The sequence below is a fragment of the Schistocerca piceifrons genome, chromosome 1, assembly GCF_021461385.2.
Source record: "Schistocerca piceifrons isolate TAMUIC-IGC-003096 chromosome 1, iqSchPice1.1, whole genome shotgun sequence".
Classification (NCBI taxonomy): domain Eukaryota; kingdom Metazoa; phylum Arthropoda; class Insecta; order Orthoptera; family Acrididae; genus Schistocerca; species Schistocerca piceifrons.
In genome coordinates this window covers 500734224-500878402 of record NC_060138.1, presented here as the reverse complement: position 1 = coordinate 500878402, position 144179 = coordinate 500734224, and the positions used below count along the sequence as shown (strand labels likewise).

The following is a 144179-nucleotide window of genomic DNA, read 5'->3' as shown; positions in this document are numbered from 1 at the left end:
GCATAACTTCCATTCTATTAGGGGAGTCGCATAGGACAAACATTGTAAGCGAAGGCAGAAGGGAATGTCTGCAACTAATAATCTACTCTGAGATGTAGAGGTTGACAAAGAACAGGAATTTGTTTACATATACATGGATCCACAGCCACAGTGAATTTCTTGACGGGGAATTCAATTTCCTGAGTAGGCTCTTTTCATTTTGAAATAATAATTTTGTTTTCTGATTTAGATATTAGCTAGTTTCGCCCCCTTGGACATTTACAAACCACATCTGTTACTCGAATCACAGCAAGAAATTGTAATCGAGTAGCATCTTATATTCCACACGTCTGCGTGGAGGATGCAACTCCTGATGGCGTCCTTAATAACGGTTTCTTACGACTGTGGCAGTTACGGGCAGAACTGTCTTAGACGTGAATTCCATACGCAGAACAGAAAATGCGACCCTTTTGCGAGTTTTGTCATTGTGCCGCCATACCACACATAAAAATACTTTAGTGTAAGAGCCAAAATAAAATAAAAACTAAAACTACACGTTACACGGTCGACGTCTTAAAGTCTCTTTTTACATATGGACTTCACGCGCGAGACAGTTGTGCCCATAACTATCATGGTCCTAAGGAACTGTTATTAAGAATGCCATTAGATGTTGCTTCTTCCACACAGAGGCGCGATTACAATGTTTTACTGTCATGGCAGTAACAGATTTAACTTGAAAACGCACAAGGAGGCGAAATTAGCTAATAGCTAAAACATGAAATAAAGTGATTATTTCAAAATTTAAAAAAGCCTACGTAGGAAAACGACTTCCATCAAGATGGAAGAGGAACTCGTGGTGGCCCACATCAAAATATTCAAGACTGATAAACCAAAAAGACAGGATGGGGGGGGGGGGGGGGGGTTACATCCGTCGTGGCCTTCCAAGAGAACGATCTTAACATTAGCTTTAAACGATTTAGTGTAATCACGAAAAATCTACTTTGGATGGTTGGGAATGGATATGAACCACCATTCTCCCAAATATGAGTCCACTGTCTTACTAATGTGCCACTTCACTCGGTGAGTAGTTTAGATGTTTCGAAGGAAGGCACAATAGACCTGAAATCCTGTTGATGATGAGGTCACTTTAAGACAGAGTCTAAGCTCAGACTGGAATAGGAAGAAGCCAGAAATCGGTCGTTGCATTTTCTAAGGAACCCGGCCAGAATTCCCGTGAAATGACGTTGTAACTGCACGGAAAAATGACGACTAAAGAGCGCCAGTGGAGACCTAATTAAGATCAGTCCACTGGATTCTGGGAACGAACAATGCATCTCTGAAGTAAACTTCTTACACAACACTAGTGCGATCTATTGCAAGGCACTATTCGCGCGTTTGAAGTAGACATGAACAAATAAATCGAAAAGATGCAGAGATGCTCTCCTACAATCGGAACAGGTGAATAGCCCACACTAACGTCCAACAGATATGCTTAAGGAAAACAACCTGAAATCTTTTCCCTGTTGGGAAAATTTAGTGTACCAATGTTCGAGCAATATTGCAGTAGCTCTATTCTCTCCATCGTAGCATCAGATCAGGAATCGTGGGAACAGGACAAATTAGGAAGTGTATGGCCATTCTACAGTCTCTTCCTTTACAGTACTCTAACATTTATGAGACCTGTACTGATATATCTTCCTACCACAGTTGCGCAAGGATGCTCTGTGAGTGTTTTAAGAATTTGTGTTGAACCTAAGGCCTGCAAGGCAGGAAGACACCAGCTCACCATGCAGAGTTCAGAAGCGCCCAGTAGTACAGATACTGATGTAATGAGACGATGATCTCAGTGTCGGTTCCACTATACTCCCTATAAAAGAAAAATTATCCTTAACAGAAATCAGTGTACAGGTTCAGGTATAACTATATGTTAGCAAAAATGAAAATCTTAGATTTTCGTTATTAAGGTTTATGTTTTACTCTAATTGTGACTTCATGACATATCAATCATAATTATAATACATATAAGATGGTAAAATATTGATACTGGGTATTCACAACTGTAACGCGAAATTCTTAACTATTCTAATAGTAAAATGGTTGATGACCATGTCTAAGGGTCGATAAAATACAAACAAATTAAATACAATTGGGAACAGATATATTAATTAAGCTAAAATGCACAATGAAAATACCAAAAAATGAATAGGGACTGTATAGGGTACATAAATATTACTGCAAATGTAACTGCACAACTAAAACAGTTCAATAACTTCAAGAGTATAAAGCACTCTACAGTGGCTGATCAGTCCTTTTCGTTAGATCAGATATATCATGTGTTTTCTTTCACATTAAGCTCGACAACTGTGAATATGTTTAACTACAGGTCATAGTTGAATGTACGAAAAAAATAGGAGAGACAGTTCTGAGTATCAATTGAATATCACTTGCTGGCATGGTGCAAGCATTTGTGTTTACCTTTCGTTGGCGGCGGCAAAGGCTGCTGACTGACCATGATGTAATCTAACAGAAATCTTCACATATCACCCGGCTTTTTCCAAGTACACCTCCTCCTCTTGTGATTCTTGAACAGATTATTCACTGTTACTAGCTGAAATTTATTACAGGACTCAGTTAGCCTTTCTCCTCTCTCATTCATTGTCCAAATCCCACATTCTGTTGTAACTTTTTCTTCTACTCCTTCTCCTGCAACTACATTCCAGTCCCCCATGACTAGTATATTTTCATCTCCTTTTGCTTATTCTATTATCCTTTCAAATCCTCATATTCTTTCTCTATCTTTTTATCATCAGCTTGGGACGTCGGCATGTTTACCTGAACTGTCATTGTCAGTGTTGGTACGCTGTCGATTCTCATAAGAATAACTCTATCAGTGAAGTGCTCACAGTAACACACTCTCTGCTCTACCTCCCTATTCATAACAAATCGTACTCCTGTTATACCATTTTCTGCTATCCTAAATTCATCTGACCAGAAATCCTTGTCTTCTTTCCATTTTACTTCACTGACCCCTACTATATCTAGATTGAGACTTTCCATTTCCCTTTTCACATTTTCTAGCTTCCCCACCACATCAAGCTTCTGACATTCCACAAACCGAATCTTAGAACGTTATCCTTTCGTTGATTATTCAGTCTTTTACTTACGATCACTTCCCCCTTGGCAGTCCCCTCCTGGAGATCCGACTGGGGGACTATTCTGGATTCTTTTGCCAATGTAAAGATCATCATGACACTTTTTCAGTTACAGACCATATGTCCTGTGGATACAGTTATGTGTCTTTAAAGCAGTGATTTCCATTGCCTTCTGCATCCTCATGCAGTTGACCATTGCTGATTCTTCCGCCTTTAGGGATAGTTCTCCACCCCAAGGGCAAGATAGTGCCCTGAACCTCTGTCCACTCCTCCACCCTCTTTGACAAGGCTGTTGGAGAATGAGGGTGACTTCTTATGCTGGAAGTCTTCGGTCGCCAATGCTGATTGTTAATCAAAATTAAATCGGTGGCAGGCTCAGATCCCAGGACTGATGACATTTTGATTATGAATCAAAGACATTACTCTTTTTCTCACTTTGTTCGTTATTGTTCGTCGTATTTGGTCGTAGCGGAGGTCACATGACATCTGTTGAAGTTGGTTGTTGATCCCTTCACTTAGTTTTTTATTATTTGGCTGAAAATTGCTGAGCTACTGTGCTGGCGTGCCTAGACCAGGGTGCTTCGTTGGATCCAGCATTACAATTAAATTTAAGGGAGTTTTGTTGGACTTAATAACAAATAAGGCAGAAGGGTTAGATAACAATCCAACAGAATGTCTAAAATTATTGGGGCAAATGGCAACAAAACGACTATTCACGTTGGTGTGTTGAATGTATGAGTCTGGCGACATACCATCTGACTTTCGGAAAAATATCATCCACACAATTCGGAGGATTGCAAGAGCTACAACGTGCGAGAATTATTGCTCAATCAGCTTAACAACTCATCCATCAAAGTTTCTGACAAGAATAATATACAGAAACATGGAAAAGAAAATTGAGGATGTGCTAGATGATGGTCAGTCTGGCTTTAGGAAACGTAAAGGCACCAGAGAGTCAATTCTGACGTTGCGGTTGATAATGGGAGAAAGACTAAAGAAAAATCAAGACACGTTCATAGGATTTATCGCCCTAGGAAAAGCGTTCGACAACGTAAAATGATGGAAGATGTTCGAAAATTCTGAGCAAAATAAGGGTAAGCGATAGGGAGAGACGGGTAATATAATATGTAAAGTGCCAAGAGGGAACAATAAGAGTGGAAGACCAAGAACGACGTGCTAGGATTACAGAAGATGTAAGACAGGGCTGTAGTCTTTCGCCCCTACTATTCACTCTATACGTCGAAGAAACAATGGCGGAAATAAAAGAAGGGTTCAAGACTGGAGTTAAAATCAAGGTGAAAGGTATCAATGATTATATTCGCTGATGACATTGCTATTCTGAGTGAAAGTGAAGAAGAATTACTTCATATGCCGTATGGAATGAACCATCTAATGAGTACAGAATATGGACTGAGAGTAGATAGAAGATAGACGAAGTAATGAGAAGTAGCTGATATGAGAACAGCGAGAAGCTTAACATCAGGACCGATGATTGCGAAGCAGAAGTTCTACTACCTACAAACAAAATAACCAATGACGAACGGAGCAAGGAGGATAACAAAAGCAGCATTCCTGGCCAAGAGAAGTCTGCTAGTTAAAACATAGGTCATAATTCGAGGAAGAAATTTCTGAGAATGTACGTCTGCAGCACAGCATTGTATGGTAATAAAATATGGACTGTGGGAAAGCCAGAACAGAAGAGAATCGAATCATTTGAGATGTGGTGCTACAAACGAATGTTGAAAATTAGGTGGACTAATAACGTAAGGAATGAGGAGGTTCTGTGCAGAATCGGAGAGGAAAGGAATATGTGGGAAACATTGACAGGGAGAAGGGACAGGTTGATAGGACATCTGTTGAGACAGCAGGGAATGACCTCCATGGTACTAGAAGGAGCCGTAGAGGACAAAAACTGAAGAGGAAGGCAGAGACTGGAATACTTCCAGCAAATAACTGAGGACGTAGGTTGCAAGTGCTACTCTGAGATGAAGAGGGTGGCACAGAAGTGGAATTCGTGGCGCACCGCATCAAACTAATCAGAAGACTGATGACCCCCCCCCCCCCCCCAACCCTCAAGAAAAAAGAAGAATCACATTTTTGCCGTGTATCATACGCGAATGTACTGGGACACAGAGTGACTAATATTAGAATGAAGTTTCCTCCACTGCGCATTGTACTTTCTGTCTTCAAAGTCATTTCAAAAAAATTGATGAACTGGAAACTGCTAAAGAGAGAGATTTGTCGTTTTTTGTTAAAGGTTTAGCAGCTGTAAAAGTGTTTTGCTTTGTCTTTTGTTGCAGATATGACTTGGGAGTGCATCAAAATGGCGACAGAGCACGAGAGGACGCAATGTGTTATCCGGTAAGCAGAATCCAAGTCTGTGACAACGGTACTGCAGAATCGTCAGCGCCAGTGTGGGAAGGAACCACCGGAAAAAACAAGTACAACGGGGTTTTTCGAAAACCTTAAACAGACAAGCAGTGTCAAAGATTTTCCTCGACGTGAAAGTACTCCTTTGTCTCAGGCACGTGTTGGCACAGTACATTCCTTTGCAGCCTCGAGAAGTCCATTCGTCGTGCATCGCGCGATTTGCAGGAACCGAGATCAAATGTTCGTAAATTGTTACACAAGCGGCTACACCGTTTAGCGTAGAAACTGCAAATGTCCTAAGCACTGCAGCGAAACTGTCGTCCTCAGCGGTATGCATTCGCGTGATCCGTGCTGGCCTCCACAGATGTTGACAACGACTACTGCACCTGTTTTCAGATGAAGCTACGTTCCACATTTCTGGACACGTGAATCACCACAACATTAGTAGTTGGGCTTCTTGGGCCCACACAGCACATAAGAACACGTCTATAATGCCCCGAAGTTTAATGTTTGGTGTGGTCTAATGCTGACCGTCATCTCCAGCATGATGGTGGACCCCCAAATTGGAGTTTGAACGCGCGGAGTGTGCTGATTAACACATTTCTTGGGGAGTGATGGGTGGTAACGATCCTTTCTATGGCCACCGCGCGCTCTTCCGATATGGGGTGCGTGAAGGGTCACATGTACACCTCACCAGTCAATGACGTTGTTGCCTTTCGTGCACTTATCAGTGAAGCACTCAGAACTGTTGGTACTGCAGTACTGATCAGTACATAGGTAGAACTCAAATACCATCTTGATCTTCTACGAACAGATTGAAATCCTGGGGAACAGCAAAACATTTTGAGAACCGCTGAATGTTTTACAACAAACCACGATGTCTATAATAGTTTACAATTCATGATTTATTGAAATGATAGCCGGACTTCGTGGACACCCTGTACAGTGGTTTGCAGAGTAGACATAGCAGGCTACAGAATTTAGTCTCTCTTCTCCAGAACGCGATACCTGCCCTTAACCTCAGTTCCTACATGTTCGATGAATGTTTTGATATGAACAACCTCTGGTCTCCGTTATCTTATTATCGAGAAGATTGATAGCGAGGAGCTAAAATTTATCACACAGCTTGATCCTTATCAAATGATCTGAAGTTCTGAAGCGAAATACACTTTACTGAGATTCGGAAAGCATTAAGTCACACATTTCGATTCAGCCTTCTGTGTTAAGCTTACCATGGTTTTCAGGCTGCATATGGAGTTGTTTCTTTAAGCAGGTTCCGACCTACTCCTTTCCCCCCACCCGTACCCCCCCCCCCCCCCTCCACCCTACCAGAACCGATAATATTACGTTCGAAACGGACGCTGATTCGAAAGGGGAGGTCGGGGTGTCCCGGGTGTGGGGGCAGGGTGGGGGCAGTGGGCGAGTGTAAAGGAGGATAGGGAGTGTCATACCTCCAAATTTCACTGCGAATAAAGCAGCATGAGCCTCGAAAATGGCAAGAAATTTTAGAAAATCGCAAGCCTTGTTCAACAGAGGATATTTTTCCGTTGGTTGCTTGAGGGACTGCTCATGTCGGAGGGTTTGCAACCTGACCGATAACCATCCAGACGCTAAATGCACCCATTCACATTCTGGTCGTGCCCGCTGTCAAAAACAACTCTGACGCTGTTCGTGAGACCGTAGGTCGAACCGCCAAAATAAAAGGATGTTAAGTAAGGGAAGACAGAAAGAGGCTTTCCCTTCTCTAACAAAGAAAAGAAAAAAATAGCAGAAGAAACAGGTTGAGAGGTTGACATCGAGAACTCCGGCGGAAACGAGAAAAGAGACAGCATTCACGTCATTTACGCGTTTGCATAGCTATGGTCTGCAGATTTATGTTCGAAGTCATATTGCTTAGTGAACCACTGATAATGGTGAGTACTCTCTGCGACTTTATATTTGTACATTATGAGGCTGTCAAAGTTAGTTGCTATTATGGTTCATAAATTAATTGCATGGCACATGTACGACTCAAGTTTTCAGACAAATGCATTACATATGGTATGTTTACTTGCAATTTCTTGGACTTTGTGCTAATGCTACGTAGACTGATGAACCAAAACATTATGACCCCTGCCCACCGCGAAGTTGAAAGCATCCTGGTGGTGTTGCGAGCACATAACGCAGTAAGGAAACAATGTAAGCGGAAGAGAGACGAATGGGCAGTCATTATAGCGAAGATACGAGCCGCAAATGCAGAAATCCACTGATATAAGCGGCTTTGACACAGAGTACATTGACGTGGCGCTGCGGCTGGAAACGAGAGTCTCTGAAACGGCGAAACTCGTCGCCTTTTGGTGTAATACTGTCATGAACATCTATGGCAAGTGGTTGAAGGGTAATGAAATAACGAGTAGGCCGTATGGTATTTCACAACCATGTCTTGTCACAAATCGGAGAATCCCTCACTGTTTAATCCAGGATACGCAGCGATCTGCGGCAGGTCTGGCGACAGAGTATAGTGCTGGTACAGACACAAATGTTTCGGAGCACACCGTTCAGAGGCCATTCTTGAACATGGACCTCCACATCACACGACCCTATGTGTTCCACTGTTGACCCAACGACACCACCAGTTATGATTCCAAAGGGCACAGCATCACTAAGTTTTGTCCGTGGATCAAAGGTGTCGCTTGTCGAATGAATCGCACTTCTTGTTACACAAGGTCGGTAGCTGGGTCATTATACGCCATCATCCACGAGAATGTCTGCACGAAACACGACCCGCGCCACGGATGCAGGCAGAATTTTGCTACGGGGTACATCGAGTACAGCTTCCATGGGATTTGTGCTGGTAATCGAAAGCATCATGACAGCAGTGAACTATGTGAACATTATTGCGGACCACCTGCAGCGTTTCATGTTGAAGTCTCCCCCTACGGCGATGAATTTTCCAGGGGGATAACTGTCCGTGTTGCAAGGTCAGAATCGTGCTATAGTGGTTTGAGTGGTGTTATAGTGAACTCACATTGATGTCTTGCCCAGTCAATATGCCTCATCTGTACCCATGTGAACACACATCGAACGCCAACTGCGTGCTTTAAACCACCATCCTGTGATTTGTGGAAACTGCTTGACTTACGCATAGACATCTGGTGCCGCATACTTCTGGAATCCTGTCAAGGACTTGAAGAATCCATGCCAAGCAGAATCTCTATTGCACTGTGTTGTTTGAAAAGTGGAACAACACGCTGCTGAATAGGTGGTCGTAACATTTTGGCTCATCGGTGTATTAAGCACTGGTGTATACAAACTATTATTATACAGGACTGCTATAGATGATTCATTCGTTTCCAGAGCTCCACATTTTCTAAAGTATTGTATGTAAAATACGACTGACGCATGAATAGACACGTAAACTCACAAGTTTCGAATTGCACTCTAAAAATTTTTCACGAGTGACACACCCACGTCCAAGCGGTAGTCAAGTTGGTTCCGTGCCTTATGTAACAACATCCTGCAAATGGTCATCACAGCAGCGTTGGTGCGATCTCTGCGCTGTTCCAATGTTCTTGGCACTATGGGTGTGTAAAAACGGTCCTTAATGTACCTGCAAAGGAAAAAGTCACAAGGCGTTAAGTCAGGCTACCTGGGCAGCCAAGAGAATGCCCAATCCAGTGAAGCGGAAGCTCGTCCATTAGGTAGCGACGGACATCGATCCTCCAATGAACGGGTGGCCCATCTTGTTGCAAGACGAAATTCCCAGGATCAGCAGTCATTTTCGGGAACAGCCGCAACTACAACATATCAAGATAAGTTTTTTCACAGAAAAAAACGGCCCATAGAGTTTCGTCTGCGACACCGCACAGGAAACATTAACCTTTGGCGAAACTTGTTTACGCGCCACAATTTCATGAGTATTTGCAGTGTCCCACACTCTCACATTGTGGTGATCAACATTTCCAGACAAACGGAAGGCTGCTTCGTTGCTAAATATAAGCTCGGACGCGAAAATAACGTTGAACTTAGCACTTGGAACTAAATAAAATTTAATTAAATTCAAGGCTCATTTTAAGAAACGAAGCCGCCACAATCTTTTTGCCACTCGCTCAATTAAAGCCCGTCGTGAAGGAAGCTTGAGTGGTTTATGGCGCTGATTAGCGTACACGGGCTCTCGACAACACGGTCTTCATTGAGCTAACTGATAAAGTAGTAGAGCGTTATTTTTTTCTGGAGATCGCTTATGAAGCACAACTCCACATCACTTAATTCTGCGTGGACGGTAGAACTATTAAAGAAGTCGTCGAGATGCCACAGAAGTTGATAACGGGCTCGCACAACAGAGGCTCAAATACACGTGCGGCTGTCCTGATACAATTTTCCAGAGATATTCCTAAGTCACTTGAAGTGAATGACTGGCATCTTCTTGCTGTATGACGATGGCAAATTCTGTTTCAATGCTCTCTTTGTTGGCGAAATGCTAAAATGTAACGTTCCAATGAAACGAAATGCCTTATATAGCCGAAACTAGAGGATAGCCTTCACTGCAAATAGATCGTTTCAGTGCATTCGCAGTCCCTATTCCCCGAGAATAGTACCTCACTGGGTACAGAAAGTGTTTCAACTGTACATTTTTTCAATGGCTTGTGTGTCCGATTTGTCGCAAACTGACGAGCCAAAACACTATGAGCAGTGACCGCCAAGCGATAGAGCGCCTCCTGGTGGAGTTGTGGTATATAACGCGGTAAGAAAAGTATGTAAGCACAGCGGAGACGAATGGAGAATCATTATAGCGACGATATGGACCGCAAGTGGGGAAATAAGCGACTTTGACAAACGGAAAATGGCGTCTCGGAAAATGTTAAACTTGTAGGCCGTCCGCTTGCTACTGTCGTGAGCACATACACTACTGGCCATTAAAATTGCTACACCACGAAGATGACGTGCTACAGACGCGAAATTTAACAGACAGGAAGAAGATGCTGTGATATGCAAATCATTAGCTTTTCAGAGCATTCACACAAGGTTGGCGCCGGTGGCGACACCTACAACGTGTTGACATGAGGAAAGTTTCCAACCGATTTCTCATACACAAACAGCAGTTGACCGGCGTTGTCTGGTGAAACGTTGTTGTGATGCCTCGTGTAAGGAGGAGAAATGCGTACCATCACGTTTCTGACTTTGATAAAGGTCGGATTGTAGCCTATCGCGATTGCGGTTTATCGTATCGCGACATTGCTGCTCGCGTTGGTCGAGATCCAATGACTGTTAGCAGAATATGGAATCGGTGGGTTCAGGGGGGTAATACGGAACGCCGTGCTGGATGCCAACGACCTCGTATCACTAGCAGTCGAGATGACAGGCATCTTATCCGCATGGCTGTAACGGATCGTGCAACCACGTCTCGATCCCTGAGTCAACAGATGGGGACGTTTGCAAGACAACAACCATCTGCACGAACAGTTCTACGACGTTTGCAGCAGCATCGGCTATCAGCTCGGAGACCATGGCTGCGGTTACCCTTGACGCTGCACCACAGACAGGAGCGCCTGCGATGGTGTACTCAAGGACAAACCTGGGTGCACGAATGGCAAAACGTCATTTTTTCGGATGAATCCAGGTTCTGTTTACAGCATTATGATGGTCGCATCCGTGTTTGGCGACATCGCGGTGAACACACATTGGAAGCGTGTATTCGTCATCGCCATACTGGTGTATCACCCGGCGTGATGGTATGGGGTGACGTCCTGGTCACTTCTTATTCGCATTGACGGCACTTTGAACAGTGGACGTCACATTTCAGATGTGTTACGACCCGTGGCTCTACCCTTCATTCGATCCCTGCGAAACCCTACATTTCAGCAGGATAATGCATGACCGCATGTTGCAGGTCCTGTACGGGCCTTTCTGGATACAGAAAATGTTCGACTGCTGCCCTGGCCAGCACATTCTCCAGATCTCTCACCAACTGAAAACGTCTGGTCAATGGTGGCCGAGCAACTGGCTCGTCACAATACGCCAGTCACTACTCTTGATGAACTGTGCTATCATGTTGAAGCTGCATGGGCAGCTGTACCTGTACACTCTATCCAAGCTCTGTTTGACGCAATGCCCAGGCGTATCAAGGCCGTTATTACGGCCAGAGGTGGTTGTTCTGGGTACTGATTTCTCAGGATCTAAGCACCCAAATTGCGTGCAAATGTAGTCACATGTCAGTTCTAGTATAACATATCTGTCCAATGAATACCCGTTCATCATCTGCATTTCTTCTTGGTGTATCAAATTTAATGGTCAGTAGTGTATGTTGGTTGAAGGCCAGCGAAACCACATGTAGACGACAAACTGTTGGACGTCCCCACGGAGGCTTGTCCGCTCTGTAAAGTGGGGTGGGCGACGATCAGTGGCAAAACTAGCGAGAGAATACAACGCCGGCACGGGCACGTTTTGGAGCATACCGTCCAACGCACTTTCTTGGACATTGGGTTCTGCAGCAGGCGATTCGACTCCTACATGTTTCTATGTCGTCAGTTACGACTGTAGTGGGTTCCAGATAATCGGCACTGGGCCGTAGGTCAATGGTAGCGCGTCAGCTGGTTGGATGAATCACGCTTCTGGTTACACCAGGTGGATAATCGTGTCCAGATACGCCATCATCCAGACGAATGGCTGACCGAAACATGTACGAGGCCATGGACACAAGCCGATGGGAGTAATACTACGCTATGAAGGGAATTTATCTGAGCTTCCACAGGACCTGTGGTGGTAATCGATGGCACCAGAACAGCTGTAAGCTACTTGATCATTACCGCGGACCACCTGCATCCCTTCGTTCTTTATCTCTTCCCCAACGGGGATGGCGTCTTCCAGGAGAATAACTGTCGGCGTCCTAGGACCAGAATAGTGATACAGTGGTGTTAGGAGCATGATAGTGAATTGACATTGACGCCATGTCGCCCAGATTCGTCTCACTCGAAACCGATGGAACACATCTATTGGACCCCTTCTCCCCGCACACGACCCACTGTCCCTTAAATTAATGGAATTTAGTGACGTGTGCGTAGACGTCTAGCGTCACGTACCTCTGGAACCCTAGCAAGTACATGTAGAATACGTTCCACGCAGAAGCGCTGCTGTATTGCTTTCCAAAGATGGGCTAACACGCTATCAATCAGTCAGAATGTTTCGGCTCATCAGTGTGCACTAACCGTAGCTTTATATCGCCAGTGGCTGTGATGAGTGCTCTTGAAGAACATTATCTTGTTTATGATGAAAGAAAAGATAAATGATGAAAGCACTGAGAACGAAGACCGCCGCAGATATTAACATCACCATCCAACGAATTTTATATCAGAGGTCGTTTGGCAAAATCGTGCATCTAACCTACGTGTACGGCCCCACACTGTCTGGGGCTCTGCATCGGCACTGCCCACTTTTTTTTTGGGGGGGGGGGGGTAAAATTGGTCTTTAATAATTACGATCTGATAGTATTAGATTGGTTCATAACTTCATAGAGTTTTTGTTTTGCATGTTGGTATCAAGGTTGCTATGGCTTTATTTATCCGTTGTCGTGTTTTAGTTTTAGTTCACTGTTGCTAGTTCGGTTTACATTTTGATATTTTGTTACTTGGAGATAGTGAGTGGAGCTGTTGACCTTAGAAATAGAGCGCCAAGCGGAGAAATCGGACCATTTCCTACACATTCTTCTGTTTGATTTCAATAGAGGGGTGAAAGTAGCAGAGGCAGCCAGAAAAATTTTTGACGTGTATGGAGATAATGTCATTGGACAGAACACGTCATGAATATGGTTTTCTCATTTTAAGGAGAATTGTTTTGACGTTAGTGACTCTACTTTCAGGAAGACCTTCGGGGTGTGATGAAGTTCGTTTAATAGCGTTAATCCACAATGATCCACGCCAGTGCACTCGAGACCTGGCAAATGTGATGAACTGTGATCATTCCATAATCGTGTGACAATCGCAAGCAATACAAAAGGCTCGAAAATCGTGTTTGTGGGTACCGCCTGGTCTAAGCTAAAGTCATAAAAATCAGCTGTTGGCCATGTGTGTATCTCTGCTTGCTCGTCATCGTGAACAACACCGACCGTTTCTATCCTGGTAATGTAATGAGAATGGTATGGAATGTAATGAGAATGGTAATGGGAAATAGTGCCTTTATGCTAACGTAGGGGGAGACCAAGAGATGAATACACTAAGCAGATTCAGAAGGATGTAGGTTGCAGTAGGTACTGGGAGATGAAAAAGCTTGCACAGGATAGAGTAGCATGGAGAGCTGCATCAAACCAGTCTCAGGACTGAAGACCACAACAACAACAACATGCTAACGTTAGGAAAAGAAGGGAATGGTTAAGCCCAAACAAAACTCCAACTCTCTCATAAAGATAAGCGTGCATTCACAAAAAATAACGCTATGCATCAGGTGGCAAAGCGACGGTGTGGTGCTGACATTTACTGTCAACAACTGAGACGTCTTGCAGACGCAATTCAAGAACAACGACAGCGTGAAGTGCTGCTGCTACTCCACGATAACCCCCCCCCCCCCCCCCCCGCATTCCACAACCACCTTACTCACCTGATTTTGCGACCTCAGATTTCACCTTTTCCGCTCTCTATCGAATAACCTTGAAGGAACTTCCTTTCCAGATGAAAATGCGCTCCGAACGTGGCTGGACGAGTTCTTTGCTTTCTAAACCAGATGACGTCTACAGTCGCGGAATCGAAAACACCCCAGTGTTGGGAGACTGTTGTAAATAGTAAAGATTTGTGATAAGTTCCTATGTGACCAAACTGCTGAGGTCATCGGTTCCTAGGCTTACACACTACTTAATCTAACTTAAAGTAACTTACGCTAAGGACAACACACACACTCATGCCTCAGAGAGGACTCGAACCTCCGATGGCGGGAGCCGAGCGAACCGTGGCACGGTGCCCTTGGCCGTGCGGCAATCTCGCGCGGCCTAAAAAGAAAAGGAGAATATACACACATCAAAAAAAGCTTCGCATCAGCTCGGTTCCGAGAGTTCCGGAACCTGTACAGAAAATTGTAACAGAGATCAACATAAACATCATTTCCGCCCTTTTTATTGCTCATGAAAACCACACATTGCATGTTGTACCACCATACAGGGAGACTTTCAGAGGTGTTGGTTCAGATTTCTGTATACACCTGTACCTCTAATACCCAGTAGCACATCCTCTTGCATTGATGCATGCCTGTATTCGTCGTGGCACTGTTGTTCCAGATTGTCCCACTCCTCAACAGCGATTCGGCGTAGATCCCTCAGAGTGGTTGGTGGGTCATGTCGTCCATAAACAGCCCTTTTCAATTTATCACAGACATATTCGATAGCGTTCATGGCTGAAGAACATGCTGGCCTCTCTAGTCGAGCGATGTCGTTATCCTGAAGGAAGTCATTCACAAGATGTGCACGATGGGGGCGCGAATTGTCGTCCATGAAGACGAATGCCTCGTCAATATGCTTCCGATATGGTTGTACCATCGGTTGGAGGTCGGCATTCACGTATCGTACAGCCGTTACGGCTCCTTCCATGACCACCAGCGGCGTACGTCAGCCCCACACAATGCCACCCCAAAACATCAGGAAACCTTCACCTTGCTGCACTCGCTGGACAGTGTGTCTAGGGCGTTCAGGCTGACAGGGTTGCCCCCAAACACGTCTCCGACGAGTGTCTGGTTGAAAGCATATGTGACACTCGTCGGTGAAAAGAACTTGATGCCAGTCCTGAGCGGTCCATGCGAAATGTTGTTGGGGCCATCTGTACCGCGCTGCATGGTGTCGTGGTTGCAAAGATGGAGCCCGCCATGAACGTCGGGAGTGAAGTTGCGCATCATGCGGCCTATTGCGCACGGTTTGAGTCGTAACACGACGTCCTGTGGCAGCACGAAAAGCATCATTCAACATGGTGGCGTTGCTGTCATGGTTCCTCCGAGCCATAATCCGTAGGTAGTGGTCATCCACTGCAGTAGTAGCCCTTGGGCGGCCTGAGCGAGGCATGTCATCGACAGTTCCTGTCTCTCTGTCTCTCCTCCATGACCGAACAACATCGCTTTGGTTCACTTCAAGACGCCTGGACACTTCCTTGTTGAGAGTCTTTCCTGGCACAAAGTAACAATGCGGACGCGATTGAACTGCGGTATTGACTGTCTAGGCATCGCCTTTGTGAACTTATCATTTCTGAGAACGCATGCTATTACAGCGTGGTTATCTGTAAATACCACATTAATGCAATAAATGCTCAAAATGATGTCCATCAACCTCAATGAATTTGGCAATATGTGTAACGACATTCCTCTCAACAGCGAGTAGTTCGCCTTCCATAATGTTCGCACATGCATTGACAATGCGCTGTCGCATGTTGTCAGGCGTTGTCGGTGGATCACAGTGGCAAATATCCTTCAACTTTCCCCACAGAAAGAAATCTGGGGACGTCAGATCCGGCGACGTGTGGGCCATGGTATGGTGCTTCGACAACCAATCCACCTGTCATGAAATATGCTATTCAATACCGCTTCAACTGTATGCAAGCTATGTGCCGGACATCCATCATGTTGGAAGTGCATCGCCATTCTGTCATGCAGTCAAACATCTTGTAGTAACATCGGTAGAACATTATGTAGGATATCAGCATACATTGCACCATTTAGATTGCCATCGATAAAATGGGGGCCAATAATCCTTCCTCCTATAATGCCGCACCATACATTAACCCGCCAAGATCGCTGAAGTTCCACTTGTCGCAGCCATCGCGGATTTTCCGTTGCCCAATAGTGCATATTATTCACTGTTGGTGAATGACGCTTCTTCGCTAAATAGAACGCGTGCAAAACATCTATTATCATCCCGTAATTTCTCTTGTGCCCAGTGGCAGAACTGTACACGACGTTCAAAGTCGTCGTCATGCAATTCCTGGTGCATAGAAATATGGTACGGGTGCAATCGATGTTGATGTAGCATTCTCAATACCGACGGTTTTGAGATTCCCGATTCTCGCGCAGCTTGTCTGCTACTGATGTGCGGATTAGCCGCGACACCAGCTAAAACACCTACTTGGGCGCCATCATTTGTTGCAGGTCGTGGTAGACGTTTCACATGTGGCTAAACACTTCCTGTTTCCTTAAATAACGTAACTATCTGGCGAACGGTCCGGACACTTGGATGATGTCGTCCAGGATACCGAGCAGCATACATAGCACGCGCCTGTTGGGCATTTTGATCACAATAGCCATACATCAACATGATATCGACTTTTCCGCAATTGGTAAACGGTCCATTTTAACACGGGTAATGTATCAAGAAGCAAATATCGTCAGCATTGGCGGACTGTCACTATCAATGGACCACCCTATATATATATATATATATATATATATATATATATATATATATATATATATATATATATATGTGTGTGTGTGTGTGTGTGCGTGTCTGTGTGTGTGTGGGTGTGTGTGTGAGAGAGAGAGAGAGAGAGAGAGAGAGAGAGAGAGAGAGAGAAAGAGTAAACAAAAGGTTAAATGTGAAATGAGAATCTATGAAATATGTGAAAGCTGGGAAATATGACATGCAGTACTGAGTGAAATTTCAGCATTTATCTTAAATATATTTTCGGTGCGGGTCTGGTACAGTATGCATTAGTTATTTTTATCACCACAATGGCATCTTCACATCTTGGTTGATGGTTGTATATTCTGTTTTACAAGTAAGTCAATAAGAAATCAACATACTGAATGTGAACCACAATAATGGGGAACAAAAATCAGACACATGCATATACTGTAATCAAACTAAAATTCAGCTGCCTTTTTGGAAATACATTCAAGTTACAGTCTTTACCATCCGATTAACAGACATAAAATATTAGTGCCAAACATAGCATCAGACTCCTACATGTGTGTCATTGTCCACTTCTTTCATGCTGTTATATCTTCTACACCTCGACAGATCGGACTGAGGAGCTTAAATGAATGTTATGGAGGGAACTGTATTGTACGTTCATGCAATCTTCAGTGTGCTGGAGGGAAGTGGGGTGGTGGCAAGGAGCAAGCGTAGAGTGCAATATGTCATATATATTTTCAATACTTGGAATACATTTGGCTTTCTACTAGATTTAACCAGCGATCGTTTTTTTTTCCATTTCTACTTGGTCTGTAATATTGTGGGAGTATATGCAATAAATGTGTCACATAAACAGATCAAAGTGTTACCATGAAGAAAAATTGTGCTTTAGCCTACAGAAAAGAGGAAAATAAATAGTACGGCAAATTCAGCACTTTTTGAAGCACTTCCAAAAGTACTGGCTTGTTATTAAGCAGTTTTCCAACGCTATCATAGCAAAACTTTACCACAATGGACTTAGTAACATGATAATGTTCCATATAAAATCCAAAACTAGTGCTGGCTGCCATAGATATCAAAAAATGAGTGCATCTGGACTGTGAGACTTGTTTCAAAGAAGCAAAATTGCCTCTTCATGTCTTCTTCAAAGATAAAGAGTCCAGTTACCAAATGCAAAGTTTCTATAACAAATACGCAGCACCTATGAAAAATGGTTCAAATGGCTCTGAGCACTATGCGACTTAACTTATGAGGTCATCAGTCGCCTAGAACTTAGAACTAATTAAACCTAACTAACCTAAGGACATCACACACATCCATGCCCGAGGCAGGATTCGAACCTGCGACCGTAGCGGTCGCTCGGCTCCAGACTGTAGCGCCCAGAACCGCACGGCCACTCCAGCCAGCTCTATGAAAAGAATCTGTTTGTAATAGAGACATAATGACATTCTAAATGTACAAGGCACTTTATGGAGAAACGTACTGCATCCCGAGATCATATGATTAGAGTACTGACAACACAAATCCATGGAGGTAAAAAAAGAAGGGAGTCATCAATACATCTCAGATTTGAAGGTATCTGCAATCTTAAGTAGCCCAAAGCATTACGTTTACCGCATTCATACCTCTCAATGCCCAGTTTCAGCATTGTTGGGTGCTTAGATTGTGTGAAGACGTAGTTGTTTCATCAAAGACGCCAACTGGGTTTGTTTATGGGTGTACTAATGGATCTGAACATTATCTAAAATTTAAAGGAATCACATTTCATTTGTAAGTGTAGCCTTTTTTGTATATATGAATAATGTGGTTGCATTGCTTATCTTTATTGTATTAGTTTTATTTCTTTCATTTGACTTTAGATTTGGTTTACTTTACTCAATGTCCACTCTTTCTCCCCTTTCCTGTGTTTTTCATTCCCTTCCAAATCACAAATGGTCAGACATTCAAGACACACTATATACGCTCTTTTCCCCGCGCAACACACAGCTACGTAACCCCACTGATTGTTGTGGCAGCTTGTCATGCTCTAAATTCCTCCTGCCAATAATTATTCATTGTTCACATTTCCACCCTCTTTAAGAAAGATTCTAGCTTGAACAGCCAGGGATGGTGGTCATGTGTGTGTGAGTTTGTGTGTATGATTGTATGAATGTGTATGTGTGCTTTACTTCCTTTCTGAAGAAGGCTTTGACTGAAAAGTTATGTGGACATTGTTTTTGTCTTGCTTCCCTGATGCTTGGCGTGAGTAGCAATCTATCCATTTCAGAGTATAATTATTTTTTCATGGAAATTTATTTTAAAGAATCCACTGCCCATCAGCAGGACAAAGATGTGTACAATTACAATCTCAGAGGGAAAGAATGACATTCATTACACCACAATAAGGTTGTCTATAACACAAACAGTGGTTCACAATGCTGCAACCAAAAGTCTTGAGCACTTACCCGTTGATATAAAATACCCGACATATAGCAATGTAAAATTTGAAACTAAACGGAAAACTTTTCTCTTTGAAAACTCCTTCTATTCTGCTGAAGATTGTCTATTATTGTAATATGCAAATAGTGATGTGTAGGAATTATAACTAATGTATGTACATCTCTGATTAAAATACAAAACAACTAATAAATTATCAGCATGGAGGTATACTCATAAAACAAATTGATATCAGTACATGATGATTCATTCCACATCATTATGATGTATCATGCAAATGATAACTAAAGAAGTAACACTTGGTATATCACAATGCATGGTATAGTCTTATACACTTTGAACACCTCAAAATGAAATTCAGAAATAAAATCAAGCAAATGATCAAAGTGGATGTACATTCCAATTGTGCTACGTTTCGTTATTCCTGCCAAACTAACACAGTTGCTGGTGGGAAATTTTCTAGGAACATAAGCAAATAGACTACTTTTCGAAAGGTAGTAATAGTTACACAGATTAGGCTATCATTAATAAACAAATGACTTACTTGCATGTTAAAGGAAAATATCCATTTTAAGGGATCTAAGCGTTTGAGACAATTCCCTTAATCACATATAGTATAGCACAATGCTGGAACATGCTTAAAAATTGTATCTTTTTTTATCCTGTAAATTGCTACTATTGATCACACACTGAACAACACATAATAGGTAAGATATCTAAGCGAGAAGCTGTGTAAACTACAGTGAAGCTAATGTACAAGCAATCTAATAAAACAGGAACTGTAGTCTGCACGGAGGTACAATTCTATGCTGCTCTGTTTCTTAATACTTTAGTAACAGTTCACTTTATTGACATGCATAAGATACGACAGCAAGCCTTTCTTCTTTCTTCATTGCACACGTTTATTGGCTAATACAGAACACATATGTAATTTTTTGCAAATGAACATCAGAAATGTTGTGAATATGTGTTGAAAGCTGAAAATGTAATGAACACGAAACAGTACCAGTAAACAAAAGTCATCAGTTTCAGAGTTTCAGCTTCATCTGATATCGATACAAATACAGTAAATGTGGCATGAAGTGGATTATGAAAACATCCTTTGCAACATCGCTTCCTTCTTTTCTTGGTTATTTTTAAAATGTCAACAAAAAAGTTGCATTAAGAAGACAAAACGTGAACCTATGTTAATCAGGTAAGTACTGTAATGTTTACTATTTAAAACAGTTGTTGTGTGCACATGACAGAAATAACGAACAAGTCAATTAGTTACATGTTCCATGGATGATTTTGCATGATAGATAGTAATGATGTGGAATGAGTCTTTCTGCACTCACATCACAAATTAATTTGTTCATATTGTTACATTCTGAACATTTCTATAGTTTTTCTCTTTTTTTATCAAAAATATGTACAGTTGTGAGTTAGTTATTTCTACTCAACACTTTTTACCTGTTAGTGTAATACTGTTATAGGAACTCTTCCAAGGAATAGAAGGAGTTGTCAAGGAGACACTTTTTGCAGCTTCTGATCAAATTTTACTTCTCTGTCTGTCAGACATTTTATATCACTGGGTGAGTGATCAAAAATTTTTGTTGAAGCACCATGCAACCCTTTTTGTGCTAAAGTAATGATTGTCTTTTTCCTTCTAGTATGATAATTATATACCTCCTTGTTCCTTTTGAACCATAGTGGATTATTTACAACAAACTTAATGAGGGAATAAATATACTATGAACTAGTAGTCAGAATGCCCAACTCCTCAAACATATGTCTACAAAATGACCATGGATGAGCACCACATATTATTCTTACATCACGTTTTTGCACAAGAAAGACTTTCTTTCTTAAAACTGAGTTACTGTAGAGCATTATCCTATATGACATTATTGAATGAAAATATGCAAACTCCACCAACTTACTAATTTGTCTATCTCCAAGATTTGCAATGATTCTAAGCAGAAGTGTGGCTTAACTAAGCTGTTTTAGGAGTCCCAAAATGTGTTTTTTCCAATTTAAATTCTCATCAGTATGGACCCCTAAGACTTTTGAAGTTTCCACTCTGTTTATTAGTTCCTCACCATATGTTACACTTATATTTGATGTTGTACCACTAGATGTGCAGAACTGAATATGCTGCATCATTTTAAAATTGAGAGTGAGACTATTCATAGAAAACCAGTCATTGATACTTTTATTTTGTTTACCATTTCTTCTGTTTCTGTACACATGCTTGAATTGATTTCAACACTAGTGTCATCTGTAAAAGTAACTAATTTTGCTTTTTGTATGCTAGACAGAAGATTATTTACATATTTGAAGAATAGTAGCGAACCTAAGATTGAACCTTGAGGAACCCCATACATGATTTCTCCCCAGTCAGAATTATGTACCTGGGCCATATTCTTGAAGAACTGTGCACAACTTTCTGCATTATTTTGGTTAGATACAACATTATCAATTGGTTGGGTAAACCATCAATCCCATAAAACGTCAATTTATTTTGGAGTTTACTGTGATTCACACAGCCAAACGCCTTAGAGAGGTTGCAGAAAATACCAACAGGCCCTGTTTTATTATTTAATGTTTGTAAAATCTGGTGAGTGAACGTGTAAATGGTATTCTCAGTAGAGCAACCCTTATGAAACCCAAACTGTGATTTGCTAAGGATGGTATTGTTGCTAAAGAGAGATACTAGTTTAGACTACATCACCTTCTCAAAAATTTTGGAAAATTACGTCAGCTGTGAAATAGGTCAGTAATTATTGTCATCCCTCTTATCACCTTTCTTAAAGAGGGGTTTAACAATGGTATATTTCAGTCTCTCTGAAAAAAATTCCTTGAGCTAGTGATGCATTACATATCTCAGATGAGACTAGGCTTACTACATAGGAACAAATTTATAGTACTTCATTGAAAACACCATCAAAACCAAATAAACTTTTATTTCTGAGAGAATGTATGATTTTCTTAATTTCTGAAGAAGTTGGTGATATATTCTTATAATTGAATCTTGTGAAAGTAACATTTTCAACTTACTACCTTGATTTTTCTCTTCAACTACTTGTCCTTATGCTTTCTACTATAGTTAATAAATGATTACTATATGCATTTGGTATCTGTGACCCATCATTTATAGCTTTTCGATTCAGTTCAGTAGGGATGCTGTCTTGTTCTAGGTCTGGTTGTTCTGTCTCTTGTTTTACTACATTCTATACAACCTTAGGTCTGTTGGTGGAGATGACATTGGACGTAATTTATAATAAACTAAATACTAACATAAAATGTAATCTTTTCCATGATATATTCGTATCATTACTTGAAAACATCTCTCTGTGTAATTTAATCAGAAAGGACACTAAACAGCCATGTAAAAAACCATGACCACTAGAGAAAGTAAAATATCTTGTGAAAGGAAAAGGGAAATGTATCTTTTGGTAAGAACAAGTAGAGATCCTGCAGTAGCTGCACATTACAAAAAGTACTTAAAGTTACTAAGAAAGGTTATTCAAACAATCAAGGAACACACGCCTAATGTCAGAAATGAGTACTTCCACCAACAGACCTAAGGCTGTATAGAATGTAGTAAAACAAGAGACAGAACAACCAGACCTAGAACAAGACAACATCCGTACTGAACTGAATCGAAAAGCTATAAATGATGGGTCACAGATACCAAATGCATATAGTAATCATTTATTAACTATAGTAGAAAGCATAAGGACAAGTAGTTTAAGAGAAAAATCAAGGTAGTAAGTTGAAAATGTTACTTTCACAAGATTCAATCATAAGAATACATCACCAACTTCTTCAGAAATTAAGAAAATCATACATTCTCTCAGAAATAAAAGATTATTTGGTTTTGATGGTGTTTTCAATGAAGTACTATAAATTTGTTCCTATGTAGTAAGCCTAGTCTCATCTGAGATATGTAATGCATCACTAGCTCAAGGAATTTTTTTCAGAGAGACTGAAATATACCATTGTTAAACCCCTCTTTAAGAAAGGTGATAAGAGGGATGACAATAATTACTGACCTATTTCACAGCTGACGTAATTTTCCAAAATTTTTGAGAAGGTGATGTAGTCTAAACTAGTATCTCTCTTTAGCAACAATACCATCCTTAGCAAATCACAGTTTGGGTTTCATAAGGGTTGCTCTACTGAGAATACCATTTACACGTTCACTCACCAGATTTTACAAACATTAAATAATAAAACAGGGCCTGTTGGTATTTTCTGCAACCTCTCTAAGGCGTTTGGCTGTGTGAATCACAGTAAACTCCAAAATAAATTGACGTTTTATGGGATTGATGGTTTATCCAACCAATTGATAATGTTGTATCTAACCAAAATAATGCAGAAAGTTGTGCACAGTTCTTCAAGAATATGGCCCAGGTACATAATTCTGACTGGGGAGAAATCATGTATGGGGTTCCTCAAGGTTCAATCTTAGCTCGCTACTATTCTTCAAATATGTAAATAATCTTCTGTCTAGCATACAAAAAGCAAAATTAGTTACTTTTACAGATGACACTAGTGTTGAAATCAATTCAAGCATGTGTACAGAAACAGAAGAAATGGTAAACAAAATAAAAGTATCAATGACTGGTTTTCTATGAATAGTCTCACTCTCAATTTTAAAATGATGCAGCATATTCAGTTCTGCACATCTAGTGGTACAACATCAAATATAAGTGTAACATATGGTGAGGAACTAATAAACAGAGTGGAAACTTCAAAAGTCTTAGGGGTCCATACTGATGAGAATTTAAATTGGAAAAAACACATTTTGGGACTCCTAAAACAGCTTAGTTAAGCCACACTTCTGCTTAGAATCATTGCAAATCTTGGAGATAGACAAATTAGTAAGTTGGTGGAGTTTGCATATTTTCATTCAATAATGTCATATAGGATAATGCTCTACAGTAACTCAGTTTTAAGAAAGAAAGTCTTTCTTGTGCAAAAACGTGATGTAAGAATAATATGTGGTGCTCATCCATGGTCATTTTGTAGACATATGTTTGAGGAGTTGGGCATTCTGACTACTAGTTCATAGTATATTTATTCCCTCATTAAGTTTGTTGTAAATAATCCACTATGGTTCAAAAGGAACAAGGAGGTATATAATTATCATACTAGAAGGAAAAAGACAATCATTACTTTAGCACAAAAAGGGTTGCATGGTGCTTCAACAAAAATTTTTGATCACTCACCCAGTGATATAAAATGTCTGACAGACAGAGAAGTAAAATTTGATCAGAAGCTGCAAAAAGTGTCTCCTTGACAACTCCTTCTATTCCTTGGAAGAGTTCCTATAACAGTATTACACTAACAGGTAAAAAGTGTTGAGTAGAAATAACTAACTCACAACTGTACATATTTTTGATAAAAAAAGAGAAAAACTATAGAAATGTTCAGAATGTAACAATATGAACAAATTAATTTGTGATGTGAGTGCAGAAAGACTCATTCCACATCATTACTATCTATCATGCAAAATCATCCATGGAACATGTAACTAATTGACTTGTTCGTTATTTCTGTCATGTGCACACAACAACTGTTTTAAATAGTAAACATTACAGTACTTACCTGATTAACATAGGTTCACGTTTTGTCTTCTTAATGCAACTTTTTTGTTGACATTTTAAAAATAACCAAGAAAAGAAGGAAGCGATGTTGCAAAGGATGTTTTCATAATCCACTTCATGCCACATTTACTGTATTTGTATCGATATCAGATGAAGCTGAAACTCTGAAACTGATGACTTTTGTTTACTGGTACTGTTTCATGTTCATTACATTTTCAGCTTTCAACACATATTCACAACATTTCTGATGTTCATTTGCAAAAAATTACATATGTGTTCTGTATTAGCCAATAAACGTGTGCAATGAAGAAAGAAGAAAGGCTTGCTGTCGTATCTTATGCATATCAATAAAGTGAACTGTTACTAAAATATTAAGAAACAGAGCAGCATAGAATTGTACCTCCGTGCAGACTACAGTTCCTGTTTTGTTAGATTGCTTGTACATTAGCTTCACTGTAGTTTACACAGCTTCTCGCTTAGATATCTTACCTATTATGTGTTGTTCAGTGTGTGATCAATAGTAGCAATTTACAGGATAAAAAAAGATACAATTTTTAAGCATGTTCCAGCATTGTGCTATACTATATGTGATTAAGGGAATTGTCTCAAACGCTTAGATCCCTTAAAATGGATATTTTCCTTTAACATGCAAGTAAGTCATTTGTTTATTAATGATAGCCTAACCTGTGTAACTATTACTACCTTTCGAAAAGTAGTCTATTTGCTTATGTTCCTAGAAAATTTCTCACCAGCAACTGTGTTAGTTTGGCAGGAATAACGAAACGTAGCACAATTGGAATGTACATCCACTTTGATCATTTGCTTGATTTTATTTCTGAATTTCATTTTGAGTTGTTCAAAGTGTAGAAGACTATACCATGCATTGTGATATACCAAGTGTTACTTCTTTAGTTATCATTTGCATGATACATCATAATGATGTGGAATGAATCATCATGTACTGATATCAATTTGTTTTATGAGTATACCTCCATGCTGATAATTTATTAGTTGTTTTGTATTTTAATCAGAGATGTACATACATTAGTTATAATTCCTACACATCACTATTTGCACATTACAATAATAGACAATCTTCTGCAGAATAGAAGGAGTTTCAAAGAGAAAAGTTTTCTGTTTAGTTTCAAATTTTACATTGCTATATGTCGGGTATTTTATATCAACGGGTAAGTGCTCAAGACTTTTGGTTGCAGCATTGTGAACCACTGTTTGTGTTATAGACAACCTTATTGTGGTGTAATGAATGTCATTCTTTCCCTCTGAGATTGTAATTGTATACATCTTTGTCCTGCTGATGGGCAGTGGATTCTTTAAAATAAACTTCCATGAAAAAATAATTATACTCTGAAATGGATAGTTTGCTACTCACGCCGTGCATCAGGGAAGCAAGACAAAAACAATGTCCACATAACTTTTCAGTCAAAGCCTTCTTCAGAAAGGAAGTAAAGCACACATACACATTCATACAATCATACACACAAACTCACACACACATGACCACCATCCCTGGCTGTTCAAGCTAGAATCTTTCTTAAGGAGGGTGGAAATGTGAACAATGCATAATTATTGGCAGGAGGAATTTAGAGCATGACAAGCTGCCACAACAATCAGTGGGGTTACGTAGCTGTGTGTTGCACGGGGAAAAGAGCGTTGAAATAGTGTGTCTTGAATGTCTGACCATTTGTGATTTGGAAGGGAATGAAAAACACAGGAAAGGGGAGAAAGAGTGGACATTGAGTAAAGTAAACCAAATCTAAAGTCAAATGAAAGAAATAAAACTAATACAATAAAGATAAGCAATGCAACCACATTATTCATATATACAAAAAAGGCTACACTTACAAATGAAATGTGATTCCTTTAAATTTTAGATAATGTTCAGATCCATTAGTACACCCATAAACAAACCTAGTTGGCGTCTTTGATGAAACAACTACGTCTTCACACAATCTAAGCACCCAACAATGCTGAAACTGGGCATTGAGAGGTATGAATGCGGTAAACGTAATGCTTTGGGCTACTTAAGATTGCAGATACCTTCAAATCTGAGATGTATTGATGACTCCCTTCTTTTTTTACCTCCATGGATTTGTGTTGTCAGTACTCTAATCATATGATCTCGGGATGCAGTACGTTTCTCCATAAAGTGCCTTGTACATTTAGAATGTCATTATGTCTCTATTACAAACAGATTCTTTTCATAGAGCTGGCTGGAGTGGCCGTGCGGTTCTGGGCGCTACAGTCTGGAGCCGAGCGACCGCTACGGTCGCAGGTTCGAATCCTGCCTCGGGCATGGATGTGTGTGATGTCCTTAGGTTAGTTAGGTTTAATTAGTTCTAAGTTCTAGGCGACTGATGACCTCATAAGTTAAGTCGCATAGTGCTCAGAGCCATTTGAACCATTTTTCATAGGTGCTGCGTATTTGTTATAGAAACTTTGCATTTGGTAACTGGACTCTTTATCTTTGAAGAAGACATGAAGAGGCAATTTTGCTTCTTTGAAACAAGTCTCACAGTCCAGATGCACTCATTTTTTGATATCTATGGCAGCCAGCACTAGTTTTGGATTTTATATGGAACATTATCATGTTACTAAGTCCATTGTGGTAAAGTTTTGCTATGATAGCGTTGGAAAACTGCTTAATAACAAGCCAGTACTTTTGGAAGTGCTTCAAAAAGTGCTGAATTTGCCGTACTATTTATTTTCCTCTTTTCTGTAGGCTAAAGCACAATTTTTCTTCATGGTAACACTTTGATCTGTTTATGTGACACATTTATTGCATATACTCCCACAATATTACAGACCAAGTAGAAATGGAAAAAAAAACGATCGCTGGTTAAATCTAGTAGAAAGCCAAATGTATTCCAAGTATTGAAAATATATATGACATATTGCACTCTACGCTTGCTCCTTGCCACCACCCCACTTCCCTCCAGCACACTGAAGATTGCATGAACGTACAATACAGTTCCCTCCATAACATTCATTTAAGCTCCTCAGTCCGATCTGTCGAGGTGTAGAAGATATAACAGCATGAAAGAAGTGGACAATGACACACATGTAGGAGTCTGATGCTATGTTTGGCACTAATATTTTATGTCTGTTAATCGGATGGTAAAGACTGTAACTTGAATGTATTTCCAAAAAGGCAGCTGAATTTTAGTTTGATTACAGTATATGCATGTGTCTGATTTTTGTTCCTCATTATTGTGGTTCACATTCAGTATGTTGATTTCTTATTGACTTACTTGTAAAACAGAATATACAACCATCAACCAAGATGTGAAGATGCCATTGTGGTGATAAAAATAACTAATGCATACTGTACCAGACCCGCACCGAAAATATATTTAAGATAAATGCTGAAATTTCACTCAGTACTGCATGTCATATTTCCCAGCTTTCACATATTTCATAGATTCTCATTTCACAATTAACCTTTTGTTTACTCTTTCAAGTCTCTTTCTCTCTCTCTCTCTCTCTCTCTCTCTCTCTCTCACACACACACACACACACACACACACACACACACACACACACACACACACACATACACAAACACACACACACACACACACACACACACACACACATATATATATATATATATATATATATATATATATATATATATATATATATATATATAGGGTGGTCCATTGATAGTGACAGTCCGCCAATGCTGACGATATTTGCTTCTTGATACATTACCCGTGTTAAAATGGACCGTTTACCAATTGCGGAAAAGTCGATATCATGTTGATGTATGGCTATTGTGATCAAAATGCCCAACAGGCGCGTGCTATGTATGCTGCTCGGTATCATGGACGACATCATCCAAGTGTCCGGACCGTTCGCCGGATAGTTACGTTATTTAAGGAAACAGGAAGTGTTTAGCCACATGTGAAACGTCTACCACGACCTGCAACAAATGATGGCGCCCAAGTAGGTGTTTTAGCTGGTGTCGCGGCTAATCCGCACATCAGTAGCAGACAAACTGCGCGAGAATCGGGAATCTCAAAACCGTCGGTATTGAGAATGCTACATCAACATCGATTGCACCCGTACCATATTTCTATGCACCAGGAATTGCATGACGACGACTTTGAACGTCGTGTACAGTTCTGCCACTGGGCACAAGAGAAATTATGGGATGATAATAGATGTTTTGCACGCGTTCTATTTAGCGAAGAAGCGTCATTCACCAACAGTGAATAATATGCACTATTGGGCAACGGAAAATCCGCGATGGCTGTGACAAGTGGAACTTCAGCGATCTTGGCGGGTTAATGTATGGTGCGGCATTATAGGAGGAAGGATTATTGGCCCCCATTTTATCGATGGCAATCTAAATGGTGCAATGTATGCTGATATCCTACATAATGTTCTACCGATGTTACTACAAGATGTTTGACTGCATGACAGAATGGCGATGCACTTCCAACATGATGGATGTCCGGCACATAGCTTGCATACAGTTGAAGCGGTATTGAATAGCATATTTCATGACAGGTGGATTGGTTGTCGAAGCACCATACCATGGCCCACACGTCGCCGGATCTGACGTCCCCAGATTTATTTCTGTGGGGAAAGTTGAAGGATATTTGCCACTGTGATCCACCGACAATGCCTGACAACATGCGACAGCGCATTGTCAATCCATGTGCAAACATTATGGAAGGCGAACTACTCGCTGTTGAGAGGAATGTCGTTACACATATTGCCAAATGCATTGAGGTTGATGGACATCATTTTGAGCATTTATTGCATTAATGTGGTATTTACAGATAACCATGCTGTAATAGCATGCGTTCTCAGAAATGATAAGTTCACAAAGGTACATGTATCACATTGGAACAACCGAAACAAAATGTTCAAACATACTTACGTTCTGTATTTTAATTTAAAAAAACCTACCTGTTACCAACTGTTCGTCTAAAATTGTCAGCCATGTGTTTGTGACTATTACAGCGTGATCTATCACAAAGCGAAAAAAGTCATTCAGCTAAAACATTCAGATTTCTTTATGTACTACACGAATATGTAATATAAAAATAGGGGTTCCTATTTTAAAAAAACGCAGCTGATATCCGTTTGACGTGTAGCAGCGCCATCTAGCGGGCCAACCATAGCGCCCTTCAAGCTAGACAGGTTTCGTTCTTTGTAGTTTTTTCGTTTGACGCTTATTTCGTGAGATATTTGGCCCAGTTACGATCAATGGACCACCCCACAGACAAACTTTCCCTAAATTATGCAGTTGTGAGCTATCAAAAATGCATGAAAAGGCAAAAAGCCTAGCATTGAAGAGACTTTTTTTGAAATTCACCACTGTCAAAGAAAAGGCCATTTTTTGAGCTGGTGGTGTAAGAATACCAAGAAATGGCTTCTGCAGATGACCAAAAACTTCGCTTAGTAATCCTACACATTTTGCAAACATAACAATAGATTTCAAACATTTCTTCAAAATGCAACCAAAACATCACAGCGCGGTATCAGTTCATCAAAGTATTCATATAACACCAACTCTTTCTCGTTTCATGAATTACTCTCTGTACCTGTATCATGTGCAGTAATTCTCCATTGCTGTTATGAATAAACAGATGGTAAAAACGCAGCAAATACGCGTAATATTAGGTGTTTCGAACGCAGACGCAAGTACAAACAGCGTCGTCCCGAGATCACGTGACACTCTCCATTTGATGTTGACAACATGTCCAGAGATACTTCAACTCTATGCTTAGATCACTTACAGAAATGAGAAAATGAATAGTGGCTATGACGATACCTTGTGGTATCACTTCCTATGATGTTGCTCCTTGAACTGAAACAGTCTGCCATCTACTTTCTAAAAAGCACTGAAAGGTAACTGTAACAGCGCCTTCCACACCATAGTATTTTAATTTTTTGAGTAAGGTCGTATGGGGTATGCCGTGAAATGCTCTCTCTTTTCAGTGCTACCTTTATATTTTTTAGTAAGTCCAGTGCAGCAGTAGTTGTGAATTCTCGCTTTCAAAAACTAATTTGTGCACCATGGAAGAGATTGCCTCCCCCGAACCCATGCAAAAGCCGATTTTTCACAATATTTTTCATCGCTTTAGTTAAGACTGATATGACTGAGTGAGGGCTGCGAAAATAGGCTAACTTCCGATGCTAACAGACGACGACACAGTTTTGCCCATCAACGTCAAAACTTTCTTTCCGAGAAACGTTGACGGTGACGTCCCGCTCCGATCCCTCGCTTTCCACGCCATTAACGGATTGTGTGGCTGCCGCCAATCCGTCAAGTGTGAATCGGCTTTCACATCGACAAACTGAAAAAATATCGATAGCTACTTCGATTACGCTGAATCATACGATAGTTTTGGCGAGTTCTTAGATCGATTTTCAAGTGTTGGACTTGTTTAATGCTTTTTTCGCGGAGAAACCCGTGTGCGGGTATGTGGTGGGGCAGGGATTGCAGACGTAAAGGAAGCTGAGGGGAATCTGTCAGTGTACATCATTCCGTCAGTAGTGAGTAAGGCACGTAATGTGGTGGTATTTCGATTTTAGGTGAAAGAACCCAAACAAATATGGATAAATTAAGGTAAATATGATTCAGAAAGTTCGGTTAGCAAGCCTTATTGCTTTTAAGTGCGAATGATCTCCAAACAGTACTTTATTGTGCACAATAATAATTCACATCGAATATAAAAAAAAAAAAAGTAATCATAGATTGGGTGTCATTTTTTGCCTTGTCAAATGAAAATTACTGGACGTAAGTTCCTCTGTTGCTTCGTTTGTTTATTTGGAGTGGTCACGTCAAGTTTGAACACATCTAACGCATGTGTGTAAGACAGATACGGACCGATTGGAGCCCAATCCAACAAGCAAAAGCATGTCAAATTGTATTTTTCCGTCGCTTAGGTCCTATTGCCGTTCGTAACATGAAAAACTATTGAAATGCGAACCCTTTCGGCTGCTAAGCTGGCTTTATTGTTGGGTAAAAGTTAATTATTGGCGAAATACAATCATCACAAGTTTTATTTTAATGTGTTCATATATCCCATGCTGTTCTGCTCCGGATTTGAATTTTGGGATGATGGTTAATGAGCATTTTCTCCTGATGTTTTTACTCCTGTCATGTGTTTCAGGTTATACATGGTAACATGGAATGTGGCCACCCGACAACCAGAAGAAGATGTGGAAGAAATGTTGGGAATCGATAAAATGACTGATGACTTGTTGCCAGATTTGTATGCTATAGGGTAAGTTGCCTTCAGTTTTCCCATAATTCATTACTTTTGCATATAATATCCAAATACACAGTTGTTTTTCTTGTCTTGTCAGTATGCAACCTAGGTTTGTAAAGAGCCTAGCATTTGTGTGTTTATCTGTTCTAAGAACAATAATTTGTTGTTGACTCAAGACTATTTGGACTGTCAGTTATTCAGAAAATTTTGCAGAGACATGATGTATTGACACTTGCTTTCAGTTATCATTATTATTATTCTCTAAAAATGATTAGGCCTATCAAGTTTTGTAGTGACCATACACGCCAATGAATCTGTTGTCAGCCCATGAATATGGGTCTATATAAGTAAAAGGACAATGGAAAACATTATAGAAGTTCTTCTGCCATAGAATTGAGAGTATTTGAGCTGGGATTGCAGGTGACCAAATTTTGGTCATCAGTCTCTTCGTTAATAATTGTCTGTCACATCGTATGCCTGTTGCTCCAGACCACATAAATCAGGAAATTCTGGGTCCAGATTGTTTGCTGTGAATTTTCAAGATAAAATAATAATAATGTGTAGTAGTATCCATGTGTGAATTCTGTCATTGATTTCAGTGAACATTATTGAACCTATTCATGTGTAAGTGATTTCATTTTAGACTGCATGAAATATTGATGCATTTGCTTCCTGTGTGTCAGTTTCAGCTTTATTAATACTTGCACAAAGTAAAGTGTAACTCCCAATTACCTCTACTTGTGTTGTAGCTGTCATGCAGGACAGAAGTGACATTAGTCTGTATGAAGTGCTCCTCACCGCATGGCAGCTGATGTACAGGGCTGGGAAATGTAGAGACTTCACCGTATTTCAACATTTTTAATGACTTGTGTATGCTGTTTTCCTTCATTCTGATGCAGACATAAATATGCATTATGTTTTTTGGAATTTTACTTACTTTCTTTTTCTCATGGTGGCAGCCTTTGGTGTTGAACTGGCTATTCCCTAGGTTCTGCTTTCCTTTCTTGGAGTATTCATTCATCACCTTCCGGCTGACGTAATCTTTGGTCCACTTCTTAGTTTCATGTTCATTTTCCAAATTTTTTTCTGTCCTTGCAGGTGACTGTGGAAGGACACTTTAAAAAGCACCTACTGCATACAGTTTTAAAGTTCATCTGCACACAGTACCTGCATAGAATATTATACGCACTTCAAGCCAATGCAGTAGCCAATCCGATGTGATGTGATCGTTAGCTGCTATTTTGGTTGAGCTCCCAGACAGCCCTGTTGATGCCTGAGCTGCTGTCAACCCATGTATACCAAGGAGCCTGTCTTCTGGAGCACCAGGAGTCCTGGCAACAGATGTAATGTCAAATGGACTTTACTGTGGCCAGATTGTGCCTTTGTGGAGAGCCCTTGATTGGAATATGTGGTGCCACGACAGATATGTCACACATAAATCATTAAATTACAGCAAACTAGTGGCCATTCTATTACCTTTATCTGATCAGACAGGTATAGAAATTTCATTGTGGACAGTTATAACCCCACTTCTTTCCTTACCCTGGATTTCCATAGGAAGAGGCAAAGCCAGATTTCTGGGAATGCAACAATTTCTCCATTACTAAGTATGACCAAACTGTTGGGGACACTTGTATTGTGATGAAGCCATTATTTCTTGTAAAACACTTAAAGACGTTGGAAAAAGTGTGATAGATAGCCATTACTTAAAGCCTCATCTGATACAGTCTACAACTCTTCAGCCCTGTAAATGTCTGGGCAACATATCAGAGACTAGTGTCACACACAAAAATGTGTAGCAAAGGAATCATCAGCTACAGAGATCTTATGCTCAGACGAGGCATTATGGCTAATCTCAAACAACGAGGCGTGCATTTTATCTGCCATGTCGAAAAGGGTCCCAAGGATGATACAACAGGTATAGGTGCCTTTAAAGGGAATGCCCTCCCAGAAAATGTTAGTCATGATGTACAGTTGTACGTCCCACCATCCATCATCCAAGAGGCACGTCCGATGCTTACGCTTCAGGCATATGTCATCTCACTACATGGCAGACCCAAAATTTGGGAGCTGCAGACAATCACTCCACAAAGGTAGTCGTTGTTAACAATCACGTTTGAGTGTCAATTGCATGGAACAGTATCCTTTGCAGTCACCAGTTTGCCTGATCTACAAGAGAGAAAAGAAAATACAGGAATATAAATATATTAACCGCTGTCATATAATGAGATATGAAAGATATATGAACACCTACAGGTGGCCAGTTATGTGAGTCACATCCATCACTCCCACTACATCAGTTTCTTTCAAATCAGTCTTTCACTGCTCTCCTCTCTTGTGGTTCCTTGTGCCATCATCTTCGGGAACCATGTCCCGCACCCATTTGGAGGAACAGCTTCTTCCTCCCGCATCTACCGTTGACAGAGGTCTCTGTCTCTCTGGAAACCCATGGACCATAGACCTGACATGAGCCAGTGACTGAAGGAACAATTGCTTGACAGTCCCCGAGGTATTCACTCCCCATCCATCCCCACTCTCATCACAGATAGGCCCTCGCGAGGATCTCAGCCACCAAAGCCTGTGAAGGAGAACAAGAAGAATCGGGACAGGGCTAATCTGATGATCTTGAAGGTGCCAGATCCTCACATGCTGTTGGATTCTGAATTAATGCTCATCGATGTGGTTTCATCCGTGTCAGGGACAGGTCGTGATTCTGGGGTGTGACTGCTCCTCCTGGCCCTTCACAAGTGCTGGACACCTGTAATGTGATAATTCAGTGGAACTGTAATTGGTGTTACTGTTACCTGCTGGAAGTACTCCACCTGACTTCCTTCTCTTCTGCAATTTGCTTTGCTCTATAAGAAACACACTTCACTGATGACTATTCCTCTATGCCCCAGGTGCAGTGTAGTGCATTGTCAGAACTGTACTGGCGCTGAGAGGGCATCTGGAGGGGTCTGTACATTGGTTCGCACAGATGTCATTTAAATCTGCCTTCCTCTCAATACCATATTGGAAGCAACAGCAGTGCAAGTGCAAACGACCTCAACAATAACCATTTGCAATCTTTATTTACCTCCAGGCAGGCCACTTATTTGCACTGAGTTGAACACTAATCCAACTACTAGCCCACTCCCCTTTTCTAGGAAATCAGTATGCACCATCCCCTTTGGGGGAGTACCACTTAGTCTGTTACAGGCCTTCTAGTTGAGCAGCTTCTTACCGCCTATGACCTGTATCCTCAGTGATGGTTCTCCTACCCATTTTATTGTCTCCATGCTCCTTTTTCAGTCATTGACCCGACGTTCATCTCTTTCCCAAATCTCATGGCTTCAATAGATAGGTCACTATGTGACAGTATTTGTGACAGTGGCCACTTTCCAGTGATCCTGTTGCTTCCTTGGCACTGCAAGGTGGACTGGCCATCATGTTAGGTGTTTTGAAGAGCAAACTGTCAGTTGTACGCCTCTTGGTGTTACCTTCACCTCATCTGTTATGTTGCATCAATGAAGTTCTGCAAGACGTCTCAAACACGATGCTATGCTGCTGTAACTACTATTCCCCTTTCTACTTGTCCTCTCTTTTGCTGGATGGTGCCATGGTGGACCAAAGACATTGCAGTAACTGTTCATGATCACTGAAGAGCACTGCATTGTTTCAAATAATCTTCAGAAATCAGCCTTACCACATTTAAGTGACTTCATACTATGGCTCGCTACCTTAGTAAATGCAGCATGAAGGAACTCGGGGAGTGCGACATCATCGCTGGGAACATGTATCGTGTCTTCTCTACATATTTCTGTGTGGTGAAACTTCTTGGTGTTTATCTGCATAAATATACATAAAGTGCTTCATACAGTCTTAGTTGCTGCATGATCACAAGCAGTCAGCACGAGAACATAATGGTGTGGATTTTTCAATGGCACCATCACCCCAAGGAAATTTCGTCATTTGGGAAAACAAAAAGTAGCTAATGTAAAATTTATTTTAACATGAACTAACCATCTGAAGATGAACCTGCAACGGCACTATTTAAATAAATAAATAGCATTGTAAAAAGTGACTGGATGTTGTCATCTTCTGTGTAAAAGTCAATCTATATTTTGTATACAGCGATGGCCACAGAATATCAGCTTTCAACAAAAGTAGCATAAAGCTAAAGGTCTGTTTACAACTCACTAAATTGAAGAACTGTTGAGTGTCATAGACACACACACAAACAAGACTGCAAACTTCACTAGCTTTATAGACAAATCCTTACACACACACTGTATTGCTATGAGAACACAGAGCCATGACTGCAGTTCATAAGGCGACTGAAATGAGAGGTTCTGGTAGGTGGAGTGAGCACGGGAAGAAGAGGCAGGAGAGAGGGTTGGGGAATGGTGATTCGCACCTTAGGAGTAGTATGATGAGGGGGAGAGTCTCAGATGTAGATGAAAGCTAACTGACTTTATTTGCAGATACATGCAACCATACCATACCAAAGTTCAGTATTTTATCTCTATTTTCAGATAGCATTGCAAAATTTGTAAGTGTTGACCTTTTTAACACTATGATGGTGCAAGAGACACTTGCTAACAGTTTGAAGATAAATTATTTTTTAAAAAAATTGTCATCCAGTTAGTATAAATTTGGTGGTTGTACAATGTAAAGTATAAAGATTGTAAACGACATTATTTAACATCTTTAAGTAAACTCACCTAGGTAGCAAAGAAATGTACTGTGGAAGTCTACACAATTGTATGAAGTAGTGTCAGTTTCAAATAGCATCAATTCACATGAAAACCTAACATCTACTCATTATTCACCATGAAGAATGAAGAAAAAAAAAATTGCTGCACTGTATCATAACTTAGTGATAATTTGACTCTGTAAAACTATAAAAAGTAGTCTTTATTTAGTATTATCTCCAGAATGGAGAGGTAATGAGAATCTATATAGTGTAAATTTCTATTAAAAATCATTTTGATTATGTGTGATAGTTTCCTTCCAGCACAGTCCACATCTGAAAGTATTTGTTCTGTGTCCACTGGCCTCATTACTGTTCACATTTGGTAATGTTATTTTTGATTCTCTTAAATTTCAGTTTTGAACATATAATTCCTAAATTTATTGTGTTGCAGTCTTCAAGAAGTTAAGTCGCAGCCTCAGAACATTCTGATGGATGCCATATTTGATGATCCCTGGACCAATGTTTTCAAGTAAGTCAGCTTTGCTTGTGTAGACTTGACAGTCTTTCTCAAAATTTTTTGTTCCCTGTTTCACCACCAGAGAGAGTAAATTTCCAAAGACAATGAAACACTTGCTCTTTTTTATTTCTGACTAAGAAGCCAAATACAAATTTTTATAGATTTAGCTTTGAAAATGCTTTCATAATGAAATAATTTCATGAAAGTGGTAATCCCCAATTCTGCTTCCTTAGGGAGTTGAATTTCCAAAAACACTAAAAACTGAGAAGTCAGATTCAGATTTTTATAGATGTAGCTTCAAGAATACTTTAGTAATTCTGTGATGATGATTTACTTTCAGAAAATCTTTCACGCACTACTTTTCTCTATAAGCAGTTGAATTTTCAAAAATACTGAAACAGTTTGTTGTTGTTGTTGTTTTTTTATTTTTGACTGAGAAACCAAATACCAATATTCGTAGTTCTAGCCTCAAGATTGCTTCAATAATGATATATTTTCAGAAAACTTTTCATCCCCTAAGGAGTCAAACTTCGACTGATCTATTCTTAAACAATGTTTAAAATGTAGGATCCACACCCTCACCAAATTTCATGATTTTTTACGCTTAGCAATTTTGGGTGGGTGGTAGTGGGTCAGTCAGTCAGTGAGGACATTGCCTTTTATATAGACAGTTAAAAACACACTATATGCTGATATTTTTTAAAAATGGAGGCACATTGTGCATTAAACATGTAGCAGCAATCAAACATCAATGAGCATTTTTCTGTCTGCCTAATAATACATTGCTGCTTTTATTCACAGTGTAACATGTGTGCACCTATGTCTCACCTGAATAACTTGCTTGGTATTTAATTCCAGTGCTTCAGTTTTTCATAAACATTGAATGTAATATACTCTCTTCACAACTAAGTTTTGTCCATTGTGCAAGATCATTTACTTATTCTGTCATTTTTTAAAGCCAAGTTACATGGGGAAATAAAATTTTTGGAGAACTATTTTGCTAATGTTGAAGTTCGCTTTGTGCCACAAAATTAGTCCAGTTTTACTGTTCATAAAAAATAATAAACAGGACTGTGATTAAAGTTATCAGGGGAATGCTTATTGTGGACATTTGGTGACTTGATCTTCAAGATAACAACTTTAACCATCATGTCCCTCCCGTCATAATTTGCAGACCATTGAGTTGACTTAAATTCCCTGGAAGTCTGTTTTGTTGCCTTCTTTGTTACTGTTGCTCCTTGCCACCAATAATTTTAATGAGAATAGAAAGCCAGTGTGCTTGTATGCCAAGATCATTTCCACATTTGTCATTCCATACATACGAGGTAATTACCATCGCTGGTACATGGTTGTATCCTGTCATGGGACCAAGTTGCTGGCACTACTTGATATACTTGCACAGACTCCAGGAAGCTCATAGATAAATTTTTGAACAACTATCATAGATAGTATTAAGGCCTAACTATCAATGAAACAAGCTGTTCATTTAGTACTGGCAGTAGCAGAACAACTGTTTAGCTGAATGTTTTCCTTTTTGTCAAATCAGCTAGATCTTCGAGGAGCTGTTAGCTTTATCTATCCAAGTAAAGGATTACAGGAGAAAAAAGACAAGCCTTGGTACTCCTGTTTATGTATTTTTCCATCACATTTGTCAGCAGCAGAATCCAGCCTGAGATAAAATAATGATAAATGTTATGTTAAAGTAGGAGAAAATTATCGCAGTGATGAGCAAATTCAAATTAACGTGTGGATTTTTATTTCTGCATGTCTCTGGAAGGCTACTTACTATTAGAACAAAAGTGCTATAAGGATAAGATTGTCCTGGAGCACTTCTTTGGGGGGAGGGGAGCAGTAGGAAAGGGCTTACATGTATAAAAAATGACAGATATTAAGGGCAAATCCATAATTTGTGGAAAACATGAAGATGAATATTGGAATAGAGGCTTTTGAGGGAAGAAGAATCAAACAGAGCTACGGGTGAAACAAGGAAGGTGAAAAAGCAGCAGGGGACAGGATAAAAGAGAGAGACAAAAGAAGAGTTTGTGGAACTGAGAAAAGAACAATAAATTTGTAAATTTATTTATATACTGTATTTATAATTATCACTATTGCTTGTCATACTTTTGTCAGCAAATTTCACTCTTAACCAATGTTTTGTTAGTATTTTATTCTTCTATCTGATATTACTGCTGACCTTCTAAGAATTCGATGCTTGAGTGATACTCTGTCTTATTCTTTCTTTCCTGTTTTAATTTATCCCATATGTTGTGTTTTTCAGATATAGCTGCACCATAGAGGAATGCATTAGTCAGTAATTAAAGCACTGTGTCATGTGACTGTGAAATTGATATTGAGAAGTGTACAAAATATATCTCGCCCCCTGTCCCTCCCCCTCCCTTCCCCTCCCCTCCCCTCCATCCTCTCCATCCCTCCTTTGTGTGTGTGTGTGTGTGTGTGTGTGTGTGTGTGTGTGTGTGTGTGTGTGTGTGTGTGTGTGTGCGTGTGTGTGTGTGTGTGTGTGTGTGTTTTTTCACTATTAAGCTATTAATATTTCAGTCATGACACTGATATTCACCAGTTATCATAAGTAAGTCCTCAGCCAGTTGGTACTATTTTCATTACCCCATTCTTTATTCTTTTATAAAACTATGAAATAAATCAAATATAAAAATAATGCTGAATTTTGTGACTTACAGTTCATTTCTGCAATGTATGCACAGTTATTTACTAATTACTTATACTTCAAACAATTTGAAAAACTGTGCCTGTTGGAATAACTATTAAAGAGTAATGTTAAGTATCATTAATGCTGTTATTGTATTGTTTTTATTTTTTTTATTTTTAGAGATGTATTAACAAAACGTGACTACATAAAGGTGAAGACCATAAGACTCCAAGGAATTCTTCTAAGTTTGTTTTGCCTTAGAAAACATTTGCTGCATGTGAGAGATATGGAGACACAATACACAAAAACTGGTTTAGGAGGTATCTGGGTAAGAGCCATTTTCTTTTCTTTCATTTGTTGAGGCATATTAAAATGGGAGAATTGGGTTGTCAGTGATTCTATTACTAAAATGATTGACATTATTCACGACTTCATTTGGTGCACCTTTGTCTTTTAATTTAGTAAACTATAATTTCATTGTTAACTCATTCTTGTACATACCTGTTAATTTATGAAATAAGAACTTTGATCATCCTTTAGTATATAATTTTTGCTGAAATAGTGTCCACACCTGAAAGATGATACATTAATGTCCCATCATATGCATACTGGGCTTGCTACTTATTGATTTCCTGAGATTAGACTACTTTGGATAACTAGGTTAGTTTTGTCTGCAGTTACCAGCCTGTGGCCAAACAGCACTTCTGTGCAGTATTAGCAGTAGTTGCATTACTGTTTGTAATGTATTTTTGTATAGTTGAAGTATAGAGCCATCAGTAAGCACATAAGCAAGACAGAACATTGCTACGTTTGCGACAACTCTTTCTTCATGTGTAGGATACTTCTGTGCTGTGGCCGAGGGAGCCATGCCAAATAATGTGCCCCAGGCAGAAACAGCTATGAACTTTATTTACACTCAAATGGAATACAACAAAACAAGTCATTCAGACTTGAATACACAGTACTTGGTTCCAATCCACTGGTAGGCACTGATGTTGTGCTAGGAAACTACTTACGAGGATGGCAAAGGTGCATCTTTATCAGTGATGAGCAGTAGGGTTTGAGGATGATCCAGGAGAGATGTACCAGCGAGGTGGAGGCTCATAGCCAGCCAAATGTGGATGTGGCTGTTGTGGAGAAATAGCTCCCTCAGATGTACTGATGAGGTGGCTGACAGAGGAGGGTGCAAGGTTAGTTGCACACAGACAGGCCACAGGTGTGACTGATGTCAAGCCCAGCATGGAGAACTTCGACTAGATGTAGAGGGATGGCTCGGGTGTGCCTCGAAGTGAGGGTGTCAGCAGCCAGTATGAAGAAATTGAATGAGGATTGGATTGAAGACTCAGACATGACTCCAAGGAGGCAACAGTGCTGATCTACAGAAGATCAGATTGAGGAACCAGTTTTTGTAGTTGGCATGATGCCCCAGAGTGACTCCTGGCAAGGACTGGCTCTGATGGGCTGGGTGGTGTCCTTTATAGCTGCTCAGCAGAAGAATACTTCTACGATGATCAGCTATTATGTGATTGCAGTGCAAATTGCAGCACCTCTTGTGGGACAACAAACATGATGTGCTTGTATTTGTGGTCAAATTGTTTACCCTGCATGTCTGTGGTGGTTTTGGCAGCAGCCCACAATAAATTCCTGTATTGCATACCAGTGGAAACCAGGGAGGGTACTATAGGTACACATGGAAACTGCATCGCTACATTTTCCTGGCTTATTACACTGTGCCAACACTGTAGCTCTACAAGGAATTGGGGGTTGTGTTTGGTGGTATGATTGAGATGAAAAAGGTGACATACTGAAACATCACATTTGTTTTATGCACGTTTTTAAAATGTTGGGTTTTTATCAGAAGTTTGATCCTGTGTAGTGCTATCACAGTTCATCACAAGATGATTGATGCCTCTCTATTAAAGCACATAGTTTTTCTGCTTACAGCCAGACTGATTGAGGAACAATAATTAGATTGTGCAGATACAGCTGTCCAAGTGCTTGACAGGTCTTCATGCGTTACATGAAACCTTATAAGTTTCTTCATATGTATTCCTTGTACATGCGCACTAAATAAATGAGAAAGTTACAGTGTAACAGAAATTGTTGTAAAATCACGAAGGATAGTGATACAAAAGTGTCTTGAATTAAATGGTCACACTTCACCTAACGAAAATTACAGCATGTGGTGTTCTTAAAGGTTCCCTGTTTAAGTTCTGTATGAATATTAACAATCTTCCATCAGATACTGCAAAAGGTCAAGTTTGTTTCATGTGCTGCAAGTATTGTGATACATGGCAAAGGAAATATAATTTTTGAATGAGCTGCTAACGAAATTTTTATTGAATAGCTCATATACTGTCATTCAACTAAGAAAAGTTTATCACGTACACTTCATACTTATTACCCAAGTCTAAAAGGAAACACCTTACACCTACTATACCACATATTAATAAATTATTAGAAAAAATTAGATGGACTGGAAAGACTTAAACAGTGTGGAAACTGCCTCTTATGCAGCTATTAAGGTTAAAGCACTACTAATTATTTCAGAGAAAGTATTTAGAGCGGCTTAAAGGATATTGAGGTGCAAAATCTTCTAATTAATTTTGTGGATAAATCTTTTCATCAGCTGACTTAAAGAAATAAGGATGCACTGTTGAAAAGAGTTGAGCATTCACAGTACGCACCTGAAAAGTATTTATGGAATATCAATCCTCTTATGGATAATAATGGAGAAGAACACATTGTTAGCTATTGTTCTTTTGTGGAGCTTAATTTTTACCTGTCATCCAACTGAATATAGATTCAAGAGGTGAGAAATTCAAATAGTTGAAAGATACCCTTCATTGAAATGGGCCCTCCCCCCTTTTTGTAAGGTGAATTGAATATCATCCTGAAAAAGCTTTGTAAAATACAAAAGTGAGATTATCCTACTTGTTCTTACCCATTCTTGATGCCAATAATTTGCTCTGTCTTATCTCTTTTCACTACCAGGCCATATTCCATGGTTAAATAAAATAACTAATTTTTCATGCTTGTTGGACTTGATTATTCATAGCCAATTGCTGATGACAATAATATCTTTAGTTCATATGCAAACATTTTATTTAAAGAAATATTTATAATTTAATATTGAACCACGCACACATTAAAATTCAAGCCTGCTAAAATTCTTTGTTTTAAGATTTATATAGCAATTTTGAAAGCTCTCATTCTCCTCTTTCAAACAAACATTTTACTTTGTCCAAAAGCTTAATATTTCAAAAGTTATTTCTATTCAAAATTTATGTATCTAGAATTTCCAATCTTAAAATGTAATTCTTTCCAAAAATGTATGCTTTTACAAAAATATGATACTAGTTTATTAATTATGCCAATTAAAAAAAATTCCATTTTCTAGAAAGATCTTGGTGAACTTCAGGGATCCCCTTGCATATTAAAACTTCTTCCTCATAGACACAAATTATTCTACCATTCTCTAATTATAAACACGTTTACTTCATTTCCTACTATAGGTACATATCTTTCACTTTTTCCACCTTTGTCTAAAACGTAACAATCCAAACAGTGGAAAGTCCTGAACGGAATAACAAAAGTAGGGAAAGGATAGATAGCTACTCATCACACACAGGGTGGATTTGAGTCACAGACACAATGTATAAAAGACTGCTGATGTATTAAACTTTGTCCGAAGTATAAAAACAAACACACACACACACACACACACACACACACACACACACACACACACACACACACACACACTCATGCACACAACCATGTATGAGTTGTTTGTGCTTGTGTGAATGTGTGTGTGTTTTGTATTTCAGAAGGATTTTGTGCCAAAGCTTAATATTTTAGCAGTATTTTTCATTGTGCCTGTCTGCAACTCGGTGCCTCGTCTATGTGGTGAGATACAATCTATCCTTTCAGTAGGTTTAATAGTTCTGTTCAGGGTGTAATTAAAGTCCAGGAACACTTCCAATTATTTATTGCACAAGAACTAAACATTTTACAGATGTCATACATACTGCAGTTTGAAGAGAAACTCTGAAAGTTTTTTTTACAAACATTCAATGTGCGAACCATGGTGACCCAGCAGACGTCAGTACGGTAATCAAATTCTTGCCATACCAGTCCCAGCATGGCATCGTCGACTGTGGCAGTCACTTCCCGTATTCTGTCCCAGAGCTCTGCTGCATCACGTGGTAGAGGCAGTACATACACCAGATCTTTAATGTGTCCCCACAGAAAAGTCACATGGGGTGAGATCTGGTGGTCGGGGAAGCCATTTCATGAAACAGCTGTCCGCTTCTGTTGCATGGCGGATCCTTCGATGCGGCAGCACTGTGTGGTCAGGTACCCACTAATATCACAATGAAAATAGGGTTGACCCCCATCCTGCTGAAAGATGAATGGAGAGTCCAGTTGCATTTGAGGCATCAGCCATTGCTGCAACATGTCCAAATAGGAATATCCAGTAGTGACAGGGCTCTCAGCGAAGAAGAATAGCCCCTACAGTTTTCGATGTGACAAGGCACAAAAAACATTTACCTTTGGGAAATCACGCTCAAATTCAATGCATTCGTGTGGGTGCTTTGTACCCCAGATTCGAGAATTATGCTGGTTCACTTTCCCATTAGTGTGAAAACTGGCTTTGTTGCTAAAAATTAAGCGATCAGCAATGCCATCCCCTTCCTCATTCAGTTTTTGCAACTGCGAACAAAACTCAAAACATTTGTCATCGTCGCCAGTGAGCTTTTGCACTAGCCACTTCGAGTTCATGGGATGCATGATGCACTGATTTCTTTGGACTCCTTATGAATGTCTTTTGTATGCGCTCCACATTCCCTTCACTCGCTCTGGGACGTCTGCTTCTCTTTGCCAGACACAAGCAACCTGTCGTAACAGATTTGTTGTGCCATTGGTAAATGGCCTTCCTTGTTGGTAGCTTCTTACCATAGTTGGTTCTAAACATCCATTGAACAGCTGTAGCACACTTGTTTTTGTCAAACACTGAAAGCTCACTCTGAACCTGAATTAGCCGTGTTTGCGACTAGTGCTGACTATCAGCAAATTACCAGACTGTGCTGTGGTGGTACTCATGGGGAAAAAAAGACTTCCAGGGTTTCTCTTCAAAATGGCATATGTATAATACCTGTACAATGTTTGGTTCTTGTGCAATAAATACTTGAATGTGTTCCCGTACTTTATGTACACCCTGTATTTTACCTTCCTGTAATACACACATCTATAAATAGGTGTCATGCACACAGTAGCAGTCAGTCAGGGCCAAGAAGTGAACTCAGACTGCCTTGTTCAGTATTTAATCATGTAAATTTCAGTCAGTTAGTGTTTGGTGATGAACCTGTGAAGTAATATGTTGGTCACTCAACACTTGGTAGTCATAAGGAATATAACTGTAGTGAGTCTGTACAGTATCATCAATTTTGCATTTAGCAAGCATAATGTAATGTTCTAAGTCAGTGCTACCACTTCTGAAACTTCTGTTAATTGGTGTAGCTTGATGATCTGTTTTACAATATTGGTATTTAAGACATATCAAGATAATTGATCATCAGTACTGAATATAGTGTTTATAAATTTGAAGAGAATGGAAAGAAAGTCTTACAGTGTCATTTACATATATTTAACAAATGTTTATTACATCAGATAAACATAGGAGTAAGGTTAAAGAATATGTGGGAGGCTTGTGTTTGAGTCATTAGTCTTCTGAATGATTTGCTGAAACCCATCACGAATTCCTCTCCTGTGCCAGCCTCTTCATCTGAGTAGCACTTGCAACCTGTCAACTATCTGCTGGATGTATTCCAATCTCTGTGTTCCTCTACAATTTTTGGCCTCTACAGCTCCCTCTAGTACCTTGGAGGAAATTCCCTGATGTCTTAGTAGATATCTTATCCTGTCCCTTCTCATTGCAGTGTTTTCCACATATTCCTTTCCTCTCCGATTCTGTGTAGAACCCCCTCATTCCTTACCCTATCGGTCCACTAATTTTCAACATTCATCTGTAGCACATCCCAGGTGCTTCGATTCTCTTCTGTTTTGGTTTTCCCACAGCCCATGTTTCTCTACCATTCAATGCAGTGCTCCAGACATACATTCTCAGAAATGTCTTCCTCAAATTAAGGCCTATGTTTGATACTAGTAGACTTCTTTTGGCCAGGAATACCCTTTTTGCCAGTGCTAGTCTGCTTTTGATGTCCACCTTGCTCCATCCGTCACTGATTATTTTGCAGCCTAGGTAGCAGAATTCCTTAACTTCATCTACTTCGTAACCATTAGTCCCGATGTAAAGTTTCTTGCTGTTCTCATTCCTGCTACTTCTCATTACTTTTGTCTTTCTTTGATTTACTCTCAATCCATATTCTGTATTCTTTAGACCAGGGCTTCCCAATCTTTTCAGCTGGCGGACCATTTCTACAGTCGAAAATCCTTGGCGGACCCCTTCTACAGTCGAAAATCCTTGGCAGACCCCTGGTCAATCAAGAGCACAGTAACTTTAAATTGCAGAGTGAAACCCATGGGAACGGAAAGCTTCTTAATGCAAGTGCCATGATCCCAGTGGACCCCCCCCCCCCCTGAAGTATCAATAGTCTTTGGAGCTTCTTGTGATTTTTCTTCCTTTGGTCGTCCTCCTCCTCAATCATTTCAACTCGAAACTTCCCTTGTAGTGAAGGCGATGGAGAAACCGCACCCTTCTTCAATGATCTTGACTTCAGCCACGGATCCATGTTAGAAGTAATAAACTGGTCAAAAATTGACTTATGAAATAGGTAGTGCACTGACAAAGCAAGTTTCACATTTAACGATGCCTGGAGCCGCATATGTGCCAGCGAGCGCTGTGATTGGTCGAAAAACTCGTTTAATTGCCCTTTTTTCATTCCATCGAGTGAAATATATAATAAATAGCGTATACCTTCGTTGTTTTAATACAGATCTCAGAAAAACAGCGGAATTTTAAATCAGAAACTTGCTTATATACATTTGTGAATACGCTTAATTCTTGTAACGTCTTTTTTGATTTTCGGTAATTTAATTGATTTATTCTAGCTAAAGTATTATTTTTGCCATGAGTGAGAAGTGCCTGAGTTGCCGTAGAATTGTTAGTTCCGGGGTTTGGTGTGATGGATGCAGTAGTTTTTTTTTCACTGGGGGGACTGCAGTGGCATGGGTGTTGGGAAAGTGGATCAGGCTCATCAGTGGTTATGTAGGATTTGCAGCAGAAATAGGAAGATAGTGGAACAGGAGGGGAAAACTGCTGCCCTTCAGGCTGAGCTAGATCAGGCTAGGGAAGATCTGGACAGGTTAAGGAGGGAGAAGGGCAAAGAGAGGTGGGAAGTGGCAACAGGTAGCAGAAGGAACAGGCCTAGAACTAAGTCTGACAGTTTCGTGGTGAATGTCAAAAATAAGTTTGACCTGTTGCTTCAGTTAGAAACTGATGAGCCTCAAGCAGAGGTAGGTGTAGACAGGACACAACAAACTTTCAATAGGAAATTGAAAAAGAATGTAGGAAAGTCATCGACAAGGAAGAAAGTTTTGTTGTTAGGCAGTTCTCATGCCAGAGGTGTAGGCCAACTTCTGCAGGAGGAATTAGGACCAGAATACCAGGTCACAAATTTTTTCAAACCAAGTGCTAGTCTGGATCAGATGACAGAGGATTTAGGTTCACTCTGTAAAGGATTTACCAGGGAAGACACCGTGGTTATTGTGGGAGGGCCAGGGAACATCATCGACAGAGATCCTCGGTGCAGTATAGAGTGTGACCTGGTAAAGATTGCGTCGGCATCGAGACACACCAATGTTGAATTTGTATCTGTCCTGAGACGCCATGACCGGCCTCATTTGAACTCTTCTGTTGGGAGAGTTAATTTGGAGTTGGAACGGCTGTTTGGGTCGGGTGCGGGGGCTCATATTGGTGTGGTTCCTGTTGATTATCTCAGTAGGTGGGACTATACCAGGCACGGCCTACATCTCAACAGGAAAGGGAAGGGGAAACTGGCTGGGGTAATAGCAGGAAATTTAAGGGGGGGGAGGCACTGCCATGAATGGTAAAATACCAGTGGTTACAGGTGTTGGAGCAGCACCTTTTTTAGGATAGGTAAGACAGAAAGATGTCAAGTTCTACGAGAGGTCAGGATTGAAACAAATCTTCAGTTTAGGAAAGAAATTAAACAGCACAATTCTAGCACATTGGATCACCAATCACAGCTACCAATTATAAATTTTCACCAATCACCAGAAATTTTATCTCCACCAAGTTGTATCTCAGTCCTAGGTAATTGCATTGATGAATTAAAGTCACCCAACCCAGTTGACATAATCTGCCTCTCTGAACACCATGTGACCACTGGTATAGGAACTAGGCCTAAGCACAATGAGAAACTCAGACAGGAGAGTACTGCAAATGTTAGAATAAGGAAAGGTTCTCATAAAAGTATAATTAAAAATAATGTAAGTATATTTCATCAAAATATTGGGAGTTTAAAGAATAAAGTAGATGAGCTTCTGGTTTGTTTAGAAGATTTAGAAGCTGAGAATGAAATAGATATACTATGCCTGTCTGAGCATCACATTGTTACTGATATGGATAAGGTAAATGTAAGTGGATATAAGCTCTCTGCACATGTAATGAGAGAAAATATGGAGAAAGGAGGAGTTGCCATATATGTCAAAAGTTATCATTGTGCAAAAAGTATAGAAACAAAAAAGTTTTGTGTAGAGAAAGATATAGAAGCATGTGCCTGTGAGCTTAAATTAAATAAAGGCACATTTATAATTGTAACTGTATATAGGTCCCCATCAGGAAATTTTCATCTATTTCTGAAAAATTTGGACTCCAGGGGGAAGCAAATTATTATTTGTGGGGACTTCAATGTAGATTCTTTGAAAGAGGGTAATAGGAAAAATGACCTTGAAGTATTACTCGGTTCTTTCAATTTGACACCCGTTATTGATTTTCCTACTCGGGTGGTAAAGGATAGCAGCTCACTGATAGATAACTTCTTTATAGACCAAGATAAGTTTAACCAGATAAATGCTCAGCCTGTTGAGAATGGTCTTTCTGATCATGGTGCACAGCTAGTTACAATATATGACATAGCTCCATTCAGCAATACTAAACAGTCCCCCAAAGTAGTACGTTCAGTCAACGATTTAACAATTGCGAATTTCAGGGAAAGCCTACAGCAGTTAGACTGGGATGAGATGTACCGTGAACCTGATGCCAATTTAAAATATAATTTATTTCATGACATTTTTGTAAATGCATTTGAAAACTGCTTCTCCAAGAAAATAGTTAAATATACTCATAAGAAACCTTGTAACAAACCATGGCTTACTAAGGGTATAAAAAGTCTTGTAACCGGAAAAGGGAAATGTATCTGACAGCAAGAAAGAGTAGTGACCCAGAAACTATCAAAAATTATAAAAACTACTGTGTTATATTAAGAAAAGTTATTAAAACATCCAGGAGTATGTGTATCATGTCTGAAATCAGCAACTCTGATAATAAAATTAAAACAATTTGGAATATTATTAAAAGAGAAACAGGTCAACCAAGAGCAGAGGAAGACAGTATTACCATCAAATTGAATGAAAGCTTTACGAACAAAAAGTCAGAAGTTGAAAATATTTTTAATAATCATTTTCTAAATGTTGTGGATATAGTAGGATCCAGGTGTTCATTAGAAGATGCTAGGCTGTTAATGGAAGAGGTCATACCTATGCAATTTGATACAATTGAAATCTCACCCACTTCTCCCTCTGAAATTAGGAAAATAATAAACTTGCTTAAAAGCAAAAACTCACATGGAATTGATGGCATTTCCAGCAAAATACTAAAAGCTTGTTCTCAACAGATAAACAGATACGTAAGATTCTCAGCCACCTGTGTAATAGCTCTCTCGAACAGGGCATTTTCCCTGATAGACTGAAATATGCTATTGTTATACCTTTGCATAAAAAGGGGGATAGATCTGATGTCAATAATTACCGTCCAATCTCCCTTCTAACAGCTTTATCCAAAATTTTTGAGAAAGTAATGTATTCAAGAGTAGCTTCACATATCTGTAAAAATGAAATACTAACAAAATGTCAGTTTGGTTTCCAGAAAGGTTTTTCAACAGAAAATGCCATATATGCTTTCACCAGTCAAATTTTGAATGATCTGAATAACCGAACACCACCCATTGGGATTTTTTGTGATCTCTCAAAGGCTTTTGATTGTGTAAATCATGAAATTCTGCTAGACAAGCTCAAGTATTGTGGCATGAGTGGGACAGTGCACAAATGGTTTAATTCGTACCTAACTGGAAGAGCGCAGAAAGTTGAAATAAGTAGTTCTCGTGACATACAAAGATCAGCACATTCCTCAAACTGGGGAACTATCAAGAATAGGGTTCCACAAGGGTCAGTCTTGGGTCCTTTGTTGTTCTTATTATATATTAATGACTTGCCATTCTATATTCATGAAGAGGCAAAGTTAGTTCTCTTTGCTGATGAAACAAGTATAGTAATCACACCTGAGAAACAAGAATTAACTGATGAAATTGTCAATACTGTCTTTCAGAAAATTACTAGGTGGTTCCTTGTAAACGGACTCTCACTGAATTTTGATAAGACACAGTACATACAGTTCCGCACAGTGAATGGTATGACGCCATTAATAAATATAGACCTTAATCAGAAGCATATAGCTAAGGTAGAATATTCCAAATTTTTAGGTATGTCCATTGATGAGAGATTAAATTGGAAGAAACACATTGATGATCTGCTGAAACGTTTGAGTTCAGCTACTTATGCAATAAGGGTCATTGCAAATTTTGGTGATAAACATCTTAGTAAATTAGCTTACTACGCCTATTTTCACTCATTGCTTTCATATGGCATCATATTTTGGGGTAATTCATCACTGAGGAATAAAGTATTTATTGCACAAAAGTGTGTAATCAGAATAATAGCTGGAGTCCACCCAAGATCATCCTGCAGACATTTATTTAAGGATCTAGGGATATTCACAGTAGCTTCTCAGTATATATACTCTCTTATGAAATTTGTTATTAACAACCAAACCCAATTCAAAAGTAATAGCAGTGTGCATAACTACAATACTAGGAGAAAGGACGATCTTCACTATTCAAGATTAAATCTAACTTTGGCACAGAAAGGGGTGAATTATACTGGCACTAAAGTCTTTGGTCACTTACCAAATAGTATCAAAAGTCTGACAGATAACCAACAAGTATTTAAGAAGAAATTAAAAGAATTTCTGAATGACAACTCCTTCTACTCCATAGAGGAATTTTTAGATATAAATTAAGGAAAAAAAGAAAAAAAACAAATATTAAAAAAATTAAAAAAAATAAAAATAAAAAATAAAGAAATACAAAAAACACAAAAAAAGTAAAGTTGTTATATTAACTTAAGTATGTTGTTAAATTAACGTAATTATGTCATGTATTGGAAAATTCGACTCGTTCCACATCATTACGAAATATCGTATTCATGATCCATGGAACTAGTATTAATCTAATCTAATCCACGCATGCGTAAAAGGTTTCAGCGCATCTAGCGCCGTGATCCGGCACACAAACGACCCCCGTACTGCTGCGAAACAGTCGATCAGGAAAGCCGCATTCTCTGGCACTAAACTGTGTATGCGTTCTCACTTAGGAACCGCAAAGGCTGCTTGGGAATACGACCTGAAGTAAAAGTACACATTTTACACATGAAAAAAAAAATTGTGATGAATTTGATTTTCACATTTTTATTCAATAATTTTACATGTTTTGGTCAAAGGTGGCTGCGGACCCGCTAGAAAGAGCCGGCGGACCCCTAAGGGGTCCGCGGACCACACGTTGGGAAACCCTGCTTTAGACTGTTCATTCCATTCAGGAGATCATGTAATTCTTCTTCACTTTCACTCAGGATAGCAATGTCATCAGTCAATTGTACCATTGATATCCTTTCACCTTGAATTTTAATTCCACTCCTGAAACTTTCTTTTATTTTCATTCATTGCTTCTTTGATGTACAGATTGAACAGTAGGGCCAAAGGATTAAATCCTTGTCTTACACACTTTTTAATCCAAGGACTTCGATCTTGGTCATCCACTCTTATTATTCTTTCTTGGCTCTTGTACCTTGTCATATAGTTTACCCCTATTTTTCTCATAATTTTGAACATCTTGCACCAGTTTACATTGTCGAATGCTTTTTCCAGGTCGACAAATCTATGAACGTCTCTTGATTTTTCTTTAGTCTTGCCTCCATTATCAACCGCAACATCAGAATTGCCTCTCTGGTGCCTTTACCATGCCTAAAGCCGAACTGGTCATCTAACACATCCTCAATCTTCTTTTCCATTCATCTGTATATTATTCTTATCAGCTACTTGGATGCATGAGCTGTTAAACTAATATTGCGATAATTCTTGCAGCTGTCAGCTCTTGCAGTCTTCTGAATTGTGTGTATGATATTTTTTCCAAAAGTCAGATGGTATGTCACCAGTCTCATACATCCTACACATCAGCCTAAATAGTCATTTTGTTGCCACTTCCTCCAACTTTATAAATACTGATGGAATGTTATCTATTTTTTCTGCCTTATTTGTTCTTAAGTGCTCCAAAGCTCTTTTAAATTCTGATTGTAATACTGGACCCCCTATCTCCTCTAAATCGACTCTCTTCAATCACGTCAGACAGATCTTCCCCACATAGAGGCCTTCAGTGTACTGTTTCCATATATCCACTCTCACCTCTGCATGTAACACTGGAATTTCTGTTGCACTCTTAATGTTGCAACCCTTGCTTTTAATTTCACCATAAGTTGTTTTCACTTCCCTGTATGCTGAATCAGTACTTCTGACAATCATTTGTTTTTTGGTTCCATCACATTTTTGGTGCAGCCATTTCGTTTAAGCTTTATTTCATTCCTCAGTGACATGTATTTCTGTATTCATGAATTTCCCTGAACATTTTTGTACTTCCTTCTTTCATCGTCCAACTAAAGTATTTCTTCTGTTACCCATGATTTCTTCCCAGTTACCTTCTTGGTATCCATGTTTTTCTTTCCAACTTCTGTGATTGCTGTTTTTAGAGATGTCCATTCCTCGTCAACCTCCCATGGGGCCCACAGTTCTTTTGTGGGTTGTGTGTGGTATGCACGGGGCCCCGAGCTATTGCAGTCTCCTTTCCTTTCCCTATCCTTACTCTTTTGTCCCTGCCCACTCTTTTCCCTCTTAGTGGACTTCTTTATGATGGCCTGGCTATCCTCCTAGCTTTGTTTAGGTCTGTGCTATTGCTTAGTTTGCTGTTTCCATCTCCTTTTCGGTGTTTTTGGTCCCTTTGGGGTTTGACCACCATTCCCAAAATTTTCCGTTCAGTGTGAACCATTTGGGGATGAACTCCCTACCTAGCTTCCATGGTGCAGGTTCCTTTCCACCTCTCTCCCACCCCCCCCCCCCCCCTTTCCCTTTGCACCCTGGCCCCCCACCTGCTAGGTCACCAGCATGGTAGCCAGTCTGTGTGGTGGGGCTGTTAAGTACCCACTTGGCTGAGCCCCCTGAAACCACAAGGATCACACTGCTAGTACCTGAGCTGTTAATGCCTCGCGTATGCCCAGGAGTCGATGCTCGTCAGTTTGGGGCACCAGAACTCGCGGCAATGGCTGCAGTGCCAGATGGTCCTTGCTGTGTCTGGGTGGCACCCACGGGGCAAGCCCCTGATCGGAGTGGGTGGTACTAGGACGGACGCCTTGCACATGAAGTGTCAAAAGCTTCAACATCTTGGCCATTCTGTGGCTGTCTCTAAGAGTGGTAGCAGACGTGACACTCCTTCTTCTGATCCTTCAGCCTTCCTCTCCCTGGCCACCCCCTGGGACGAGGGTCAGCTTGCTGGCTTGGGTTGAAACCTTTCCCTCGATCCATCAGTACCTGGTTTGTACCAGGATGGATTGCGTAAGTTTTTCCATTACCAAGCCTTTGTTTTTCATGGAGACGATTGAAGATAAGTATGGCGAAGTGGAATAGAGGAGTAAAATGCAGTCTGGTGCTTTGCTCATAAAGACATATTCTGCTGCCCAACTGATGCCCTGCGTGCTTGTGACCGTCTCGGGGATGTCCCAGTCTCCATCATGCCCCATCAATCTTTGAACTGGGTACAGGGCATTATTTTCCACTGAGATCTTCTTCTCCAAACTGATGAGGAGCTCTGTGCTCACCTTGAGTGGCGGGGGGTTCGTTTTATCCGCCATGTGCAGCGAGGCCCTCCAAACAGTCACACCACTACAGGTGCCTTTATCCTGGCCTTCGAGGGGGATGTCCTCCCAGAGAAGGTCAAGGTAATGGTGTATCGGTGTGATGTAAAACCTTATATTCCACCACTGATGAGATGCTTCAAATGCTACGGTTTGGACACACGTCTTTCCGCTGTACCACTGATCCCCTTCGTGGCGACTGTGGGTGCCTCCTCCATGAGGTGGTCTCCCACCAGTGTGTGTAAATTGTCATGGACATTATTCTCCACACTTGCCTGTATGCCCAATGTTTATGAAAGAAAGGAGGATTCAAGAGTACAAAACCTTAGATCGGCTCACCTACACTGAAGCTCGTCAAAAGTATGACCGCCTCCATTCCATGTCTATGTCTTCTATTTTTGCTTCTGTTATGTTCATTCCCCCTCCTCTTCCAGCTCCACTCCATTTGCCCCATGCCTTCAGCCTCCTCCTCCCTCTCCTACTCCCCCTCCCCGTCAGTACTAATACCCACCACTTCGGGTGCTGCTGCCCTTCCCTTCTTCGGCAGCCGCCAGTACAGGAGCTCCATCCCGTGACTCCTCTTCCTGGCACCCCCATGAAAGGTGATCTACTGCTCCACATCGGCAGTGCGATCCACGGCCAGTGGGCGCCAAGATTGCCCAGTGTAATTCCGTGCCCGCCCTCGCTGAAGTGTGCCCTTCTCTTCCTTCCCAAGAGAAGCAGAAACGCAAGAACAAGGGCATGGCTCCTCCGGTAGCCCCTGAGGTGCAGCTTTCCCCTCCTCCAGTCAATGAACCAACAGTGTCCGACCCCACATACATGGATATTACCCCATACTTATTGGTGACAGATGGTGACTCCAGTCCCTTCTCTTCCCCTTTGGACTCTGGCTTGAGAATCCTCCATAAGAATTGTAATGGGTATTTGCATCATCTTCCAGAGTTGCAGGCCCTTCTTTCCTTCTACTCTGTCGCTTGTATTGCTCTCCAGGAGACCCATTTTGTCAATTCTTACTCACCTGCCATTTGTGGGTTCCGCACTTTCTGTCAGAACCGAATTGGCCCTTTGTGGGCTTTTGACGGTGTTTGCACTTGGAAGCCATTGCTGTCAGTGTCCATCTGGCCACTCCAATGACAATCTGTAACCTCTACCTCCCACCTGACAGGCCGCCCACATCCCAATCCCTCACTGCCCTTCAACAGCTCCTTTCTCCCTTCCTGCTATTAGGGGACTTTAATGCCCACAACCCTCTTCGGGGTAGTCATATGACTACTTCCCTGGGCAGGAGAGTTGAAGCTGTTCTGGCAGGGCTTGACCTCTGTTTAGTAAACACAGGTGCTCCCACACACTTAAATGTGGCACACGGCACTTTCTCTACCATTGACCTCTCCATCTACAGTCCTGGCCTTCTTACCTCCATTCAGTGGGGAGTCCACGATGACTTATGTGACAGCCACCATTATCGGATTGTTTTGACCTTCCTTCAGTGTGTCTCACTTCGTCACCCTCCCAGGTGGGCCATATCTAAGGCTGATTGGGGTGCCTCCTCCTCTGCTCCCATCCCCCCTGTATTGCCCCATGACAGTGTTGATGAATCTACTTAGACTTTGACTGCTGGCAACCTTTCAGCAACCCCTTCTTCCTCAGGTTCCCCATGCCGGAAGATGGTCCCTTGGTGGACTCTGGAAATTGCTGCAGCCATAAAAGACTGCCGCTGTGCTCTTCAAAACTTCAAGCGGCACCCTTCTACTGTTCTTCTTCAGGTCTTTAAACTACTCTGCACCCGGGCCCACTACCTAATCAAATCTCAGAAACGGATTTATTGGGAAAGATATGTAGCTGCCATAGGACCACATACCCCCTCTTCACAAGTTTGGGCGAAACGCAGGCAAATTTTTGGCCACTGTGCTCCCACCGGGGTTGCAGGAATTTCTGTGCATGGTGTTGTCCTTACTCTAGTACCTTCCGCCGCGGAAGTCGAACACGCGGCAGAACAAATGGATGTGGTCAGCCCATAGAGGGCTCCCCCTCCGCGGAGGGTATTCCGCGCAGCGAGGGCGCCACCGCTAAGTCACGTGCAGACAGCGGCCAATAGCTGCTCCCTCCGGTTTCGTATATAGGGACCCACTCTGCCCTAGTCCAGCCAGTCTCGTACCCGCTCTGGATCTCGCTTCTATCTCGGCGGTACTGCGTTCTGGTCGTTGCTTGTTGTTGACATTTGCCTGGCTCTGGTTCCGAGTGGATTTACGTTTGGTGTTTGGTGTTGTGGTTTCCACAAGCCTCCGTTGTTTATCTCTTCCTTGTTGTGTCGATCGTGGTCAGTTGTTGTCAGTTGTCGTCGGTCTGTCCGACTCATCCTGTGTTTACCCGGTGGTGCGTACTCGACCGCCGGCAGCTTCCCCGCCTGGCAGCTCGGATCCGCGGCCCAAGGCGTTCCCGCTGTTGGTTGTGGTTACTACATTTGGCGACATGGTAAACAGAACATAGGAGTATGGAAGAAAAATTACTCACTCTCTTAGAGCAACAGCAGCAGCTCATGCGACAGCAGCAGTTGGAGGTCTTACAGACCTCACTGCAGTTGCTCTCGGGCAGGGTCAATAAGCGGGATTCCCTCCCACCTCTTTCCCCAGGTGCCCTGCTTTCAGACACGTTCCCACGTCCGCCGTCGTTCCCACCGTTCAACAACGCAAAAGAGGATTGGGAAACGTACCTGCATATTCTGAGGCAACATTTCACAGCCTTTCAGGTGTCGGATGACTCTCTGCAGCGGTCGTTGTTCTTGTCTTTGGCCTCACCGGACACGTTTTTCTTGCTCCGCAAGTTGGCACCGTTGGCCGACCCCGTGGCTCTCTCCTTTCACGAGATCTGTGTGTTGCTAACTAACTATTATTCCCAGCAATACCACGTGTTTGCGTCTCGCTTGGAATTCCATCAATACCACAAGCAGCCGGGTCAGTCCTACCGTTCCTGGGTGACGGATTTGAAAGGCCTCAGCCGCAAATGCAACTTCACATGCACCAATCAGCAGTGCATGGCGTCATATGCAGATTCGTTAATTCGGGATGTGGTCGTTCAACTGGCGCCCGATCCAGAGGTCCGCACTGTGGCGTTAAAGTTGGACAACCCCTCATCGGAAGACATTCTGCGTATTGCCCATTCCTTCGAAATTGCTCAAGCAGCGAACGAGCGTCTCATGGCGCGGCCCCAGGTGGCAGCGGTCGAGTCCACTTCCCACTCCACTCCTTATCGCCGTCGATGGAGCGCAGTCTCCAGAGGGCACCACCGTCGAGATTCCTCGCTGTCTGACGTCTTTATGGCGTCCGAACTGCCGGTCACCCCTCAACGTCGGCCGCGTGGCCCTCTCCTGTTGTGCCCCCAGTGCTTCTAGGCCCACACTCGAGCTGACTGTCCCCATCGCTGGAAGACCTGTTCGCTCTGTGAGAAAGAGGACCACCTTCGATCTGTCTGTCGTAGCCATTCGACCCGCCCCCGTCCCGCCCCTGCGGGCCACCAGGAGGCCGTCCATGCTCTACACGCAGTCACCCCTCGGACCGACACATTGGCTCAAAAGTTATTCCTCAACCTACGCATCTTTAATGAGGACGTCCGTTTCCAGGTCGATACGGGGGCCACAGTTTCTTTGGTCAATCTGACGACGTATGCACGTCTCGGGTCTCCAGAATTGTCCCCACCCTCTCGGAGGTTGGTCGACGGTTCCATCGCTCTCCGTGGGCAGTTTTCTGTTATGGCCATCTATAAAAACGTTCCCCGGCCCCTTACCCTATTTGCGGTGGACCACCCGTCGGCTTCGGACATTTTTTGACTAGATGTGTTTACACAGTTTGGCTTTTCCATTCAAGACGAAGTGCAGTTCATTTCAACTACGGTTCCATTTCAGGACCTAGACAATCTGTGCGCGTCCTTTTCCTCCCTGTTTTCGGCAGACCTGGGCTGCGCTTCAGATTTCCAGGCACACATCACTTTACTGCCGAACACATGGCCTCGCTTTTGTCAGGCTTGGCCTATTCCGGTAGCTTTCCGTGCAGCCGTCAAGCAGGAACTCGATCGGCTCCAGTCTGCGGGGGTTCTCGAGCCAGTACAATTGGGTGCCTGGGCAACGCCATTTGTGGTCATCAAGAAGCCCAATGGATCGCTTCGTCTTTGTGGGGATTTTGGGGCTACGGTCAACGCTCAGTCTTTGCTCGAAACCTAACCCCATTCCTCGACAGGAAGACCTTCTCGCTAAACTGGCAGGTGGTGAGTACTTTTCTAAGATTGATCTGGCAGAAGCCTATCACCAATTGCCGTTGGATGAGGAATCGCAGGCCATCGTCGGCATCAACATGCCTTTCGGTCTCTATAAATACAAGCGTCTTCCGTTTGGCATTTCCTCTGCCCCTGCAATTTTCCAGCGGTATCTCAAGCAACTTACGCAACCAATACCGGCTTGTGTCAATTACCTCGATGATATCTTAGTCACGGGGTGCATGCGCCAGGAACATCTGGGCAACCTCAGTACCTTATTTCACACCCTGCAGTCTGCGGGTTTACGTTGTCGACTGGAGAAGTGCAGTTTTTTTCAACCGGAAGTGGAGTACTTAGGACATTGGCTCAGTAAAGATGGCATTCGCCCTTTGGACCGCAATGTCGCAGCCATCGATGCCAAACTTATCCGAACTCCAGGTATTTTTGGGGAAAGTCAATTATTACTTAAAGTTCTTACCCCAAGCCACCCACGTCGTGCATCCCCTAAATCGCCTGCGTTGCAAAGGGGTACCTTACATGTGGACTTCTGCCTACGATCAGGCTTTCACTTGCCTGAAGATGATGCTGAAATCTGCCCCTTGCCTGACGCCTTTCTCTCCGGACCGTCCCTTGGTGGTGGTGGCCGCTGCCTCAGCGTAGGGGATTGGGGCAGTCCTGGCACACAGGAATGAGGATGGGTTGGAACAACCTGTGGCATATGCATCCAAGACGTTAACCCCTGCGCAAAGGAATTACTCTCAGATCAAAAAGGAGGCTCTTGCCATTATTTTTGCAGTTCAGAAATTTCACATTTACCTGTTTGGGGTGCGGTTCACCCTCCTCACGGATCACAAGCCCTTAGTGTCACTTTTCGGGCCCCATTCGCACCTCCCAGAACGGACGGCTCAGCGTCTTCAGCGCTGGGCGTTGTCCTTACGTAATTACACTTACACCATCCGCTATAAGCCCATCAGTCAACACACTACTGCAGATGCCTTGTCATGTCTCCCAGCAGGACCCGATCCAGCGTTCGACCAGCAGGAAGTCCTGTGCTTCCACATCGACTCTGCCCGCCGGGAGACTCTCGATGGATTTCCTCTGACAGCCACGCAAATCGCCGCTTCCATGTGCAGGGACCCCATTCTGCGGCAAGTCATCCGCTATGTGACTCACGGTTGGCCTCCCTACCTTACCCGACGTTTCAAAACTGACTTCAGCCCGTGGCGTCACGTCTCACACAGACTTTCGGTGATGGAGGACGTCCTCCTGTTGTCCACGGACTCGGACGCCCATCGGGTGATAATCCCTCCGGACTTACGCCACCGCGTCCTGCACTTATTACATCGCGGACACTGGGGGATGTCTCGCATGAAGGCGTTGGCTCAACGACATGTCTATTGGCCAGGGATCGATGGAGACAAAAGTCCTCCACAATCTTTCGCGCCCTGGCCAACACCCGGCCAACCCTGGGACAGGATCCATCTCGATTTTGCAGGCCCCTTCTTAGGCTCCATGTGGCTCCTCATCATTGATTCCTATTCTAAATACCCATATGTGGATTGCATGGCGTCCACCACCACTGACGCCACCCTCACCGCCTTGGGCCAGGTGTTGGCCATTGAAGGCCTTCCTCAGATGTTGGTCACAGATAACGGGCCCCAATTCATGGCGTCCTCGTTCCAGGCCTTCTGCTCCGCTAACGGTATCACACACATTTGCTCTCCCCCCTTCCATCCTTCATCCACTGGCGCGGCAGAACGCCTGGTCCGCACTTTCAAACAGCAGCTGATGAAATCAGTGGAGCCGTCGGCCACCACCTCGGCCCTCACCTTGTTTCTAAGCACCTACCGCACTACACTGGTGGCTGGTCATAGTCCAGTCGAACTCCTTCACAGTCGACAACCTCAGACCCTCCTCCACCTGCTGACACCATCCCCTTCTGGGCCCCGCTCTCGCTCCTCCTGGCGCTACGCCTCGGGCTTGGCCGTGTGGGCCCGCTCCTATGGCAGCACACCTGCATGGACACCCGCTACGGTGACAGCGGCGACCGTACAGACACACAGAGGGCTCGAGCGTCGCCACCGTAACCGACTCCGCCCTCGGGCCCCTGCCTTGGTTCCTCCCCCACCGCCTTCCCTGCTTCCTGGTGCGGACACATCCCTCGAGGTGGAGCCCTTCCCTTCAACCTCCATCTCCTCACCGGCTCTGCAGGCACCCCTTCTGCCTCGCCGGGGTAAAGAGACGCCCACTGACCCCCTGCCCTCTGGTGACACCTTGATGGATGCCGCAGACAGTCTGCCCTCCCCTCCCCCAGTGGTCCCTCCAGACGTCTCACAACCCGTGCCTTCGTTCCACCCGCCTCAGCATTGTCCGGAGCATTTCCGCCCCTATGCACCAATTTCAGGGGGGAGGGATCTAGTACCTTCCGCTGCGGAAGTCGAACACGCGGCAGATCAGATGGACGTACTCAGCCCATAGAGGGCGCCGCCTCCGCGGCAGCTATTCAGCGCAGCGAGGACGCCACCGCTAAACCACGTGCAGACAGTGGCCAATAGCCACTCCCTCCGGTTTTGTATACAGGGACCTGCTCTGCCCTAGTCCAGCCAGTCTCGTACTCGCTCTGGATTTCGTTCGTATCTCGGCGGTACTGCGTTCTGGTCGTTGCTCGTTGTTGACATTTGCCTGGCTCTGGTTCCGAGTTGATTTACGTTTGGTGTTTGGTGTTGTGGTTTCCACAAGCCTCCGTTGTTTATCTCTTCCTTGTTGTGTTGCTCATAGTCGGTCGTGGTCGGTTGTTGTCAGTTGTCGTTGGTCTATCGTCCGACTTGTCCTGTGTTTACCCGGTGGTGCGTGCTCGACCGCCGGCGGCTTCCCCGCCTAGCGGCTCCGATCCGCGGCCTACGGCGTTCCCGCTGTTGGTTGTGGTTACTACACTTACCGATCCGGACTTTGCAGCAGAAAATTTCGCCCAACAATTTGCTCAAGCTTGGGCATCAGCTCAGTATCCGCCCATGTTCCTTCTCCTGACAGAGCGCTCAGAACGACTGCCTTTGTCTTTTGTTTCTCGCTGCTCGGAGCCATATAACGCTCCAATCAGCGAGTGGGAATTTTCCATCAACCTCGCCCTTTGTCCTGACATGGCTCTTGGACCAGATCGGATACATAATCAAATGCTCCAACACTTATCGGCAGCTGGCCACCATTGTATACTGACCCTCCTCAACAGTCTGTGGAGTGAGGGAGTCTTTCCTACCCAGTGGCAGGAAAGCATTGTTGTTCCAGTGTTGAAGTCAAGGAAGCTGCCTCTTCAAATGGATAGCTACCATCCAATTAGCCTAAAACACCCTCTACTAGCTCCTTGAACACATGGTGACTTGGCGGATGTTTTGGATCCTTGAATCCCGTGACCTTTTGTCATCAACTCAAACTGGTTTTCGCTGTGGCCACCCCACTGTGGATAACTTGGTGCACCTGGAGTCTGCTATCCAGTCGGCTTTTGCCCATCGGCAACACCTCCTTGCAGTGTTCTTTGATCAGCATAAAGCCTATGACACCACCTGGCACCACCACATCCTCACCACCCTTCACGAATGGGGCCTTTGTGGCGCTCTGCTTATTTTTATCCATAACTTCCTTTCTTGTCGCTCTTTTCGGGTCCAAGTTGGCTGCTGCTACAGTGCTCCCCCATCGGCAGGGTTCCATGCTGAGCGTCCCTATCTTTCTCATAGCCATTAATGGTCTGGTGACAGCTGTTGGGCCGACAGTCTCACTCTGTGTATGCTGACGATTTTTGTATCTACCTCGCTTCCTCCATAATGGGCACTACAGAATGCCATCTACAGGGGGCAATCTGCCGGGCGCACTCATGGGCTCTCTCCCATGGCTTTCAGCTTTCGGCGACCAAGACATGACATGCATTTCTGCCGTCGCCGTACAGTCCATCCCCATGCGGAACTGTTCCTCGATGGCCAGCCCTTCGAGGTAGTGGACACCCATCGCTTCTTGGATCTGGTCTTCGATGCCCAGTTGACATGGTTCCCTCATCTTCGCCAGCTGAAGAGAACGTGCTGGCCCCATCTCAATGTTCTTAGGTGTCTGTGCAATACCGCCTGGGGTGCAGACCACTCAGTTCTCCTGTGATTGTATCAAGCATTGGTCCAGTCTTGTTTAGACTATGAAAGTCCTGTCTATGGTTCTGCGTTGCCTACGACGCTGCGGATCCTAGACCCCATCCACCACTGTGGGGTCCAACTTGCGACTGGTGCCGTCCGGACTAGCCCCGTACTTAGCCTTCTCGCAGAGGCAGGGATTCCACCACTGCAAGTTTTGCGCCAACAGATGATATCTTATGCGCTCCACATTCGCTGCAACCCAAAGCACCGTAATTATGGTCTCCTTTATCCAGACATGGAGATCACCCTGCCGCAGAGGCGGCCATCATGTGGGCTTACCATGGCTGTCTGCATTCAGTCGCTCTTTTGTGAGCTCCAGCAATTCCCTTTACTGCTTCTCTTCTCTGCTCACGCACATACCCCTCCTTGGAGCATCTCTCTGACACAGCTCTGTCTTGATCTCTCAGGTGATTCAAAGGATTCTGTCCCTCCGATGGCTCTTCACCACCAATTCTATTGTCTCCTCATTTCATTCCAGGGTTCAGAAGTGATTTATACTTATGGCTCCATGGTTGCTGGCTGCACTAGTTTTGCTTGCACCTATGAGTGACTCACAGAACTTCGTTCCTTGCACAATGGATGTAGTGTTTTTACTGCAGAATTGGTAGCCATCTTGTGTGAACTGGACCATAACTGCTCCTGCTCAGGACTATCCTTCACTATCTGTAGTGACTCATTGAGTGGTTTGCACACTATCAGCCAGTGCTTCCCTCGCCACCCATTGGTCATCCCTATCCAGGACTCCCTTTCTCTCCTTGCTCAACGTGGATGCTCGGTGGTTTTCATTTGGACCCCAGGCCATGTTGGGATTGCTGGCAATGAACTTGCCAATCGACTGGCTAAGTTAGATACTACCAGGCCATCTCTTGCTATTGGCATTCCGGGAATAGACCTTTGCTCGGCATTACGTCGTCAGGTTTTGGGCCTTTGGGATGCAGAATGGCACACTCTTTCTTCGCTGAACAACTTCAGGGCGATTAAGGATTCTACAACTCCGTGGCAGTCCTCCTCCTGGGCCTCTCATAAGGCCTGTGTCATCCTATGCCAGCTCCGCATTAGCCATACTTGGATGACTCACAGTTATCTCCTCCGTCGTGAGGACCCCCATCTCTGTCGTTGTGGATCGATGTTGACTGTGGCTCACATCTTATTGGACTGCCCCTACTTAGCCACCATGCAATGCACTTTTAGCTTTCCAGACTCATTACCCCGGGTGTTAGCTGACAATGCCTCAATGACAGATCTCGTCTTACGTTTTATTCGTGATGGGGGTTTTTATGGTTTTATTTAAGGGAGGGACCTTCCACCTTATTGGTGAGTGGAGGGGATGGCAGGCCCTCTTGCTCCCCCTTTCGCCCCAACTGGATTGGCTTCAACTGGGTTTGGTGGTTCACCCCAGCCCTCTGCCTTCCCACTCCTTTCCTTATGGGGTCTGTTATCTCTTGAGCATCTCTCTTGTCTCCTGTGCTTCTTCCTTCACACCCATCATTAGTCACTTTCTTTCCCTCACCTCATCTTCCATTCTTTTCCTTCCTCTGCTGTCAATAGTTTATCATTGTATGGATGTTGTGGTTCCCTCTTTTAATGTGGGATTTTATCGGTTGTAGTTAATCTAAGGTCAGAGGGACTGATGACCGTGTAGTTTGGTCCCTTCTCCACCCAACCAACCAACAAACATCCATTCTTCTTCAATTGTACTGCCTACTGAGCTAATCCTTATTGCTATATCTAAAGCCTTAGAGATCTTCAAGCATACCTTGTCATTCCTTTGTACGAGGTGTACATGAAGTCCGGGAACACTTTCAGTTATTTCTTGTACAAGAACAAAACATTATACAGATATCATTCATATGTCATTTTGAAGAGAAACCCTGAAAGTTTTTTCATGTATACCGCCACAGCCTAGTTTGGCAATTTGCCAATAGTTTGCGCTAGTCACAAACATGGCGAGTTCAGGTGCGGAACGAGCTTTCTGTGCGTTTGAGTTCGGCAAAACCAAGTGTGCTACAGCTTTTCAATGGATGTTTAGAATCAAGTACGGTAAGAAGCCACCAACAAGGAAGGCCATTTACCTCTGGCACAACAAAGTCGTTATAACAGGTTGCTTGAGCCCAGCAAAGAGAAGCAGACGTCCCAATGTGAGTGAAGTGAATGTGGAGCGCGTACGAGAGATTAGCACGGACTATTGGGAAATTTCCAAAATATGCTGTGGCGGTATACATGGGAGGGGCGGGGGGGGGGAGGGTGATTCTTGAACAGAGTATTCGCTATTACTAGCTGAAATTTATTACAGAACTCAATTAGTCTTTCTCCTCTCTCATTCCTTGTCCCACGTCCATATTCTTCTGTAATCTTTTCGTCTACTCCTTCCCCTACAACTGCATTCCAGTACCCCATGACTATTAGATTTTCGTCTCCCTTTGTGTATTGTATGACTCTTTCAATATCCTCATATATATTTTCTCTACCTCATCATCTTCAGCTTGCAACATCGGCATATATACGTGTACCATCATTGTTGGTGTTGGTATCCTGTCGATTCTGATAAGAATAACCCTATCACTGCACTGTTCACAGTAACACATTCTCCACACTACCTTCCTATTCATCACGAATCCTACTCCAGCTATACCATTTTCTGCTGCCGTTGATATTAACCTCTACTCATCTGACCAGAAATCCCTGTCTTCTTTCCATTTTACCTCACTGACCCCAACTATATCTAGACTGAGCCTATCCATTTCCCTTTTAAAATTTTCTAGCTCCCCTACCACCTTCAAGCTTCTGGAATTCTATGGCCCAACTCATAGAAAATTATTCTTCTGGTGGTTATTCAATCATTTTCTCATCATCACCTTCCCCTTGGCATCCACTGCCAGAGATAGGAATGGGGACTATTCCAGAATCTTTTGCGAATGGAGAGATGTTCGTGACACTTTTTCAATTACAGGCCACATGTCCCGTGCATAAATGTTGTGTGTCTTTAATGCAGTGGTTCTTATTGCCTTCTGCATCCTCTTGCTGTTGATCATTGCTGATTCTTCTGCTTTTAGGGTCAGTTTCCCACCCCAAGGACAAGAGTGTGCCCTGAACCTCCCTCCACTTGTTTGTCCTCTTTGACAAGGCCACTGGCAGAATGAGGGTGTCTTCTTATGCTGGAAGTCTTTGGACACCAATGCTGATTATTAATTAAAATTTAAGCGTTGCCTGGTTTCAGACACAGGACCAAGGACGTTTTAATTAGCAGTCAATGAGGAATGGGGTAGATTCAAGGGAACATTAGTAAGTGCGGTGGAAGCAATATGTGGGAGGATAAGCAACAAAAAGAGATAGAAAGATACACCCTGTGGAATGATAAAACAAAGGATATAGTACAGAAGAAGAATAGAGTCTATAGGGTGTAGTTCCAGAAGAGGGCAGGAGGGGCAAGAGAAGAGTATCAAGCAAGAAAGAAAGAAGCAGAAAGAGTGGTGGTGGAGGAGAGAAGAAAGTGGATGGTACAGTGGACCAGAATGGGGGAGGAGGATAGTAAAGGTTGAAGAAAGGTGTTATATGAGATGATTAAAAGTAAGAGGAAGAACAGTACTACAGACTATGCCCGACTGGTGAACAAAAGTGGGAGACCTGGGTGAGGAGAAACAAGCTGAGGAGAAAAAAGAGTAGGAACAGCAAATAGAAAAAGACCTTACATGAGGAGAAGTGGGAGAGGCATTGGGCAAGATGAAGGGAGGGAAGTCACCAGGGTTGGATGAGCTAAGTGTAGAGATGGTGAGAACAGCAGGAGAGGTGCTATAACGAGTAATGAAAATTGTGTGGAAACAGATGATGATCCCAGAAGACTGGAAGAAGGGAATGATTGCCCTGATCTTTAAGAAGAGAAATAGAAGAGAGTGCAATAACAATCAGGGAGATAACATTGATGAGTCATTGTGCAAAGATTTTTGAAAGAAATTTGGAAGCAAGAATTCAGGCAAAATTGGGGGGGGGGGGGGGGGGGGAGAGGATGAGATAGGAGCAACATGGCTTCAGAACATGGTGGATGTAATTTTTGCTGTAAGACAACTGATGATTTGGAGGATAAGGAGGAGGAAGTACAAGAGCAGTTGGATGTATGGGAATGAACAATACAAGAATATGGGATGAAATATAATATAAGTAAGAGTGAGATGATTATCACAATGAGAACAAAGGAGAGAGGCACAACTGCAATAACGATTGGTGGGGAACAATTGAGGAGAGTGGAGAGTTTCAAGTACCTAGGAAGCCTTATGCAGGAAGATGGAAAAACAACAGAGGAATAACTGAGTGGGGGAGAAAAGCAGAAGCATTTGGGAAGAGTGTCAGAAGCCTGATACGGAGTAAGGATGTACCCCAAATCAGTAAAAAGGTTATATACTGGTCATACTATATCCTAGTCCTGACATATGCATCCGAGACCTGGGCTGTGAAAGGAAGAGAGAAAACCAAAGTACAAGCTAGTGAGATGAAATTCTTGAGGAACAGTATTGGAGTGACAAAGATAGACAGGTTTAGAAATGAGAGGATCAGAGTGTTAATGAAGTTGGAACCATTACTGGAGGAGATAGAGATATCGAGGCTGAGATGGTACGAACATGTTAAACGAATGGAGAAGAGGATACCCAGGAGGATACAAGAGATGAAACTGGAAGGAAAGAGGCCAAGAGGAAGGCAAAGAGACAGATGGCTGAAAGGAGTGGGGGAAAGCATCCAGAAGAAAGGAGAAGACTAGATCAAGGTGAAGATGGAGAGATGGTGGCAAGACAGATGATGATGGAGAGGCTTATGTTCCAAACAGACCCGGCCACAGGCTGGAAACTGTCCATGATGATGATGATGATGATGGATGATGATTATGATGATGATGAATCAAAGACACTACCTCTAGATCATGTTTGATACTTGAGACTTAAGAGGCATAAAAATAGGTCAGTAGTACTACAGCCTATTCAAAGAATTAGCTCTTCTACATACTGCTTCTCTCTCTCTTCGCACAAAGTGAGTGCTTTATAACACTTGATTTGCTCTGAATCACTGCTATATGACCATTATAATCAAATGTTACAAACTTGTTTCATTTGGAAATTCCTGGCCATACTGGTCTAATAATTATTCTACAAAATTTGTATGTTAACATGTTTGGTAACTGCAGCATTAATTTGTAAATGAAAAATAAGTTATATTATGTTTACTGGTTTAGTAGCCATGAAGCCTGCTTCATGTATGGTCTGTGGTTCCGCATTAAATTGGGGTCTATCAATTCTTGTATTAAACGTGTTTGTTTGTTTAACATATTTCATGCCCATTACGAACTCCTCACTGATTGTATGAAGACAGTATATGTAATATAATGTAATTGTAGTTTCTATTTTACAGTGTACCTCAATTGCTAATGTAGATACCACTCCCTGAATGTGGTTTATTTTTAGGGCAACAAAGGAGCTGTTAGCATCAGATTAAATATATATGGCTGTTCCTTGTGCATAGTGAACTGTCATTTAACTCCACATGACCCCTACCTGCAAGAAAGGGTTGCTGACTATAACACAATAATTAGGAAACAGGTCTTCAAAAAGAGAGAGACAAGTCACATACTTTATCATGAGTAAGTATTCATATTTATATATATATATATTTGTTAGTTGCAGAAAATACACACAATCAATTAATTAGAATTGCAAACTTCTTTACAATAAAACTTTCATAATCTTCTGTTTGTATAAAATCAGAATTGAAGTCAATTAAAACCAGTAGTTAAGCACAGGATGCAAAATAAGTGAAGAGGTAAATGTTAAAATGCTAGTTTCACATAAAATATGAATTATGGACATGGTTAATTTGGGAGCCAATAATTTGTATTATAAATATTGATAAAGACATAATTTACATAAATTGCTTCTATGTCATATCCTTACTTATCGGAAATTAATGAGGTAACTGGAACTGTATTTTGGAACAAAAGAAACTTCCCAGTACATGTATTTACGAAACTATTGCTGCAGTTTGGAGGGGGGGGGGGGGGGGGGGGCAGATTCATTTAACTTTAATACCTAGACCCTATTGAAGGAGCTGTTCAACACAGTAGTGTCAGTGTCGTAGAGCTCAACATCCAGGAAGGAGCCTTGAAGTTTGGAAAATAAGACTAATAACTATAAGATGGATGTATATTTCTCTAGTTCATCCCACAAAATATCATTGATCAATGTGTTTATAGCCATAGGGATTCCAAATGATAAAGAATGACATATAATGGGGCAGCCTGTTTCTCACTGCTTTTTCCTAATTTGTGATTGTGGCCCCCAGACATTAAGAAAATTATTGGATTGACTGAAGTTGGCGAGTGAGGTAGTGTGTAAAACTTTTTTTTTTTTTTTTTACGTGTGACTTTTTACATCATCAGATTTGAATTTTCCCAGCCTGCACAAGGTTGCATGAACATAGTAATGAAAACTTCCTCTCCTGTATGTCTTCTCATCCCACCATTCTCCAGTGCTCCCTCCAGAATACTTTATGGTCTCATCTTCCAGCCTCCAGTGGGGTGTTTCAGAATTTCTTTTCATGAATTAATTCTCCCTCTTCCTCCTTGACCCCCTATTTACTATATTTACTACAGGTTGTTTATTTTATTCTCAAGACTTGCCTTTTACTTTTCTTCTTCTTTGTTTATCTTCATGTCCCTATCACCTTGTTCTATCACCTTTGATTTGAATGAGGGACTGTCATTGATCTGTACCTAACCTGTTCGTCAAATTGCAGCATGCCAGCGAAGATACTTCTGTTTGGTAACTACATGGTGCTCATGAAGTGTCAGCAGAGTACAAAAGGAAATACTTCAATTCTAGTTGCCTGAGACTGCAGCCATATGTGTGTGTGTGTGTGTGTGTGTGTGTGTGTGTGTGTGTGTGTCTTGCTATATGGTGAGTAGCAACTTTCCTTTCCATAATAGTGTTACATTTCATTCTGGATTTTCAGTTGTTTGATACTTTCTAATTCTGCATCTTTATGTGCTTACTACATCAGATGTTCCAGATTTATAGAAAACAACGAAATGAACCGTTTCAACATTAATTCTGCTGCCTCATTTCAAAACTAGTGTGAGCTTGGTACTGACAAGCTGATCAGAAACATTGTTCTGCTTTATTTTACATGTGTTACTCATACATTCTGTTGTGCAAAATAACACCATGAAGATGAAATTGAAATCAATTAATGAAGCACTATGTTATCTAAACTTTTAGATACATACAATTAATACAAAATGTGACATTGTTTGCTTAGGCATGTTACTACTGATAATAAAAATTACAAATTTCCCAAACAGGTACTCACCAAGTACAGCCTGATATTAAAATGTGCAAGGACACTTACTTCTCAATTTAAAGTGAAATACATTCTACATACTTACCATATGAAGTGGCACATTGCAAGATGGTATTTATATTGTCACCCACTGCGAAAGTGACTTTGGATTTCCCTCCATAGGACAGTAGTTTCAGGACTAATACGTGCACTTTAATGTGATTTGTTTTGACAAGATCAAAGACAATGGATTTCAATAATAATGTTGGAAGTATTTGTCAGTTTCTTGCAGGATAGACCCAGTAGAGGTAGAAACCTCACAAAATACTTTGGGAGCACTAAATTTTCTGTTACTTTTCACAGGAACAAAACTATGATTTATAGATGCCCATCTTATTGCTTGGCTGAGGGATTTCAGTTGATGATGTATTTGAGAAAAAGTTCCACCTCAGCAGTATCTTGAGAATGTCTTTGTCCTACAACATGACTAGTTTCAGCAGCACATTACTGCCGTCCTCGGGCCCCACCACTGCCAAAAGAGTATTTGATTTCATTGGCACATTTACTCTGGGATCTTTGTTACTATCACACTTGGGCTAGCTTTCATCAGGTGTCTATACTTGACACTGTGTTGATTGGAGACAACACAGTGTAGAGTATAGACTCCTGATGAAAAGCTAGGCAGTGGTGGAGCCTGAGGATGGTGGTAACGTGCCTCCAAAACTAGTTGTGTGAGAGAATAAAGACATTCTCAACATACAGCTGTGATGGTACTTTTTCTCATATAAAGTGAAATTATGAGATATTGTAAAATTTGTAACTTAGGTGAAGGAAGGAATTATTTGGGTCATGTGGGTGTTTGTAATGAAGTACTGCAATATTGTTCCATTAAGTTTCGGGTGTGCAGCCCCAAGAAATCTCCTCCTTATATTTAGGCTGAATACCGTCCAGCCATCTTCAGAGTGAGTCACAAGACTGCCGCTCCAGTGCTCGCTTCGTCCCTTCATACTCGTGTACCGCACGACTGCGCATGCGGCTACAGGTGCAAATGCGCCAGAGATGTTGGTCGGCGGCAGAGACGTGCATAATGCACGAGTTGTATCTATGACTCAACAGTCAATCTGTGTTGGCATATCGATATATCATTGTGAGCTGCACTCTGACGACATCTTTGTGAGTTTATTACAGCAAGTGCCGGATTCCATGATTTATCAAGATTGAAACCACTGTCTCTATTAATTAAATTTGTCGTCAAGCGAATTTCAATTGCCTCCTTCACTATCGAGTCCCAAAAGGATGATGTAGTTGCCAAAATTTCAATGTTGTCATACAACATACTGTGACCATTATTAATACAGTGCTCTGCCACTGCAGACTTGTTAGGTTGTAAAAGTCATGTGTACCTCCGGTGTTCTGTACATCTTTCTTGGACAGTACATGTTGTTTGTCCGATGTAAGAAAGGCCACATTCACATGGAACTTTGTAAACTTCAGATATTCGGAGCAGCAAATAATCTTTGACGGAGCTCACGAGTGCAGCTGTCTTGGGTGGAGGACAAAAAATCACTTTTACTTTGTGTCTGCTGAGAATCCGTCCTATTTTTGATGAGAGGCTACCCACATATGCCAGGAAGGCCATCGATTTAAAGGTTTCTTCATCTTCTGCTTTCTTTGTGGCCTATTTCGGTTTCATTTTCAGTGCCCTTTGTATTTGTTGTGGAGAGTACCCATTGTCTTCAAACACTCTTTGTAAGTGGGAAAGTTCATCTTGCAGACTGCTTTCGTCAGAAATAATATGCGCTCTGTGGGTCAAAGTTTGGAGAACACTCATTGTCTGGGCAGGATGGTGGCAGCTATTTGCACGTAAATACAGATCGGTGTGCGTCTGCTTCCTATACACTTCATGTCCCAAAGTGCCATCCTTTCTGTGCCAAACCAAAACATCCAAGAATGGAAGGCATCCCTCCTTTTCAATTTCCATTGTGAACTTTATTTGATCGTGGAGGGAGTTCAGATGTCTTAAGAAGTCTTGCAAGTTGTCTTCACCATGGGGCCATACTACAAAGGTGTCATCAACATACCTCCAGAATACCGTGGGTTTCAAGTTAGCAGATTCAAGTGCCTTCTCCTCGAAGTCCTCCATAAATAAATTGGCCACCAGGTAAGGGATAAGGGACTACCCATGGCGACTCCGTCCGTCTGTTCTAAAAATTCGTTGTTAAATAAGAAATATGTGGAGGTCAGAACATATTTAAATAAAGCTGAAATCTCTTTGTCAAAACTTCTTTCAATAAGTTGCAGAGATTCTGGAAGGGGAACCTTTGTAAATAAAGCCACCACATCAAAACTAACTAATATATCAGACGGATTCATTTTCAATTATTTCAGTTTACTAATGAAGTCAGCAGAGTTTCTTATGTGGTGAGTACATTTTCCCACAAGAGGCCTCAACAATGATGCCAGATGTTTGGCAATGTCATAGGTCGGAGAGCCTATGTTACTCACTATGGGGTGTAGAGGAACATTTTTCTTGTGGACCTTTGGTAGTCCATAAAGTCTAGGAGGCACCGGACCACTTGGTTTCAATCTCCGAACAACTTCTGGTGGAAAGGGAGAATCGTTCACTCGATTAGTGGGATCCCTGCTGAACTTCGGGTACATGCTATCACTCAATAAATTGTACATTTTATCATGGTATTTGTCCCGAGACAATAAAACAGTAGCGTTACCTTTATCTGGTGGGAGTACCACCGTCTGAGTATCCAGGCGTAGCTTGCGTAGAGCAGCCCTCTCTGCCACAGATATATTGCTCCTTTGTGGGCGAGCCTTCATAATTGCACGGCATGTTTCACGTCTTATTTCCTCTGCTGAATCAGAGGGAAGTGGTCGAACAGCTTCTTCAATGGCACTGATAAACGAAGGCAATGACAGAACCTGTGGTGTGGGTGCAAAATTCAGTCCCTTACTCAAAACCATCATCGTAGCATCGTCCAAATCTCTGCCTGTCATATTAAGAACAGGGAGTCGAATAACAGTTTCTCGCTGCGATGTCGTCTTCAGTCGACTAAATTTTGCAGTCTGTCGGGATGTGGCCACCTCACGAATCCAGTCTGATTTGGCCCAAGTTGTACCATATTATCCAGATTTGACAGTCTCTGTTTGGAAATCTTTTGCCAAACTACAATCAGGCAGGTGATGATAATCTGCAGGTGCACTGAAGTTCTACACTCCAAGACGAGTTCTACATTTAGCTAGTATAGGGGACACTTGTCACAGTGCTTTTTTATGTACCGTCTTGACCATGTACTCCCTGAATATTTTTCAATCATCTTTGCCTCCCTCCCCTTTCGAGACCCTCCTAACTTTGATTCAAAGTGACTGACTCCCACTCTCATAATCTTCTCAAACTATTTCGTCTTTCCTACTCTGAAGCCTGTGGGTCTGAATGTTAAGGCGCATTTACACTGAGTTCGCAACATTGTTCGTGGCTAGTAATGTACTACCAATGTTCGCAACACAAAGTCAGTGTTTCACGGCTGCGTCGGTAGAGATCAAAGGAACATTGTTCGTAGCCTTCTACCACTAAATTCCGCTATGCAGCGCTAGTGTTCGTTTGCTCCGAGTGAATGTTTTGGTGTTTGTTTTGCTGGAGTCTAGTGGTGCGTTTATTTTATGTCTCTTCATTTTTATTTGAAATGGAGTGGTCACGAGACAAAATTTTCCAATTGATATCGCTCTGAGGCAGAGGAGTGCCTGTGGAATGTACGTTGCGCAGGTTACAAAAATACTAAAATCAAACATGATTCATTACAAAAAGTTGCTGCGGTGCTTGGCACCAGCAGCAGTGATGTGTACAAAAAAATTCAAATCTCTCTTGTCTCAGTACCAAGGAGAGAATAGAAAAATAGAGGAAAGTAAAAAATCTGGATGTGGTACTGACACACTCTACAAAAGAAAGTGGTTTGGATTTAAATATCTATGTTTCCTGGATGATATCCAGGAACCAAAGGAGACCCGGGACACAATTGAAGAGGTAAACAAGGTTATACTTGCATATGATTGATTTTATTCTCTTGTACAACAATTTTAACTGTAATTATTTTGCCATGGAACAGCTCCTTGTAAGCTCACAAAGTAGTTGGCAAATTCGTTGCGAATTTCCTTGAATGTCTGAGAAGTTCTCCGTGGTATATTTGGGAGTGCAGTAATAGAGGATGCATTAGCATCTCGTCTCCATGCCCCTGGAATGACTTCACCTGTTTGTGGAAAATAGAATCGAAGCTTCCAGGTGGGCTGTATTAACTTCTTGACTCCGAATTTCTTCTTAAAAAATTGTCCAGACACACTGCTGTCATTGTGATGGTTTGTGCCTCCTGTCGTTGTAATAGCATCAGTTTGCCGAAGACACGAAACGCTGAAGCCATAATACCAAATCTGTTTTCCACGCTCATCTTTTCCCCTGACAATCTGTAGTTATAGAGCCTCTATTGTGCCTACCTGGATACGGCTTCATGATGCTTTTCCTGTAATGGAAAAGCATCATCTGTCGTGAATACATATGGTAGTGGCTTTGTCCATCCAGATAAACACTTGTGACATGGCAAGTTCAGTTTGTTTTTGTGAATTAGCTCACTTATGGAGGCATTTTTGAAAACACCTCCATCAGAAATCCTCCCTTGGTAGCCAACGTCAGCATATAAAAAGTTGTAGTTGGTGTCAACTACAGCAACCAACACAATGCTAAACGATCCTTTATAGTTATAAAACTCGCTCCCATTAGCAACAGGGCACTATAGAACAATGTGCTTCCCATTAATTGCTCCCACGCGATGAGGGAAGTGGAGTGCCTGGCGAAACACACTTTCTTTTGAACACCATTCGTCTTCAGTAGCTGGCATCTGAAACAAGTAAATCTGGCTTCAGGTTTTGCAAGAGCTAACTCAACATGCAGCAGCTGAAACAGAGGAACCTGCAGAGAAAGGTGAAGAGGACAGCACACCACCTCCACAAAAACGGGCCAAAAGGGGGGTGGGGGTGGGGGGTGGTGGAAGAAGTGACCCCATACTTAATGCTGCAGAAATGTTGCATAATATTATGCAGCAGCAACATCAACGCCAACGACGACAGGACTCAGCAACAGGTTTCGGAAAATTTGTTGTCACTAAGTTGAAAGAGCTTCCACCCTATGAAAGGGCGGTGGCTGCAAAACGAATAAGTGATGTGCTGTACGAGGAAGAACTGAATGCTCCGAGGAAGCAGCAGCTTACAGTAATAAACATAGACGCAGCAGGATCATCAGCATCAACTTCAACTGCAGATTCCCCTGTCACATTCATTGGCAGCATATCTGATTTGGATTGTGAAGAAATTATCTTCATGGAATGATTCAAAAATGTAAATGCAAAGAAAAAAATAAATATCTAATCAATTAAATACGTTGCAACCTGGCAAGAGTAGTGACACAACTCAAAAATGCAATATTTGAGAAAATACTTTTAAAGAATTATACCAAACTTACAGTGAAGTGTACAAGCTTCTTTTACATTTCAACTAGGTACTTAAAGGCAGTATCTTCTGTTGTATTATATACAAAAGTAATACTGTAATTGTATCCATATTTTTCAGTGGCGTAAACTTAGAGTTGTCTCTTTTCTTGCTGCAGTATGTGTTTCAGTGCTGTTAACATAGCTTAATTACCTTTACATGATCCTTCAACCAAAGCTTCACAAACTTGTGGAACTATTTGAGGTATGGCTGGCTTTGAAATGTGGAATAAATATGCAAGGCTTTGATAGGAGTCTCCTGATGCCAGAAAACGAAGAGTAACAGCAAGTCTTTGGTTCACTGGGATTGCTTTTCTGAAATTTGTGTCTTTCTTTGAAACAACTGGTCCTATAATATTCACCAACATTTCAAAATCTGACTGTGACATCCTAGTGAAGTTGCGAAAGCCAGAACCGTCTTCCAAATTCAGCTCACATAGCATGTCATTCCCACCACATCTTCTATAGTATGTTTTGGTCCACCGATGACGACTACGTCATTTTCTTCATCTATTCAGTTTGTTAAGTATTATTAATGCAGCACCAAATGTCATTAATTCTTCCTCTTCATTTGACATAGCATATCTCTTGATGTGAATACTCAAAGTAACCTATCAGTTCACCGCAGCAGACTATGTGAATACGTAGAAATGTTGGTCACTAGTGTAAACGGGAGTGCGAACAACGAACAATGTTGCCAACATGTTGAGGAACAAGTTGCACACAATGTTCTGAACAAAAACATGTTCTGAGCTCAGTGTAAACGTGCCTTTAGAAGTACTTTCATTGTTTACTTTTGTGTGTGTTTGCTGGTTGTCATATAGTGGTGCCTCCTGAAAATGAGTACTAGCCAATCCACATGTCTTGCTATGAATGTGATGAATTTCTCAATGGAGTTTTTCTTTTACAATTACATAATCACTAAGTTTGAATTAATGTGAAATTTTCAGCTGAATAGTTAAACAAATGCTTACTATCCATAAAAAGAAATATTATATTAAAACCATTTTTATCACTTTTTGATGCAATTTACAAATGTATTTTTTGTTACAGTTATGTATTTTGGATCGGTGACTTGAATTTTCGCTTAGAAGAAAATCCAGCTTTGACAGCAGAGAAAATTGACTCACTTGTGAGGAAAGGTGATCTCAAAACCCTTTTACAGAAAGATCAACTCCATCAAGTAATGAACAGTGGGGATGCTTTCAGTGAGTTGACAGAAACATTGCCAACATTCCCTCCCACATACAAATTTCAGTTTTACTCTTCAGACTATGATTTGAAGTGGGTATACCATTTGTTCTCTCTTGGAAAATAGAACTATATAGTTTAGATTTCCCATAACTTGTGTTCTGTTTGAATTACAGGAGACGGCCATCTTGGACAGACAGAATTTTGTATAATGTGAATGAAAATGCTTATGAAAACATGACACTTGAAGTGGAACAGCTCTCCTATAATAGCTTTCCACAATATACTCAGAGTGATCACAAGCCTGTTAAGGCAGATTTTCTAGTAAAGGTAAGTAATAAAAGATGTTTGGCAGTTGTGTTGTTCATAAAAATGTGTTGCAGATGTCATTTTCTTAACGATGTCTATTAATTTTGAATGTAGTTCTGTTGGCAATGCTGTATGGAAAACTGAAAAGAGGATTTCATTTATGTAGTAGACGAACTAGTCACTGAATCGAACAAATGCTGTGAGCTTTCAAAGTCTTTAACTGTTAGTTGCAGATATTTTACTGAATGTCACATCCTCGTAGCTCTGTATTCTGTAATGAACAATGATATTTTGTTCTCCCTTTGTCGACCAGTGCTACAGAAATTGCATTTGATGCATTCATAAAACATTTGACAAAACACTGTGATGAAATACTGTTAGAAGACAAATCAGAAAGATTAGAAGGAAAGCTGTATGGGTAAACAGTGAGCCGGCGTATAAAGGCTGATGTGTTTCCATAGTGAAAAAGGTTGATGGGATTCAGGATGCTGCCAAAAATTGTGAAAGGCACGTGCACGTTCATGTAGATGGGCAAAAGTCTTGAGTGCAACAAGCTTTTATGTGCTCAGGTTAATTTGGATCCAAGCAAATCTCTTAGACTATTGTCTCAACTTACGCACAGTGACACCCTTTCAAAGGAAAAGCTGATCTCCGTGTTACATATTACTCTTACCTATAATCTATTTACAAAGTGTTCTACAAGAGTATAACTTTGTTAGGCCATGGAAAGAAATCAGTATTAACATAAATCCTTCAAGGCTTTTCTAAATAAATTTCTTTCAGCCACCTAACCTTTATGTTGTAGCCCCCCTTAGCCCACTTGCACATACCTCCTTTGCTCATAATCCTTACTCACATGAGCCAGATCATTACAAAACTGGTCATAATCCATCCTGAGCTCCGGAAATCCAGTCCACTCTCACTGGCAATTCATACATAATCAAGCGAAAGAATAAGATGTGCAAACATGCATGATCAGTTCATGTAAATATTTAATTCTTTATTTTGTACTGGCATGACCAGGAACAATCTGTCAGAACAATTGACCACAAGCAAGCATCTGTACCTTGAACATGTTGAATGTGGGCAATAAGACACACAAATTTGTTGAACGTGTTATGTGATGAGAAAGCATCTCTAAATATGATTGGAATTCTACTCTTTATTTTACCTTTTGATAGAGAAATTGTTGAGTTGTGGTACATGGTTCATTTATTAAGCACTGTTTACTGGTTACACAAAACAATACTTGAGACCAAGTCCAACTGGCACAAGAACCTTGGGAAGTCTAAGTCTGTCACAGTGGTCATCATATAACAGCTAGATCACAGGGTCTGAGCACTGGCCAAGAACAACACGCAAGTGGCACACTTGTTGGCACCTTCATCTGAGTCTGAAGTTGATTGGTGCCATGTGATCCAATGTAGTACTGGGAGATGTCTTCCTTCTTTTATGCCACTCCCTGTGTAAATGCGGTGATTTATATGTCACTTAGATTTATGTGGGCTTGGAACCGCAGAAACTCAGTTGCATGGATTACAGCAAAAGTTTTGATGCTTGTGGTTTAAAATTTTGTGTGTTCCTCTCTAAAATCTGAAGTTATAGTTATATTGCAGAATGTCTACCTTAAGGCAGATGATGATTCTGAGCTATCACTTGCTGACAAGTATGAATGTCTTCTTTGAAACTCATTTTCTGTGGGATTTTAAGTGACTGTAGAGGCCTGATGGAGCTAAGATTTTTCCGCACTGTTGGCACACATTTTTTGTGGTGGGGACTGGCTGCATAGTGTTGCTTATTGTCAGGAGCTCCCATTTTTTCCTAGCATTGCACTTGTCAGATTTTGCTTTCTGCCTCAGTTGCTCAAAATGCTGGTTTCCTTCCCAAACTTTACAATTATCCTAGTTACCAATTTCCGCAGCAGTCCTGTATTCTATTTTCTATGCACTTTGGCAGTTTCTCAGTGACAAGATGAGCCAGATAAACATCTCTCAAACTATTTTGACCAAGTTAATTGTTTGTTGAGATAATAACGTAATGTGCCACTGCATATTCTGCAGCCGAGCTCACATTAGCCTGCAACATGTAAAAAACTATTGTCAGGTATGGACACAGAGCTTCAAAGTTTGATTCTTATAAGACAGTGTCTATACCACAGACGAGAATATATAGTTACCATAAAAAATGTCTTTTGGGGGTAAACAGACAGTTTAATACTGAAGTCTATTGTTAACACATTCACATAAAAATTTTTGAAATAAAATTTTCGCAGGTTAGGCCTCATTGTTTTGTCAATTGCAATCGAGGTATTGTAGGATCAAGCTCACAGTTTCAGCTCAGTGTGTAAAGCAGCTCCAGAAGAATGTGACCCTCCCAAGCTATATCCATAAGGGACAATCAAGCAAAGTAAAAAGCCCAGTTAATCATCAAGGCAGAGTGGAGACATTTTCCAGGGAAAATAACTCTGACGAGAATATCAGTCCTTAAATGATTGAGCATTTCTGTGTCCAGGAGGTAAAGTATATTTTCTTATACCCATTGACATACCTGCTCGTCAGAGGATATGAGGATCAACACCGATCGTGTTTAGTCACACCATCTGGTCCTTGATTGTAATTGGTAAAGCAATTAGGTCTAAACTGTGTTTTCTCAGTTTTACACACCACATACTCCGGTATATTATGAAGCATTAAGAAGAGATGTACTTTTTTATTTTTAAATCAGCGTGTTTTACAGTAAGAGTATTATTGGCTGATCCAAATTTTAGTTCCATTTTTCTCAGGGTAGTTCCACTGATCTGAAGTAATCCATGTTGATCTCGACAGTACTCCTGTCTAGCTATTCCATGGAGATCTTGTGAAAATTATACCAGCTGGCAATGCAAATAAGTCTGATCTTCCTAAACAGAGACACATATGCACACATTTGTAGCAAAATATTTTCACTGGCTGAAATTTGGCAGCCACATCACCACTTTCTTTTTTCTTCCCTGAACATATCTTTAGATTATGACAGTATTCATTTTCTGAAGCTAAATCTGTGAAAGTCTGCCACCGAATAAAATTAGACTTTCATAAACGTAAAAGTTTTGCCTAGAACATGTATTCTTTGAAATCTGTCGAACAATTGTGTGGGAAAGTGGAAGCCTGTTCTTACCTCCACTGGGCTTTTTGTCAGCAAGTTGCTTTCTTCCTAATTTTTTTTTTTTTTTTTGAGCTGCCTCAGTCTTGACCCCATTCTCTTCTGAACATGACCAATATATTCCAACTTTTTTTTATTTTGCTTTTGTTACCAATTCAATTGTTTTGAAATTTTTGAAGTCACCAACACCTAGGAAATTGACATATCCTGCATTGTACCATGAGATAGACTTTTCAAAAATTTTCTTTGCCTGCTCAACTTCCATACCACGACTGCTTCCACTATAATTAGCTTGACAGCTTTCAGAATGTTTATTTTTAATTCCACAAGGGCATCTGCAATATTTTGAGAAAACTACATCATCAGTTGCCTTCACAATGTCTCCACTAGTGGCTGTTACCACACCGAGTGACTGATGCCTTCTCTCTTGCCAGGAACCATGTAAACCTACAGTAAGGTCCATTATGTTGACATTGTTAGTGACATGAACAACTTCTTCAACTGCTTTCTGCATAGTTTCTTGCACAATATCTTCCACTACAGACCTAATGTTTTGTTGGAAGTACTAAATTTTGTGGAAGGCTTTGGTAAGTTCATAAGACCACACATCATTTCTTCTGTGGTTGCACTTTTCCGATAGAGAAAAGGGCATAAAGCAGTCTCAGATTAAGTTCAAATAACTTTCCTGGTTCTCTTTGCATAGAGTGACAAATAAAAAATGATACTTTGTAATTACATGATAGGATTATTTCACATGCAAAGCCAACGTGTGACTTGACTTGAAGCTCAATACCTCCCTGATTATAATTCTTACACCTGATATAATTTTTTAAAATATCTGACTGTACACTTATGTCAAATATTTCATTTACGTTGTTTTGATCTGTTTCCTGAGACATTTTATTGTAGCTGTCTTCATTTGTAGTCAGTTTCTGCTTGAATGCACTGCACTGGGAAGAAGCAGCCTCACTATCTGCTTCAGACCTAACCTCTGGATTTGCAAAAATGTTCTTCCAAATATGGTTCTTCCATTTGTCTTTCCGCTTTCTATTACTCACTTGTGGCATTTTCAGTAAAATAATGATTTTCAGACAAGAATGCACCCACTCTGTCTACCTACTCAACACACTTCAGAACAACACACTCAAAATTGTGCTCAAAAACCACACAACAAAAAACTTCGATGTACAACTGTCATATTTTCTACCAGAGCTGCCAACCTCTGCACAGAATCCACACAATGCAAAAGTCCTAGCCCTATCTCTGAAGAAAATAGAGGGAAGTTCAAAATATGTAAAAATCTTTCTCAGACACAAAAACCTTGTTAAATGTGTCGGGAAACACCCACAAAGAGCAGTGCAGGCCCTTTTTATTTATTTATTTATTTTTAAATACTTAGAATTAAGTTAGATGTATGTCTTGAAACAAGTTAATCAGAAAACTTGGTAAAATTCAATTTATTTTTCATATTTTTCACGTTCTGGGTGCCCTTAAAAATCGTGTCAGAAATCCATTTTAAGACTTCGTTTTATAGTGTTTTATCCCAGATGCCATAGAACTGTTGTTTTTCTTTCAAATGTCAACAGCAAAGACAATTTTTAGGAAGATTCACTAATTGGTGTGCATTTCAGCTATTCACCTTTGAACAGTGCGCTGCACACTTCGATGTCACATCAGCATATGTTTCTTGTATCAAAAGTTTTGCTGCATACATTCAGATCCCCCCACTCCCTCGAAAACAAAAGTTACTATATTTGTTATTTTTCAGTGCGTCACTGGCATTGTTAATCTTCACCATTGCTCGAATCCCTCTCAAGGACTCAGAATTCATTTGCTGAGTATGGGTTTGGCAACCCCAGGGTTCCTGAGCTACCAGTTCCCTGTCACTGTAAGCATGCATCAGCAACCACCATGCTGCACGGTGGGGTACTTTGTGTGGTACAGGGAGTGGGGATCTCGGCTTGCTTGCTCGCTGTATCTACCTTCACGAGACACGAAGGTAGATACAGGCTCTCATAGGTGTTGTGGAACAATTCCCACAACCATTTTTGCTACTGGGAGACTCAATGTCCACCATGTGTTGTGGGGCTCAACCTCTACTTGGCTTCAGGGCCAGCTTTTTGAGAGCCTCATGATGTCTCACAAGCTGTAAATCCTCAACACAGGTACTAGCACACATTTCTGTACTGCTACTGGGTCATTCTCAGCCATCGACCCCTTTTTCTGTTCTCTAGCCCTCGCAGACTGTTTAGTGAGACGTCATTGACAACTTTCATTCCAGTTACACTTCCCACTCCTCATTCACCTACTGGATGCATCATTACCTGATGAGAAGCCACCAAAATGGATGGTCAGCAGGGCCAACTGGATGCAGTTCAGCCAGCTGGTTGTGTTTGAACATCATGACAGCGCCTAGGAATGAGTGAACCACATCACACAAGTGATCCACCGTGCTGCTGACTTATCCATCCCAAAGTCCTTAGGGCATCTTAGGAGGTGACCTGTACCTCGGTGGACAGATGAGTGCTGTTTATCCATCTGGGACAGGTGTGCAGCACTTCAGCAATTTAAATGCTGCACTACAGCAGACAACCTCCTAACCTTTAGAGTCGTGAGTGTCAAGGCTCAGTGCATAATTAAGAAGAACTAGTAAAGGTCATGGCAAGTGTTAGTGGAGTCTATCAACCATTCCACTTGTTCTACAAAAGTGTGGGAAGCCATCGGAAGGAATTCCAGTGAAAACAGTCATTTACCAATAGTAGCAGTGCTGAAACAGGAGTGTCCTCAAACAATGCCCAGAGACATCACTCAGACACTGGCAGAGCATTTTACAAAAGCCACTGCCAATTCCAGCCAGGATTCGGCATTTTGCTGCTACCATGTTACTGTAGAGTGGGGCAAGTTGCATTTCAGATCCCACCATTCTGAGTCCTACAACTCCCATGTCTTCATGTGGGAGCTGGAATCAGCCCCGTATGAGACTCATGATACTGCAACTTGTTACAATCAAATCTGGGACTGTTGCTTTGACTCTTGCCAGAAGTGTCAAAGGAAGACCTTCTGGATTGTTTCAATCTTATATGGCAAACAGGTCACTTCCCCAACTAGTGGAGAGAGGCAATTTTGATACCTCTCCCCAAACCATGAAAGGATCTCTCATGACTCAGTAGTTATCGGCGTATTGCCTGAATGAGCTGTGTAGGAAACATCGTGGGGGCGAATGATTAACCATTGTGTGGTCTGGTTGTTAGATATCAAGCAACTCCTTAGTCTCTCTGTGTGGATTCCGGAGATTTCCGTCCACTGTCGACAGCCAAGCCCTAATAGAGCCAGCTGTTCAGCAGGCTTTCCTACGTAAATATAGCTATATCGACATATTCTTAAATACCAGAAGCTTTACAATACTACTTGGAGACACAGTAGTCTTGCACAATTGCGTCAGTGGGGCTTTCATAGCCATTGACCCTTCTTCATATGGTATTTCCTGTCTCAGCAGGTTTCTAGGACTCGAATTGGTGATACACTGTCAGATTGTTTCCATGGTGTCCTTCACGGCAGTGTTTTAAGTGTTATCCTCTTTATCATAGACATAAACAGCATATTTTCTATGGTAAGGCATTGTGCTTATTTGTGGATGATTTTGTTGTTGTGTGTTCCTTCTCCGTGGTTACAACAGCGAACCATTAGTTGCAACATAGTTCTGAGTTTAGAGGAGTGGGCTGCAAAGATGGGTTTTCAGTTTTCTGCAGATACGCGTGTGTGTGTGTGTGTGTGTGTGTGTGTGTGTGTGTGTGTGTGTGTGTGTGTGGTGTGTGTGTGTGTGTGTGTGTGTGTGTGTGTGTGTTTGTTTGTGAGTGTGTGTGTGTGTGCATTTTAATTATTCTTTTTGTTTGTTTAATTTATCTGCCTTGCATGTGAAGGACACCATCCGACATTTTAGCAACTCAGTGGGGTTCCTCAGCATCATTTTTGACTCCAAACTGTCGTGGTTGCCACAGCTGAGAGACCTAAAAGCCGGAATTCTGAAGGCACTGAGCATCATGAAATGCCTTAGCCACAGGTCTTGGGGAGCAGAAAGGGTGCACCTGCTCCAGTTGTATAGTACTTTCATGTATTCGTGGCTAGACTATGGGTGCACAGTATATGGATTGGTGAGGCCTTCTTATTTGGAGATCATTGATGCTCTGCACCATGAGGAGATTAGGCTGGCCACAGGTGCTTACAGGACCGGCCCCATACCCAGTCTCTGTACTGAGGCTGGTGAACCAGCACTTAAAATTTGATGGCAACTTCTCAAGGTGCATCAGACATTTAAGTTCCTCACGGCTCCAAATTTATCAGCATACCACACTGTTGCATGTCCACCTCTGGAATACCTTTTCTCCCATTGTTCATGAGCAACAAGGCCATTTTGGATCCGCATTTGGTATGTGCTGGTGTCACTTGGAGTGGCGTCTGCTACCTGGTTACGCAGGGGTGCAGACTTTTTGATTTAGTGCAGTACAGGAGAGATTGCACTCCTGCTTCTTTTATTATTATTATTATTATTATTATTATTATTATATGCATATGGACCCTATCAGATCACGCATTACATTTATGATGAAGGTTTTGCTCACGTACAGCACTTCAGGTTTAATCACTGTATTATAATGTTTGATCTTTGTATGAATGGACATATATTTCTTATTGTAGATTTCATGCTTTCTCCCATATGCTCGTTTGAGCTTCTGTAACCAAACTTTCTGTGCTTCCTTTTCCAACTCTGTTGGTTCTATAATCTCACTGAGGTATTTGAAGTGTGGAACTTGTTTGATCTGCCCATATTTTGTGTTCAGTTCCTGAATGTCGAATTTAGTGCAAATGAACTTGGTTTTCTTGAATGAAATTTATAGTCCAGTTTTCTCAGCGCACTCCTTGAGGACTCCAATCTGTTTGATCGCTGTATTTCCGCAGGCTGCTAGCATTGCTAGGTCGTCTGCAAAAGCTAAACAACTGACCTTGATGTCCTCATTCTGTTGTCCAAGTTGAATGGGTTTCCAGTGGTCCTGGGTTTTAAATTCTTTCTCCCAATCTTGGATGACTTTATCCAGAACAAGGTTGAAGAGCAGTGATGACAATCCATCACCTTGTCGCACACTGGTCTTTATGTCAAAGGGCTCTGACAATTCGCCCATGAATTTCACTTTTGGCTTTGTGCCCATGAATGTTTCCTTGATGAGTCTTAATGTCTTTCGATCAAGTCCCTGTTTTTCTAAGATGTTAAAGAGGGACTGTTGATCCACCGAATCATATGCCTTCTTGAAGTCGACGAACATACAGATGACCAGAGGGCTTTGGGTTGCTCTCTATTTCAATAGCATCTTCAAATTGAATATTTGTTCGACACAAAAAAGCCCCGGTTGGAAACTGGCTTGATAGTCACCAATTTTGTTTTCACGCTGTTGTTGTGTTCTTTGACAAAAACACGCAGATAGAATTTTGTAGGTGACTTCAAGGGGAGAAATCTCTCTGCAGTTATTGGCATCTGTTCTGTCACCTTTCTTGTGTAACAGATGGATGAGTGCACAGTTCCATTCTTTCGGTACCTTTTCCGTTTTCCATATGTCTATGATGATTTGTGTGAGCTCCTCAAGTGTATTTGGGCCTGTGTTCTTCAATAGTTCTGCAACTATACCATCTTCTCCAGATGCCCTATTATTCTTGAGTCTGAAGATGTTTTTATGGATTTCTTCTTTGTTATGTGAAGAAGATTCTGGGTTTACTTGTGCGGCAGTCTCTTTGGGCCATCTTGATGTGGACTCCTGGCAATTGAGTAGCTCTGAGAAATATCGAGCCAGTTCTCTCCAATTATCTTGGTTGGTCAGTGTGTGTTTGCCGTCTGGTTTTCGCAAACATAAGTTCTGAGGGATAATCCTCGAATCCTCCCTGCGAACGTTCTGTAAAAGTCTCAAGTACTGTGATCTCGGAAGTCTTTTTCTATCGAGTCCAACTGGTCCTTCATGTGCCTCCTCTTTGTTTGTCTGATAATTTTTTAGGCTTTCTTTCCGGTCTGAAGGTATTGTTGAGTCTCCAATGACTTTTTAGTTATATTTCTGGAAAGCACTCTTTCGTTCTTACAGTGCTTCTTCACATGCGGAGTCCCACTATGGGTGTTTCGTATTCTTCTTCAGTGGTCGTGCCTCTTTGGCTATCTAGCCCATAGCTCGTGGTCTCGCAGTCGCGTTCTCGCTTCCGGAGCACGGGGTCCTGAGTTTGATTCCCGGCAGGGTCAGAGATTTTCACCTGCCTCGAGATGACTGGGTGTATGTGTTGTCATCATCATCTTGAAAGTGGCAAGATTGGGCTGAGCAAAGGTTCGGAATTTGTAGAGGTGCTGATAACCATGCAATTGACTGCCCCACAAACCAATCATCATCATCATCATCTTTGACTATCTTGATTATCTTGTTACGGAATTGATGCCAGGTGCCTGCATTTTCCTTTTCCCATTCTTCTTTTATGTTACTTTCTTTGATCTTTTTGGTGTCGAATTTTTGAGGATGAGTTTTCATGTGGTGGATTCTTTTCAGAGTGAATTTCACTTTCATCCATACTAGATAGTGGTCAGAAGCACTGTCGGCTCCTCTTCGGACTTGCGTGTCATGAATTTCCTTCTGTGAACGGTGTGTGATGGCCACGTGGTCATTCTGATATTCTCTGAAAGACTGTATAGGAGAGCTCCAAGTCTTCTGTTTTTGAGGATGTTTCCTCAGTGAGGTGGTCATTATTTTAAGATTGTTCTGTTGACACACTTCAATGAGTCTCATGCCATTCTTGTTGGTGAATTTATGGGCCGGGATTTTACTTGTGGTCTTTTGGTATCCTTTTCTCTGCCAATCTGGGCATTGAAGTTGCCTAGTAATATCTTTGTGACTTCTTTGGGGGCCTAATTCCATAATCTTCTCGAGTTTAGACCAAAACTGCTCTACCTTCTGCAGATCTCTCTTATTTTCAATGTTCGTGGGTGCATGTACGTTAATTACTGTGTATTTTTTGTTTGCAGATTGTATGCGCATTGTCATTAGTCTATTATTTATGGGGGTGACTTCTTTAATAGAATCAACTATGCCCTTGTGAATGACAAATGCCATACCTAGGAGTGGGGTGCCATCTCTTCCTATTTGTTTGTCTTTTTTACTTTTGAAGATACGGTACTTACCATAGTCTAGTGAGTTTTCATCTGTAAGGCGTGTTTCCTGAAGAGAGATTGCACTCCTGCTTATGTTTTCAATATGATATTTTCTGACATTTTATATGAGCACAACTACTACATGGGTCTAAACAGAAAAGGGGGGGGGGGGGGGGGGGGGGGGAGCAAACTGGTGGTTGCTCTGTTGTTTTCCCAGACCATGTCCTCAAGGTCCAACTGCCTCAAGACTTTACTGTGTTCGATGCAGAATTATATGTGATCTTGTGGATACTTGAGCAGATGAAATGGTCTCCCAGTTTTAAATTTCTTGTGTGCTCCGATTCTCTGAGTGCCCTTCACTCTCTGCAACATTTTTACATGGCAGGTAAAGTAATCCACAGGTAATCCAGGATGCCCTCCTCCAACGATGAAGACTGGGGAAGGGGGTGTCATTTTGATGGGTACCAGGGCACAAGGGCTTTGTGGGGAACGAAAGGACAGATCTAGCAGTCAAGAGGGCATGTTGTGATCCTCAGTTGTTTCAGTGTACCATCTGTCTGCATGCTATAGCCTCACTGTTGAGATCGAAAGTCTTGCATCAGTGGGATGATAAATGGATGGAAGTGACGGACAGTAAGCTACATCTAGTAAAGCCCACAACGCAGCCATGGTGGACCTCCTTGCTGCCATGTTGATGGGACGAGGTCGTCCATACTCATCTTCGCATAGGCCACAGCCCTATAACACGTGGCTTCTTGCCCTGGAGAGAGGCCCTCAGTGTGCACCACAATTTTATCGGACTGTGTTTCATTTTCCGACCAGTGGGCCACAGTGGATTTGCCAACAGGCCTGTCCTCTGTTTTAATTAATGTCCAAACGAATCTAGTTTGAGTTTTAAAGTTTTGTGAATCATCCAATATTTTTCCCAAGAGTTTATGGGAATGGTTTTAATGTGTTCACAGGGTGGCTGACTCTCGCGTTTTTTGTGAGTAGTCAACTAGTCACATTTCCCTGTGCCTTTCTTTTAGCTCCTGTATCATTTTACTTATGTTTTAATCTCCCGTATAGCACATTTTAGAATTTCTTCATTGTCTTAGTGCATAAGTTAACATTTTCACTGTTTTATCCACATTCTTTCTTTTAACATGTGTAAGGGCGCTCGTAACCTCACTGTGTAGCGCTCGTTAGCACCACACACACACACACACACACACACACACACACACACACACACACACACACACACATTCTCTCTCTCTCTCTCTCTCTCTCTCTCTCTCTCTCTCTCTCTCTCGAATCACAAGTCACATACTTTCTAACAACCACAAAATTCTCATGGTGTCTTCATACATGTCAATCGTGCTGTCACTGAGCTCACAAATTTCAGACTGCATTCTTTTAAGCCCAGACTGTGGACTTTGTTTCACAAGTTCACCACAAGTGCCATCTGCAACTGTGCCCACAGTTCTACTACAAAAAGCAGTGAGCCCAAGGTGAAGTACATGGTGTGCCTACAGTGCTGTGTTGGCTGTACCCGTCATTGTAGTGCAATAAACAAAACTGAGTGGTGTAATTTACTGTAAGTTAACGACCAACCAAAGGTTGGTTTGACTGTCCCAGTGTGTTAATAGACGTGAAATTATCGGAAGGAATATACGTTTGCTTTGTCAGATCTTTGGACTGACTTACCCAGCCAGTCACAGGAGACCTACAGGTAAAGATGGATTCCGAATCATGATGCAGCTCGACATTTTTCACATTGACATGTCATTCCCAGAGGTAAAGAAGCATAAAAGGACTCAAAGGTTAGCAGGAATTAAATGCTGAGCACTTGAGTTTATAATCTAAACACACATAAAAAAGAAAGAATTACTTTACAGATTTTCCAGGGCTAATTTAATTGTTTTACATACTTTATAATAAGTACTTCAAATTTGGATTAGGGTTGTATTATTTCTTTTGTGTCATGACAGAGAGGCAAGCCGAGTTACGTGCCACAGGCAACAAGAATAAATGTACTTTATTTACCCTCAGTAATGGAATACAACAAAGCAGTCATTCACACTTGAGGCAACACTACTTGGTTCCAATACACTGATAGTCATTGATGTGGCACTGGTAGAGTCCTGACAAGACATCTGATGTTACTTTGTGTTACAACAGTATTCATATTTTGTTGTATAAGGGAAAAGTTAATTTTCCACCGTAAACACGAAATTTATTTTTCAGTGTACTGTATGAAGTAGTTACTTTGAATAACCAAAAATGAAAGAGTAATCAAAGAATTATTTCAATAATATTCATGGCTACAATGCAGCATTTGCTATGGTCAGCTCTGAGGCAAAACTTTCACACACAGTTTTACATGCAATATATCACTTTTTAAGATACATGACTTTATCATTGGTCACCTCCAATGTGTGGTCATTCACCATGTCATGCACAGTTACATTTTTATGAGATCAACATATTAGGTCAAATTTAAGGTACAGGCAATACTAGAAGAAATTAATGTATCTCTTGGGATCCACTATTAGGTAGCACAGATGTTTACTGAGGGCTGCCGCCTCTCCAGGACACTGGCAACACCATCACAGAAGGTACAGGATAAATAGTGCAATCACAACATAAGCACAATGTGTTTGTTGTCAACCATGTATCTTGCAGCCACCACAGTAACACACAGTCAGCTTTGCCACTGTTAGTGCAGGCATCACGGGCACTGACTCCTGTTCTGCAGATCACATGTCTACGAATTGCTGGAGGAGTATTCTTCTACCAGGCAGCTATAAAGAATGCCAACTGGAGCCAGTTTACATGGGGAATCACTCCAGACCAAGCATCAGCCACAATCACCGGTCCCTCGATTAGAGCTCCTAGGTCCCAGTGCATTCCTTCTCTGAGTCGCATCCAAGTCTTCACTCTGTGCCTCTCAAGTTCTCAATAGTGTCTGTCAATATGTCACGCCAAGCCGCATTCCAAGTCTTCACTCTGCATCTTGTTTGAGTTTCTCCACGCTGGGCTCGACAGCAGCCACACCTGTGGCCTGTCAGTGTAGAACACACTGTTGCTCCGCAGCCCATTCAGTGGAACCCATCTGTCCACAGTATTAAGTCATTTTTGCAGCAGAAAAAAAAGCACAAAGTTCTTTAAAGTGTCACAGGAAATGCATTAACAAATGACAAATACAGCAAAACCATGGGAGGTGGCAACTGTTTACTCCCGCCCTCAGCATCTGCACTGCTAGATCACCATGTGTGAAAGGATCAAACACAGCTGAATCAGCGCAACCAGTCCCGTGGACTAGCAGGTTATTCAGTCAAATTGCCAGCGTGTAAAGCCTTATGGGGGCTTTGTCTTCAGTCAAGAATGTGACTTACCCGTGTGACCAAATTGCCAGTGACCAAAATGCAAGCATATTTTGGCTGGGTAGGAGCATGCTAGGGAGAAATGTAATTGGTATGTTTCCACTCTTGGACAGTATTGGCAAAAAGGTAATGATTTTTAATTTCCAATTTTCCAATCTTATTTTACCCAACCAGACAGCTGTGCATTTCAAAGTGTTGCTTCCGGGACAAAGAAGTGCACCAGCCATGCGTCGTATTTGCCTAGTGGATTAAAAAGGAGGGTTGGTATGCTGGCCATGCTGGATCTGTTTCCACATATTCCCTGACGGGAATACTGGGCTTTTACCCAAGTCCTGCCTCATTTACATGATTTGTAAATATTTAGATACCTTTTTGCTCACATTCACAATATGCACAAACATTTGGGGCACACACATTCTGTCCTGAGGGGTAACTGGGTAGCAACAGGAAACGCATCAGGCCATCCTTTTGAAGCATGCTAAAACCCTTAATAACCACGCTGACCCTGCATTGGTGTGGGACAGAAGCACAAGAAAAAGAGTAATGTACAGTCTCCTTTTCTTTATGTATGGTCATTAAAAAGTCACTGCTGGGAGATAGTTCCAGTTCGTTACCAAAATAATTATTTCCAGAATTGTTAAGAGAATTGTACACAAGCTCAGATTTATTTATTTATTGATTGATTATTGCCACATTGACATTGTATCAGCATGTTTACTCTGTGTTACTGTGTGTTAGAATGTTTGCCACAATAGCTTGACTGTTGGGCACCTTCTGATTGTCTCAGGCCATCTAGACCCTAGTTACTGCAGCCACATAATTATTTTCTGTTATTTCTGTTGTGGGTTATTGTAGCTCTCTGCATATTTCAGTTATACTTCCATCCACTATGTAATAAATGTTTTCTATTAAATTATTGTGCCACAGGAGGTACCATTGCAATAGAGGGATGTAGAAATATTTCTGTAATGCCTTGCATAATTTGAAAAACTTTGATAATATGAATGGAATTTTATTTGTTGATAGTATACCTTATCTAGTTTTTATAGATAATGTGCAAATCAGAAATTGATGAAATCAAAAATTAACCTTAATTTTTTTTTCTTTTAAATAAGTACAATGTAGTTATTTTGTTGCAGGTCTTCAGTGATCATGAAGATAGCTTTGTGACATTTGAAGAAATTGGTGTCTGGTGTACGTCACGTGATAATTCTGCTACATACTTAGTTCCTTCTGGTGTAGAACCAGCATTTTGGGACTGGATTGGAGTGTATAAGGTGAAATATTATTTCGTGTAATTGTTGTTGTTGTTGTTGTTGTTGTGGTCTTCAGTCCTGAGACTGGTTTGATGCAGCTCTCCATGCTACTCTATCCTGTGCAAGCTTTTTCATCTCCCAGTACCTACTGCAACCTACATCCTTCTGAATCTGCTTAGTGTATTCATCTCTTGGTCTCCCTCTACGATTTTTACCCTCCACGCTGCCCTCCAATACTAAATTGGTGATCCCTTGATGCCTCAGAACATGTCCTACCAACCGATCTCTTCTTCTGGTCAAGTTGTGCCACAAACTTCTCTTCTCCCCAATCCTATTCAATACTTCCTCATTAGTTATGTGATCTACCCATCTTATCTTCAGCATTCTTCTGTAGCACCACATTTCGAAAGCTTCTATTCTCTTCTTGTCCAAACTATTTATCGTCCATGTTTCACTTCCATACATGGCTACACTCCATACGAATACTTTCAGAAATGACTTCCTGACACTTAAATCAATACTGGATGTTAACAAATTTCTCTTCTTCAGAAACGCTTTCCTTGCCATTGCCAGCCTACATTTTATATCCTCTCTACTTCGACCATCATCAGTTATTTTGCTCCCCAAATAGCAAAACTCCTTTACTACTTTAAGTGCCTCATTTCCTAATCTAATTCCCTCAGCATCACCCGAATTAATTCGACTACATTCCATTATCCTTGTTTTGCTTTTGTTGATGTTCATCTTATATCCTCCTTTCAGGACACTGTCCATTCCATTCAACTGCTCTTCCAAGTCCTTTGCTGTCTCTGACAGAATTTCAATGTCATCGGCGAACCTCAAAGTTTTTATTTCTTCTCCATGAATTTTAATACCTACTCCGAATTTTTCTTTTGTTTCCTTTACTGCTTGCTCAATATACAGATTGAACAACATCGGGGAGAGGCTACAACCCTGTCTTACTCCCTTCCCAACCACTGCTTCCCTTTTATGTCCCTCGACTCTTATAACTGCCATCTGGTTTCTGTACAAATTGTAAATAGCCTTTCGCTCCCTGTATTTTACCCCTGCCACCTTTAGAATTTGAAAGAGAGTATTCCAGTCAACATTGTCAAAAGCTTTCTCTAAGTCTACAAATGCTAGAAACGTAGGTTTGCCTTTCCTTAATCTTTCTTCTAAGATAAGTCGTAAGGTCAGTATTGCCTCACGTGTTCCAGTGTTTCTACGGAATCCAAACTGATCTTCCCCGAGGTTGGCTTCTACTAGTTTTTCCATTCGTCTGTAAAGACTTATTAAGCTGATAGTTCGGTAATTTTCACATCTGTCAACACCTGCTTTCTTTGGGATTGGAATTATTATATTCGTCTTGAAGTCTGAGGGTATTTCGCCTGTTTCATACATCTTGCTCACCAGATGGTAGAGTTTTGTCAGGACTGGCTCTCCCACGGCCGTCAGTAGTTCCAATGGAATATTGTCTACTCCGGGGGCCTTGTTTCGACTCAGGTCTTTCAGTGCTCTGTCAAACTCTTCACGCAGTATCATATCTCCCATTTCATCTTCATCTACATCCTCTTCTATTTCCATAATATTGTCCTCAAGTACATCGCCCTTGTATAGACCCTCTATATACTCCTTCCACTTTTCTGCTTTCCCTTCTTTGCTTAGAACTGGGTTTCCATCAAAGCTCTTGATATTCATGCAAGTGGTTCTCCTTTCTCCAAAGGTCTCTTTAGTTTTCCTGTAGGCGGTATCTATCTTACCTCTAGTGAGCTAGGCCTCTACATCCTTACATTTGTCCTCTAGCCATCCCTGCTTAGCCATTTTGCACTTCCTGTCGATCTCATTTTTGAGACGTTTGTATTCCTTTTTGCCTGTTTCACTTACTGCATTTTTATATTTTCTCCTTTCATCAATTAAATTCAATATTTCTTCTGTTACCCAAGGATTTCTACTAGCCCCCGTCTTTTTACCTACTTGATCCTCTGCTGCCTTCACTACTTCATCCCTCAAAGCTACCCATTCTTCTTCTACTGTATTTATTTCCCCCATTCCTGTCAATTGCTCCCTTATGCTCTCCCTGAATCTCTGTACAACCTCTGGTTCTTTTAGTTTATCCAGGTCCCATCTCCTTAAATTCCCACCTTTTTGCAGTTTCTTCAGTTTTAATCTACAGGTCATAACCAATAGATTGTGGTCAGAGTCCACATCTGCTCCTGGAAATGTCTTACAATTTAAAACCTGGTTCCTAAATCTCTGTCTTACCATTATATAATCTATCTGATACCGTTTAGTATCTCCAGGGTTCTTCCATGTATACAGCCTTCTTTCATGATTCTTAAACCAAGTGTTAGTTATGATTATGTTGTGCTCTGTGCAAAATTCGACCAGGCGGCTTCCTCTTTCATTTCTGTCCCCCAATCCATATTCACCTACTATGTTTCCTTCTCTCCCTTTTCCTACACTCGAATTCCAGTCACCCATGACTATTAAATTTTCGTCTCCCTTCACAATATGAATAATTTCTTTTATTTCATCATACATTTCTTCAATTTCTTCGTGTAATTAGTAACTTTAAATAGCTATCACTTGTTTTAAATACAGAAAAAGTGCTGTATTAAGTACCATGTGACATTACAGGCTCTAAGCCTTATATTAGTTGGATGCTAGAAGAGTAGTTAGCAGTTGATACAAGCAGTTTTTCCTGTTGTTGTTGTGGTCTTCAGTCCTGAGACTGGTTTGATGCAGCTCTCCATGCTACTCTATCCTGTGCAAGCTTCTTCATCTCCCAGTACTTACTGCAACCTACATCCTTCTGAATCTGCTTAGTGTATTCATCTCTTGGTCTCCCTCTATGATTTTTACCCTCCATGCTGCCCTCCAATGCTAAATTTGTGATTCCTTGATGCCTCAAAACATGTCCTACCAACCGATCCCTTCTTCTAGTCAAGTTGTGCCACAAACTTCTCTTCTCCCCAATCCTATTCAATACGTCCTCATTAGTTTTTCCTGGGAGAGGAGAATTAGCTGTTATTTGTGGGCTTGGGCATTGTTATTGCATAATGCCTGCTTCAGGTCTGAACAATTTCACTCATGGTTTGAGAGCCAAGAGTTTTGAAATCAAACTTGAAGTGCCAGATAAATGATTGCTTTAACCTAGAAACTTGTGTTCATCTATTTCATTTACTGGCTGTGGCTGCATGTAATTATGGGCTTCTATTATGTTATAGGCAATGGAAGATAGCCAATGAGATTTTTGGACTTAATGAGAAAATTCATACTAACCCCTACACAGCAGGATTCTTCCAGTAAGAAGTTGTGATCCAAATCCTACTAAAACATTGTAACCCAACTTGGTTTAACATTACTAATTTCATTTTTTTGTCTGGAAATGCAAACATTGAAGCTTAGGCTTTTTTTTATATTCATTGAAATAACAAACTACGCTAACCATTCACATTTATTATATTTTTGACCCATTTCAGAGGTTTTTTACTTCTTTGTCAGGTGGATTTATACATTAATTAATAATGCATGGCTGTATTGTATGTACCACTTTTGGGTAACTTGACACTTTCTGGCAGCAGAAGACAAAAGAAACTATTTCAGTACAACGCTCAAAATTAGATGGATGTATTGATTGTTCAGGTGTTCTTGTTGCAGCATCTTATCTCCCATCCCATCTTCACCTAATTCCTCTCATTTTTCTATAACACTGCCGTTAAGTTCATTTTCCATGTGTAGCCCCTCCCAGCTTTCCCTTCTTTGCTTAGTACTGGTTTTCCATCTAAGCTTTTGATATTCGTATAGCTACTTCTTTTTTCAAGAGGCCTCTTTTATTTTACTGTAGGTATTATTGAGTTTTCCCCTAGTTATACATGATTCTATATACTTTCATTTGTCCTCTAGTCATTCCTGCTTGCCATTTTGCACTTTTTGTCAATCCCATTTTATAAGCAATTGAAAGTCCAGGATGGAATAATGACAGTATTACAAGAAGGATACATTACGATTCACCTTACAGAGGAGACTTTGGGTTGTAGACAAGCACAATGAAAAAACTGCTATAAATTTAAGCTTTCATCCAAAAGGCCTTGTTCAGAATTCGAAAAGACAACACAATCACATGAGCTCAACTCACACACACAATGACTGTCTCTGGCTGCTGAGATCGTACCACCGACTGCGGCAGAGCCTTGTAGGGGATAGTCTGTACGGATGGTAGGTGTGATGTGGAGGCTGGGTAGTGCCTGAAGGGAAGGGATAGCATGGTTGGGGTAGGGGAAGATGTAGTGCTGCTTTTGAGAGCCTGTAGGGACATGATGGAGACAGGGAAGGACTGCTAGGTGCACTCAGGAGGTTTGTTGGGAGATGGGGCGGGGGGCGTACTGGAGGGTGCAATGGTGGAAGAAAAGGCTATGTAGTGCTGGAGTGGGAGCAGCGAGAGGTGGATAGGTGAAGAACAGGAACCAGGAAAGGCTGAATGCTGGGGGTTATGGGAACATAGGATGTACAAGGGGCTACCAAAAAGAAATTGAATTTCTTTTTGGTGGCATAGCTTTTGTAGTACTGCATTCTGCTTCCAGGAGTGCATAGAGTGAACATTCCAGAGTCAGTAAGTCAACTGCCATTGTTGAAGGTCAAGACTAGTTTCGCCAGAGTTTATAGTGACAACTGTTCTGTGTGATTGTCGTTTTTGCAATGGCTGCTTTCTGTGAACAGTATGCGGCAGTGGAATTCTGCTTTTTGCTTGGAAAAATTGAAACAGAAACTCTTGAAATGTTAAAAACAGCATACGAGGAAACTTAAGTGTTTGAATGGTTTTTCCAATTTTAAAAACAGTGAAATGTCAATTGATGACAAACATCATTCTGGTGCCCTTCCATGGCCCAAACCTGTGAAAGTGTTGAAAACCTTCATGCAATCATCATTGAAGATTGATGACAGACCATTGAAGAAATTGTGGAGCTTTCAGCGGTGATCTGGAGTTCAGTGAGTTGTGATAGAAGATTTGGGAATGAAAAGAGTGGTTGCCAAATTTGTGCCAAGACTGCTGACAGAATAAAAACTAGGTCACATGGAAGCATGCTGTGCTTTGAAAGAAGAGTCCCAAACGCTGATCTAAACAAAAATTATCATATGTGATGAAACTTGGTGCCATGCTTACGATCCTGAATGAAAGCAACAGTCAAGCCAGCAGTAGACTTAAGTTTGCTTCACCCAAGAAAGCTCTTCAGGTGAAATCAAACATTGAAAGAATGCTGATTTGTTTTTTTCAATGTGAGGAGTCGTCTATTCAGAATTTATTCTGCAGGATCAGAGAATTAACAAGACTTTCTGCTTGGAAGTTTTGAAAATATTGCACAACAGAGTGCAGTGGAAATGGCTTGGTTTGTGGCAGTTGGATGATGAGTTTTTCCATCATAATGCCTCTGCTCGCACAGGCCCATCTGTACCAAAATTCTTGACTGAAAATGGTATGACCCTTGTTCCTCAACCCCATTATTACCCATCTTTACCCCATGTCACTTCTTTTTGTTTACCAGAATGAAGAGACGTAAAAGGAAAGCATTTTGCTTATGTTGCTGAGGTTAAGAAAAAAAACAATGAAGGCACTATTAATCATCATTAAAGATGGGTTTAAACAAAGTTTTGAAAAGTGGAAAAAGAGATTAGACATGTGTACAAATGCAAGTGGAGAATACTGTGAAGAGTTGAAGGTTTATGCTTATAATGTGACTAAATAAGTTTAAAAAAATTGGTTTGGTTTCTTTTGGGTACCCCCTCATATTGCAGGGAGAGTTCCTCCTTGTGCAGTTCAGACAAGGTAATGTTGGTAGGAAGCATCCAGATGGTGCATGTTGTGAAAAAGTCATTGAATTGAAGGACGTTGTGTTGGTCAGCATCTGCAGCAGCTCTGTGCTCCATCTATCTCTTGGCCACAGCATGTCAGTGGACAGATATGTTGTTGGTTGAATTAAATCTTCTCAGTTTTCAAGCCACATCAGTTCGAATAAAAATCTCAAGTTTTAGATGACTGTTGGGAGCTGAAGACTTGTATTCTAATTCACGATCATACGACTGCTTTCAGAGGTAGACCTGCGTTTGATGGAATAGGAGGTGCCTATGACAAGACTGCCATAGGTGTTGGTGGAAGGATGTTTTGAGAGGTCATGCAACCAGGTTCGTTCTAGCGATATGAGCCATTGAGGAAAGGTGGTGGGAGCAGTGATGGGCAAGGATATTGTGTAGGTTCAGTGGGTGGCAGAATACCACTGTGGGATGGACGGAGAGGATAGTAGGTAGGATCTTCCTCATTTCAGGGCATGATGAGAGGTAGTTGAAACCCTGACAGAGAAAGTGATTCAGTTGCTCCAGTCCCAAGTGGTACTGAGCCACAAGGCAATTGCTCCTTTGTGGCCAGACGGTGGGTATGTGGGCGATTGTAGGTGACTAGAAGGACAAGGCACAGGAGATGTTTTTCTGCTAGAGGTTAGGTCACTAATTCCAGTTCGTGAAAGCCTCAGTCAGACCTTCGGTATATTTGGAGATGGACTGCTCATCACTACAGATATGATAACTGGTGGCTAGGCTGTATGGAAGCAGCTGGAATGTGTTGCAGCTGTCGAAGTGTTGGTATTGCTGGTGGTTCGTAGGTTTTATATGGACAGAGGTACTGATGTAGCCCTCCTTAACATAGAGGTCAACATCGAGTAAGGTGTCTTGTTGGGGGCACAAGGTGTTGGTGTTCTGGATGGATGTGGATAGGTTGTCCTCACTGTTCGTGCAGATCACAAACATCTGAACCAGGTGAGGTGGTTTCGAATTCTGGATAGTTAGGAAGAATTCCTCAGGAAGACTCATGAATAGGTACCTCACCAGGTTTAGTTTCATTGATGACATCTTAGTGATTGGACCGTGGTCGAGGATACCCTATCCACATTCCTCTAGAATCCCAACACCTTCTACCCCATTCACTTTACCCAGTCCTCCTCAACCCAACAAACCACATTACTCAGTGTTGACCTCTACCTCAAGGATGGCTGCATCTGTACCTCCATCCATATCAAAATCACCAAACACCAGCAATTTCTCTATTTTGACAGCTGCCACTGATTCCATCCCAAGAAGTCCCGTCCCTAAAGCCTAGCCATCTGTTGTCGATCTGTTGTGATGAGCAGTTCCTCTCCAACTATACCAAGTATCTACTGAGGCTTCACAAACTGAAATTGTCTTCCCAACATTGTACAGAAAGATGTTTCTTATGCCTTGTTTCTCTGCTTACCCAACAGCTCCCATATACCCAAAATCCAGCCACAAAGGAGCACTTCCATCACGATGTAGTACCATCCAGGACTGGAGCCACTGAATCACATTTTCCACCAGGATTAAAACTACCTCTTATTGTGCTCTGAAATGAGAAATGTTCTACCCACTAACCTTCCCACGCCTTATACAGAGGTCTTCCACCACCCACTAAACCTAAGCAATACCCTTGTCCATAAATTTTCCATCCCTGCTCCCAGCCCCTAGCCTCATGGCTCATATCCCTACAATAGTCCTAGATGCACGATCTGTCCCATACATCCTCCCACCATCACCTACTCAATTTCACTCACAGGCATCTCTTATCCTGCCAATGGCAGGATTACCTGTAAAAGCAGGTATGTGATCTACAAACTAAGTTGCAACCATTATGCTGCTTTCTATGTGGGCGTGAAAACCAACAAGCAATCTGTCCACCATCAAACTGCGGCTAAGACACAGCTGGACCACCCAGTTGCTGAACATGCTGCACGGTGACTTCTTCACAGCCTATGGCATATGGATCCTTCCTACCAACACCAGCTTTTCAGAATTGTTCTGCTTGGACCTCTCACTGCGGTATATCCTACATTTCTGTAACCCCCCCCCAGCCTCATCCTTCACTAGTCCCTGTCCTTCACCTACCTATCCCCTTTCCTGCTCCCACTCCAGAGCTATACAGACTTCTATTCCACCCACTCGCCCCCTACCAGACTACACAACCCTCTATTCCACCAAAGCATCCACCAATCCTTTTCCCTTCCTCTATTGCTCTCCTTTTCCCCACCCCCTCCTCCTTCAAACCTCCCAACTGGACCTACAAGCCCTACTGTTTATTACCAAGTTGACTTTTACACACAAGACAACTGTAGTTGTAAATCTGAGCTTGCTCCAACTAAGGTTGACAACCTTCGAAAGTCAAAAATGGAAAGGTCTTTTAGGAAAAAAATTCCACCGTCCTGCTCAAAAAGGCAGGAAAAGGCTACATCGGATTCGGTGGGTAGTCAACTAGAAGACAGCAACGAATCGGAGTGTTTTCAACCATCCCAATGCACACTAAAACACAAAAAGAAGATTAAACATGAACAAATAAATTATATAGCAACACACAACATAAACTCTCTACTTCAGACCGGAAAACTCAAGGAGCTCACAGATGAACTAAATAAACAAAAAATTTTAATAACAGGGATCCAAGAAATCAGAAACACCACAGAGGACCCATTCGAATCACAAGGATACAGAATTTATAATGGGAAACCAGGACCGAGGGCAATGAAACAATGTCCCCAGTTTGGAACAGGGTTTATAGTAAACGTAAAAATAATAGATTCAGTAACGGATTTCCAAGCAGTATCACCAAGAATTGCGACTCTAAGCTTTAAAACAATGAATAAAACCTATACAATAATAAATGCTCATGCCCCAACAAATGAAAAAAATTGTCTAACAAAAACATAGGAAGAGGTAGATAAATTTTGGGACCTTCTAGAACAAACTGTGAACAGAGTAAATAAAAAGAATGTAAAAATCTTATTGGGAGATTTCAATGCTCGGTTGGGAAAAGAAAGGAAATATAAAGATATAATTGGAAAACAGAGTCCACATAAATTTACGAACAAAAACGGTCAAAGACTTGTAGAACTCTGCAGAGAACACAACCTTATATCTAAATCAACATAATTTAAGAGGAAGCCAAGTAAACTTAAAACATGGAAACATCCAGACTGGAGGAAGGGCGAGTGGCAGCTAGACCATGTCTGTATGGACAAAAATTTTCATAAGGAGATCCACAATGTTAAAGTACTGAGAGGAGTAGACACAGGCTCAGACTATTATATGGTTAAAATTAAAATCAAATTCACTCCGTTAAAGAAGAGGACCGGAAGAACTAATAAAATAAAAAGGAGATTTGACCCACATCAGCTAATTAAAAATAACAAGTACCAACAAATAACACAAACCATCAAATTAACAGATGATCTAGAACAACTAGCGCCTAGTCTTAAAAAAGAAGCAGAGAATCTAGCTCCCTTGAACCCACGAAGGAAACGTGCATGGTGGACATCAAAATGTGACAAATTCCATGAAGATAGACACCAAGCATGGTTAAAGTTTCAAACACATAAAACTGAAGAAAATGTCATCAACCTAAAAAATGAAAGAAAAAAATTCACACAAAATATTAGAAGAATAAAGAGAGGATTTCATAAAGATATTATAAACTCTATAGAAGGTAATTATCACAAAACCAATTCCAGGAACTACTATAAAATCTTTGGGAAACAACTACAACAGTATGAGGCCCCTACACTAATACTGAAGGATGAAGATGGTAGAATGACACACAGTAACAAGGAAAATGCAGAAATCATGGCAAAAGCATTTAGCAAAATTCTAAATTGTGAGGAACCCAAAGAACCCATACAAATCAACATAAATACCCCAATAAAAACCAAACCTAACAAACTAGACCCTCCAACTTTACAAGAAGTAGAAAAAATTCTTAAAGAACAAAAAAAATATAAGGCGTGTGGAGAAGATCAGGTTTTTGTTGAAATGAAATGTGGAAATATGCAAGTGACACAGTCAAGACATCCTTACACATGGCTCTAACAAAAATTTGGGTAACAGAACAATTTCCCGAACATTGGACCACAGCTATCATCCACCCACTACACAAAAAGGGAGATAAGAGCAACCCAGACAACTACAGAGGAATCTCTCTCCTAGATTGCACATACAAAATTCTATCCAAGATCCTATATGAGAGAATCAAGGAGCAATTAGAACAGGAGTTAGGGGAAAATCAGGGAGGTTTCAGACCATGGAGAAGCTATGCAGAGCAGATAATTAGTTTAAAATTGATTATGGCATACTACAAGAAACGGAGCAAACCTCTGGCAATAACATTTGTAGATTTTAAGAAGGCATACGACTGTCTCCAAAGACCTTCAGTATTAAAAACTTTAAGAAATCTAGGACTCCATCCAAAACTAATTAAAATAATACAACACACTCTAACCAACACCAAATCAAAAGTGAAGTTTAGAGGAGAAATTTCAGAACCATTCCTCATAAAAACAGGCTTAAGACAAGGTGATTGCCTATCACCATTACTGTTCAACTGTGCACTGGAATACATAATGAGAGAATGGTACAAGGACAATCCAAAGATGATAAGAATTGGAAGTGCAAAAGATGATATTAGCTTAAACTGCTTGGGATTCGCTGATGATCTTGCTCTCCTAGCCAACACTGTTCAAGAAGCCAGGCAACAAGTGAAATCACTACAAGAAATAGCAGAGAAAGTAGGCCTTAGAATATCATTTGAAAAAACAGAGATTATGCTAACTGATCCACCACTTGCAAACAAAATTACAATAGGAGAACAGGAAATCAAAATTGTTGATAAATTTAAATATTTAGGCGAAATAATAACATACAATCTAAATGAGAAACCATCATGGCAGAATAGAATAAAAAGACTGAACTACGCAAATTACATTACCAAAACTACATACAACAAAAAAAGCCTATCTATAGATGCAAAATTAAAACACTAGAAAACAGTTACACAACCAGAAATAACCTATGCAGCTGAAACTATCTTCAAAACAACTAATACAGCAGAAATTGACAGAATACTAGAAATAGAAAAAAGAATAATTAGGACATGTATAAATAAACAGTATAAAATAAATGGACATTGGAGAATAGCATCAAATGAAACAGTATATAAGAAAGTAGAACCAGTCATGAGCACAGTCAGAAGAAACGCATCTCATTCTTTGGACATCTGATGAGAACTCGAGAAAACAGAATTAGTAAAAAAATAATACAAAAATTGTGGAATAACAAGAGTGACATTAAATGGATCACAGAAATTAAGGAAGATATAAAAGAACTTCAAATTACAGTAGATGACCTAAAAAACAAGACAGAGAAAACCAGAATGCTGCAAGACCCGCAAACCAGACTACAAATGAAAATCAATAAAAGGAGTACAGGAAGAGTGGTCTCAGATGAAGAAAGAAAGAAAATATCTGAAAGAATGAAGAAATATTGGGCAGACAGAAGAGCAAAACACCTTTCATATAAGAATAGACTCTAATAATTATATTACCTAAATATCATATTAAGTTATTGTTGAACCAAATTGTATCCCTGTGTAACAACTTGTTTACAACTTTGTATTTTAGACTAGAGTGGTCCAATGAAGGCCATAAAATAAATAATAATAACACACAAAACACAACATTACATTATTCTCTAACTCGAAAGAACAGAAAAGAAAGAAATCCTGAATCAAGCAAAAAGCATGTGTGTGTATTAAAGGTTTATTTTACATGTAGTACTCCTTAGCATCAGGTGCTTCTATATTTGAGCGATGAGCAGAACATTTGGCGATTCTGGGTGCCTGCACTGGGATGTCCAAAGGTTTTCTTCTTGGAAAATTTCTTCATATTTCGTTTCTCTGTATCGTTCCAGTGTGTTCTTATTACAGTTTCTACCATCTCATAGCAAAGGTTGAGATCTAATGCAACAGCCTGAAGTTGCTGTGAAAACGAAACAGTAATTTCAAATACAGTGGCGGCTACTGTCAAAGTTAAGACAGTCATATCATTGAATAGAAGCCAGAAGACTTGCACTTTCCAATGACGGAGAAGTTCTGTCCATTTCTTCAAGGAACTGTACAATAGTCAAAGAACTCTTTGAATTGAAGGGGTGCTAATGCCTTTCAAGCCAGCTTGTGTCACTAAGACTTTGTTTCTTAACTCTTTTCGCCTCTGGGTGTTTTTCAAGGATAGCTCGCTTGATAAGTATCAACCTTTTTGCTGACTCTCTCACAATATTGGTAACACAACTTACAAATCGCATCATATTGCGAATACTAGGCAATCTGCAGGCCCTCACAATAGCTAGGTTTAGTTTATGTGCTGCACAATGCGTATAAGTCACTAGCGGTTGGAGCTGCTTTATTCGGGATTGTACGCCACTGAACTTTCCAGACATGTTGGCACTTGCATCATAACCTTGACCTCTTAAATTCTTAACTTGTAGGCTGACTTGATTTAATTCTTGAATGATTCGATTGCTTAATGCAGCACCAGTCATATCAGTTGCAGATAGAAAGCATATGAAGTCCTCATGTATTGTGCTTTTTTGTAAATTCAGATACCTGGTACAACAACTGAGTTGTTCCGTCACCAAGGAAAGCATAATATTTTGCTTCTTTGACAGTGTCGAGTACCTTTTTCATAATGACAGAATGGCAACAATCGATCAGCTGATTCTGAGTTGTTTTGCTCAGATACGTAGCATTTTTTTGGGACAGTCTCTAAATGTTTCTGGAGGGATGAATCACCTGAATCAATGCAAAATTTTAAAAGTGCTCGAAATTTTCCTTGGCTGATTTCATCACTCAGTGTACCATCATCTCGGTGGCCTCTTAACGGTATGTTTTCTCGATCACATAATATGATCGTCTTCACTGTAGGAATCAGCCACTCTTTGTTTGATTTAACAATTTTCAGTTTCTCAATTTTGATTAAATTATTTACAAATTTTCCAGGGTTTTCATATGAACTTTTGAAATGTGTGCTTTTTAAAACTGCCATTTTGTGATAATCTGTGGCGGAATGGTTTCTGAAGCTTTCTAGTACTTTTATGTATTTGCAAAGCGGACGAGTGACTAAAGATCTTAGAGCCACAGAATGCTTTCCCCCATTACCTGCTCAAGGAAATAGTATGCAAGGCAAATAATATGCACTGTTCTGTTGTTGGCTATAGATTAGCCAAGAGTATTTCTTTAGCCTGTAAGAACGAAACTTTCTTTTTTGTCCACCCTCTGCTGCTCAGAATATGCATAATTATGACATTGTTCTGAAGACTCCATCAGATGTTTATACTTTCCCTCATCACTGAGTGCTTTTCCTACCACATAAGAAATATCAAAAGGATTTGCAGCACAAGTAGTCAGTGTACTAGCCACTTCCACTGACGCTTGTTCTGGCTCTGTAACAACAGCAAACAAAAACTACAACTTGTACATAGATCAGAAAATCGTACACAAGCAAATCGACTACTTATCAACAACTAGAATAACTCATCAGAACTATATCACAGGTTTATTTAAAAAGGCAAATAATCATTTACGGGTTTAAAATAAAACTCACTAATATATATAAAAACAAAGATGATGAGACTTACCAAAGAAAAGCGCTGGCAGGTCGATAGACACACAAACAAACACACACACACACACACAATTCTAGCTAATCATCTTGTGGTGCAGTTCATCTTCTTGTCTCCGTGCTTGCTAAGAAAATGGGATGAGAAGTTCCGCCTTATGCAAGACACCTTTTTTCTTTTGTTTCACCCATACATGTTTCAGCACTTTTGTGCTATCATCAGTGGGTTCTATTTTTATTTTTAACTGTAAATTTGTTGTTAACATATTAACATTTTCGTCATTTACAACATTATGTAAAAGTTGCATTTATAACTTAATTGGCGAAAAGTAACATACCTTATAGTATATTATTGTCCTCTTGTTTTGGTAGCTGTTATGCTACACAATATACAACATGTCATCTGCAAACAGCAAAACGTAATTTATTTTCTATTTGTTATGTATTTACGAATGGAAATAAGACTGTATCACGTTTTCTTTCTGTAACTTACAGTTTTGAAGTTGTGGTACGTTTTCCTGTCTTGTTGGCAGAGTAAATTGGCTTACTTCTTTGCCTGTGTTCGTGTGGTAATGCAGTTTTTCAATTACTCAAAACATAGGCGGAGTTTTCGCTGCCATTACATGTTGTGGCTGTATGGCGTTCATTTGTTTCGTATCGTGTTCTGCTGGCTGAGGCGCGCGAGTTTGAATTGTATTTGGTGTTAGTTGTGTGTGGTGTATGTGGGTTTGCCTGTGTGTGATGAGTACTGGGGCAGAGAGAGAGAGAGAGAGAGAGAGAGAGAGAGAGAGAGAGAGAGAGAGTGTGTGTGTGTGTGTGTGTGTGTGTGTGTGTGTGTGTGTGTGTGTTTTTTACTTGTATAGTTTTTCTATTGTGGCGAAGAGAGTTTTGTTGCACAGTGATGTGTATTCATTGAGTACTTTCTTTCCTGGGGCTATTGATTTTTGGATGTGGTAGTTTTCTTCTATAGTTAATTTTTGGTATAGGCTGCTGCTAGTTTTTAGGATGTGAAGGTCAGCTTCAATGTTTGTTGGGTGGTGGTTGTGTGCTACCAGGTGGTCTGCAAATGTTGAGTGTGTGCTATTGCTTTTCAGTGCTCTGAGGTGTTCATTATATCTGGTTCTGAAGGTCCTGCATGTTTGGCCCACATGTACAGATTGACAGCAGTTGCAAGTAAGTTGGTAGATGCTGTATTTGTCAGTGTTGGTGGTAATTCTTCCAAGTCTGCTCTGTATTGTGTTGTTGGTTCTGTATGCTATGTTGAGTCCTTGTTTCTTTAGTATATTACCCACCCTATGTGTGACTTTGTTGTTGTAAGTCATTATGTGCCATTTGTTGCTTACTGTCTGCCGATTTGTTGTGTGATGAGTTGTGTTTGTATGTGTGTGTGTTTCGTGGTTATGTGCTGTTTGTTTTTGTATTTTGTGGTTTATTTTGTCTACTCTCTTCGCATCATATCCATTCTCCTGTGCAATTTGTTTTATTGTGTTCAGTTCTTGTGTGTAGTCATGCTTATTCATGGGTATTTTGTTCAGCCTGTGAAGTAAATATCTGAAGCTGGCTTCTTTGTGGGTTATGGGGTGATTGGATTGGTTATGAATAATGGTGGAATACCCATACGTCCATTAGTTAACTTCACCAAAGCACCAACATACCACTTAGCCAAACACACACACACTCTGCTACAGATAATATACAAATACACTGACAACAGAAGTCTAAAGAACTCAAGTGACTTAATAGAAAAAATAAAAAATGAAAACATACCAAACACAGCAACATTGGTTTCATTTGATATAATTTCAATGTACACACACATCCCGACAGAAGAAACCATCAACATAATAGAAAGAAACCTCCAACTGCAAGGAAACATACCCACAACAAACATACAAGAAATATTAGCCATACTCAGGCTCATCACAGATCAGAACTACTTCACATTCAACAACAGATTTTACTCTCAACAAGATGGACTACCCATGGGATCCCCAATCAGTGGCCTCCTAGCTGACATTTTCCTCAACCAGATAGAAAAACAAATCTTTGACAAAATAGTAATACCAAAACAGTACAAAATAATATATTGGTACAGATACGTAGATGACATAATTTGCTTAATAGATGAACCACTGTCCCGCATAAAAGAACTTCATGATAACATAAACTCCATCCACCCACAAATACAATTCACCATAGAAACACAAACAGATGAAAAACTTAATTTCTTAGATCTCACTATACACAAGAGAAACAACAAACATGAATTCACAATCTACAGAAAACCCACACTCACCAGCACCATTATTCATAACCAATCCAATCATCCCATAACCCACAAAGAAGCCAGCTTCTGATATTTACTTCACAGGCTGAACAAAATACCCATGAATAAGCATGACTACACACAAGAACTGAACACAATAAAACAAATTGCACAGGAGAATGGATATGATGCGAAGAGAGTAGACAAAATAAACCACAAAATACAAAAACAAACAGCACATAACCATGAAACACACACACATACAAACACAACTCATCACACAACAAATCGGCAGACAGTAAGCAACAAATGGCACATAATGACTTACAACAACAAAGTCACACATAGGGTGGGTAATATACTAAAGAAACAAGGACTCAACATAGCATACAGAACCAACAACACAATACAGAGCAGACTTGGAAGAATTACCACCAACACTGACAAATACAGCATCTACCGACTTACTTGCAACTGCTGTCAATCTGTATATGTGGGCCAAACATGCAGGACCTTCAGAATCAGATATAATTAACACCTCAGAGCACTGAAAAGCAATAGCACACACTCAACATTTGCAGACCACCTGGTAGCACACAACCACCACCCAACACACATTGAAGCTGACCTTCACATCCTAAAAACTAGCAGCAGCCTATACCAAAAATTAACTATAGAAGAAAACTACCACATCCAAAAATCAATAGCCCCAGGAAAGAAAGTACTCAATGAATACACATCACTGTGCAACAAAACTCTCTTTGCCACAATAGAAGAACTATAGAAGTAAAAAACACACACACACACACACACACACACACACACACACACACACACACACACACACACACACACACACACACTCTCTGCCCCAGTACTCATCACACACAGGCAAACCCACATACACCACACACAACTAACACCAAATACAATTCAAACTCGCGCGCCTCAGCCAGCAGAACACGATACGAAACAAATGAACGCCATACAGCCACAACACGTAATGGCAGCGAAAACTCCGCCTATGTTTTGAGTAATCGAAAAACTGCATTACCACACGAACACAGGCAAAGAAGTAAGCCCATTTACTCCGCCAACAAGACAGGAAAACGTACCACAACTTCAAACCTGTAAGTTACAGAAAGAAAACGTGATACAGTCTTATTTCCGTTCGTAAATACATAACAAATAGAAAATAAATTACGTTTTGCTGTTTGCAGATGACATGTTGTATATTGTGTAGCATAACAGCTACCAAAACAAGAGGACAATAATATACTATAAGGTATGTTACTTTTCGCCAATTAAGTTATAAATGCAACTTTTACATAATGTTGTAAATGACGAAAATGTTAATATGTTAACAACAAATTTACAGTTAAAAATAAAAATAGAACCCACTGATGATAGCACAAAAGTGCTGAAACATGTATGGGTGAAACAAAAGAAAAAAGGTGTCTTGCATAAGGCGGAACTTCTCATCCCAAAATTCTAGCTTTTGCGACCAACGGTTGCTTCATCAGGAAAGAGGGAAGGAGAGGGAAAGACGAAAGGATGTGGGTTTTAAGGGAGAGGGTAAGGAGTCATTCCAATCAAGGGAGAGGGTAAGGAGTCATTCCAATCCCGGGAGCAGAAAGACTTACCTTAGGGAGAAAAAAAGGACAGTTACACACTCGTGCACACGCACACATATATACATCTGCACATATACAGACACAAGCAGAGATTTGTAAAGGCAAAGAGTTTTCCAACAGACATATGTCCGCCTGCGTTCGTACGCGCGCGGATGGACACGTGCACGAGTGCACACTCGTCCCGCCCCCCCCCCCCCCCCCCCCCCCCCCTCTGGGGCTAGTCCCCCCGCCCCCGGAACCAGAACGACCCCCACCTCCCCAAAACTCACATCCCCATACCCCGCCCCGAGGAAGCAACCGTGGGCCGCGAAAGCTTGAACCCTGTGGGTGTGTTTGGGTGTCTATCAACATATTTTCCCATGTGGAATGCTTCCCTCTACTTTTTACACACACACACATATTTGGTCTACTTGTGTCTGTGTATGTGCGGATGGATATGTGCGTGTGTGCGAGTGTATACCTGTCCTTTTTTCCCCCTAAGGTAAGTCTTTCCACTCCCGGGATTGGAATGACTCCTTACCCTCTCCCTTAAAACCAACATCCTTTCGTCTTTCCCTCTCCTTCCCTCTTTCCTGACGAAGCAACCATTGGTTGCAAAAGCTAGAATTTTGTGTGTATGTATGTGTCTGTCTGTGTTTCTATCGACCTGCCAGCGCTTTCGTATGGTAAGTCACATCTTTGTTTATATATATATATATATATATATATATATATATATATATAGAGGGAAACATTCCACGTAGGAAAAATATATCTAAAAACAAAGATGATGTGACTTACCAAATGAATGTGCTGGCAGGTCGACAGACACACAAACAAACACAAACATACACACAAAATTCAAGCTTTTGCAACAAACTGTTGCCTCATCAGGAAAGAGGGAAGGAGAGGGAAAGACGAAAGGATGTTCAGTAACCAAAAGTATGAGACAATTAAATTTATCCCTTTGTTTAAAGCTAGAACAATACTATGCAATGTGGCACAGCAAACTTACCTAAGAGAAAATGAAGAGCTCGGGATTATCAATGTTGTCCTCGACAGAAGGTTCAACACCAGAGGCAGAGGTAGTAGCAGATAAATTATGCTCAGATGTTTTACATGTATTAACAGTTCCTATCAGGTCGTAACATCTTCAGGTGTAAGTGGTGTCACATAAATTAGCACATGGAGACAACCCAATGTTCGTAGTCGGAGAATCGAACCCCATGAAGAGGGGAAGTGCTCAACGAATAAAAATCGGTGAAACAGTGGAGTGAATAGTGCACGGGATGTGGCAACTGTAGTCAGTAGTCATAAGGGTAAAGCACTAGTGGATTCTCATGACTACGAACGTTGGGAGCATCTCCACATGCTAATTTGTGACACCACTTACACACGAATACGCTGCTTTAACACAGTGAAACTGGGTGGGTCAATAAACTGCCAGTTAACAGCTGTCTGCGGTTTCATTCCGTTTCAAGTCACCATGAATTTTAGTGGCTGTGGCTGCCCATGTTACAAAGTTGTAAGTTCCTACCTGCGTCAGCACTTCTGTTGGTGGTTCATTATTGTGGCAATATTGTTTCTTCCTTCAGGTTCCTGCTCGAATCAACAAATCTGAATTCATCATTTCAGAATTAATTTTATTTTTCGCTTTAGTTTTAATAATGTTCATCTGGCCAAAAATTCTTTCCACTTCCACATTTGCATTTCTGTGTTGAAGCATTTCACAGCAGAAATTAACGTCTCTTTTGGACCATTTGATAAGAGCTAAATTTTGTCATTGAAAACCAGTTTTTGTTAATGTGCCAGGATCAGCATTACACGATTCAAGGAGAGGAATCAATGACTTTTTAACAACACGAAGAGCTTTGGGCACTGAAACAAGTGAAATTCTCGTCAAAATTTCTTGTTGTCTGGAAGCCTCTTTAGCTCAGGATTAGGTTGACAAGACACATCTAGAGGTAATGGAGTAGTTAATTTGGTAATGGAGAGTAGTCTGGGTGGTAAAAATGTAGAGGGCCTCCAGTGCTTGGCTATGATTACCAGGTTCAAGTGGGTGTAGGTTCCATTAGTTACACAAAGATGAAAAGACTTGCATTGGATACAAAAGTGTGGGAAGTTGCATAAAACCAGTGTTCTGACTGAAGACTGCAACAACTATGCTAAATACAGCATGCCATGTGTTTGATAAATGCAGATCACCACTAAACTTGGCGTAACAATATTGGAAAGCAACAGGTTCAAATTTCAGTCCAACTATCGTAATAGGATAGACTTTTCCCAAGGTTTCACATAACCACTATATATAGCTATGAACATATTCACAGAGGCCAAGAAGTGAGTTCTTTTAATAAATAACTTGTTTACTAAATCTACAGTTGTTTTGGTGACCACAGAAAATTTTTTGGAGAGAATTGGGAGGTGCTCAGTTACTGCTGTAATGAAGAGCAAGAATTTATTGAGAGACTAGGAATAGATAGTCAGTCAACAAGTGTGTTTCATGAAAATTATTGTCATTGGCAACCAGGATCCTGCTCTGACATAGTTGAATAACAGTGTTAAAAGACGTCCAGAATACAGATACTCCGCTGGAAAAGCTTAAAACTGATCTGTGTTTTGAAGCTGTAACTGTTTTCCTTCTCATAGAAATGATCAATTTTGGCTCACTTGTAGTAGTAGTAGTAGTAGTAGTAGTAGTAGTAGAACTCACTAAGTGTGTAGGGAAGATTTCAGAACAGGTGCATCAACTGATGCATGCTCCAGATTTGAGAAGTAATTGGGATAATAATTAACAATATTAAATTTTTGATGTTAGGTAAGTGGAATCAAATATATTGGGTATGAAGCCCGTAAGGAGTGGTCCTTATTTGAGGCTTACTGAGCCACACAACGGTCCATATGGGATAAGATTTGCAGAAGTGACAATAAGTGTAGGATATTTTCCCCAATTGGTGCAAATAGAAGAAGAAGAAGAAGAAGAAGAAGAAATAACGAGGTAGCAGCAAACTGAAGGGCATCCAAAGAATATCTTTGCATTCTTTTGGACAGATGACAGTTGTACAAAATTTCTGAAATAATGACGTTCTTGCCATTGACTGTAATTATTGTTTGTTACATTATTGGCCATTGTGTAATTGTCAAGTGGTGCTTGATGTGCGTGAAGACGAGCCGAGCCACCAAGCTGTACAGCCACCAGCATATGGCAGACAAACATAAAACATATAATAAGTTGTCATGCATAAAATTAGTATAAAAACTGGTTAATTTAGCAGCAGAAACAACACTTCCCAGGCGGGTTACATATAGCAAATTAAAAATAAATGTATGAAGTGCTATTTGGGGAATGAACTATCTATGTAAAATATAGCGGGAGAGTGCTAGCTGAATGTAAATGATTGTGGAGTGAAGGAAACCACTCACTGAATAGCAAAACCTTTGAGCTGTTGACAGAAACACACAAAACAGGGAGAAAACTTGCTAGTTTTCGGAACAAATAACTTGTCAAGTTACAGTAAATGTGTACATGCCCCCCCCCTCCACACACACACACACACACACACACACACACACACACACACACACACACACGGTGGTACACCTCACTTTCTCATCAGTTCCTGTAATAAGTGGAACCCGAAGAAGGTGTTGCCATACAGTGTGGCCTTAAAAGCACCCAACTCTATCCTACATAGATGTGAACATCAGTTAATCCAAGCTTACCTTGGGGATGTAGGTGTAGAGGAAGGGCTGGACCACAATCATAACAGTGGGAGAGTCTGAAATTTTACTCGTTTCAATTAATGTAGTCTGCACTTAAAATCTACAAACAGGAAAATGAATATTAAGAACTGAAATGGAAGGTAAAGGTGCATTAGCATACAGTATCAGATTTCATACATTATCAAGCATCAGTTAAAAATGTCACAAAATGTTATCAAAGAAGCCATTATAAGGTTGAGACAAGTGTAAGAGAGATGTCTTCCAGTCTGGTTGATCATTTGTGTCTCACAAATAGTAAACAACATTCTCAATTTTCAAAGGTGTCACAGCTCTTAAATGTGCTTGAGGCCTTAGAGCCAGACTTTTGCCAATGTGATACCTACCACAGGGTCCTCTGAGATGGACACTACCTATTTGGGCACTTCATGTTGACTGCTTCAGGACATTGACAAAAATGAGGCTGAGTGACGCTGCTAACTGCTGTTTAAAAACTTTTCCTAGCAGAAAACAGGCACTATTTTCTATAGCAACTCCAAATGGTCCTTCCTGCAAAAGGCTATGTTCATTTTACAAGTGAACTCTCTGGTTCTGTAAGGTTACCATTAACTGGGTGGTCCTAGCTGCAATTACATCTAAGGAAGGTAGGCACTGCTGACATCCTTCTTCAAACCGAGGAGCCCCTCTAATGGTCACTCCCATCTCGGTAATCACCAATGATTACAGCTTGAAAGGCATTTCATTAAAATTAACTTGTACCAAAATTACTGCTTTATAGAGGGAATGATAATATGTAATTTCCATCCCAAATGTTTTATCGCAGGTTGTGAGAATAGTCTGGGAGGTTTAGAGAACAAGAAAAAGTTAACATATCTTAATCATAATTGTACATCTTGTGATATGTCTGATATTCTGCAAATCATTGGACAGCAAGTTTGCTTATAGATAGTTGTGCGCCTCTGGTGCACTGTGATACATATAAAAGTTTGTTATAGTAAGCTAGTTGGTATTCACTGACAACTTTTTCTTTTTTAATGATGCAAATTTTACCATTGTTTCCAGGTATGCAATGAATGTTTTTCCTTATTGGAGCTTATTTTCTTAAGTAATTTCGTGTTTAAAAAAATGTTTTTGATTTTCTCAATTGCTGATTTAAAACTGAACTTTTTAGGATGGTTTTACAAGCCTTGATGACTACATCTGTTACTCATATGCTCCTAGAATGACTGTAGCTGTGAGATCTGATGATGGTTCCCAGGTGAAGAAAATAACATTTCCAGTCTGCACTCTAAGGACAACAGGTCTTCATCGTCTTGTATATTTTGGAAGTAATTCAGGAAGTATTCTAGGAATGAGCCAAGTGTTTGAAATCAAGAGTACTGATTCAAGCCACTTGCATAATGGATTTGATAATGATGAGACCTGAGTGTGTTGTTTGTGGTATAAAATGCATTATTTATTTGTCAGCTGTGAACTTAAGTTTTGACAGTACATGCAATGGCTGGAGTCATTGCTGCTCGTTTGTATTGAATGTACAGTGTGTGTGAGGCTTAAATAGTTACTCTCTTTGTGATGCAATATTTTTGTGTAAAGAAAAAGAAAGCTATTTCATCTGTTGAAGCACATTGGAGGCTGATACAGAATGCTGTTTTATACTTCAGCTTAAATGAAACTTCTCATATTGATAGTTCCATTAACACAGTGGGCTTGTGTTTGTAGTGTTTAAAACTCACTTGAATTGGATAGTACCTGTTTTGGCATATTAGCCATGGCTCCTAGTAACTGTTACTGCAGTGTTGTTGCTTTCTAAATCTTACAATACACTGTTAGGTTTCAAATTATTGCTCATTGTTCTAAGATCCAAAAGATAAACTTTAGATATGTACTTACAGTATGTAAAATAATTCGTTATTTTAATGCATGTTTGGCTGTTTCTGCTGGCCATCTTAATATAATTAACCTAAATAGAAAAATTAAATGTCTTGAGACATTGACAGTCCATAATCGTTCCTATAGTAAGCTAACACGTATTGCCAGTACTTTACATATTTTTTTGGAACAGTACATATCACTGTTTTAACCTTTTTGTGACAGTATTTTGTGCAGAGCCTCTAGAAGAAAGTGTTTGTGGTGGGAAATTAATTGTATATGAAACAGATGTGGTGCATTTACTTTGTATTTTGTATACTCTAATTCTTAAAACAAAGTATAAGTGTTCACGTGTACTTTCAGTATTTTGATATCACACTATGTGAATTTGCTGTGAGTCAGTACTATGCATTCAACATAAGTTTTCATGTAATCACAATAGATAATATGTTGTTGATTTAAGAAATTATACGGTACAGTACCTGATTTCTTTAATTGAAAGAAAGATTTTATTTTTGGGTGTAAATTATGTCATTGCTTTTTGCAAGGATCACAAATGTAAGCATAATTCATTACTTTGCCAGTGTTCATTGCTGGTCCATTTGTCTTCCTTAGTGTCAGAACTGTAGGGGTAGTCTTTGCACACCAGTTAATTCAAATTTTGTGATGCTATAAACTCTCTGTGTGTTGGATTATACTTCTGATTATCATTAAAAGTCCAAAAAACATTTGTGTTCAGTCTGTTTTCTTTTTTATTGTGAAAAAATTTATAGTTTGCAATTTTTGTCATGTCATAAGCCTGTAGTTTATTTATGTTTTTATTTTTTCCATCTCCTTGGAAAGTGCAGTAATTTGTTACAGTATAAATATAGAGTTATTCTTATGGACATTATCAGTGTAAAGAAAGACAGAGAAGAATATGTCGTGGAGGATTTGCCAGTCTTTCATAAGCAGCTTTAACAGAGCTCCAAAGAGATATTTTTATTAAAGAAATATGTTGTTGGTTTTTCTTTTCTTTTACTCTGTAACTTTGGTGATATATGTCACTTTTTCCTGTACGAATTGCATTTAATTATATGTCTTTAAAGTGATTAAGCATGTATGCAAATGTTTCATGTGAAATCTGCTTAAAGTTCCTTTACAGCAATGACAAGTACAGTTTTTTTAGAGCGATTTACCTACCAGGTTTACTATAAATTTTAATCTGATATATATTTGTTGGAAACAGTTGCCAACATTGAATTAGCACAGATATTAAACACAAGAATGTGACATTAGTTACCAGTACATCTTTCCCATTCCCTGTAGATTTGTTTGCTTTTTTTTTTAAAATTGATAGATTTGCAGCACATAACTAGACACTAACAGATGTGCCTCCTCCTGTTCAAGGAGACCTGTAAGCATAATGGATATTCCAGTATTGAAATATTAAACTAAGTATGAGGATAATAGCCATTTACCTGCAGTTAAATGATTGTGGCACATATGCTTATGTGAAAGGACAGAAAAATCATACCAGCTTTAAAGTCTGAGCTCTTTTCTTTGTATTAGGTAAAGCTAATACAATTTTCAGTCTTCAAGTGTGCCTATGCCTTCACATATTTGCTGGTGAGTGTTACCTATCTTATTTTAAATCCTTTTTATCCTCTTTTTTATTTTTTGGCTCAGTTAATGAAGTTGGTTTAGTAGTATTTTACGGCACAAATGTTGACTTGTTCAATAACAGTTGCAGTTAATTATCAGAAAGAGTAAGGTAGTGTTTGTACGTATATGTTGCTTTCATTAAGGTAAAGATGTGAGTTTTAGGCATTTTGTGATCGTGTTTTGTCTGTGTGTGTTAAGTTATTTCATCATTTGTTATCTGTAATACATGAGTATTCTGATGAAGAAAATTATATGAATCCTGAAAGATTGTGCTTAATTTTTGGAAGCTGTTGTGCTTACAGGTCTTAAGTTGCGTTTTGGAATAACCCAGAACCGACTAATGGCTGTACTTTTCTCATAACTATGGGTTTTTATTCTTTCAGTTTAATTAAGTATAAAGTCTGAGAGGAATAATATAAAGAAGGCAACCTCTGTTTTTTAAAACTGTTTCGTTGAATGTGATAGAGATGCTTCTGCATTACTAATGCTTAATATCATTTCAACTGCTTGTGACAACTTTGTTCATTTTCTAGTTAGACACTTTAAGGTCTTTTAGCCTCTTTTTTAATTGTGTTAAATGGACAACACTAATTATATTTAATTGTACAATTGTTGTTCATTGTGATAAGATCTCATTAAATTGCTTTTTGTGTTCTGCATAATCTTTCTAATATGCTATAAACATTTTCTTAATGGAATATGCTTGTCTTTGTTGGTAAAGAAGTTCCAGTTGGTAAGCATTGCAGGTCAATGCTATAGAAAATGTTTTGTAATGTACAAATCCTTTTAACGACTGTAAAACTGTTACTTCTTAGTGGCTTCCATTAAAGACCACTGCTTTTTGTTTGTTCGATAGACTTCATTAGCTATGAGTTATGTAGGTATCTGTATTATATTTCAAAAAACAAATAACTTTGTTTAGCTTTCTCACAACCTTTTGTTTAAATTTTGTAAATAGAAATAGGGTTTCATACTTTTCATATGTGAATGGCAAATTATGGACGCATATCAAAGTGCTAGGAGCAAAAGCAATAAATCACAATATAAAAATATTGACCCCTATAGTGGACATGACCATTAACAAAGTAGTTGGTTGATGTAGCTCATCTGTTTAAGTTAGGTTTACAAGAACCCAACTTACTCTCCCTCCCCCCTCCTGCTCCTCACTTCCCCTACCATCATCAGTGCAGTTACATACTTACAGATCTTTATTTCTCATAACCCCCCCCCCCCCCCCCCCCCACACACACACACAGAAAAGGCTAATTTTCTCATCCTTGTTTCAATCTGTATGATGTGATCTCCCTCATCTGTTTTTATGTCTATATGTACCTTTGCACTTCCTTTCATTTGCTCATTAATTTTCTTTTTGAGTTCTGTTATCTCATCCTCCTATCTTTTGTATCCATCTCACTCGTGTGATTATTCACTTGTAACTACATTTAATTTCTTTCCTGCAATAAAATTACAGATAACTTTCTCACTGCTTCTCATTTATGTGTAACCTTCAGATGATTGCTTTGCTGGCCAGGACTATTTGTATATATTATTGCGTGTGGTTTCCTTGGTATTGTTTTCTGTCCCGCCACTGTAATGATTTTGTTTTAAATTCTTATTTGACATATTTCAATTTTGTTTTGCAGTTGATTTGTTTTTCCTTCTTTATTTCTGTTTCCTGGCCTTATGTCTCACCTTCCAGGGTGCAAAACCAGAAAGACAGCTTATTTTAGCTTTGGAAGTGAATATCTGTATCTGATGATTTCAAACACCTGTGAAATACAGAGTGTTATGTAACCAGCTTGTATCTTGGTTCAGTGTTCATTTATTTGCGTTCATTAGGTTTTTGCCCCATTTGCACCCTCAGCCCATTGATGACTTGTTGGCTCAGCTGAGAGATCCAAAATTGCAGTTGTCGAAATGTTATTTTACAACTTTGATGAATAGTGAGTGCATTGTACTTACAAAAAAATCTTAAGTTTCACAGAGTTTCATATTCGACTTTAAATTGTGGACGAGCTAGTCCTTAGGCCAATGGTAGATAACTGCTTACCACTGTACTGTAGCCTATAAGATGTAAACACACTTGAAATAATTTACTGCACACTGCCTTGGTATGTAGAAGCCCATGGCACCCACAAATATATTCTTTGAGCAGGTAAATTTGTCGGTGTAATGCATTCCCCTGTACTTGGGTATCAATTTGATGAAAGACATAATTTTCTGGAAGTCTATACACTGGTGATTGATGCAGACTGCATTAGTTTGTGAGAAAAAGGAAGTGATAAAATTTTGCATTTTAATTTCATTTTTCAGGAGATACTTTAGGATTTATTAGCATATTGAAGTCCTTTTTGTAAGCAGTCACAATCACTAACTGCCTTAGTTTTGCACTGTAAAAATTGTGTAACTGTTATATATAAGATTGATTTTTGTATGGGGCCAATATCCATTTGTACTTAGTTGTATATACAGGTCAGTGTATGTTTCCATGATTATAGTAGATGGGCTGTACAGCTGAAAGGTTGAAAATGGAGACCTTTTATCTTCTAGCTTTTTAATTATTTTATTGTTTTGTGTGTACAATAAAAAGTGCCTTAAATTTTAAATATATTTGCCAATAATTTAAAATATTGTATCATAGTAAAATATATTTCTCAATAAAAATCTTTGTTGATTGTTCTTTGTTAAAATTTGAACATACCTTTACATAAAATAGGGCAATCAGTTGAAAAAGTAAAATGCAATTAATTAAAGAGGAAAAGAAAGGCTTACAGAAATCTGGTTAATTATCTAGAGCACATTTCAGCACAATTTCTAGCAATCGCTGGAAAATTGTGGAAGTGTTGTTAATATATTTTCCAACAGTTACTCATTATTCTCTACCACTCCAAAGTGATAGACTGAACTTCTACATCTGTACTCGACAAGCCACCTTGTGGTGTGTGTCGAAGGGTACTTCAGTAATCACTACATTTTTCTGTTTCCCTGTTCCATTTGCAACTTGTCTTTGGGAAGACCAGATACCTGTAAGTCTGTATTACAACCATGAATTTCTAAGTTTTCCATCATACTCATTTTGCAAGAGTTGTGTGGGTGGAAGTAATATGCTGCCTGATGGCTAGAAGTGGCGGCTCTCATGGTTGTAACAGTAAACCTCAGTGAGCTGCATAAGGCCTATTGTGCAGCATATGCCAGTTTGATGAGCATCACCACTCTGTGTTACTAATTGAATCTTTAGTGAATTTACTGCTCTTCTTTGGACCTCCCCTATTAACCCTACACAGTATAGACTACATTAGCCCAATCAACAAAATAAAATGGATGGGTGGGAGGGGAGGGGGATTTGTATAGTCACATTTTTGTACAGTGGTAGGAGGAAATTCCATGTTCAATATGCTAAAAATCCCAATTGGTGGAATGTGGTGTGTGTGTGTGTGTGTGTGTGTGTCAAGGTCACTTTTCTATGTTTTTCTTGAATAACTTGAAAATTGCAGCTTCAGTACTAAATAAAAATATGTTAAATTTGCTACAAAAAGATTCTATAATTCTTTCTTTAGTACTTACAGTTTCCACATTGCAGAGAATGGAAAATTGCACATTATTAAAAATATTAATGGTATAAAATTAACTTTTATTGTTGAATGAAGCGAGTTCACAACAATTTTTAAATGCTTCTACCACATCTAAGTGCAGTAGAGTCCTATTTAGGGATAAATTGTCTTCCATGGGTGGAGGAGCGATGTGGAGTGTACAAGTGCCAGGAAAGGTAGGTCACCAAATAGTGGTTGTGCACTCCCCCCCTTCATAGGTCTTCAAACTGAAGAGGGAGCAGGTTATTATGCACTCAGCTAACCCCACTACATCACAAGATGCAGATGCAGTGTGATTCACAAAGTTATATCAACCCTCCACAGGAAACCTCGTGAATCATTGGTGACACAGTGTATAGATGTGCCTGGGGGTGTTTATTTTCCACCAGCTGCATTAATACTACATGGAATGCAGATTTGAGTTACTAATAATACTTATGCATGTGGGCAAGATCCGTGTAAATCTCTGCCCACTGTTCTACTATGCTAGAGGAGAAAAGGATTTTTAGTCATGCTGTACGTCAGCTGTAGTATTCTGGGAAAAGCAACTTTCCCACCACAAGCACTGCTCCCTTTTCAGTTTACAGACTGACCATACCTTCCCAGTATTTCCTGTCCCCTTAAGTGAGTAGATGAAATAACTTTGCTGAGCACATGATTATATATTTAAGTTATTTTCAGTTTACTAAGTGAGTATTTATTTGTAATTTTTAAGTGAGCTTTTATGTAAAATATTTTCCTGTAAACAATGGCTGAGAGGTGTTTAATTTGTATGATGTTGTCAGTGATTTATGTAGTGTTGGTGCAAAAGGGACTGGCTTGACAAGTGACACGTTAGTGCTGTCTGTTGTTGACAGTGTATTGTATAGCCATCTACACTCTGCAGACCACTTTGAAGTGCGTGGCAGAGGATACATCCCATTATACCAGGTATTGGGGTTTCTTCCCATTCCATTCATGTACTGAGCACAGGAAGGATAATTGTTTAAATGCCTCTGTGTGTGCTGCAATTAATCTAATCTTGTTCTCACAATCACTACATGAGCAATAACTAATGGGCTGTACTATATTCCTAGAATCATCATTTCAAGCTGGTTCTTGAAACTTCATAAGTAAGTTTTCCCAGGATAGTTTTATCTTAAAGAGTGCGCCAGTTTCTTCAGCATCTCTGTGACATTCTCACATAGGTTGAACAAACCTGTGACCATTTATGGTGCCCTTCTCTGTATACATTCAGTATCCCCTACAAGTCTTATTTGGTGAGCAATATTCCAGAATGGGTTGCACGAGTGGTTTTTAAGCAATCTCCTTAGTAGACTGAGTGCATTTTCCCAGTATTCTACCAATAAACCAAAGTCTACTACTTGCTTTACTCACAAGTGAACCTATGTGATCATTCCATTTCATATCTCCACACACTGTTACACCCAGCTATTTTTAGGAGGTGGCCAATTCTGGCTGTGGCTCATTGATATCACAATCAGAGGATACTACTTTTTTTTATTATTTTGCGAAGTGCTCACTTTTACATTTATGAACATTTAAAGCAAGTTGCCAATCTTTGCATCACTTTGAAATCTTATCAAGATCTGACTGGCTGTTTATATAGCTTATTTCAGACAGTACTTCATTATAGATAACAGCATCAGCAGCAAAAAGCATGAGGTTACTGTTAATATTGTCTACAAGGTGGTTAATAAACATCATGAACATCGAGGGTCCCAACAGACTTCCCAGGAACAACCCAAAGATACTTCTGCATCTGATAACGACTCTCCATCCAAGGTAAAATGCTGTGCCCTCCCTACCAAAGCATCCTCAATCCAATCAGACATTTCCCTTGATAAACCGTATGATCAGACTTACGACAATAAGTGTAGATGTGTTTCCGAGTCAAATGCTACTCAGAAATCAAGAAATATCGCGTCTTCTTGAATGCCTTGATCTAAAGCCATCAGTATAACACGTGAGAAAAGTGCAAGTTGGGTTTCGCATGATCGATATTTTCATAATCAGTGCTAGTTGGCATGGAGCATGTCATTCTGTTCAAGATACCTGTGTATGGTTGATTGAACTCAGAATGTGCTCTAAGATTCTACAAGGTATCAATTTCAAGGATATTGGATGGTTAGTTTTGTGGATCACTACTACCCTTCTTGTAATTGTGTGTGATCTGTGCTTTCTTCCAACCACGATTTTTTGTTCAAGACATCTATGATAGACATAGTTAGAAGAGGATCTCTTCACTGCAAATTCATTTTAGATTCTGACAGGAATTTCATTGGGCCTGGGAGCTTTGTTCAATTTTAACAATTTTAGCTGTTCTCAATACCACTTGATGGTAAATTAATGAATGATCAGAAAGTTACTGCACTTTTTCCACCATTAATTGTGTTACTGGCAGACTACATAAATCTCTTCCATTCTTGAACTGCTGGCACTTGAACAGGCTACACTGAGTGGAGCCACTTACTGCACATCCGCAGTTTATCTTACAAACTGAGTGTGAATATCTCTGAGGGAATGGAACAGATCATGTAAAAGTTCTGACCCACCCCTTTCTCAGAGGACTACAATAATTGTAGTAATAAAAAAAAAAAAAAAAAAAAAAAACTTTGCAAATTACTGACCTTGCATGTGTTTCCATAAGAAATGCATATTAGTATGAGCATGTGCAGGTAGAATAATCAAAGATCATTGTTCATATTTAACTTTGTGTTCGGTGAAATTGATTCTGATTTCTGCAAGACATGGTCAGGTTGTTACTTGGACATATGTACATTGAAATAAAATTATTATACAGAGTACTTTTTCACATAAACTTTTAAGTGACCACCAGATCCTTCATCGTGTGACAGACAGACTACTTGTTGACAGTATAATAAAATCATTTGCAAATCGAGTTTACAGTGCAACAGCTCATGCCAGCTTTCAACTTGCTACTCCATAACTGACAGCTCCAACTACTATCAGCAATAGCAAAAGCAGATGAAGTTTACATACAAATGTATATAATATGTAATTTCATATAATAGATGTTTCTTAACTGAAGAGTGAGTCACGTAATATTTCATAAACAAAAGCATTTTTCTGTAACTTATGTTTTTAAATAAGTATGAAAAACAGTAAGTATGATTAGAATACTAAATCACAATGTACTTAACTTTTTATTTATGATGTTTCACGTTCTTCGATACTTTGCAAAAAAAGAGGTGTATTGAGCAGCTGCATTCCTATGTTGAGAAGTTGCATTCCCTTAAAACCAGCAGAAAAATACAAAAACCATTGAATTTGCAAACATTAATGGCAGTAAGATAATTGGGGTAGTCAACAATCTGTAAATATGCAGTTCTTCAAAGGACAACAGAGAGAGAGAGAGAGAGAGAGAGATTCTTGTAGCAACTTTCAACAATAATGTATCCATGACCCAGTGCACATGCCACCATGAAGGCACAGTTCAACTTGCTGCCTGCCTGCCAGGCTACTGCCAGCACTTAACTGGCAAATGGTACAGAGAATAGTCCACTTACCCAGTATGTAAAGTAACAGTTTGAAGCAGCAGGGATTTTAAATTAACAATGTAGTCCACCACAGCCAAAGGCAAAAGAAAATCTAGTGGGACACTTCCCATATGGCACATAGTTTACAGATGGATTATACCAACCCATCATTTCCAGTCCAGTTCTCTTATGTGTGTAGACAAAATAACTTCACTGAATTGTTCTGTGTATAGCACAGTTATTTTCAGTTTATTAGTGAGTATTTATTTGTATTTGCAGTTGTTAAATGAGCTATTATGTAAAAAAAGAAAAAGAAAACACCTTGAAAGCTGTAGCTTTAACCTGTCTATCACACTGAAGAACCTCTCCCAAGTGTGTTAATTTGTCTCCACTATCACTGGCTGGAATATTTTTCACAGCTTGAGGGGTATGAAATGCATCTCCCCAACCTCTACCATCCCAACATCTAGAGAAGCATGGGGACTTGTTCCCTCTGCATTATTACTAGGACACTTAAATGCCATGGAACTTCAGATATTTCAATATAAGTCAAGCAATGCATTAGAGATGATTACTGCTCTAGCAACCTGGCAAACGAGCAGTGAGCCAGATGGTGCCTTCACGGTGGTGTGTGCACTGGGCCATTGACACATTATTGCCTTTGAGAGATGCTATTAAAATCTAAAATCAATATCTCTCTCTCTCTCTCTCTCTCTCTCTCTCTCTCTCTCTCTCTCTCTCTCTCTCTCCCCCTCTCTCCCTCTCCCCCCCCCTCCCCCCCTCCCCTTCCTCTCTCTCTCTCTCTCTCTCTCTCTCTCTCTCTCTCTCTCTCTCTCTCTTCCCCCCCCCCCCTCCCCCCCCTCCCCTTCCTCTCTCTCTCTCTCTCTCTCTCTCTCTCTCTCTTTTGTGATGTCCCCTTTGAAGAAATGTGTATTTAGAGATTGTTATCACCTCAATTACCTCATAACTGTTGATGTTCGCAAATTCAATGAATTTGTGCTTTTATGCTGATGTTAGTGGTTAAGGGAATTCAAGCAGTGACTAAGAATTTATCACCCTTAGTGATATGCTCCTCCCCCCATGAATTCTAGACCTTGCCATTGGTGTGGAGGCTTGCATGCCTCAGCGATACAGATAGCCGTACCGTAGGTGCAACTACAACAGAGGGGTATCTGTTGAGAGGCCAGACAAATGTATGGTTCCTGAAGAGGGGCAGCAGCCTTTTCAGTAGTTGCAGGGGCAACAGTCTGGATGATTGACTGATCTGGCCTTGTAACACTAACCAAAACGGCCTTGCTGTGTTTGTGCTGCGAACGGCTGAAAGCAAGGGGAAACTACGGCCGTAATTTTTTCCCGAGGGCATGCAGCTTTACTGTATGGATAAATGATGATGGCGTCCTCTTGGGTAAAATACTCCGGAGGTAAAATAGTCCCCCATTCGGTTCTCCGGGTGGGGACTACTCAGGAGGACGTCGTTATCAGGAGAAAGAAAACTGACGTTCTACGGATCGGAGCGTGGAATGTCAGATCCCTTAATCGAGCAGGTAGGTTAGAAAATTTAAAAAGGGAAATGGATAGATTAAAGTTGGATATAGTGGGAATTAGTGAAGTTCGGTGGCAGGAGGAACAAGACTTTTGGTCAGGTGAATACAGGGTTATAAATACAAAATCAAATAGGGGTAATGCAGGAGTAGGTTTAATAATGAATAAAGCAATAGGAATGTGGGTAAGCTACTACAAACAGCACAGCGAACGCATTGTTGTGGCCAAGATAGACACGAAGCCCACGCCTACAACAGTAGTACATGTCTATATGCCTACTAGCTCTGCAGATGACGAAGAAATTGAAGAAATGTATGATGAGATAAAAGAAATTATTCAGATAGTGAAGGGAGATGAAAATTTAATAGTCAGGGGTGACTGGAATTCGATAGTAGGAAAAGGAAGAGAAGGAAACGTAGTAGGTGAATATGGATTGGGGTTAAGAAATGAAAGAGGAAGCCGCCTGGTGGAATTTTGCACAGAGCACAACTTAATCATAGCTAACACTTGGTTCAAGAATGATAAAAGAAGGTTGTATACATGGAAGAAGCCTGGAGATACTAGAAGATATCAGATAGATTATATAATGGTAAAATGGAAATGTCGTGTGGCTAGGGCCTCCCGTCGGGTAGACCGTTCGCCTGGTGCAGGTCTTTCGATTTGACGCCACTTCGGCGACCTGCGCGTCGATGGGGATGAAATGATGATGATTAGGACAACATAACACCCAGTCCCTGAGCGGAGAAAATTTCCGACCCAGCCGGGAATCGAACCCGGGCCCTTAGGATTGACAGTCTGTTACGCCGACCACTCAGCTACCGGGGCGGACTATATAATGGTAAGACAGAGATTTAGGAAGCAAGTTTTAAATTGTAAGACATTTCCAGGGGCAGATGTGGACTCTGACCACAATCTATTGGTTATGAACTGCAGATTAAAACTGAAGAAACTGCAAAAAGGTGGGACTCTCAGGAGATAGGACCTGGATAAACTGACTAAACCAGAGGTTGTACAGAGTTTCAGGGAGAGCTTAAGGGAACAATTGACAAGAATGGGGGAAAGAAATACAGTAGAAGAAGACTGGGTAGCTTTGAGCGATGAAGTAGTGAAGGCAGCAGAGGATCAAGTAGGTAAAAAGACGAGGGCTAGTAGAAATCCTTGGGTTACAGAAGAAATATTGAATTTAATTGACGAAAGGAGAAAATATAAAAATGAAGCAGGCAAAAAGGAATACAAACGTCTCAAAAATGAGATCGACAGGAAGTGCAAAATGGCTAAGCAGGCATGGCTAGAGGACAAATGTAAGGATGTAGAGGCTTATCTCACTAGGAGTAAGATACATACTGCCTACAGGAAAATTAAGAGAGACTTTTGGAGAAAAGAGAACCACTTGTCAAGAGCTCAGATGGAAACCCAGTTCTAAGCAAAGAAGGGAAAGCAGAAAGGTGGAAGGAGTATATAGAGGGTCTGTACAAGGGCGATGTACTTGAGGGCAATGTTACAGAAATGGAAGAGGATGTAGATGAAGATGAAATGGGAGATATCATACTGTGTGAAGAGTTTAATAGAGCACTGAAAGACCTAAGTCAAAACAAGGCCCCAGGAGTAGACAACATTCCATTAGAACTACTGGTGGCCTTGGGAGAGCCAGTCGTGACAAAACTCTACCATCTGGTGAGAAAAATGTATGAGACAGGCGAAATACCCTCAGACTTCAAGAAGAATATAATAATTCCAATCCCAAAGACAGTAGGTGTTGACAGATGTGAAAACTACCGAACTGTCAGTTTAATAAGTCACGGCTGCAAAATACTAACGCGAATTATTTACAGACGAATGGAAAAACTGGTAGAAGCCAACCTCGGGGAAGATCACTTTGGATTCTGTAGAAATGTTGGAACACGTGAGGCAATACTGACCCTACGACTTATCTTAGAAGATAGATTAAGAAAGGGCAAAACTACGTTTCTAGCATTTGTAGACTTAGAGAAAGCTTTTGACAATGTTGACTGGAATACTCTCTTTCAAATCCTGAAGGTGGCAGGTGTAAAATACAAGGAGTGAAAGGCTATTTACAATTCGTACAGAAACCAGAAGGCAGTTACGAGTCGAGGGACATGAAAGGGAAGCAGTGGTTGGGAAGGGAGTGAGACAGGGTTGTAGCCTCTCCTCGATGTTGTTCAATCTGTATATTGAGCAAGCAGTAAAAGAAACAAATGAAAAATTCGGAATAGGTATTAAAATCCATGGAGAAGAAATAAAAACTTTAGGGTTCGCCAATGACATTGTAATTCTGTCAGAGACAGCAAAGGACTTGGAAGAGCAGTTGAACGGAATGGACAGTGTCTTGAAAGGAGGATATAAGATGAACATCAACAAAAGCAAAACGAGGATAATGGAATTAAGTCAGGTGATGCTGAGGGAATTAGATTAGGAAATGACACACTTAAAGTAGTAAAATAACTGATGATGGTCGAAGTAGAGAGGATATAAAATGTAGACTGGCAATGGCAAGGAAAGCGTTTCTGAAGAAGAGAAATTTGTTAACATAAAATATAGATTTAAGTGTCAGGAAGTCGTTTCTGAAAGTATTTGTATGGAGTGTAGCCATGTATGGAAGTGAAACACGGACGATAAATAGTTTGGACGACAAGAGAATAGAAGCTTTTGAAATGTGGTGCTACAGAAGAATGCCGAAGATTAGATGGGTAGATCACATAACTAATGCGGGGGCACTGAATAGAACTGGGGAGAAGAGGAGTTTGTGGCACAACTTGACTAGAAGAAGGGATCGGTTGGTAGGACATGTTCTGAGGCATCAAGGGATCACCAATTTAGTATTGCAGGGCAGAGTGGAGGGTAAAAATCGTAGAGGGAGACCAAGAGATGAATACACTAAGCAGATTCAGAAGGATGTAGGCTGCAGTACGTACTGGGAGATGAAGAAGCTTGCATAGGATAGAGTAGCATGGAGAGCTGCATCAAACCAGTCTCAGGACTGAAGACCACAACAACAACAACAGTGATATGCTGTTGTGCTTAGTATACTTTTCCTTGAGGGGAATTCGGACATTGGTTAAGCTGTGGTTAGTGTTGCTCTAGTTGTACTTTAGGTGTTTATTTGGTTTTAAGTGCTATGTTGTGATATTTTACTGTGTAAAAGTCTGTCAGTGTTAGTAGTATTCATGAGGAGCAGATTTAGTTCCCATATGCATATTCGTTGAAGGGGTTTGGCTTTGGTTGCAAATATTTCCTTAAATTGCATGTTAGTAAATAGTAATAGGGTGACATTGCCTTGTGGTTGTATTGCAGTGGAGCCAGAACGGAGTGGGCTTCATTCGCCAAATTTTTCTAATATGTCAATAGGTGTTGGTCATATTTATTGTTTTTTCACTAAGTTTGAGTAACTGTTTGTGCTTCAGTGGGTTTCCAGATTAGGTTGTCTGGGGGTCATTAGTTTTTAAAGTTGTTAATTTGGGAAGTCTGTTGTAGTATTAGTGTTGTGATTTTTTTTTCTCTTTTTAACCTGTCAGTGGTTGTTATTTGCATTTTATGTGTAGGGACTTTAAGACAATTCTGAAACTAATGACTGATGTATCTTACATCAGTTAAAGTGGCTTACTTGTTGTATTTAGTTGTTGGTCTCCATATGAAGTTATACTTCATCATACGTGAAGTTGACTAGCGTCACATTTCCAATTAAGCTGTGAAACATGTATAACCTTAAGCCGTGCAGAGCAGTAATTGGTGTGTTGGTTAACTGCCCTCATTCATTGTTGGTTCTGGTCCCTAACTTTGGTGTTGCAATTAGAGGTAATTTAAGTATTGCAAAAGAAATAAACCACAGCCCTCTACTCAAGTAATGCTTGTGGAAACAAGCAGGGAATTAAACTGAAAAGTGAGCAACACTCTTGGTGGGGGATGCTGCCTTTCTCGAAAGAACACTACAGCTACTATACAGGGCACAAAGAATAAATGTTCAGTGAAGAACAGTATGCAGAGATGACGTCCATGTGTGTTCACTGCATTTATATTATTGGTAACTCATATCGGTATTCCATGTAGTGGTAATGCACTTTGTGGAAAATAAAGATCCCTTGACATGTCTATTCCCTGCACCATCAGTGATTCATAAGACACACTGTGGAGGGTCAATACAATTTTGTGAAACACCTTGTATTTACTTCAGACAATGGAAAATCCAGGATGGAATGTAAAAATATTATGAGAAGGAAAATTGCTGCTCACCATATAGTGGAGATGCTGAGTCACAGATAGGCGCAACAAAAAGACTCTCACAATTATAGCTTTTGGCCATTAAAGTCTTCATCAACAATAAACACACACATTCACACGCACACGCTCATGCAAACACAACTCAGTGTCAGGCCTGAGTTGCTTTTTTTTTAATTTATTTTTTTTTTTTGTGTGTGTGTGTGTGTGTGTGTGTGTGTGTGTGTGTGTGTGTGTGTATTGTATTCTTGGATTTACTTCATGTGACATAGTGGAGGAGAGAAGGTGGGAAATTACCTGCCCCCCTCTTCAGTGTGCAGATCATTGAAGGTGAGAAGTGCATGACCCTAATCTAGCAACCTGCTTTCCGTCACACTTCTACCATCCACCCTCCCTGTTACACATGGTTACACCTCCAAAACACAATTTGTCCCTTAGTATGCCTCTCCTGCACCTAGATGTGGTATACATATTTAATATTTGTTCTTAACCTACTTCATTCAACAATAAACATTGTTGTATAATTAATACACTTATTTTTAATAACCCTGGATTTTTCCACCCCTGCAACTCAGAAACCATTACTCATAGAGGGGGAAAAAACTAATGGGACCTTTTTGTAGGACTTTTAATATGGTTTAATTTTGTACTGGGAAAGCCATGGTTTTAGGATTGTTGAAAAGGAAAAAAGAAACAGTCCTTCAAACACCTCCCCACCTCCAAACTCACATTCCACCAGTTGGGATTTTTAGTATGTTGTTAATGGCGCTCCTTCCTATCTGTGTACAAAAATTTGCAACTACATAAATTTTTTCTCCTATATGACCTTTTTCAGTCTTCATTGACTGGGCTACGGACTAGTGAGCAGTACTCAAGAACTGGTCAAACAAGAGTTCTGCAAGTTGCTACGATTGTGACTGAATTAGATTTCCTTAGAATTTTAGCTTTGCATCCACTTTCCCGACATAAAGTGTTGTAATTTCACTTTAGAACATACCAGATGCATATTCCTAAATATTTAATGCTGGGGTCACAGTGGCATCAACACTGTGGAGTTCCACCACCTACAGATATCAACCAAAGACAGACACAAGTATGTACATGGTCTTGGTATAGCCAATATCAGCCGAACAGTACAGACTTCAAATGACATCTGGTGAAATTCAGATCAATTTGTTTTTCTTCCCGCAAGCAAAACATGGACTGTGAGAAATTTTTAAGTGTGGTAGTAGAAAGGAATAGTTTGCGGCTGCCTGAGCATGAAACATATAACAGGGATATCTCAGAATATACGGTCTGAAATTGCCTCTTTATTGGAAATCACAAGTTTCAAACAACTTAAAAATTTAATGATAATTAATTGAAAATTATCTTATATTACATTATATATGTTCTCATGCTGTCTAGCCATTCTAGCCTCACATCTGCATTTCATGGTGAATGTAGGTGCATTTACAAATTATTATTACTGCTTACTGGTGTTTTTATGGCAGTGGAGTGGCAGTTCTGTTAAGAGATGGTTTGCAAATGATCAGCTCACTGAAACCAGCACTGCCCACTGCAATGCAGTACCGCTACATCGTGCTGGATTGTTTACTAGATAAGTACGGCAATTGGTGGAAACAAAGGGCCAGTTCCTTTTGTCTGTAGGGCAACTTTAGTTGATTTTGTATTCAGAAATTACTTATCTGAGTATGCCATTTAGCCATTTGTGTAATGATTGAAAGAAAGAACTGTACTATGACTTTTTGCAATGGAACACTTTCAAAAAATCTAATTCAGTAATTTTGCTTTCTGCCAGGCATTGTCCATTTTTAAAGCCAGTTTTATAATTGAGTGACTGTGTAGATAATTTTGACTAGTTTACTGACTTAATTATAACCAAAAGGAAAAGTTTGTGTATTCTTGTTACCACAATGAGCTCTCTTCCTTTCCCTCCCCAAAAAAAAGGGGAAAAAATTAAAATTGGAAATGAACTTGCATCTTGGGTGTGCGCCAGGTCTGCATATGGAGGTGGCTGGTGGGATGGGAAGGGACAGGGGGAGAATATAAAGGCAGCATCAAGCAGGTATCACTCGGTCATTAGAACAACCTGAGGATGGCAAGAAATCAGCTTTGCTAAAACAGCATGCCTTTTGGATGTAGCCACGTGTCCAAATACCTGAGAACTATTCAAGAAGTTGCATCTTGCCCTGCCACACACATATGAATCAATTTGGTATTGGTTTGAAGAAAGTAATGGACATAGAACAATATGAAGTGTACCCAGAGCCATTTGTTATGAAATCTTAAAATTATTTCACCGTTTGCTGCTGTTCAACTGTGTGTGAAACTGAGATGAGCCAGCATTATAAAAGCTTCCAGTAGCATTGTATCGTTAGCAATGTATTTTCTTACATTTACAGCCAATATAAAAAGCTACTAAAATATGAATACAAAAATAGTTAGCATGTATTTAAATGTTCCCTGCCCGAGAACAAAATAAAATACAAAAATCTCATACAAATTATGCTCTGTGTTATAAACTGTGGGTAGTAGAGTCACATTGCAAAGTAGTAGAATCAGTATGTGAACACAATTTTCCATTGTTTCAAAGAATGGAAACGCGAGGTAGGAGTATTGACAATGTAGGAAAAGACAGATTGCTACTTACCATAAAGAAGAAATGTCAAGTTGCAGACAGGCATAATTAAAAGACACTTACTTATAGCTTTCGCGGCCACAGCCTTCACACACACACACACACACACACACACACACACACACACACACACACACACACACACGAGAGCAAGCTCATCTCACGCACACACAACCGCCAAGGGTTGTCGTTCAACACATTCTTCCCTCCCATAATTATCGCAGCCACAACCTGTGTAACATACTGTTCCCACACCCTCCACCCAACACTTTCCACTCCCTTGGTCCAATCGTCTCCTCCCCATTCTCATGTCCCAACCGGCCAGAATGCAACATCATGTGGGATGTAACTACAAACTGGGGAGGGGGGCCAGTGCAAGGGATAGGGATAGTAGTACGGGTGGGGAGAGAGACAAACACTGTCTGGTGGGCTGCACAGGGACTAGACTGCCAACAGGTGCAACATCAGGAGGTTCTGGGGCAGGGAGATGGGGAGAAAAGGTACAAAAATGGGAGGAGCACGGAAACTCGGGCAGGTGTGATGGCAGAGGGCTGCAAATAATCAGGTTGGAAGATGAGAATGGGGAAGAGATGATAGGACCGAGGGAGTGAAAAGTGTTGGGTGGAGGGTGTGGGAGCAGTATGTTATGCAGGTTGTGGCTGGGATAATTATGGGAGGGGAGAATGTTTTGTAACGATAACTCCCATCTGTGGAGTTCAGAAAAGCTGGTGGTCGAGGGTAGGATCCAGATGGCTCGGGGTAGTGAAGCAGCCATTGAAGTTAAGGTTGGTGTGTTCAGCTGCTTGGGTAATCTACATTGCTCTTGGCCACAGTTTGGTGGTGACCGTTCATCCTGGTGGACAGCTGGTTGGTAGTCATACCAATATAAAAAGCTGTGCAATGATTGCAGCAGAGCTGGTAAATGACATAGCTGCTTTCATAGGTGGGCCGGCCCTAATGGGGTAGAATAAACCTCGACGGTCTGGAATAGGAAGTGCTGGGTTGGTGGATTGGGCAGGTTTTGTACCTGGGTCTTCCACAGGGATAAGATCCTTATGAGTTAGGATTGGGAGTGGCATAGAAATGGGCTAGGATGTTGAGGAGGTCGGTTGGGTGATGGAACACTACTTTTTAGGAGTGGTGGGAAGTGTCTCAGGTAGGATGTCCCTCATCTCAACCCAGCCACAAAGCAGTGTTCCTTTCGTCACCCAGTAACGCCCTGGTCTGAAACAACTGAACCACATCCTTCACCAGGGCTTTAATTACCTATCATGGTAATTAAAGCCCTGGTGAAGGATGTGGTTCAGTTGTTTCAGACCAGGGTGTTACTGGGTGACGAAAGGAACACTGCTTTGTGGCTGGGTTCTGGTTGTGGTGGGAGGATTGGGGGCAGGCGGGGGAGGGTAAATGGCATGAGATCTGAAACTTCCTGGCAGATTAAAACTGTGTGCCCGACCGAGACTCGAACTCGGGACCTTTGCAAAGGTCCCGAGTTCGAGTCTCGGTCGGGCACACAGTTTTAATCTGCCAGGAAGTTTCATATCAGCGCACACTCCGCTGCAGAGTGAAAATCTCATTCTGGCATGAGATCTGTTTGTGGACTAGGTCTGGGGGATAGTACCTGTCTGTGATACCTTGGTGAGACCATCAGCAAACTGAGCAAGGGAGTTTTGTCACTGCAGATATGCCTTCCCCAGGTAGCCAGGCTATATGGAAGGGATTTTTTGGTGTGAAAGGGATGACAGCTGTCAAAATACTGGTACTGTTGGTGGGTTTAATGTGGACAGAGATGTTGATGGAACCATCAGAGAGGAGGTCATATCTAGGAAGGTGGCATGCTGGGTTGAGAAGGAATGTGAAGTGGATGGGAGAGAGAATGTTGAGGTTGTGAAGGAACGAAGATAGGGTGTCGATCATGGAGCTACCATCAATGAACCTGTACCAGACTAGGGCTTTGATATTTTGGGAGGCTAGGAAGATCTCCTCTAGATGGCCCATGAAAAGGATGGTATAGGAGGGTGCTACCCGGGTGCCTATGAGTTTGCTTTGGATTTGTTTGGACGAGGTGGAATCCAAGATTTTCAGGACTGTTGCTGCCATCTCGAAAGTAGGAGTAGTAGATATTTGCACTGCTAGGTGGCAAGAGCTGCATATTTGAAGAGTCAGTGTACGGAGTGTCATTAATCTGGGAGGAAGTGTTGCATGTCCATTTCCGTAATACTCTGTCTTTGATATGTGGTGATTTTATGATGGATCCGTGAATAGAACAGCGTGTGTGTATCAAATTCTGTGTGAATCACGGGAAAAGTGCTGCTACAGAGACCCTTGCATGATTCAACAAGTGTTTGGGGGACAGAGCATGAGCCGTACGCGTGTTTGAGTGGCATGCTTGGTTCAGGACCGGCCGTATAGACGTCAAAGATGATGCTCACACTGGAACGCCTGTTAGCCACACAACGCCAGGCATTGTTGCCAAACTTCAACAATTGGTTTGTGTGGATCAATGTCGAACCATTCAAGACCTTGTGGATGAAGTGGGCATTGGTTATGGGACATGTCAACAAATGCTGACTGATGAATTGGGCATGCATCATGTCACTGCAAAATTTGTGCCAAGGATCTTGACTGCTGATAAGAAGGCACAGTGCGTTGAAGTGTGCACGGACCTTTGTCAGACCGCATATGATTATCCAACCTTCTTGTCATGGGTTATCACCAGCGACAAGAGCTGGATTTATGGTTTTGACCCAGAGACAAAGCAACAATCGTCCCAGTGGAAGAGGCCAGGATCTCCAAGGCCCAAAAAAACAAGACAGATGAAGAGCAAAGTGAAAAGCATGATCATCATTTTCTTTGGTACCAAGGGAATTGTGTACAAGGAATTCGTCCCACCCAGCCAAAGATGGAATTCCGCTTACTACTGTGACGTTTTGTGACAGCTCCATGAAAACGTGCGGCGATGACGGCCCAAACTTTGGCGTCTAGGGAACTGGCTGCTGGATCACAACAAAGTGTGCTGTCACATGTCCTTGCTCACCAGGACCTTTTTGGCAAAAAATAACATGGCGGTTGTACTCCAGCCACTGTGCTCACCAGATTTGGCACCTTGCGACTTCGCGCTATTCCCAAAACTGAAACTCAAGTTGAAAGGCCAATGGTCCGACACTCTAGAGAGGATTCAAGGAGCATCGCTGGCAGTGAAACACACTCAAAGAACACGTCTTCCAGAAAACGTTTGACCAGTGGCAGAAGCGCTGGGACCGGTGTATACATGCGGATGAGAACTACTTTGAGGGTGATGGTGACCATTGGTCCAAAGGTAAAGTTTTCAACAGATGGCAACACCAGTCCCAAAAATTGGGATTGGATAGCAACTTGTATATACCTTCCCTTAAAATGAGAAATGGTAGTTATGGGTTGGGATAGAGTTAGTAAGGAGTGTGAGGAATGAGGTAGTGGGTTTGAAGTTTGAAGGACATTGGGAAAGGTAGTGTTCAGTTGCAGTAAGATCATTCTACTACTCTGCAATCCCTACTCCATACATCACATGTCTGAAACTGAATCCCTTACTCTCCAACACCTGAAGGAATGTTGCAGACACCACATCCACAAATTATCCAACCTGCTGTCATCCTACTACCAATTCGGGACACCACTATCCAACCCCAATCATACCCACAGTGTTCCTCCTCGTCCACCCCTCATAGCAGCTGAATCCTGCCTAGCTGACCTTTTCAACTTGCCACACACCCCCAAAACTCCCTATCGATGCTTCAACAAATCTAGAGCCAAAACATTCTCATAACAGTGTTGTTAACCTTTCACCAAAACCCTCAGCTCCATAGAACTTTGTCCTATCCAAAGACCTCGCATTTAGCCCTACACACAAATTTAACCATGCTGGACTTCTCAGAGGCCTACTCTCCTTCTCCCAATCCCTGCAATGGAAGCACTTCTTTGACACCAATTCCTCCAACCAAAACCACCCTAATTCCAACATTGAAACCTGGCTCTTCCAGTTCATACCACCATGCAAACATGATTTCCTCCAGACTAACCAACTGCTGGTCACCTTTCAGGAATTCCTTACCTCCAACTTGGCCTCACCATCCTTCCCCAGGTCCCTTCCTCAGAACGCCAATCTTTCAGTAGAAGAAAGAACAGCTATACACACCTCAAAACAAATCCTGACCTCATCATCTGACCTGCAGGCAAAAGGTCCACCAATATTGTTATGAATCACAATGACTATCTGGCAGAAGGACTCCACCAATTACCTGATTTGTCTACCTATAAACTTTGCTAGAGTGAACCCATTGCAGAGTCCCAACCCAAACTCAAATCCCTGCTTCTAAGACACCACCACTTCCTTCACCGACTCTTCACCATCCCCACCCTTTACTTCCTGGATCCCTACTCGTCACTGGTGATGCCACTTCCCCATACACCAATATCCCCCATATCCATGGTCTTACTGCTACTGAACACTACCTTTTCCAATGTCCTTCAGACTCCAAATCCACTACCTCGTTCCTCATTCACTTTACTAACTTCATGCTAACCCACAACCATTTCTCATTTGAAGGGAAGGTATATATGAACAAGTCTGCAGCATAATCGTGGGCACTCATATGACACCCTCCTTTACCATCCTTTTTATGGGCCATTTAAAGTAGATCTACCTAGCATCCAAAAACACCAAACCCCTAGTCTGGTTCAGGTTCATTGATGATATCTTCATGATCTGACACCCTGTCTTCATTCCTTCACAATCTCAACATCTCTCCCATCCACTTCACATGGTCCTTCTCCATCCAGTGTGCCACCATCCTAGATGTTGACATTCTCCTCTCTGATGGCTCCATCCACACTTCTGTCCACATTAAACCAACCAACAGTACCTGCATTTTGACAGCTGTCACCCCTTCCACACCAAAAAATCCCTCCCGCATAGACTGGCTACCCAGGGACAGCATATCTACAGCGACAAAAATTCTCTTGCTCAGTATGCTGAGGGTTTCACCAAGGCCTTCACAGACAGACACAATCCCTCAGACCTAACGTTCACATCATATAGGAAGATTGCCCAATTTTCAGCCATTCTGCGCATCCCCCTCTACTAGCCACTGGCAGCAAATAATATTCATTCTCTTTCCAAGCGGCTAGCAGCGAGTTACAGCTCAAGAGCGAGAATCTTGCTTCTACATGCTGCACTGTTGCCGTACTTTGTGACAACCAAATTATTCTTTCCACTGTAAACCCCCCCCCAGCAGCAGTATAGCCGTGAACGTGTATTTGTAAATTTTTAAGTGCAATTAAAAAGAAAGTCAGGTGACTGCAATAATTGTGAAGTGCTTACAAGCAAGTGAGGGGGATTATTTACCACATTTATAACTTTTTCAAATGTGTATTCGAAAGCAGGTCTCCTACTGCTGGCGTTTGACGACACAAGTATGGACTCCAGAACCATGTGTTGTTACCAAGAGAACTGTAAAGAGAGTTGTAAATGAAAGTTTCAGAGCTGTAGGAACCGTAGAAAAAACTGGTTTCGTGTCGCCTGGAAACCATTGAAATGCAAGGGACCTTTAACACAAATGGATGGTTTTAACAATGATGTCTTAAAGTGCTGCGAGTGAGTGATGAATACCCAACATAACAAAAACATGTTACAGTTATGAAGAAGAAAATTGGCTTTAATGGTAAGCGCTTCATCTGTGTAAATAATTTTAAGACGTTGGTTCCAGATATCTTAAGAAGAGAGTTTTTAGTTCAAAGAAGTGACTTAAGTGTAGCATGAACTACATCTCATATAAAGATAGGAATAGGCTCTCAGATAATTATTCTGCATGCTGACTCTTCTTCTGGTCTTGTTTCTGAGAATAAACTTGCATTTACATGTAAGAAAAACAGCAGTGAATACCATTTGGAAATGATCACTCAGTTTAGCGACTTGATTCACAATTCTTGTTATATCTTGCTTCAAAGTCGGTCATTGCTAGTTATAATTCAATATTACAGAGGAAACCCAAGTACAAACACCAGAAAAGCAGATTTTTTCCCTGGATTAAAAATAAAACTATTAATCTCAATATAAACCAGACTTGTGCCGATCTCCTGTAGCTCGTTAATTTATGCAAGTCACGTGACAAAATGTACAAAATTGACAAATGGAGTCATGCAGTTTTGCATTCACCCACATGTCACTGTTGTAGCATGGGCACAGTCTGTGCAGCAAGCTGAAAAGCTTCAGAAAAAAGAATTTGACAGGGAAGTGAAGATGGATATAAACCTTGAACCTAACATCATAAATTTGCAATCAGATTGTTCAGAAGCAGACTCGAGTAGAAGTGATGATAGTATTACTGTTGTAATTGCGACCAGGATGGTCCTGGGGTAAATAAATAAATAAATGATGGAAAACACGGCGGGACCCGCGGAGAGGTCCACGAACAACAACACAATGGGAGGGGACGGACACGACCAACAAAGGACAGAACAAATACAAGATAGAACAATGGAGTCACCAGGAAACAAACACGTCCACTCGTACACAGAACAAGGAAAGAAGCTGTCTAGCGTGAAGCGAGGTGTAAACAGACGTACGCGAAATTAGACTGGCTGGATGAGCGCTTAAGTACGCTGTCGGGGGGCGCCGCTATTGGCCGCTGGGACCACATGTTCCACTGTGGCACCCTCACACTAAAAGCGGGCCAGGAGATGCGCGCCGCCACAGCTTACAGCGCGATGGTGCAGAGACCTCTATGGATCTTCAACATCCATGACGTCTGGCGCAGATTCAAATTCTGTGGCGCGGTACCAGAATTACGATGTAGACTTTGAAACAAAGTAATAATATTTCTTAGTTTTAAAGAGTTGTGGTTTAAAAAATATGTTTGTCAACTTATCAGCTGCATACATAATAATAACAACTTCCTAACCTTTCAGATTAGGACTTTGTATCCTTTGAATTATACAGACTACCATGTTCAACATATTGCCAAACAGAAGTTAAGCTTCTCCCACCATGTTGTGTGCTCTAATAACACATGAGAATGTAGCTGGATAAATTCATGAGAAGTCCAATATTTCCACATGTAAACCCCTGTCATTTTCAAGGCATGGACTTGGTAAGGCCCTAAAATGACAGTAACTGTTGCTTGTCGAGATATTGGTGGTTTTCAATGTTATCAGTCAGCATTCCCTGGAGTTATTCACAGATGATGGTTAATTGTTTGCTTGTTCAATGGATTATAAATGCGGTCTCTCACTGTAATGTCAAACAAATTAGTTTACACTCGTAATGCCCATTAACAGCGAAAAATATAACGACTTACTGACAATTTTGCAATAGTCTTTTACATTAGTGTTTTCTACTACTAATTCTTTTTTACGCACAGTGATTACACTTAAGTATAGTAAAACACATCCACATACACACCTTACACATTTTTAAAATTTCTGTTGATTAGAAACAGTTGTAGAGGAAATGTAATGATATCGGTTTGTGCTTGAAGTTCATTTTGTTGTGTACTAAATTTTTACTTACAATACAGTTCATATAGCAGTAAATGGTAATTATTGCAGGCTGTTTCAATGATCTTGTCATTAGACAATTGCCATTTTGAGAAAAATTGTACTTCACATATTCACAAAGCTGTGTCAGCTGTTCCCGCCTTCTGACGTCATGCACAGTAAATCTCTGAAGCGGTGGATGCAACGTCATCAAGATGTGAATTAATATCTCTCTCACGATGACTGATCAAAATTGGTTTTAATATTTACTATTCCTCTCATAGATTTGAACATATAATACAATGTACTGTAGGCAAATGAGCCTGACTGTTTTCCACAGCAATGCGTTCAGAAACGTGGACTTTGTTTGCTGTTCATTAACCAGCCATGTGTAGTAATTTAAAGTTTGCCTGTTTGGGCCATTTAGCTGAGACCATTAGCTTCAGCTAATTTAATTTGTAATTCTGTCCTTTAGCACAACATATATCAGCTGGGGCAAGTTAGTTTAAGTGTGTGTGCTTCCATTTGCTGATCACTGGTTGGCTGTCTTTTTATGACTGTAGCCCCATAGTGGGGCATTTTTAGCCTAGGGCTGTTTGAAAAATTTTGCTCCATTTGACATCATCTATCCTCTCTGACCTTATAACCAGGTGTCTTCCCCATTCTGTGTGTCTAAGTTAATTTCTCACCAGTTTAAAAGTTTTGTGATGGAATAAAATTGAAATACTGGAGAAGGGTACTGAAAGTTAAGTTGATGGATAAAATAAGAAATAAGAAAGGTCAATTCAGAATTTCTAAGGACAGGAATATATGGAAACACTGTCTATAAAAAGGGATTGGGTGGTAGTACATGTACACCATGGGATATCATCCATGGTATAAGGAGCCTTAGATTGTAAAAATTGTGAGGGGAGATAGACACAGCCATTCAAGGCCTTGCTCCAAACAAATACTAAAAAAAAACTTAAATTTATGTTAGATTTTTTCTTTTTTCAGAAACATGTTTCTTCATTTTGCCAGTCTGCATTTTATGTCCTCTACTTTGGCCATCACCACTCAATTTGCTCCCCAACAACAAAACCCATCTTCTACTGGTGATGTCACATTTCGTAATCTAATTCCCTCAGTATCGCCTGGTTTAATTCAACTACATTCCATTATCATTGTTTTATTTTTGTTGATATTCATGTTATATTCTGTTTCATAGACACTTCCCACTCCTTTCAACAGCTCTTCCACGTCCTTTGCTGCCTCTGACAAAATTACCATGTTATAGGCAAACAGCACAGTTTTTTTGTTTCTCTCTGAGCTTTTTGTCCCTCTCAGAAAATTTCTTCTTTATTTCCTTTACCCCTTGCTTAATGTACAGACTGAATGACATTGAGGAGAGCTACAGCCTTGTTCCCAGGGCCTGTATAAGGTCCAAGTGATACAAACCACTACTTCACTTGGGGCACCAAGCTGAGAGGGGGCCGTTGGGAGTGGGAGCCATATGATTGTTATCACAAGAACAAACAAGATTTATGGAACATAGTACTTCATAGAGTGACACATAAGATATAGGTTGTGCATAGCACTGAACACATTGACTGGACAACAGTAATACATGGTAAAGAACAGGCCAAGCACTCATTTGCAATCACTTAAATAATAGTGTTCCTGTGGCAGTTCACCAGAGCACACTATGGGGCCAGGTGAGTCTGTAAACTGTATTCATCATGAGTGGAGGTACAGCAATGATAAGTTGCTTGTGGGGGGAAATGTTCTTGAATGGATCTGCCTGTCTCACTCTCTTACAAACTATTGCTTCCCTTTCATGTCATTCTAGTCTTGCTTTGTGCTTTTTGTATAAGTTTTGGATAACTTTCTGCTGCCTTTAGTTTATCTCTGATACCTTCAAAATTTCAAAAAGTATATTCCAATCAACGCTGGCAAAAGCTTTCTCTAAATCAGCTTTTGTTATAAATGTACATTTGCCTTTCTTTGTTCTCTCTCCTAAGATAATTTGGAAGTCTCATACAGCCTCATGTGTTCCCACATTTCTCTGGAAGCCAACCTGATCTCCCCCAATGTTTGCATCCACCAGTTTTTCCATTCATCTCTAAATAATCACATCAGTATTTTGCAACCGTGACATATTATAATTATAGTTTTGCAATGTTCACATCTGACATCACTGCCTATTTTGGAATAGCAATTTTTACATTCTTCTGGAAGTCTGAGACTGTCTGCTGTGTATTGCATACGAGATGGAATAACTATATCATAGTTGGCTCTTGTAAAGTTAGGACAGAAAGCTTACTGCATCTTTGAGGAACTTTGGATGGAGTGGAGTGGATTTGAGTTGAGGATAGCATGACATATGGAGTATTTATGATTGTGTGAAGTGTAAAAGTACTCAGAGTGCTAAGTAAACAAGAAGGAGACTGTCAGACTCTGGGCAGTGTATGTAGACAGGGAAAGAACTTCAGTAATTACACCACACACCCATCTGTGACCCTCGCCAACATTGGTAAGTAAACTGCTTGTAGAAGCTGAAAGTTGGATGCTTGTGGCAGAATGTGGACCTACTGAGACAGATGAGATGCAACAATGTTGAGTGATACCAAGACCAGAATGTCTTGAAGGCTTGGTTCCTTGAGTGAATAGAGTGCAATTTGTCCATCTGTGATCTGAAAGTTTGAACACATCATTCTGCCATGATCTAGTGGAGTGTGGCCATTCAAAATAATGTCAAGATGTAGAAGCATGAAGCTCCACACAAGCTGTTCACTGAGAAGTTAACTGTTCGGTTATGTTGTCCATACATGTCCAAATAAAATGGTGTGTTGCCAACTGTTTAGTATAGACAATGCTCGAATGGCCAGATCTCCTTGATATTGCGAGGAACACTTTGACCTACTGCACTTTAACCTTGCTTCTGACAACTCTTTGAATGACAATTCTAAAATCTGCAAGTGCTCAACTAGTGTCTGACCAGACACTACTATATCATCCAAGTACCATAACTGGCACAGGAAGGAACTTATGACGTAACGTCAAACAACTGACTGTACTTCGAAGAGAATGCATAACGTCAAACAACTGACTGTACTTTGAAGAGAATGCATCTATGCTAGCCTCTCACTTGTAACACATTGCCTTGTATGGAAAAACCAAACTAACTGAAACTGTCTATACCAAAACTGTTGGGGTATCCTGCTACCATCACACATGGTAAAGTATTGACTTTGTTGCATCTCAAACAGTGGCAGGCAGGCTAGACACTCCCAGTACAGTGATATCCTGACAATTAAATCTATCAGTGTAGCAAGAGACTGTTGTTAAGCAACTTAACAGTTGCACCAGTATCTAATTGTAATTTAACAATGTGACTAGCCACATGCAAATGTATAATTAACTTACTGGTGTGCTGTTTGATCACTTGAGCTCATTTGGACTGACAAATATGTTAAGCCACTAACTGGTCACAGTGCACAAGTGTAGCATTAATAACATTCACTTCCATGGAAACAGAGTTTGAATTTGTGAATTTGACTTTGAAAATTGCCTGGCACGGAGCTTTTGAAGTCACATACTCTGAATATTGCCCTGTTTGCCCCATGAAAAACACATTGCTTCCCGACACAGACATTGTCACTGATCATGCACTCAGAAACACTTTGTGCAAGACTTCCTTTTGTTCATTTACTGTGCTGTGCAATGACAGTGTGACCAAGTAGCACAGAACTGAGACCTTGGACTAAACATGAACTGTGTGGGAGGGATATTGGTTATGTTGTGCACTCTGAATGACCAAAATGGCCAGAGCTTGCATATCAGTTCAGTAACATCAACTATATCCTGAGATTCCATAACAGACAACACAGTTTCATGATGAAAAATACCAATTCAGCTGTACGATAAATACCTACTTCTGTTTCAACTAGTTTCTTGGCAATACAGCCACATTTTCAGGGCCACATCTGTATATAAACAAGAGCAAAATGTATAAAGATCCTATTTCGGATTAAATATAGCTGAACTATACACAAAAGATACAGAAAAATTATGTATTCACATTTATTTCATGGGTTAGTTGAAGTGCTACCTAGTAGATGATCCAACATTCTCTGTCAACAGTGAAAATATGTTCAACTGTCAGCAGCTTGGTAGTCACCGCTGAAATATGTCAGAATCACCCCCATATAGGAAATTTAGAATAAGGGTAAAGCAGTAAATTAGATGGATGTAAAAATATAAAAGAATGATATGTGTAGGTGTGAAACTTATGTTCACCTGGTAAGGTGAAATAAGTCTCCTAACACAGAACCTGTATGATTGTACTATAGGAAATGAAGGAAAAGTCTAGATAAAATGTGTCTTACAAAAATAGATCATCGTGTAGATAAAAGGACGACTGGCAAAGGGAAAATTAAAATATTATATAGACTTACCAAAGGTGTAACATTGTCATGACAACAAGAGGCACACTGTGACCACCAAGATCAGAACTGTGCTAAGCCAGCATCAGCACCAATAAGGAAAATGAGCACATTCATGAAAAAATGAATACAATGAGAGGTGCCAAAC

At 40.8% G+C, this 144179-nt stretch overlaps 1 protein-coding gene across 1 annotated transcript; it reads left to right on the top strand.

Annotated features, from left to right (window-relative positions):
- Positions 1-31343: 31343 nt before the first annotated feature.
- On the top strand, positions 31344-119265 carry LOC124796350 (phosphatidylinositol 4,5-bisphosphate 5-phosphatase A-like). Its single transcript, XM_047260498.1, has 9 exons — positions 31344-31488; positions 32036-32149; positions 37261-37338; positions 40172-40319; positions 68133-68308; positions 76599-76829; positions 76913-77066; positions 91865-92002; positions 114248-119265. The coding sequence occupies exons 1-9, from the start codon at positions 31475-31477 to the stop codon at positions 114500-114502; spliced, it is 1308 nt and encodes a 435-aa protein (XP_047116454.1). The 5' UTR covers positions 31344-31474; the 3' UTR covers positions 114503-119265.
- The last annotated feature ends 24914 nt before the right edge of the window (positions 119266-144179 follow it).

Bases quoted from the DNA above. Each gene is read 5' to 3' on its own strand.
- LOC124796350 (XM_047260498.1), top strand. The intron at 37,339-40,171 runs GTAAGTCAGCTT...TTTTATTTTTAG, and splicing joins CCCTGGACCAATGTTTTCAA to AGATGTATTAACAAAACGTG. The intron at 40,320-68,132 runs GTAAGAGCCATT...GTTTATTTTTAG, and splicing joins CTGGTTTAGGAGGTATCTGG to GGCAACAAAGGAGCTGTTAG.